Source organism: Narcine bancroftii, chromosome 1 (genome assembly GCF_036971445.1).
Source record: "Narcine bancroftii isolate sNarBan1 chromosome 1, sNarBan1.hap1, whole genome shotgun sequence".
Taxonomy (NCBI): Eukaryota; Metazoa; Chordata; class Chondrichthyes; order Torpediniformes; family Narcinidae; genus Narcine; species Narcine bancroftii.
In genome coordinates this window covers 301,933,649-302,077,827 of record NC_091469.1, presented here as the reverse complement: position 1 = coordinate 302,077,827, position 144,179 = coordinate 301,933,649, and positions in this window count along the sequence as shown.

Below are 144,179 nucleotides of genomic sequence, written 5' to 3'. Positions count from 1 at the left end.
TGCATGGGCTGACAGTGGATATTTTCCAAGATGTTTGAAACTCTATTGGAAACATCAGTTAGATTGCATTTGCTCTCCAACCTTCAAAGTATTGCACAAGGGACATGCAGCATATTTCCTGGTGAAGAAAACCAACTGCCGCAGGAGTGAAGATGTTCCCAATTGGCAGCTCGTGAATCTTCACTCACTGAGCAGCCAACTAAGCTTCAGAATGGCTTTCATGCAATGCGGATGAATCCCTAGTTAACACATCTCAATTGCTTTGAAGAGTAATGTCAACACTTGAAATGAGGTCTGAAACTAGACGCTTACCTTGAATCATCTCTTGTGCGGTTGCTCTGAAGGAGATACAAGTTAAAAAGCAAATGTCAATGAAAAAAATAGATTCAAAAATTTGGCATTGAATGGAAATCATTGCATGAGATCATTTCTAATTCAATATTTTGCAAACCAAAACAACCCTCCCAGATTGACTAACATTTCTCTCTTGAAATTTGAATTGTGCAGTTCAATTTGGGGAAATATAAAAGCAATGCATTTGGAGAAATACAATAAAGTAAGGGATAATACAAGGATTGGGATGAGATCATTGTTTTTTGTGTGGTGAAGAGATAGGTACTTTCTTGCATTCAACTTGGTCATGTCCTTTTGGGTGGCTTTAGGGAACTTTTTAGAACAATTCACAGGTATTGTATTTCCATTAAAGTCAGTTTTATTCCTATTGGGGAATATAAAAGGAACAAGACCTAATTTGAAATTATCAATATATCAAACAAAATTTGTTAAAATAGCATTAGCAGTAGCAAGGAAATGTAATGCAGTGACTTGGAAATTGGATTCTCATTTAGGTATAGGAGAATGATGTGGAAATTTAAAGCTGTATTCCCTTTAGAGGAAATCACATATAATTTGAGAAATAAATATGCTACATTGCTGCAAATTTGAAGCCTGTATATGCAAATTTTAGGTATAAGTACGTAGAAATGTTCCTTCAGTTTCTTAAGACCTGTGTCAACCTGCTTCCTTAAAATGATCATATAAACTTTGTTGGAATCCAGTAGTTTGGATACTCCGAGGAATCCATAATGCTATCTTTATTTCCTATTTTTTATATATATATATATATATATATATATATAAAAGCAAGAACAACTCGAACCCAGTTGAGTGTAGTTAACACACTAAGTTTTATTGGGCTCTCAGCCCTGCTTTCATTCTCAAGATGAGGGGCGTGGTCAATGCCCTCTCAGCACTGATTGGTGTGTTTGTGATCCACGTCCCCTGATAGGCCAGTTAAGCTCTTTTGGTTGTGGCCAATTGGAAGGCAGTGCTGCGGGCCTCGTGCACATCCGTCCTTCATTTTGTGAGACCCCGTGGGAGAGCTGCGAAGTATATTATTTTTTTTGAGGGGGGGAAGGGGAGAGGTTATAACCATTATATATTGAAATGTAATGAATGAAATTTAAAAAAAATTAAACAGTTATTGTTGTGTATAATGGTTTATTAATTACATGTATGGAAAAAATATTTAAAAGAAAACAATTGGAATGAGATGGAGAGGTATTCTAAATAGAGGGGTCTCGGATTATATGTCCACCAATCCTTTAAAGGTAGTTAAAAAAGTGTTTTCCTTTATCATCTGTGACACAGATTACTAGAGGTTATGCAACAGTGGTATTAAGTTTGGCCAGGTCATGAGTTCAACATACAGTTATTCTTTGAGGTATAATCAGGATGAACTCTGGGAAAATATTGTATGAAGTGAAAGTTTGCAAATTAAAGTGACTGGGAAAAATTCTCATGAAAATACTATTTGTCGTGCCAAGAAATAGCGTAATCAATCAAATGCATGCACCAGTGAAACACAAAGGTCTGCGGACGCTGTGATTTTAGCGAATACCAAGAGATGCTGGAGGAACTCAGCAGTCTCTCAGCATCCATGGGAAGTAAAGGTGTATTACGACGTTTCAGGCCTGACTCTTCCTCAAGGTATGTCAAGCCTCTGATTTAATGGTTGGGATAAGAAAGCAGGAGGACTAGGAGAGGGAGGAGTACAGAAAAAAAGGTGTTGATTGGATTTGATAAGGTGAGAATCGACTTGGCTCTGTGAAAGGAGACAGAGGGAAAAGGGAAAAGAGAGAGAGAGAGAGGAGAGCTAGAGGAGAGGAGGAAGAAGAGAGAAGGGGAATTTCAAAGGAAACCAGAGAAGTCAATGTTTTTGCTATCCTGTTGGAAGGATTTATGACAAAAGCATCAGAAATTTCCTTCTTTGGTGCAAATAGTACATTTGCCGTGATGAGTAATTTAGACAGCACTCAGACTGTAGACTAGCAAATGCTTCAAGTTACTCTCGAGTGAAACATGGAAGTCGGCAGAGGCTGTGATTATACTAAAAAAAAACACAAAACTTCTGGAGAAACTCAGCAGGTCTGGGAGCATTTTGCCTTTCCAAAATGTACAATTTCATCATAACCCCCCTACTCTTGAATTCAATACTCTGATTTATGAAGGCCAACATTCCTGATGCCTTCTTCACCACTCTATCTACCTGAGTATCAACTTTGAGGGTACTATTTACCATAATTCCTAAATCCCTTTGTTGCTCTGCACTCCTCAGTTGTCTGCCATTCAATGTATATGATCTATTTAGATTTGCCTTTCCAAAATGCAACACTTCACACTTATCCATATTAAATTCCATCAGCCATTTCTCAACCCCCTCCTCTAGCTTTTCTATATCTCTTTTTAAGCTACGGTAATCTTCCTCACTATCCACAATACCACCAATCTTTGTATCATCTGCAAATTTACTTATCCAATTTACCACCCCTTCTTCCAGATCGTTAATATATATAACAAACAATAGAGGACCCAGGACCGATCCCTGAAGAACTCCACTTGTCACCAGCCTCCACTTTGACAAACAATTTCTACCAGTACTCTCTGACACCTCCCATCCAACCATTGCTGAATCCATTTCACTACCTCCTTATTTATACCTAATGCCTCCACCTTTTTTCCTAACCTCCTGTGGGGAACTTTGTCAAAAGCTTTACTAAAGTCTAAATAGACAACATCCACAGCCTTCCCTTCATCAATCTTTTTTGTAACCCCCTTGAAAAACTCTAAAAGGTTTATTAAGCATGATCTACCCCTGACAAAACCATGCTGACTACTTCCTATCAATCCCTGTTCTTCCAAATATTTATAAATGCCATCCCTCAGAACACTTTCCATCAACTTACCCTCACGGGTCCATAATTTCCTGGCTTACATTTGGACCCTTTCTTAAACAGCGGAACAACATGAGCCACCCTCCAATCCTCTGGCACTACCCCCGTGACCAGTGACATCCTAAATATCTCGTACAACATACAACCTCCGTACATTTTGAAGAGTGGAAGGAAAACAATAGGAAAACAGAGCATCTGGAGGAAACACACACAGACACACGGTTACACCGTACAATCTTCTTACAGACAGCGCCAGATTGAAACCCAGGTTGCTGGCGCTGTAATAGCATTGCGCTAACTGCTATGCTAACCAGGCTCGGGATCGTGGGATGCATTCACGGGCCATGCCCCCCCCAAATGCGTTATTATGCCCCCCCCCCCCACCGACCCGCACCACTAGCATCACTAGGGGGTTGTGGAATGCACCAGGTGTCGCCATCAGATGGGGTGTCACCAAAATGAATCACATGCTTTCGTCTCCACACGCTATAAGCACGCGCGTTTGTCTGAAACACCGGAGGGGTGAAATGTGAAATGAGAAATATAATGGCACAGCGGACAGAGGAGGTTCATGGCAGGGAGAGAGAGAGAAGAAGAAGAGGAAAAGAGACTTGGAGGTAGCAAAAGAGAGAAACGGCAGGGGTGGGGGGGAGGATAACGGAAACTGGAGGTCAATATTAGAGATGAAGAACTCAGGCCCAAAGCATTGGTTATATATTTTTAGCACCTATGGTCACTTCGTGGCCCCCTGAGGTCCTCCTGCATTTTTAGATTTTTACTTCAGGTTACTCTGTTCTGTTAGCCACAAATACCTCATGGCCCTTGTTCAGGGCCTGCTTGGTCCTTCAGCCTCAGAGAGTCTCAGTTTTTTTTTTCTATACTGTATGTTAACATCGTATCAATGCATTGCTTAGCTCAAAGGTCCATTAATTCAGGAAGCTTGTCAGAGGTACACCAATGCTTGGAGGAAAGTGCATTTGCCAGAAAAATTCTGGTTCTGAAAATCAGCAATTCCTTTGAGATTTGTAGCATAGCCAAGGTGTATACTGGGTGAGGTTCAGTGCTTTGTTCACTCCTTTCAACTGTCAGCTGTGTCTCACAGATTCTCAGAGCCATTTCTAGTTTGTTTAAGTTTTTTTTAACATAGAACTTGCATGATTTTTCCATTCTGAAGTGTCAGGAGTGGCCGTTCACTCGGGAATGACCAAAACTCCGAATATCTGTATCACGCCGCGGGTTTAGACAGAATGCCAGAAATGCGGTGTTTAAGGAGACGGACATTCTATTCATTAGCCTGTTGTTCACAGACCGCCTGCAGTTCAGTTTAGACCACAGGCAATCTATGAAAATAACTAGGGGTCGAGGAAGTAAAATGTCAGATTGGGAATGAGTCCTTATTCCTGTTCTGATCTTTTTTACACAGACTGCGTTCCTGAATTGGGATTCATTTCCTGGAACACAGCGGCAGCGTAAAAACAAAAACAACATAATACTCTTTACTATGCCTCCACATTTACAATGTATTTGACATATCCAAGGGAAAAAAAAACCAGAGAAAGAGTATAGCCACAGGCAAAGAAGATAAGCAATTTGTAAGCTATTAGGATGAAGCAGTGTAAGAATACAGAGGATGATGGATATTTGTACAAGGTGATATTCATAATTTAAGAGGGACTTCATAAGATCATAAGATATGGGAGCAGAAGTAGGCCAATTGGATCATTGAGTCTGCTCCACCATTCTATCATGAGCTGATCTATCCACCCACACCCCCAATCACCAGCCTTCTCCCTGTAACCTTTGATGCCCTGACTAATCAAATGCCTGTCATTCACTGCTTTGAATACACCAGTGACCTCGTTTCCACAGCTGCCTGTGGCAACAAGTTCCACAGACTCACAACCCTCTGGCTAAATAAATTTCTTTACAACTCGGTTTTAAATTGGTGCCCTCTTATCCTAGACTTCCCTCCCATGGGAAAAAATTGTGATTTTTTTTTAACAGCTCCACCTTAGAAAGCATACTTAAATAGTTAAATACTTAGCTGAATTTTAATGGAATCACTGCAAAAGATTATTAGGAATAATTTGTTTAAAATTTGTGATTGATTGTCAGCCCTTCAACACAGATGGAGAGAAATCTATTCCTTCTAAGGCTTATGAGCCTCCAAAAGTGGTTCACATTTTTGAATCATAATCAGAAACACAGCAGAGAGTTTGCATAACAAAATCCCCCAAAAATATAATGCAATAAGTTTTGGGGAGACACAAGAGACTACAGGTACTGGAGCTAAAAAAAAAATGAAACTGCAGCCGAATTCAGTGGGTTGGGCAGCATTCTCGGAGGGAAAGAGATTGTCAGAATTTTGCGTCAAGACCCTTCATCAGGACTGAGAGTGAAGAGGGGAGATAGCCAGTATGAGGGGCAAAACTGGCAGGCAGCCAGTGTGGAAGGAATAAAGAATTGAAAGAAAGTTCATGCTGCAGCTTTGACATGACGTTAACATAGTTGGCGAAGAGCCTATTTTAATACAGGATCTGTTCACATAGATATTATTTAGTTAATTCTTAACTGTAGTCAAGGGAGCTGGCAGTGGATGTTGATGCACACAAAACTCAAAACGGTCAACCAGTTTACCTATCTCGGCTGCACCATTTCATCGGATGCAAGGATCGACAACGAGATAGACAACAGACTCGCCAACGCAAATAGCGCCTTTGGAAGACTACACAAAAGAGTCTGGAAAAACAACCAACTGAAAAACCTCACAAAGATTAGTGTATACAGAGCCGTTGTCATACCCACACTCCTGTTGGGCTCCGAATCATGGGTCCTCTACCGGCATCAACTATGGCTCCTAGAACGCTTCCACCAGCGTTGTCTCCACTCCATCCCCAGCATTCATTGGAGCGACTTCATCTCCAACATCGAAGTACTCGAGATGGCAGAGGCCGACAGCATCGAATCTACGCTGCTAAAGATCCAACTGCGCTGGGTAGGTCACGTCTCCAAAATGGAGGGCCATCACCTTCCCAAGATCGTATTCTATGGCGAGCTCTCCACTGGACTCTGAGACAGAGGTGCACCAAAGAAGAGGTACAAGGACTGCCTAAAGAAATATCTTGGTGCCTGCCACATTGACCACCGCCAGAGGACTGATATCGCCTCAAACCGTGCATCTTGGTGCCTCACAGTTCGGCGGGCAGCAACCTCCTTCGAAGAAGACCGCAGAGCCCACCTCCCTGACAAAAGACAAAGGAGGAAAAACCCAACACCCAACCCCAACCAACCAATTTTCCCTTGCAACCGCTGCAACCGTGTCTGCCTGTCCTGCATCAGACTTGTCAGCACAAACGAGCCTGCAGCTGACGTGGACATTACCCCTCCATAAATCTTCGTCCATGAAGCCAAGCCAAAGACATAGGAACATAGGAAGTAGGAACAGGAGTATGCCAAAAATGGCCCATCGAGCCTGCTCCGCCATTCAATACGATCATGGTTGATCTAATTTATGACCTAACTCCACCTACCTGCCTTCTCCTCATATCCGCTAATTCCTCTATCATGCAAAAATTTATCTAACTGTATTTTAAATATGTTTAATGAGGCAGCCTCAACCACTTCCCTGGTTAGAGAATTCCAAACATTCACTACTCTCTGGGAAAAACTATTTTTCCTCATCTCTGTCCTAAATCTACTCCCCCGAATCTTCAGAACGTGTCCTCTCATTTTAGTTTCCCCAGCCAGCTCAAAAAACCTTCCTACATTTATCCTATCCATACCCTTCATAATCCTATATGTTTGTATAAGATCTCTCATTCTTCTGAACTCGAGCGAATACAATCCTAGGCGATTTAATCTTTCATCATAAGTCAACCCCTTCATCCCAGGGATCAACCTAGTAAACTTCCTGTGGACCGTCTCCAAAGCCAGTATATCCTTCCTCAAATCTGGAGACCAGAACTGGACACAGTATTCTAGGTGCGGTCTCACCAGTATCTTATACAGTTGCAACATTACCTCCCTACTCCTGAATTCAATTCCTCTAGCGATGAAGGCCAACATTCCATTTGCCTTCTTAATAACCTGCTGCACCTGCAACCTAACTTTTTGCAATTCATGCACAAGCACTCCCAAGTCCCTCTGCACAACAGCATGCTGTAGTTTTTCACCCTTTAAATAATATTCAGTTCTTTTATTTTTCTTGCCAAAGTGGATACCCTCACACTTACTAACATTGCACTCCATCTGCCAGACCTTTGCCCATTCATCCAGCTTAACTATATCCCTCTGCAGACTCTCCACATCCTCATTACAATTTGCTCTTCCACTCAATTAGGTGTCATCCGCTAACTTGGCTACACTACATTTTGTCCCCCCTCCAAGTCATCAATGTAAATGATGAACAGTTGTGGGCCTAACACCAACCCCTGTGGCACCCCACTTACCACTCTCTGCCAACCTGAAAAACTCTCACTTATCCTGACTCTCTGCCTCCTGTCAGACAACTAATTTTCAATCCAGGCCAATATACTTCCTCCGACTCCACTTTCCTGTAATTTACAAATAAGTCTCTTGTGCGGCACCTTATAAACGCTTTCTGGAAATCCAAATATACAACACCAACCTGTTCCCCTCTATCCACCGCACCCATTATATCCTCAAATAATCCTAACAAGTTGGTCAAACAAGATTTTCCCTTTCTAAAACCATGCTGTGTCTGCCTGATTGAACCCTTATGTTCCAAAAGTTTCACTATTTCATCTTTAATGACGGCTTCAAGCATTTTTCCAACTACAGACGTCAAGCTAATTGGCCAATAATTTCCAGTCTTCTGCCTACATCCCTTCTTAAAAAGTGGCGTGACATTTGCTGTCTTCCAGTCTGCCGGGACCTGCCCAGAATCCAAGGAATTTTGGATATGACCACCAATGCATCAACTATAACTTTTGCCATTTTCTTCAGAGCCCTTGGATGCATATCATCAAGACCAGTTGATGTGTCTGGCTTTAGTCAATAGACAATAGACAATAGACAATAGACAATAGGAGCTGGAGTAGGCCCTTCGGCCCGTTGAGCTAGCACCGCCATTTTACAGGTCATGGCTGATCACTACCATCAGTACCCCTTTCCAGCCTTATCCCCATAACCCTTAACTCCTTTGCCCACTAGAGTCTTATCTAACTCTCTTTTGAACATAATCAGCGAATCTGCCTCTACCACCCTCTGTGGCAGAGCATTCCACAGATTCACACTTCTCTGGGTAAAAAAAATGTTTTCTCATCTCCATCCTAAAGGGCCTACCCTGTATTCTTAAACTATGCCCTCTAGTCCTTGTCTCCCCCATCATTGGGAACAAGTAATCCGACTTCACCCTGTCTATCCCCTTGATAATTTTGTATACCTCAATCATGTCCCCCCTCATCCTTCTAAACTCCATCGGATACAAGTCCAGTTTTTCTAGCCTTTCAGCATATGTCAACCCCGCCATTCCTGGAACTAACCTTGTAAATCTGCGTTGCACACCCTCTATAGCTAGTATGTCCTTCCTCAAAATTGGAGACCAGAACTGGACGCAATACTCCAGGTGGGGTCTCACCAGGGCCCTGTACAACTGCAGAAGGGCGTCTCTGTTCCTATACTCCAATCCCCTCTTTATGAAAGCCAACTTGCTATTAGCCTTCTTCATAGCTTTCTGAACCTGCATGCTAGTCTTCAGTGACCGGTGAACAAGTACTCCCAGATCCATTTGCTCCTCCCCACTCCCTAGCTTGTCTCCATTTAAATAATACTCAGCTTTCCTATTATTGCCCCCAAAATGGATAACCTCACATTTGCTTACATTGAACGTCATCTTCCATTCAGCAGCCTACTCCCCCAACCTGTCCAAGTCCCTCTGCATTTTCCTGACATCCTCCTCACACCCCACACCGCCACCCAGTTTAGTTTCTCCATCACTACTTCCTTTGTAACAACTATTTTATCAAGGCCCTCCCCAACATTCGCATCCTTAACTCCACACTTGGGCATGCTGGACGTTTCTTCCACCGTGAAGACTGACACTAAATATTTGTTCAATACCTCGGCCATTTCCTCATTTTTTGCTACCATTCTTCTTCGAGTCATTGAGAAACCAATTTGTGGCCTCAACTGTAGTCAAGGATATTAACAACGGTTAGAATCAGAATCAGAATTTATGGTCATGAACATGTCATAAAATTCATTGTTTTGAGACAGCATCTCAGTGCAAATATTTATATAAACCACCTTACAAAATAAATAAAAAATATTGCAAGAAAATGTCAAAGTCAGGCAGTGTCTTTGGTTGATTATTCATTCAGGAATCTGGTGGCAGAGGGAAAGACAATCTCTTTGAGCCACTGAGTGCTTGTCTTTAGGCTCCTTCACCTTTTTCGTGGTGGAAGCAGAGTGAAGAGGGTATGGCCCGGGTGCTGGAGGGGTCTTTGAGGATAGAGGCTGCTTTCTTAAGACAGTGCCTCTTGTAGATCGCCTCAATGGATGGAAGATTGGTGCCCATGATGGCACAACCCTCTGGAATTCTTTCTTGTCCTGAGCTTTGGCACCTCTGTACCAAACAGTAATGCAACCAGACAGAATGCTCTCCACGGTACACCTGCAGAAGTTTTCTAGAATATTCGGTGACATGCCGAATCGCCTCAAACTCCTCACAAAGCACAGCCGATGGCAAGCCTTCTTCGAGACTGTGTTAAAAGGACAGGTCCTTGGAGATGTTGACACCTAAAAATTTGAAGTTCTTGACCCTCTCCACTGCTGACCCCATGATGAGGACTGGTTCGAGTTCTCCTGACTTCCGCCAATTGACACTCGCTGCTTTAAATCAGATAAAACTAAGATTTAAATGCAAAAATATTGTAGTAAGTCTTGATATAGTTTTCAATGAGTTTATACCATGATGTAATTTTTTTCTGTAACAGCTTGTTTGTCTCTCTGTATAAATATATGTGCTTGTAGAAATAGATTTCGGAGTTGGTAAGCAGTGAAAACTGCTGCCTACTCTCCATGATATATCATGTGAAATAAAGTCTGTGAAACATAACATGAGATCTCCAAATCAGTTAATCCAATTGACACCCAGGTAGGGAAGGTTGTTGGGCAGCTGGAGCCAGATGGGGGATGGAAGGATGGCAGAGGCATTAAAGGCTGGGAGGCTGCAGATTTTGCTGCCTCTAAGAGAGGATGATGATGAGTTGAACACATAAAGAAATCATGTTGGCAGGTGGGAACAATGGGGAAAGGGGAGAAAGAATCAGTGAGGAAAATATGTCATTGATGGGCAAATGGAATGGTGGGAGAGGAGAAAGAACTGTATCATAGGAGCTAGTGAGAGAGGTGGTTGGAAAGAAGGGTAGGCATGTGAGAACCTCAGTGGATCAGAAGCAGACAGAAAGGAATCTGGGAGTATAGGCTATCTAAAATTGTCAACATTCAATATTCATGCCTCTGGTTTGTAGTATGAGATGCATTTCCTCAAATTTGTACTCAGTTTCACCCTGTCAGAGGCTGAGTGCAAGGATATAGACAGGTCAGTTTGGAAATAAGGAGGGGAGTTAAAATGGTCTGCATTCGAGGGCTCCAGAAGCACTTTGTGGACTAATACTTTCTGGTCTTAAAGTAGAAGGAGTCGAGAGCATTGTTGGTGGGACAGCTGTGGGTGAAGATGAGGAAGTGGAAAACAAGACATCAGAATAACCCTTTTTTTTGTTGGTTCGATAGCAGAGGCATGGAGAATGTGGACACAAGATATGCTGTGTCAGTTTGTCCTTGTGGTATCAATATTCATCACTTAACCTTGTATAGCTGATGGGATCTATCCTAATATATTCTGTTACATGGTTCAAAATACATCAGAACATGATTCAGCCAAATAGGTCATTTTTACTTTTGTATATTTAATATTGCTTTGAAATAGGATAATGTCAATGTAGTCTGAATTTTCATTTCCAAGTACTCGTAAAATAATTAATGCATAATGATTAACAGATAAGTATCATCGTTCTACACATCTTCAATAAGTTGGAGACAATTTAATTTGAATGAATGTTTAATTAAAATGTATGTGATTGGATTTCTGCTTAATTTTATCACCAGGTCAAATGGGTAGAGGGTTTTGAAGTACATTTTGAACTGCATGTTAAAGGCTCGTTAGGTATTCAGTCAAGCAAGCAAGTGTTTCTTCATAGTACAGTGTAAGATTACAGAGCTATGCATATAAAATACACTAGCTGTTTGAATTCAATGAAAATACTTCTGCACACCTCATAATGTTGCAATTATAAAACACACGTTTCTCTTTTCTTTTGGTATTGTTTTAGAATTAACTCTAACCCCAATTACAAATATACAGCAATGCTATTAGTTTTCTCTTGGTATGATGTGAATGCTGTGGATGTAGACTGGTTGGTTGCTTTAGAATACAGCTAAATATATTTGCTTAGGGTCCCTTGCTGCTTATCTTGCACTTCCCTGCATTAAAATATTTAAAGATCTCTCACTCATCTCTAAAGGCTTCAGGCAAGAAAAATGACTGGTGGAGGAAAGTGCCACTTTTAAAATTAAATCATAAAATGTACTTAGAGCTGTAGCCCAGAAGCATGCCAATGGACTTAGATGAAAGGAGTGGCTTCTAGGCAAACGTTGGGACACTGTGCTTGTTCGCCTGCAGTGGGACCTTTGTGTAGAATTTCCCATGAGTCACAAGTGACAAGCAGGTGTTTATTCTGGAGAACAGCATTTCTCAAACTGTGGTCTACACACCTCAGTGGTCCATGGCAAGTGACATAAAAAGTCAAATATCACTGAGAGAATAAATAAATAAAATGTAAAATAAGGTCATAAATTTGATAACAGGAAAAAAAAGATTGTTAGTATAGTGGTTAATGCAACCCTGGGTTCAATTCTGGCGCTGGCTGTAAGGTGGTTCTACATCCTCCCCATGTCTGCGTGGATTTCCTTTGAGTGCTCTGGTTTCCTCCCACCATTCAAAACTGGGGTGGAGGGGTGGATGGGTGGGTTGGGGGGGGGGGGGTTGATAGATCAATTGGGTGTAATTGGGCTGCATGGGCTCATAGTTGAAAGGGCCTCTGCCTGTACTGTATGTCTGCATTTAAACAAAAATTCTAAGTTTACATTTAAAAATATTAAAACATATTTCTCAATAGTGGTTGGTGGAAGGGGGGGTCAATCTCACCAGCCACCCACTCTCCTCCCCACCCTCCTTGATGATCAATGAGTTCAAGGTGGACTGTAGCTGGGAAAAAAACCACTAATCAAGTTGCAATGAAAATTGCCCAGTTGCAATGCTCCTAACCCAGCTGCCTGAGCTGAAAATGAACCCAAGCTCACTTGAAGTACTGCATAATTAACATCAACAAAAATCCATAAAAGAAAAATCAATTTGTGCTTTTCATTGGTGCTGCTGATAAAGCGTTTTTTTTTTCCTCCTGTCATGTGCATTTTGTTGGAACACAGCCAAGGAATCAGAAAATTTAGATGAATTGTCTCATGAAATTGGTCAGTTGGATTAGTTAAATGTGAACAAGTGCAGCAAACGAAGTGGCCATGATGTCAACTGACCTATGGACCAATAGGAATTAAACAAAAACAGATAAGAATGTGAGGGTGTGGATTAAAATTAAAAATACAATTGATGTGAGAAAGTGACAATATCATCAAAGTCGTTATATCAGGGATCTTATACAATGCAAATGATACATAAAACTTCCAGATTTTGATAATGATTATTGAATACCTTCAATAACAAATTGAAGCTATATTACACAGCAAATTCACAGAAATGTTCCTTTCAGAGACCTTGGAGATACAGGAAGCATTTAATGTCTCACAGGAATGGGGTGTGAAGCATGAAAACACTGTGATTAATGCTAAATTCAATTCCCATAAATGATGCAACATAGAGCAATCCCACTGGCCCACTTGTGTAACTAATTTTTTTTTTCTCCCATATGTCCATCAACTATTGCCAGCATCTGCACCAGGGATAACATGCAGTGGCCATCGAACCTACCAAGGTATGGGTCTTTATGGTATAGATGCAACCCGAGCAGCCTAGAAAACCCTCACGCTTGTGGAGAATGTTTAAATTCCACTCAGACAACACTAGAGTTTACGATTGAACCCATGATGTTGGAGCAGTCAGGTCTTTTGCCACCCAAGGCTATGCTACCAGAGAGCAGGGTTCATTACCAACAAGACTTTATCCAATTCAAATATAAACCAGGCCTTAAAGAGCAATTTGTATGTTTACCTTGCCATTTAGTCCATGCAATCTCAATGATTTCCATATAGCCATATAATCATATAACCATATACAGCACAGAACAGGCCAATTTGGCCCTACTAGTACATGCCGGAACAAATCCCCACCTTCCTAGTCCCACTGACCAGCACCTGGTCCATACCTCTCCAATCCTCTCCCCTCCATGTAATTATCCTGACTTTGTTTGCCTTTCTAAGTTCCAGTGGCTATAATGTGTCAAGACAGTACCATAAATTTGCCTTTAATGTCACTGGACAAGTTGTTATCATGCCTCAGTTCAGATTTCAGATTTATTGTCAAGAGTACATACAGGACATCATATACAACCCTGAAATTACTTTTCCCTGCAAACGTGGCAGAATTACCACTAATAGGTAATGTAAAAATAAACTGTACACAGTGTAAACAAACAAAGAATTGTAAACAGATTACAAATGTAAACAAACTGCACTACAGAGACCAAAAAAGAAAATTAATAAAGTGCACCTAGTAAGAGTCCTTCAAGGAACCTCTGATTGAACTTGTAATAGAGGAGTCTGATGGTGGAGGGGTAGCAAGTGTTCCTGAAACTGGTGGTGCGAGTCTTGTAGCATCTGTACCTCTTTCCTGATGGCAGCAGTGAGAACAGAGCATGTGCTGAGTGATGAGGGTCTTTAATGATTTTGCTGTTCTCCTATGACAGCATTTCCTGTAGATGTACTCAATAGTTGGGAGTGTTTTGCCCGTGATGTGCTGGGCTGTGTCCACTATCATTTAGAGGGCATTACGCTCAGAGGAATTGGTGTTTCCATACCAGACCATGATGCAGCCAGTCAGCACACTTTCCTCCACAACTCTGTAGAAATTTGCTAGGGTTTCTGATGTCATATTAAACCTCTGCAAACAGGGGGCGTGGCAAGATGGCGTAAAGTCTAGACGTGTAATCTCGACCTCTCTGGCCAGACCTTTAAGAACCTGTTTTTAACTAATTGTTTTCAAGTTTAAACTTTTTAAAACTTAGTTTAAAGTATCAAGGAACTATAAAATATTATAGTATTATGGCCATTAATGGTAAAAAGATTGAACCTCAAGTGCAGAAGAAACTACATTTTCGGAGTGTTGAAGATTTAGGGCCTAAACAGCCTGCTATAGCCTCAGGTTTACTTTCTTCCATGCCTAAACCACAAAGATTGCCTGTGGGAGCTGAAAAAAAATGACTACTACTCACCAGGAGAAGGACATCGCTGGAATTACCCGTTCTCAGGAGGAAGATGCGTGTGCCCCTGAAGTGGATCCCGATTCTGGCAGCCTGCCGACTTTAACGGAGGGAGCACGCAAGAAGACGACTCCATTGCTTGAAATGTCTCAGGAAGTACTCCAATCTGAATATCTTGATCTCTTCTGTGAGTTTTTGAAACAACAACTGGTTGCGGGGGGAGACCAGCGTCAACCCCCTGAGGAAGTCGGGGTGCCGTCGCTGGGAGTCCAGACCTTCAGTAAAACTGTTAAACTGCCTGTTGAGATGCAGCAGGAGCTGCAGTTACCTGGTTCTGCCACTACGTTAGAGAAAGCAGGGCTGAGCTTTTCTGAATTACAATGTAAACAGTTAAACATTATCATCCAGCCTATGTTGAATGAAATGACTCAAAGTCTCAGTTTAGAACTGAATACAGTTAAAATACGTGTGGAAGCATCTTGTGAAGATTTAAAAAAATTTCAGGCTGCTTTTTTGGAATGTCAACAACAGAAAAAGTGTTGGAGGTGGAAAAATCCGTTAAAGAATTGCGAGAACATGAGAAGGAGTTAGAGAGGAAAGTAGATTATTTGGAGAATCAAAGTAGAAGGAATAATGTGAAGATTGTTGGTTTGCCAGAAGGTATGGAAGAACAAGATCCTCTTCATTTTTTTACAGAACGGATTCCACAAATATTGGGGCAAAAATTTTTCTCTGGAGGCCTGGTGTTGGAAAGAGCTCATAAAGCCTTAAGAAGAAGACCTCTGCCTGGTCAATCACCGAGACCCGTGATAATTTGATGCTTGAATTACTTGGACAGAGAAACAATACTTCATCTAGCAGTGCAAAATGCAAGAAAACGACAAGCTCCATTAATGATTCAGAATAGTAGAGTTTTTTTCTATCCTGATTTGAGTCAAGAGGTTATTCAGCGTCGGCGTCGATTTAATCCAGTTAAAGACGTTTTGTGGCATAAAGGCTATAAGTCTACTTTTCGTTATCCAGCAGTGTTGAAGGTGTTTTGTGGAGACTTTCAATCTTGATTTTTTGAGAATGAGCGTGAAGCAATGATTTTTGCTGATACTTTGCCAGATGTAAGAGGACAAAGACGTAGTCCACCATTGTCTCCTAAAGAAAAATCTGGTTGTTCTGGAAATGGAAGAAATGGTAGAAATGGGAGAAATGGGAATGGAAAGAGTCCAATTTTTCTTGAAATGGGGTCACAGAGTTTGGAATCTCTTGGATGAATAGAAGAACTTCCTTATTCTTACTTTATTTTTATGTCATTATGATATCTTGTTGTTATTCTTTGTTTGGCTAGGGAGGGAGAGATTTGCTCTATGTTCTATTAGTCATCAACCACTGGTGGGTGATGCACACCTAAGTTTTGTTTAGGGATTACTACCTTTTTGTAGTTTTTTTGAATTTTTTTTACTTTATCTTTTTTTTTAATTTTCATTTTATTTAACCTCTGCAAACTCCTGAGGAAATAGAGGCACTGACGTGCTTGCCATTGGTGTATTGGGTTCAGGAGAAATCCTCTGAAATAGTGACTCCCAAGAACTTAAATTTGTTCACCATCTCCACCTCTGATCTGCCAATGATCACTGGATTGTATACCTCTGGCTTTCCTTTCCTGAAGTCAACAATCAGCTCCTTAATTTTGGTGACATTGAGTGCAATATTGTTGTTGGTTCACCATTAAGTCAAGTTTTTAATCTCCATCCTGTACGCTGACTCATCCCCTTCCTTTGTGCAACCCACTACCGTGGTATCATTGGTAAATTTGCAGATACCAACAATCTTTACTGATTCTGGTCTGGAGGTGAGGAAATCCATGATCCAATCACACAGTGGGGTGTTAACACCCAGGTCTTGGACTTTGCTGATCAGCTTTGAGGGGTTAATGCTGTTAAAAGCCAAACTGCAGTCAATAAAGAGCATCCTGATGTATGTACCTTTGCTGCTCTGGTGTTCCAGGGCTTTGTGTGGACCAGTGAGATGACATTTGCCTATTATTACGATAGATGAACAGGAATGGATCCATGTCACCACTCAGACAGGAGCTGATCTGCTTCATCTCCAGCCTTTCTAAACACTTCATCATTGTTTTTTTTTTAAATATTTTATTTATATTTTCACACATGCTTGTACAGTCATATATAGTCTCATGCCAACATGGCAGTTCACATTCAAATATACTTATATTCCTTCTCTTTATGACTATATAATACAAGCCCGTGACTCTAACAGCCCCCACCCCCACATATAAAGCAAGACTACTCACTCACACTTTGACCAACAACAACAAACTTTAATAAGGGACAGGGATTGTTGCAGCTCAATGGGCGGCCTCTGGGCCGATATTCATTTCTGACTTTCCTTGATCGGGATTAATTAAGGGAGAGGAAGCCGCAGCAAGGAATGGGGAAACCAATCACCACCAAGCGCCTATGTAGTGCGTGTATGGCAGCCAGATCCTACGAAAGGTACTGTATTTGTTTCTCAGGTTATAAATTATTTTCTCCAGGGGAATGCAGGTCTGCATTTCCACATTCCATCATTCGATACTAAGATGAGAGTCAGACTTCCAGGTAGCCGCAATTCATTTTCTGGCCACTGCCAATGCGATTAACGCAAATTGGATTTGAAATTTGGACAGCTTCATTGTAAGATTTATGTTTCCCAACAGGAACAACTCTGGGTCCTGCGGGAATTGGTTACCTATGATTTTCTCTAGGACTTGGCCTAGTTCTTCCCAAAAGGGCCTCACCTTGGTACATGACCAGGTTCCGTGCACGGACATCCCAGTTGCTATGCCGCATCTGAAGTATTGGTCCAAGAGTTTTGGTTTTGACATGTTTATTTTTTGCAGCATTAGATACAGCTGGTGCAAAAAAATTGTGTTGCACCAACCTGTTCCTTGCATTGATGACCGTGGTCATGCTGTCCCAGCATAAGTCGGAGCAGTATCCTTCATCAATTACAATACCCAAGTCCGTGGAATGCTCTGCCACAGAGGGTGGTAGAGGCGGATTCGCTGACTATGTTCAAAAGAGAGTTAGATAAGACTCTTGTGGGTAACGGAGTTAAGGGTTATGGGGATAAGGCTGGAAAGGGGTACTGATGGTAATGATCAGCCATGATCTAAAATGGCGGTGCTGGCCCGACGGGCCAAATGGCCTACTCCAGCTCCTATTGTCTATTGTCCGACTTCCATCTTTCTCTCGATCTATGGAGGCCCGGTATGGGTCCATCCAACTGGAGCAGGAAATATATTGCAGAAATGAATTTCTTTCCACTCCCCCTTCGAATCATGGTCTCGGTTGCACTGCACCAAGGTAGGGCCAGACTTGGACCCAATACGTCCCGTAAAAAAGACCTTATTTGAAGATAGCAGTGGAATGTCTGATTTGACAAACCATCATTGTGATACAAGGCTACTGGTCGGTAGTCATTAAGGTAGGTTACTACACTCTTTTTGAGTATGTTTGAAACAGGTGGGTACCACGCCCTGCAGGAGTGAAATATTGAACATATCCATGAATATCTTTTAATTACCCTTCCAATGAATCTGTGATTACTCTTTTTGAGCTTTCTAAAATAACTATATTACTATTCATAGTTTAACTCAGAGTATTTGTTGTGCAGATGGATAGAGTAGTGGATTAAAAATTTATCCGCTACTGCAAAAATTGACACTTTTACTGTATGTCTCTCCACCTGAATGTTGTATTGCTGCTCCTTCATTGATCTTGGATCAAAGGCTATTACCTTACAGTCTACTGTAGCACCAAGCCGGCTCCACCATTCAAGAAGATCATGGCTGATCAAACCATCTACATCTGCCTGTCCTCTAGCATCTTTAATTCCACTAGGAGTCAAAAAATCTAACTGTCTATTAAATACTATTAATGGGGTAGCCTCTGTTGCTTCATTGGGCAGAGAATTCCACTACTCTCTGAGAAAAGTAGTTCTTCCTCATCTCTAACTTAAATCTGCTCCCCCAAATCTAAAGGCTATGTTAAGATTGATCTACAACTTAATTTAATTCTCCTCCAGTCAACAATGTCTTAAATGGAAACTGTATTTTAGAAACAGAGAACAATATATAGAAATAGCTCTATATTCTGTTTATTGCTGCAGATTGAGGACATATTTGTAGGTGACAGTGTGTTTAGCTTACCTTAATTTTAATGTGATGAGAAATTTGTTTCTGATTTTAGTGCTTACTGTTTATTTTTGACTTTTCTTTCTTTAGATTTTCTTCTCAATACAGTCACGTTCCAGGAAACATGTCTTTAGCTGTTTGATTCAATCATGTGGTTGCACTTTCAGAACCGAGGCCCTTCACTTAACAACAGCACTTTTGTTCATCTGATGCCCTTTAATGTCTATTAGTTCCTGTGCTATAACTGCAGTGAAAAGATCTCCATGTTCCCTTTTTATTGCCTGTACATGTCTGAACTTTTACCAAATTTGACTGCAAAATCTCATCGTCTGTACTTTAATTTGTGCCAAAATTTATAACTTTCTATTGAGCTTTTCAAGTACTTCCAACATTGAACTGCCATCAGTATTCGTGGTCCCTGAAGCCGTTCGATTTTGCTCAAGATCCAGAACCTTCCAAAGGAGCGGCCACACACTAACTAACGTAAAACTGTCACTGAAATTCGTAAACTTTATTTTAGATCACTAGCTTTGTGAGACATTGAGAAAAGCATTTTTTTTAAATTCAGCCACACTTTTGGCTATGCTGCAGAATAAAATTGTTCAGTTAAGTTTAAAAAATGTCCTTTCTATCACCAGTGGGAGGTATTTGCTTGAACAACTGCATTATTATACTGACATTTCATACTATTTTTTTCCTACTCCCTTGAGCATGCTCTCAGTAGATGAGTGAAGAGAGAAGGGTTTAATGTTTGCTGTTTTAAGACTGGGTAATAGAGCTATAGAGGTACAGCACAAAAACAAGCCCATTGCATCAACACCAAATATCAAGCACTTAAGTTTGCACTATGCTGATCCAAATCTGTTTTATTCTCCCCTCACTCTAATCAATACCCCCTCCCTCCTGTAAATTCTACTACATGCCTGCACACTCAGGGAAATTTACTGTGACCATTTATTGTTTTGGATCCTTTTTGTGACCACCAAGATGGTACAACCTTGCACTGGAAACATTTATAGTTCCCCAGGATGAATACGATTACTTCTGGGATGACTCTGTGCAGCCTTTATCTCCTATTTTGTTTATTTGCAATATTTTGCATATGTATCTCGCCAATTATTCTGTTATTTTAATTGCAGCTGAACAATGAAAATGACAACCTGACTGGTATATATCTGAAATAATAGTGCAAGAATTGTTGATTATTTCAAATTGTTGAGGCCAGGTGCCTGGGTTCCATCCTTCTCCCCACAGCTTCCTGCCTTTTATAATATCCTGTGGATGATCACCTGGGTTGTCTTGTTTTATAAAGACAGGCTGCTTTTTCAGTGTGAACTACCAAATCCTAGCTATTTATGGGATGTTGGAACATGTGTGGCCCATTGAATTCACACTAGTTTACATGGAAGGGGAGCTAAGGGATATGGGCAAAAGGCAGGTAGGTGGAGATGAGCCTTTCATCAGATCGCCTATGATTTAATTGAATGGCAGAGCAGGCTTGATGGGTCGGATGGCCGACTCCTGCTTCTATTTGTTGTGTTTTTATGTTTTAAGAGCTCTCCTTTTAATTCCAGCACTATTTGTACTTTACATTGGACAAAGCTATTGCTTGTCCAATGACTGCTGTATCTTCAACTGCACAGTTTGACCTGGATGCTTGGCCCTAATATTTTAAATACCACCTAATGATGAAATATAATGTGCCCTTTAGTTCAATGCCACTTGTTCTGGTCCTCACCTTTACACATTCTTTCAAATGGTTTACATTCAACAAAAACACTATTCCTCCTATTATCAAAAGGCTACAAAAGATGAAGTTAACCCAGTTTTGAATCTGGTGCTGTCAGGAAAGAGTTTGCATCCTCTCCTCACAACTGTGTGGGTTTCTTCTGATGCTCTGGTTTCCATTTACAAAGGTGTACACAGGATTATTTGGTTAATTGGTGTATTTGGGCAGCAATGGCTCATGGGCTGGAAAGGCCTATGCTGTATCTCAAAATTAAAAAAAAAATTGTCATGACTTTAATGTAAATGATGATCATTCAGTTTCCCAACATTTTATTTTTTCTTAATTTTTATCTGACTTTCTTTCAGCGAGTATTCCTGTTAACTTGAAGTATTAACTTCATAATTTTTTTGTGAGTTGAACACTATATTCATCACTTCTTAGTCTTCTGTCTTCACTCCCACAAATAGACAAGTATCACATTTTCATGATTTTGCAATGCTTCCATTTTAAAATGCTGAGTCCTGTTTCCAAATAATCTCCGTGGTCTTACCCCTCTATTTATATTAACAGCCAATCCGCCAAAAAAGGGTCTAGTGTGAAAGGGTAAGAAGACATCATCTCATGCTGGGGATAAATTGCCTCGACCCCTCATACAATCTCCGGCATCTACAGGCACTGGAATTGCAGCCAAATGTAGATGAGAAATTGCATTCTGAGATAGAAATGACCGAAGTTTTTATAGGAACTTGAAGGAAGAAAAAGTTATAGCACAGGAACTAATAGACGTTAAAGTTAAGTCACAGTGGGGGAGAGAAAGAGAGAGATGAAATAATTAGCAATAGTGGACAGTTTTCAAACAGCGTGGGAAAGTTGGTAGCGCTTTAGTGCATAATTTATAAAGACCATGAAAAAAAGCGATGGTGGACCTGACTTCCAAATGCTGTGCAGCAGAGAAACCCCTCCATGAGTGCTCCGTGGATGCAGCCATGCATACAGCCCTTTCTCTGCCACACAGAATTCTGGGAGGGCAGGTCCGCCATCACTTTTTCCCACGGTATTTCTATGTTGTGCGCTATAGCGCTACCAACTTTACCACACTGTTTAAACTGTGCACGATAGCGCTAACAAGTTTCCCACACTGTTTAAAAATTGTCTGTTATGGCTGTTTATTGCTAGCACTTTCCCACGATCCCTTATAAAGGTTTCTATAGGTCAGCATCACAACAGGGGCTGAAGGGCTCATACTGTGCTGTACACAAAGCTTAATTATTTTATAATTAGGCATGATTAATTTTGTTCAGATATAAGATCATAGTACATTGATCAGGATTTAGGACAGGTCCACCATCGCTCGATGCGTCATGATGTCACTGGTAGAAGGTACAACAGTCCTAACCCCGGGGATGGCTTCTTGCAAGTATGAACACATGCAGTGTCCCAGTTTAGAGTGGTTAAGTGTGAATAGCCAATACGCCATTCCTATCCTGGGACACTGAATGGCCAATTTAGTGGGATGCAAGTATTAAAGGGGCTAAAGACAGAGATAAGGTAGCTAGTAAGAAATTTTCCCTGTGGTAGTACTGTCAAAGCCAAACAGCATAAATTTAGGGTGAGGAGTAAAAATTTAAGAGGGAATCTCAGGAAGATTTTTTTCACCCAGTGAATGGTGCAACCTGCAATGCTTAGAAACAGATATTTTCACATTTACAAAGCATCTGGATGAGCATTTGTACTGCCAAGACATAAAAAGCTATGTACCAATTAATGTGGATAGTACAAATGGATAATTAATAGTTGGCATAGACATGGTGGGCTAAATGGCCTAATTCTGCATGGTATGACATGCTCACTCTAATTGTTACATTGTACTTTCAGCCACTCAAATCCTCAGTATTGCAATTCCCATCCTCAAACGTTTCACCTTTCTAACCCTTGCACTTTCCAATTATTAGATGTACATAAAGCAAACCTTTTTGACTATTTTGTTGGACATCTGTTTTGATACATGTCTTGAGGTTAGACTTTGTTAAGACTGTATGAGCAAAGCAATGCAATGTTTTGCCATACCAATTTCCTAGGAGCTCAATAGCAAATACCAGAGGACATCTCTTTAAGCTGTGTGGAGGAAAGCTTAGGGAAGCTGTCAGAGATAAGTTTTTTTTACACATAGAGTGGTGGGTGCCTGGAATGCATTGCCTGGTGGTGGAGGCTGGTACAATGGGGATATTTAAAAGATTTAGATAGGCACATGATTATAACAAAAATCAAGGGTTATGATTATGAGTCAGGGAAGGATTAGCTTGTTGTGAAAGAAGATTGCATAGGTCAGCACAATATTGGGGGCCAAAGGGCATGTACTGAGCTGTAATGTTCCATGTTCAATTGTGCCCTATAAATGAATATTATTGTTAGTAATGATTCACTTACTAAAGAAAGGAAACCTTTTTAATTCTCCTTTTAAAACAATAGAATTGGAGTCCTCGTCAACTATTCTGGATTCTTGGAATCCTGCATATTTTCAGTCAGCGAATAATTGGATTATGACCACGATAATCATATTTATTTTATTATCAGAAAACTACTATTAAGAATCTCAAAAATGAAACAATGATTTCCCATTAATATAAATCTATATTATAACAGCACAATGCAATTCTATCTTTTAAAGTATTTTAGACGATGAAATGATTAAAAAAACCTGACACTTACATTTGACTCAAATTTATTGCCAGTCTTCCAAATTTCCTTGCATAAACAACATTAAGCTCTGATGCATTGAAGCTCAAACTATAATTTCAAAGTTTATAAATTGAAGCTATCAATGTTGTGACATAAAATTGAATAGAATATAGACAGTGACCATTTCAAAGTGGTTAATGGATAATATGAAAATCCTTTGTTCATACCATAATCAACTTAAATCAAATTATTTTGTGATGAATATCCTACTTTAAGTAATTCATTCCTTTTACCTACACATCAAAGTGGAGTCCCCATGAGAAATCATTGAAGATTACTGTTGACTCATTCATTTAAATGAAGGGAAGTGCTCTCTCCATAGAACTCTTTAAAAACCTAAATACATCTTCTCAACTATGTTTTTAAAATTCTTTCCATATTGTTTGAAAAATACCTGGGAGCTGTGACCAGCTTTCATCTTGACAGGACTAATGCATTTTCTGAAATAAAGTTAGAGATGTTAGCCCTGAAAGTGAAAGTGATCTGCTTTGCTGGATAGAATAGGAAACAATGGAGCATTTTTGAACTTTGAATTTTTCTATAATTAACAAATTTACCATTTCATTTGAATGCATAAAAAGATTGCCGTCACAGTTGAGAGATTTGTTTTTGCAAAAATATATCCTTTTCATGAATGCAGATTGCTGAAAGATATTGATATACTCTATTATAACAGTCAGTGAAGTGTTCTCCTTGTTTTATGATGGAAAATTTAAAATAAAATATAAAACAAACTTATTTTCAATTATTTGGTATCTAATCCTGAACTAAATGTAACTCAGATTAAATGTTGAGCTTTGATCTCATTTGAATTAACCAATCTATAAATATTTGAGCATTTGTACACTTTATTCCAGTCAGAGAGTAAGTCTAGTTCCAAACAAACTATTTTATTCCCCATCTGAAGATTTAATTCAGCATCTTTTCAATTTGTTCTCTTTGATTTGACAGCCTAATCAACATAAAATAAATCTTTAAACTTCATTTACACAGTATACCATAAAGTTGACTTCTGGCATTATCTGTTGTGCTATTTGAAGTCTGCAGATCATTAATTTTAGGAATGTGATGTAGCACATGGTGACAAACCATTCATTGCAGGTTGTCAGATTTCTGCTCAAAGGCAGTGGCTTCTGTGCATTATTATTCTGAAAGATTTGTGTTTGGGTAGTAAACATTATTGCAGGTAAAAAAGGCCATTAAATGAAAAGTGTATCTTACTGCAACTCATGTTTATAGACATTGCTTGCCTTTTTCCGAGCCTGTTTTGAATCTTTACATTTACGGAATTATTTGTAGTAAAACCCCTGGTATCCGGCACCTATGAGGATTGTAATTGCCATGTTTGTGAATTTTCCACTTGCCTGAGACTCAATGCCTGATTAATATACCTGCATTAAGAATAGCAGTTTCAAATAAAAAAAAGACAGTGCAAAGTCTAAAGAAATTTGAAAAAAATATCAGTATTGTCGTCCTTAATTATCTAAAGTTCACTTTAACCAGGTAATTCTCATAATTTACAAAAATTATATCTAAATTTGAGTCCCAGTTGTTGGTGCTGTAATAGAGTTGCACCAACCTCTAGTCTAATAGTGCCACCAACATAATGAACACCTGTCCCCCAAGTTTACAGATGAAGCCTTGATAATATGCTTAATGATATATCTATAAAGATAAAGACTTTTACTAGGCAGGGTTAAGGGGACACTTTGGGAGAGTTGACCCAGCAGCGAGTGGCATCAGCAAGATCTTCATCTGGGGTGCAGCCATTTTATTCAAACACAACTTTTTTTTTTTTTCTTTGCAAATTTTATTTATTAATCAAAATAAGTCATACAATAAAAATACAAGTAAATACATAATATTTTATCTCATATAATCCCCTACCCTAACCCATCCACCCCCCCCTCTAAACTACCCCAAAGAAAAGAAAAGATAGAGTAAAAGAGGAGATCAACTTACATAACAACCTTCAGTTATTGCCATGGTTTAGTGCAACCCCAATGATTGTGGGGGGAAAAAAACCTATAACAATTTCAAACCCATATATCTTGTATACGGGCTCCAAACTTTAACAAAGAAAGGATAATTATTACATAAGTTGTACATTATTTTTTGGAATACAAGATCTCATTTCCGAATGCCACCGTTGAATACTCAAATCAAGCACATCTTTATTCAAACTTTATTCAAGCAGCTGCTGCAGATGGGGCATGACCAAGGCGCTTCGCTGGCTGAATGTTTCCTCCCATTTTAACCAAGTGTGTTACTTTGGAGAATATTTACTTTTACAATTTTAAACTTGTATTTAAATTTGTATTATTGATTCAAATATCACATTCCAAATGATATGGGGCTTGTTTATTGTCGGCTATCATAACCTTAAGTGTTAGTGTTGATTTGGAATTTTGGCAAGGTGCTCTCTCTCTCTCTCTCTCTCTCTCTCTCTCTCTCTCTCTCTCTCTCTCTCTCTCTCTTTCTCACCTTCTCTCTCCTCTCTCTCTCTCTCTCTCTCTCACCTTCTCTCTCTCTCTCTCTCTCTCTCACCTTCTCTCTCTCTCTCTCTCTCTCACCTTCTCTCTCTCTCTCTCTCACCTTCTCTCTCTCTCTCTCTCTCTCATCTTCTCTCTCTCTCTCTCTCACCTTCTCTCTCTCTCTCTCTCTCTCTCTCTCTCTCTCTCTCTCTCTCTCTGTCTCCAAGATTACGCACGTGAATTTTTTAAATGTCAATCTTCAACCTTCCTAAGGGAACGGGGTTAAGAATTTATCTTTTTTGCTGTTCTATTGTATTATCATGTTTGTGCTATTTTACTTCTGAATTTCTACACATGATCACATTTTTTACTTGTTCTGTAGCACATCATAATTGTATTGTTCATTTTTTTTCAATTGAATAAATATCAATGAAATAGTTTTAAAAGAAAATGTTTATTTATCTCTCTATTTATTTATTTAATTATTTACTTGAAATTTTTTTGCTGGTTGGTTGAATTCTGAATAACGGGGATTTTACTGAATTTTGAATTGGATATCATTGAATTTGGATTTAAAGCTTCAATTCAAAGATAATTGAAGACTAAGCTGCAGAATGCAGATGATACTTATGAAAGTATAATTTCGGAGGCATTATTAACTCATTCTTCAAAGTATACAATGCAGTCACCTCGCACTTAATAGACACAAAACAAAGATCCTCTCTTAACTTGGACCCATGATACGATGCTGTTGTTCAACAAAAAAAGTCCACAGCCTGGACAATATAGAATATTTGTAAATCTCATCTCCTAGCAAAGACAGATATCAATGATGAGATTCACCATCACCTTCAGAGAACTAGCACAATCTCTGGGTGTTTGAAGAAGAAAAAAATCCAAGATCTCAAACCCAGTGTAAAGCTCTTTACTTCTGAGACATGAGATATCTACATCAGCTACCTCAAAGCACTGGTGAGACTCCATTAATGCTGCCTCTCCAAAATTCTTCAAATTCACTGGCAATATTTGCAAACTAATGTGGTATCTGCCTTCAGTTGAGATCCAAGAATAAGGTTGTAATTGGACTCAATGGGGTCTGAAGGGGAACCATCATCAATCACATTTCCAAACCCAGATTCATGAAGCAGGCTTCATCCCAACAAGATGTGTAGCTAGACAGAGGTAATGATACAAGAGTTTTCTTAAAGCTTCCTTAAGAAAAATAACTAGTTCATTGTAATCCCTGAACTCATAACAATGAGAACCTTGTGTCTGTCAGAAACACATCAAGTCGAGGTACACCACATCTCAAGGTACATATTCTTCTGCCTCATCAGGTACCTCTTACTCGCAACAGAAAATGGAGTAGATAGTCATCCTCAACCTCAGAGGTGGAAAGGTGAGAGGAGAAGGAGAAGAAAAAGAAGAAGAAATTGTTGTTTCCATTATAGTGGGAAATTTGAATATACTTCAGATTGTCAATAGCTGCAACAATTAACATTAGGTCATGGGGTTACATCCATAAATGGTCTGATTAAAAAAAATCTTTCTGCTCTTGAAATATTTAAAATGTAATAATCAACATGGCATTTGAGAATTTAAGTTAGCAGATCCCACTCTATTAAGGAAGATGGAGATAAGTAGTGCCCTAGATTAAAAAAAAACTCTGCTTTCATCCAGCATCAATGAACATGAAACAGTGATAGAAATGGAAAATATTCTATTGAACATAAATTATTCACTCTGAATTCTGGGGTTAAAAAGGACAGCATGGTCATGATCAAAATTGGGAAGTTCAAGGGGTATTCATTGTCATTTTGTAGTTATAGTATTGCCCTGCATTTAATAGGAAATGTTTAAATGAAAATAACGCCAACTTCACAGTCACATCATGGAAGGTAATTGTTATTTAATCCTATTGCTAAATGATTTTTGGACCAAAATAACCCATTATCAAGAAGGCAGTTATTGACCTATCAGAAAGATACTTCTGCTAATTACCGTTAGCAATAATGATTAGAATGAAGGAACAGAAAACAATTTGAAATGACAGAATAACCAAAAGTAATCTTCATGATATCAGAAGAGTCTTCTTATGAATCATGGGATTAAATGTTTGGTGAGTTAATAAAAATCTGACACATAACTTCAATAATAAATAACTTGCAATGGGGAATAAGAATTGTTCAGAATCCATTTTAAATATTTGTGAACATATCTTCACAAATAGCACATTACTGTGAGAGAATTTGTAAGCCATTTAGTGAGGAGCATGTGCTGCATTCACTACAGTGTATACCAAATAAAAGCTGCCTGATGTGTTACACAGGAATTGCACAGGATTTAAATAGGAAATGTTTGTCATTGCGAGGCTGCTGAGCCTTTTGAGATGCAGGACAAGTGATGCCTCCAAGCATTGAAGTACACTGTGGTTTGACCTTATTGGATCCATGATTTTAATGTCTCATGTCCAATCTGGTTGCCTTAAATACAGAATTTTAATTGTATTAGGCTTTGCTGTGTTTTGTTACGGTTCTAAATGTTACAGTATTAAATTAAGGTAAGGATGAAAGAGTGTGAACTAAAGCTGGAAAAGGTGTTGGAGCAGTTTCTAATTAGAGATATACCAGTCACCTCTGAAATGTTATGATGTTATTTTGCAACAACCCACACTTTCAGAGGAATAACCTCACATTAATTTTCCACAGATGAACACTTAAAAAATGGAAACCCGGAAGTTACTGTCCATGATGTATCATGGAGCAACTAACTTTTCTCCAACACTCATCCCTTTTGAAATGCAGTGTAGGAAGAGCAGCTTAAGAAATAAGCTGCATAACTATATTTCTTTCACAGTCAAAAGAAAAATCCAGAGCCAGGTGAAAGGAATTGTAGCTACTTCCCAAATGATAGAAGAAGGGAGTTGATAGGCGAGGTTTAGGAAGCTTTAATGTGAAAAGTCCATTAGATAGGCTTTTCATGCAAAACTGCCATTTTCAATGTAGCTATTATTTTCCATCTCAAATTAATTTTTGATTGAGATATTTTGAGCCATTGCTTGTATCTAAAGTGTTTAGAAGTATTTTACTTTTTTTTCTGTTTTAATATATTTTAACATAGTTAGATTGATATTTAAGATGCTGCATTTAAAATGTTATTGAATAATCCCAGAGGATCAGTTGATTAGGGCAACAGTCAAAGATGGAGGAACAGTTAATTGGGCAATCAAAGTCAACAGGTGAAGACAGATGAGTAGTTGATTGGGCAATCAAGATCAGATGACTATAAAAGTGAAGGACCGTGAAGCGGTGTAGTCAACATTGGTGTGGCCTGAGTCAAAATGGAAAGACTTTGTATCAATGGGCTTTGGTGAATAGAGGCTGAAGTGGTGGTGGAGCAGTTGAAGTAAGAAAGAGCCATCTTATTTGAGGAAAAAAAGGATTTGGTAGGTAGGCACAGGTAAGGGTAGATATAGATCTCTCTCTCTTTCCCCTAGTCATAAACTGTGGGAATGACAGCCAAGACAGGGGAATACTCCTCTTGCAGGGAAGCCAGCAGTATTCCTGATGACTTCATCTGTGAGAAGTTCATCCAGTGGCAACTCCTGACTAGCAGAGTTAAGGAATTGGAGTTGGATGAACTTAGGATCATTCAGGAGTCAGAGGGGGTGATAGGAGTTACAGGGACACTATAACAACTAGGAGGCAACATGAGGGTAGATGGGTGGCAGTCAAGAGAGGGAAAAGAACAGGCAGGCAGTGCAGGGCACCACTGTGGCTGTTCCCCTCAATAACAAGTATGCCATTTTGTATAGTGTTACGGGGACAACCTACCAGGGGAAAGCCAAGGAGATCATCTCTGGCACAGAGTATGATCCTGTGGCGAAGTATGGAAGGGAGAAGAGGTGAGGTGATAAGGAATTCCATAGTTAGGGAGATATGAGGTTCTGTGGAAGAGATTGAGTATCCTGGATGGTATGTTGCCTCCTTGGTGTCAGGGTTTGAGAAATCTCAGATTGAGTTCACAGCATTCTCAGAATGGAATGTGAGCTGTCAGATGTTGTGATCCATGTAGGGACCAATTACGTGGGTAGGAAGCGCAAAGAGGTCCTGCAAGGAAAGTTCAGGGAGTTGGACACTTGGTTGAAGGACAAAACATCCAGGATTGTAATCTCAGGATTGGTACTCATGCCATGTGCTGGTAAGGTTAGAAATAGGATAATGCAACTTAACTTGTTGCTAAAGACATGGTGTAGGGGTGAAGGCTTCAGGTTTATGGACCATTGGGCTCTCTTCTACTGAAGGTGGGACCTGTTCTGACAGAATGGTTTGCATCTGAATTGGAGAGACTAATATCCTTGCAGGGAGGTTTGCTTGCCCTGCTCCAGAGGAGGAGGTGGGGTTTAAACTATATTTTCAGGAAATTGGAACCAGAATGCCAGAGCAGATAGAGGAGTGGAGGAGGGAAAAGATTATTTGAAAATTACCTGCACTGTTAGAAGTGAATGGGTTGTATGTGGTGAAAATGTTCTCAGGTACATCTTTTTCAATTCAAGGAGTGTAGTAAGAAAGGCAGATGACCTTATATCGTGAATTGGCATGTGGAATTATGACATTGTGGCCATTAGTGAAACTTGTTTGCAGGAGGGGTAGGACTGGCAGTTCAATGTTCCTGGCTTCCATTGGTTTAGATGCAGTAGAACGGCGGGGATGAAAGTGAGAGGAGTGGCATTGCTTGTCAGGAAACTTGAACTTTTTTTTTCCACTTGGATGAAGTCTACCTTTTGGTGCTTTTAGTCTGATCTAATGAAAACACATTTCCAATAAACCTCATTTGTTAAATTGCTTTCAAATTTATTCTGTGAATGATGAAAGGGAGAAAAGCCAATGACTTAACGTTGCAGGTACTACAATGCGGTTATAGCGCCAGTGATCCATGTTTGAATCCAGTTTTGTTGGTAAGAAGTTTGTATGTTCTTCCCATGTCAATGTGGGTTTCCTCCAGAGGCTTTGGTTTCTGTCCATCCTTCAAAGGTTTATGATATTGTAGCTTAACTGAGTGTAAATGGGTGGCACAGGTTCAAGGGTCGAAAGGGCCTGTCACTGTGCTGTATGTCTGATTAAAATTTTTTAATTTATAACCATATAACCACTTACAGCACAGAACAGGCCAGTTCGGCTCTACTAGTCCATGCTGTAACAAATCCCCACCCTCCTAGTCCCACTCACCAGCACCCAGTCCATACCCCTCCAGTCCACTCCTACCCATGTAACTATCCAGTCTTTCCTTAAATGTAACCAATGATCCCGCCTCGACCACATCTGTCAGAAGCTCATTCCACATCCCTACCACCCTTTGCATAAAGAAATTTCCCCTCATGTTCCCCTTATAATTTCTCCCTTCAATCTTAAACCATGCCCTCTAGTTTGAATATCCCCCACTCTTAATTGAAAAAGCCTATCCACGTTTACTCTGTCTGTCCCTTTTAAAATCTTAAACACCTCTATCAAGTCCCCTCTCAATCTTCTACGCTCCAGAGAAAAAAGACCCAGTCTGCACAACCTTTCCCTGTAACTCAAACCTTGAAATCCTGTCAACATTCTCGTGAACCTTCTCTGTACTCTCTCTATTTTGTTTATATCTTTCCTATAATTTGGTGACCAAAACTGTACACAGTACTCCAAATGTGGCCTCACTAATGCCTTGTACAATTTCATCATAACCTCCCTACTCTTGAATTCAATACTTCGATTTATGAAGGCCAACATTCCAAATGCCTTCTTCACCACACCATCTACCTGAGTATCAGCCTTGAGGGTACTATTTACCACAACTCCTAAATCCCTTTGTTGCTCTGCACATCTCAATAGCCTACCATTTAAAAAGCTTAAGCTATTATCTTGCATAAGGAAAGGATTGTTCCATTCAATATTAGAGGAAAAATGTCTGAGCAATGTGATTTTTAATTCCCAAAGTTGAATGCATATTTATGATTTACAAACTTCCAATTATATTATACCAATTTAATTTATAACTCAGTTGATAACTTGTCATTCATTTATTGGACATGTATGTCAGTGTTTTGGCAACAGTTTATTGTCCACCCTAAATGCTCCTGAGAATATTGTGGTGAGTTGTTTTCCTGATATTCAGAAATAATCATTTCTCTTAGTCCAGTGGTTTTCAACCTTTCTCTTTCCACCCACATTCCACCTTAAGCAATCCCTTACTAATCACAGAGCACCTGTGGCATCTTTCTTCTTTCTTTGGCTTGGCTTCGCGGACGAAGATTTATGGAGGGGTATGTCCACGTCTGCTGCAGGCTCGTTGGTGACTGACAAGTCCGATGCGGGACAGGCAGGCACGGTTGCAAGGGAAAATTTGTTGGTGGGATGTTGGGTTTTTCCTCCTTTGTCTTTTGTCAGTGAGGTGGGCTCTGCGGCCTTCTTCAAAGGAAGTTGCTGCCCGCCGAACTGTGAGGTGCCAAGATGCACGGATGGAGGCGATATCAGCCCACTGGTGGTGGTCAATGAGGCAGGCACCAAGAGATTTCTTTAAGCAGTCCTTGTACCTCTTCTTTGGTGCACCTCTGTCTCAGTGGCCAGTGGAGAGCTCGCCATAGAATACGATCTTGGGAAGGCGATGGTCCTCCATTCTGGAGAGTGACCCACCCAGCGCAGTTGGGTCTTCAGCAGCATGGATTTGATGCTTGCGAACTCTGTCAGCTCGAGTACTTCGATGTTGGTGATGAAGTCATTCCAATGAATGTTGAGGATGGAGCGGAGACAGTGCCGATGGAAGCGTTCGAGGAGCCGTAGGTGATGCCGGTAGAGGACCCCTGATTCGGAGCCGAACAGGTGCGTGGGTATGACAACGGCTTTGTACACGCTGATCTTTGTGTGTATTTAAAGTGGTATGTGAGTGGAAAGAAAAAGGTTGAGAACCACTGCTTTAGTACAATATCCCAAAAAATTATAAGGCTTTCCTAAGCAATGAAGATTTTGGTATTGAGACTTTCATGGTTTATTTATCTATGCGATAATGGCAATTTTATTTAAAAAAAAAGTCAGAAGTTCACATTAGTTTCAGAAATTTCTTCCCAGAGTTTAAATGTTAACTATATTACTCACAACACTGCTTCTTTCTGCCTTACTGAGCAGATGCAGCACTTCCTGTTTTACTTCAAATTTATAGCATTTTTTAAATTGCTCAGAAATATTTTAAATTTGCAGCACTGAATTATATCTACAGCAACCCAGTTCACTTTGGAACAAATCTACTCTATTTTCTGTGTAGCATGGACCAAATCTAATTTAAATTGCACTCTGACACATGGATGAAATTTGGCAAGTGTGGTGCATATAGTTTCTATGAAGCCAAGATATCCAAGAAGCACCTCATTAGCTTGTCAAATGACTCACAAAGAAATGCAAAGCAATTACAACAAAGCAGTTCTGTTTTTGTTTCCTTTCCATCCGATCAGTTCTTGTTCTTGTGACCCATTAGTTGTTGCCTTTGTTTTGATTTAACAGCCATCTGTTCTATTAGCTCGAAAGTGATCCACATCCTATCAACCAAATTCTTCATTTTCCATTTATTCCAATATTATTTGTTTCAGCTGAAATCAATGATAAATAATTCATGGATCACACATATTCTAATTTAACTGAAAACAATTGAGGGGATGGGGAAATGGTTGGATGTGATTGGAGGTGTTCAGAACTAAAAGAAAATTCATGAAATTTTGCTAATCAAACTTCACACAAATGGTGAAGAGGTGAAACACAAAAGCTGAAGATGCCAGAATATTGAGCAAATAATGAGCGACTTGAGGAATTTGGCCTTCGTGGATATGGTTTGTCAGTGTTTGGGGTTGTGTCCCTTTAACATAACAATTACAGCACGGAAACAGGCCATTAGGCCCTTCTAGTCCGCACCGAACCAAACACCCCTTTCTCGTCCCACCTCCCTGCACAATGCCCATAACCCTCCATCTTCTTCTCATCCATATACCTGTCCAACCTTTTCTTAAATAATACAATTGACTCCGCCGCCACTATTTCTCCCGGAAGATCATTCCACACGGCTACCACTCTCTGAGTAAAGAAGTTCCCCCTCATGTTACCTCTAAACCTCTGCCCCTTAATTCTTAACTCATGTCCTCTTGTTTTAATTTTTCCTCCTCTTAACGGAAATAGTCTATCCACATCCACTCTGTCTATTCCTTTCATAATCTTAAATACTTCTATCAAATCCCCTCTCAACCTTCTACGCTCCAAAGAATAAAGACCTAATCTGTCCAATCTCTCCCTATACTCTAGATGCTTAAACCCAGGTAACATTCTGGTCAACCTTCTCTGCACTCTCTCCACTCTGTTTATATCCTTCCTATAATTAGGCGACCAGAACTGCACACAGAACTCCAAATTAGGCCGCACCAATGTCTTATACAATCTCAACATCACCTCCCAACTCCTATATTCCATGCAATGATTGATAAAGGCCAGCATACTAAAAGCCTTCTTCACCACCCTATTCATGTGAGTTTCTACCTTCAGGGAACGATGTACTGTTACTCCTAAATCTTTCTGCTCTTCTGTATTCCTCAATGCTCTCCCATTTACCACGTATGTCCTATTCTGATTCTTCTTACCAAAATGAAGCACCTCACACTTATCAGCATTAAATTCCATCTGCCATTTTTCAGCCCACTTTTCTAAGCAGCCCAAATCCTTCTGCAATCCTTGAAAACCTTCTTCATTATCCACTATTCCACCTATCTTAGTATCGTCTGCATATTTACTAATCCAATTCACCACCCCATCATCTAGATCATTAATGTATATAACGAACAACAATGGGCCCAATACAGATCCTTGAGGCACACCACTGGTCACTGGCCTCCAACCTGACAGACAATTATCCACTACCACTCTCTGGCCTCTCCCTTTCAGCCAATGTTCAATCCATTTGACTATCTTAAAATTTATACCTAAAGACTGCACCTTCCTAACTAACCTTCCATGTGGTACCTTATCGAAGGCCTTACTGAAGTCCATATAGACAACCTCCACTGCGCTACCCTCATCCACATTCCTAGTCACCTCTTCAAAAAATTCAATCAGATTAGTCAAACATGACCTTCCTCCCACAAATCCATGTTGAGTGCTCCTGATCAGACCCTGTCTATCCAGATGTTTATAAGTACTATCTCTAAGAATTTTCTCCATTAATTTACCTACCACAGACGTCAAACTTACAGGCCGATAGTTGCCAGGCTTCCTCCTTGAACCCTTTTTAATTAACAGAACCACATGCGCAATGCGCCAATCCTCCGGCACTATCCCCATATCTAATGACATTTGGAAAATTACCGCCAGAGCCTCTGCTATTTCCTCCTTCACTTCTCTCAATGTCCTGGGGAAGATCCCGTCTGGTCCCGGAGACTTATCCACCTTTATATTCTTCAAAAGCCTTAAAACTACACCTTTTTCTTCGGATTTAATAAAAAGCCTCAATAAATGGTTTCGACATAATCATTACTGACCATTTACGACACATGAATGCTGCCCTCTTGAGTTCCTCAAGGCCTCTCACTGGTTGTTTAAATGATGCAGGTTGTGACTTCAAGAACATGCCTTACTCAAAGATTTAGGGACTGCTCCTGTATTGCAGCATTTTCTCTGTCTGACAAGATGACAGGTGTTCTAGGTTCTTCCAAGATTCTGTTTCCTGTAATGAATTTGGTGATCTCCTGCCACTCCCTAACTGTGAAATAATTTCAATGTCTTCTATGGATTGCTCCCAATTCTTCCTTTCTCCCTCCACTCCATTCTTCATCTTCCCACCACCATCCTAGAAAAATTCTTGATATTTCTCCAATCTTCCCTTTGACCTCTTGAATCCTCAGATATTTTCCTTAGCCCATATTGATCTCATCCAGTTCAAGCTCCTCCCCACTTCCATTCAAACTTTCCCAATCTATTCATGTCCCATCACTGATCTTTTCCCCTAACCTCCTCTATCTCCATCTGGTTTCTCATCCAGCCCATTCTGATCTTTTGTCATTTCCTCCAATTTCTCTCAACTCCTGATCGTTCCTGACTATTAGCATGTGATGTAGAGTAATACTTAATTTCTTCAGGGTTTCAACATCAGCAATGAAAGCCAGCTGAAAATATGCAACAAGTTTTCCATCAATCAGTATTCCAGGGTTCACCACCCTCTTTGTATTTTCCCCCATGCCAAGATTTCTCCCACCTTGATCCAATGCTATCTTCAATACATTACTCACCTTCCCCCACCCCCCACCCCGCCATGATCTTCTCCCTAATTCTCTGATCGATCTCACTAATGTATGCTCAACTTTTTTTCATTGCTGACTTGTTGAAAACCTGAAGAAGTTGAGTATTACTCTATATCGCATGCTAATCGGCAATTCAACTCTTTTAAAGATGCAATCAACTAAATGTGCTCAAAGGCTGATGGAATGTAGCCAATTTCCAGTCAGATGCACAGCTAAACTGGTACATCTTGGAGATTAACATTCCCTGATGATCATCTCTGTAAACTGATTTTCTTCTTTTAATTTAATAGTTATCTTCCTTTATTGTCATGTTATATTACAGAACATGTAATATCACATGCAATTGCCTAATTCCAATGCTATCCTGAAGCACTTTGGCTTCTCCCTGCATTTTTCCATCTGAAGTGTTGTGCATGAATAAAAGATGACAGGTTAGACAATTAGAAAACTTGCTATGAGGTAATTTCTGTAACTTTCAATTCTGAGTCACCTTGTAAACCATGATGTTTTGCTTTCTTGTGCACTTTTCGAAAGAATGTTTTCACACTAATTTATGAATGGATGTTATATCTATTCCTTAAAACACTGAATAAGTTTATTCAGAAATTATTAGTTATTTTTTCAAGAACACCTGGTTTACGGGACTCAAACATTTTTATAAGTTTGAGATCATCCTTGAAGAACTTGTGACAAGCCATCAACTTTTACATATTTACTTTAGCTATGTGGCAGATTGAAAATTTCATCAATTTTTTAAATTATGTGACATTTGCTATTTTGATTTTGTATTTTTAAGCAGGATTCGGTGTCAGTTTTACAGTCTACGATCACTGGACTCCAGAAGGTGATGAGTTGGAAAAATTGCAATTTCACTGCTGAATATGATTGCATGGGAAATTCCAGGATTTAAATCCAATGACAATTAAAGAAAGTGACTTATTCCCCAGTCAAGGAGGTATGTGACTTGGAGTGAAACTGAACCATCTGGTATTCCATTTGTGCTTGCTATTGTTGACTTTTGTGGTGAGGGATACTGTAGATTTGGATGTAGCCAAAGTATGAAACTGCAGTACATGTTGTAGATGACATACCTTAGAGCCACAATCTGCCTGATGTGAAGGAATGGAATGTCTTGGAAATTGAATGGGCTTTGACTTGAATTAGCTGCTTTGTCCTGGATGCAATGTTCTGAATCGAATTTTGCACCGTGCGTAGTGTGTACATTACACATTTTTTAATCAATAGTGTCACTAAGTGCAATATATCATGAGGTAGCTAGGACATGGGTTTGCAAGGCAATAAGATCAATAGGAAGTTTAAAATTTGCAAAGTACGTGACCAATCAATATTTAAATAATTCATTTCTGAATTTGTTTTCTGTCACAAATAAAATTGTAGTAATCTGGTAGAGATGACATGTAAAATAGATTTTTATATAACCCATGAACTGACCTGGAAAGAGATACAACATCAATTAGAAACCTGACTTAATCAATATATCATCCATTCAAATGTCCAAATGATGTATCTGGGCTGTTTTATTCTTGCTGTTTGGAACAAATCAGGAATATACTTCATGAAAGAGAAGTATTCCACGTGCAAGATGGCACAAAGATCAGCAAGGGCTGAACTCTCTCAAGCAATCAGGAAGGAAAAGCATGGGTATGGATAGAAGATCAACAGACAACTGTGCAACACCAGTGACACCAGACACATGGGCAAGAGATCAAGACCACAACAGATCACTGAACAACCTTGTGCATTAAAGATAATGAAACCTCCCTTTTGGACAGAGTGAATACCTTGTATGCATGGTTCAATGAGAAGGACAGGCTGACACCAAAGAAAGCTTCTTGTTTCCCCCCCCCCCCCCCCCCATGAACGGGTCCTCTGCATAGTCACAGTTGAGGTGAGGAGAATCCTATCCAAGGTGAACATGTGCAAAGCAACAGGATCAAACAACATACCTGGACAAATACTAAAGGATTACTCAGAAGAATTGACGGAGGTCCTTACAGAAAACTTCAACACATCACTGCATCAGTCCATCATCCCCTCGGGTTTCAAGACTGCCACCATCATTTCAGTACTAAGGAGGCTGACAATAACAGTCCTCAGTAACTTGTGGCACTGACCTTCACCATAATGTCTGGTGATGGAACCCATCAAAGCACACCTCCCAGAGACACTGGACCCATTTATATTCATCTACAGAAGAAACCATTCCACTGAAAATGCTAGAGCCTGGTTCCTCCACTCCATTCTAACCCACCTGGAGAATGAAGCCTCATATGCCAGGTTGCTTTTCATCGAATCCAACTTAGCGCTTAATACAATCCTTCCCCAGAGGATAGTGGAGAAGCTGTCCTCACTGAGACTCAACACCTCTCTCTGTAAATGGATTCTGGACTTCCTCACGGAAGCAACAAAGTCTGTCTGGGTCAACAGCAGAATGTTGAGTACTACTATGCTGAGCATTGGCGCACCTTGGGGCTGTGTGCTCAGCCCTCTCCTGTTTACGCTTCTAAACCCATGACTGCATCACTAGATCCAGTTCCATGCATTTGCAGAGGATGTGAGTAGTTGGCCTCATCAGCAAAAACTGAGGTGCACTACAGAGAAGAGGTGGAAAATCTCATGATATGGTGTGAGAGTAACAAACTAAGTCTCAATGTCCACAAGGCAAAGGACTTCAGGAAGACCAGGAATGATCCCCAGAACTGCATCAGTGTGGTATGGTTGCTGTAGAGAATTGGATCAAAGGTAAATCCATAGGGCCGTAAGAGCAGCAGAGAAGATCACCTGGGTCTCTCTTTCTCCCCACCCCCACCCCCACCATCAACATGACCTACTGGGATTGTTTGAAGAGGGCATGCAAAATCATGGAGGACCCCTACCACCCCACACAGAGTATGTTTTATTCAGTCCTGTCAGTAAAATAATGAAGAATTACCAGAGCCAGTACCACCAGAAATAAGAAATGCCTTTTTCCCCACAGGTAGTGAGACTGCTGAATGGGTAAATTCACTGCTCACACTAACCCTTGTGGATTCTACTAGTTATTTCCATATATACTTGTGTAATAGTCGAGATTCGGGCACCAATTTTTGAGGCCAAATTTGAGGGAGACATCTTTTACACAGACACTACAATTGATTGAGGTTAAGTACCTCTGTTGGTCAAGACATCGGGAGCTCGGATGGCCGGGGCCAGGTGGTAAGTCTGCATTCGAAGTGTCAGGATCTTGGATGGGCACGTGGTGGAGGTGAGGATCTGCAGTCATAGCATTGGGAGCTCTGGTGGGTGGGCAGCCAGCACAAGGATTCACGGTCGGGGTGCCGGAAGCTCAGATGGACACACAGCCGGGTTGAGGATCTGTGGACATGCATTGGGAGTTCAGATAGGTGAGAGCCTGGGGCTTTAACATGGGAAATACAGAAAATATGCAAGTTTTGGGCCATAAAATGGGAGGTTGACTCTTACATAGGATCAAGATTTACACGAGTATATATGGTAAATGTTTATCAATTTTATTTATGTATTTTTGTTCTGCATCTGTTTCACATTTGTGTTAGATCTGGTTGTGCGTTTGCATGTTTTTCGGTGAGGACCAGAGTACTTGTGAAATTAGATGATAAATGAACTTGAACAAATCCAAATTATTCTTGCAAATTGCAATGCAGAAATAATTTAATTTTTAATTACATTCTTGTTCATATTGCCTTTCATTAAAGGTTGGGGAGCCTGCTGCAGAAACTCTTGGGAAAATTAAATTAATCTAATTACTTAAATAAAAACAGAAAATTCTGGGGATAAAAAAAATTCAGCAGGCCAGACAGCATTTATAGAAAGAGAAGCAATTAATGTTTCAAGTTTGTGAATCTTCATCCTCAGTAAGGCCCTAGACCAGTTATGTTAACTGTTTCTTTGAATGCTGGTTGACTGCTTGAGTTTACCAGTATTTTCTGTTTTTAATTCAGATATCCAGTTTCTTTTTTTGATTTGCATCTCCAAATTACTTTTGTGTTCTTGGATTTTCCTGGATCTCAGTAACTTTTTACACCTTAAACAATGTCTGAGGACAAAGTGGATATTTGTGACTTGCAAAGCTATTCTTTCCCAGGAATGGATGTAATAAACTTGGGGAAAGAAGGATTTTCGAACTCAGAAGTTGATGTGGAACCAATTCATAAAGTTTGGAACAACAAAGTTACTTGGACACCAGAGAAACTAAAAGATTTATCTTTAAGAGACCACTTAAAATGAAGAAAACATTTTTTTTCTGACATGAAAAGGGCTAAGTCTAGTTTTATTTTTGTATCAATTTATCAGGAAATAATTTGGGCATTGACAATCTGATTAATATGGAAGGTAAAACCATACAGCACAGGGACAGACCTTTCAGCCCACATGATTCTGCTGAACATGGTGCCTAAGTCCAACTAAAATTCTGCTGTTTGCATACAATACGTATCCCTCCATTCCCTGCATATTCATGTTCTTTTATATTAAAAAATTGGAAGAACAACTTGGGGGATTTCTGCAACATCTTTACTAATTTCTATTTCTGACTTTATCCAGGTAATAGTTTTTTAGATATCTGCAAAAGTTTCTTTCTGCTGGAGGAACACAATGGGTCAAACTGGGTTTGTGAGTCAGTGAGAGAAATAGAATGGTTGACATTTTGAGTCAAAACTCTATCAAGTTTGTAGCACCTGTGACCGCGGTTTGAATCCAGCTCTGTCTGAAAGGACTTTGTTCGTTCTCCATGTGTCTACGTGGGTTTCCTCTAAATGCTCCAGTTTCCTCCCAATGTTCAAAACATACCGGGGGGTTGTAATTTAATTAGGCGTCATGGGCTGAAAGGATTTGTTACCGTAATGTATGTATAAATTTAAAATGCAAGTTTGAGGAAATGTAGTGCAGAAGCCAGGATAAAGAGGACAGTGTGGGATGGGTGGGTCAGGGGCCCCATATGGGATTGGACACCAGGTAGAAATGAAAGATGATGGATAGAAGCAGATGATTGACAAAAGCCAGTCAAAGCGAGAGAGTAGGTATGAAAAACATCTTACAACAACAAATATTTGAAACAACAATAATCAATGCAATTCCAAAATATCCATTTGTATGATTTTAGTGGATGGGTTCCCATTGGTCTCCTGATTCCATCGCTCGCGCTCTGTGCAAGGTCCCTTCAAGACTACTTGTTGGATTTTCAGATCAGTGAAGTAGCTGAGTCTTGAAGCAATAGACTTGCTCTTTGTTCGATTATTGTTAGAATGAACACAGAACTATAGGTGTAGTGATGTTATTTGCACTTGTCCAGTTGTAAGTGAAGTTTTACTATATTTTGTGCAGAAATCACACATTCTGAATAACAAATTTGAATCTTAAACTCTAATTGAGAAATGGAGCGCAGGAAACGACAAGATATAATACTGTAATAACAACAGTAGATTGCAACCTTTCTAATTGCCAGTTGGAATGTAAAACTCATTGCACCCTTAATTTACAGCTTTTGCCAATTGTTTTAATGATCCTGATTTCAAAATTTTACAATATTGAAACAAATCAATATTAAAAACATTGTTTCTTAAGCTTCTTGCCAATATCTCACATTGGTGACTTGCATAAAGTGTAAGTTTAATGTAGATTTCCTGTTTAATTTCAGATAGGAAAAGAACTTTATTTTAGATTTTTGAATGATTGTCTTCTTCTTTGGCTTGGCTTCGCGGACGAAGATTTATGGAGGGGCTAAAAAGTCCACGTCAGCTGCAGGCTCGTTTGTGGCTGACAAGTCCGATGCGGGACAGGCAGACACGATTGCAGCGGTTGCAAGGGAAAATTGGTTGGTTGGGGTTGGGTGTTGGGTTTTTCCTCCTTTGCCTTTTGTCAGTGAGGTGGGCTCTGCGGTCTTCTTCAAAGGAGGTTGCTGCCCGCCAAACTGTGAGGCACCAAGATGCACGGTTTGAGGCGTTATCAGCCCACTGGCAGTGGTCAATGTGGCAGGCACCAAGAGATTTCTTTAGGCAGTCCTTGTACCTTTTCTTTGGTGCACCTCTGTCACGGTGGCCAGTGGAGAGCTCGCCATATAACACTATCTTGGGAAGGCGATGGTCCTCCATTCTGGAGACGTGACCCATCCAGCGCAGCTGGATCTTCAGCAGCGTGGACTCGATGCTGTCGACCTCTGCCATCTCGAGTACTTCGACGTTAGGGGTGTAAGCGCTCCAATGGATGTTGAGGATGGAGCGGAGACAACGCTGGTGGAAGTGTTCTAGGAGCCGTAGGTGGTGCCGGTAGAGGACCCATGATTCGGAGCCGAACAGGAGTGTGGGTATGACAACGGCTCTGTATACGCTTATCTTTGTGAGGTTTTTCAGTTGGTTGTTTTTCCAGACTCTTTTGTGTAGTCTTCCAAAGGCGCTATTTGCCTTGGCGAGTCTGTTGCCTATCTCATTGTCGATCCTTGCATCTGATGAAATGGTGCAGCCGAGATAGGTAAACTGGTTGACCGTTTTGAGTTTTGTGTGCCCGATGGAGATGTGGGGGGGCTGGTAGTCATGGTGGGGAGCTGGCTGATGGAGGACCTCAGTTTTCTTCAGGCTGACTTCCAGGCCAAACATTTTGGCAGTTTCCGCAAAGCAGGACGTCAAGCGCTGAAGAGCTGGCTCTGAATGGGCAACTAAAGCGGCATCATCTGCAAAGAGTAGTTCACGGACAAGTATTGTAGTGGCAATAGAAATCCTTTGAAAAACGTCCTTCTCTGCAGCCTTGCTTAATCACTATACATGTCATAAATACACTGCCTTTCTACCAATGGAAAGCATTCCAATTAATCAGTTTCATGTTCACTGCTTGTGGTATAATTGATACAACATAGCAATTGAGTATAACAGTTTGAAATAAAATGAATAGCTTTATTCTGCCTTGTACTTTTAGTGATTGTGTGCAACAAGTTACTAGTTTAATCAAAGAAAATCATTTTTTTTTTAGAGAGATTATCATAAAGGACTAATGACTGTAAAAATAAGATCTGTAACAGATCAAAGTTCATTCGAATAAAATATTTACCTAACATATTCTGGCAGAAATTAGAATCACTACTTCTGGAAGTCGAAGCACTTGATCTGCAAAATGGGGTGTTCTTGATGATTCATCCAAGATTTTGGATTGATGTGGACATTTTCGCCACACTAAATGCCTGATTTGGCAAATGCAGAGCAGGGAGGTTGTGACATTAGTTTGTGGTCCGCACCAATATTTTGGAGTTCAACAGTCCAAACTGTGGTCTATCTTAAGCACTTGTCTCTAAAGTTAGCAGTAGAATAAATGTCTTCAGAGATTTTGTTAACCTTCAAGTGTTTGGCCTGTCTATCACTGTTTCAAGTTGAAAAGGTCTCCAGGGATAGGTGTAACAAGTATTATTGGAATGATTTTCTTGAATTCAACCCTTCCTTAGCACCCAAATGTTCCAGATAAAAGTGCATGATCAGATCTTTCAGCAGGGATTACTGTATTTCCAGGAAAGTTAAATGAAGGTATGCAGAAAGGAGCAGGCGAATGTGATAGGGCGAGGAGTGGGTTGGTGATGTCAGCTAGGTTGGCCACATCCATTCAAGATATCCAGGGATATATCTCTTAACTGATAACAAATCAACAATCTGTGGATGCTTAAAATTTGAACTAAAAATTAATACTTTGGAAACATTCAGCAGATCAAGCAGTGATTTAAGATTTCCAGCATCTGCAGTTTTTTGACTTCCATTTATTGATAAGTCTCGTATCAAAGCTCAATCTAGGAACGACGTGTGACACATTTTCACTCCAATAGGAAGGCTTCGTCGAAAACTGCCTGCTGATGGTTATAATTACATTTTCAAAGCAGAGCCAGAATTACATTGCCTGCGGCTGCCAAGATTACTAGTGCAATGAATAACTTTGCTTCTTGCTCATTTTGAGCTGAAATTTGAGATATTTTGAACATCTGGCTTTTTGTTATTCACCATTGCATTAGAATTCAGGCACAATTACATGCATTCTATCTTACTGAAGACCAATGGCAGGTGATGTCCATGACCTTGCAGTGATGTGATGCTTTTAAAAGCAAGAGACGTGTTTTAAGAGGCCTGCATAGCAATTCTACATTGTAACAATTCAAAATAATTCCTCTGCTTCACCATCCAAGTGATATACAGTCATCGGCCTTGTGTTCTGTGATCAATCATCATTCTTTCATTTGGCACCAGTCTGGAGTGTGAGCTACATTTGCCCACAGAATTAAAGAATGGCAATAGCACAGAAGGATGTAATTCAGCCCATTGTGTCTGTGCAGATTCTCTATAAAAGCTACATCTAGCCTTTAAAAATTTCCACATCAAATCTTTGTGCAATTTCCCCCATAAGTGCCAAAATGGAAATTGCACCTATCATATATGCTGACAGTACATTCAAGCTGTGACAACAGCCCAAAAGATGGTGACAAAAATTTCTTTTTTTTTAAACTTTATTTAAGATTTTATAACATGAATAAGATATAAGATTACGTTAAAAAAAATTAAGAATAAGAGAATGAAATTACAATACAGCATCAGTAATCTAAATAAACTATAACCCCACTTCCCCCAAAATAAAGAGTGAAGAATTAATAAAGTTAGTAATATATGTAAGAAAAAAACTCCACTTACAAAAAAACAAAAACATAACAGATTAAAATACTAACAAAAAGAGAAGTAATTAATACTAAAATATCACACTTAAAAACATATTTAAATCAAACTTAAATGCATATATTTAACAAAAGGAGTCAAAATAAAACATGTATTTAACTCAAACTTAATATAAAAAATTAATAAAATTAGTAATATTATCTTTCAAAAATTCTTAAACAATAATCAATTTTTAAAAAAGAATTGTAGCATGAAAAAAAGATGAAAAAAAACTTTCTCTATAGAAATAAACCTTCACCAAATATCAACTAACTTCACATCTATCATCATATTAGTCACATAAACCACCATCTTAAAACAAAATTCAAACCTCATTAAGCATTGTACAATTCAATTTTAGTTCTCTTCCACCATTTTTCCCTTTTACTCTTGAATACTTATCCAATAAAAGCTCCAATACCACATTTAAATATCCCCAATAATTACATTAAAATTCACATATCCAAATAATAAAAACACATCTACAACAAAAGCTATATCTTCAACAAATGGAGCATAAACCACAAACAAAATTCAAGCCTCATTAAGGATTATACAATTCAATTTAGAACTTTCACCATTATTCCCTTCGTTCTATAACTAAAATAATAAAATAATATACAGCAGAATTACCGCTCCTTTCACCTTGAAGTTAAAGAAAGAATAAAAAGCTTATCCATCCCATTCACATTTAAATTTCAAATATTCCTTATCTACTGAATAAACTTTACAAAAAACAACCACATCAACTTTTAATTTTTAAAACAATCAAATACTTTCTTATGCTTAATAAAGTTATTAAAACTGTAAATATTTAAAAAAAACAAATTTAAATTTAAACATTACTTAAAAAAAACACAAAAAAAGAGAAGAAAAAAAGAAAGAAAGAAAAAGAAAAAAAAACACCCCCTCCCCTTTTCCCCTCCTAGAACTACAAAAAAAGAAAAAAAATATTTAAAAAAATTAAAAAAAAAATTATTTAAAAATAAAGAAAAAACCTTCACTTCTCAATCCAAAAATTAATAATAAAAAAAAACAGGCAGGAGGCAACCGCTACCTCCTCCTGGGCCAACCGCTCATTGCGGTAAGTCCCACAAAATATTGGGTGTGAGATAACTCACACGTAGCTGATGACTTCTGGAAAATAGTGCCCACCCAGCTCCCTCTCCCAACTCACGTTTCACTTAAACTATCATCATTATTTAAAATTTTCTCAAAGAAAAAGAATACTTCTTTTTATTATTATTTTTTTAATCAACTTTATCACTTCGACCACCATTATTTCCATTTCTCCTTGGAATTCGATTCCCATCTTGTGTCTCCACTCTCTTTGGAGACCGTAGAGGACTACATCTTTCATGAAATTGTGTAATTGGTAACGATTGAGCAAAATCCATGGCTTCCTTAGGATCATCAAAAAATTTTGGTTGGTATCCATCTTGAAAAATCTTCAATACCGCAGGATATCTAAATGTTGCTTTATAACCTTTTTTCCACAACACTTCTTTCACAAAGTTAAATTCACGTCGCTGAGACATAACTTCTTGACTCAAATCCGGATTAAAAAAAACACGATTATTCTGAACCATCAAAGGAGATCTTTGTTGTGCACTTCTTATGGCCACACACAAAATTGTCTCTCTATCATAATAATTTAAACAACGAACCAAAACAGGTCATGGCTTTTGTCCAAAAGGAGATTTTCTTCTCAAAGCTCTATGAGCACGTTCCAGTATTAAGCCTTCCGGGAACTTATCTTGTCCTAATACTTGTGGAATCCACTCAGTAAAAAATTTTCTTGGATCTGATCCTTCCATATCTTCTGGTAAACCAACAATTTTTATATTATTGCATCTGGATTGATTCTCCAAATAATCAACCTTTTTCACTAAATTTTTATTCTGAATTTGTAAAGTTTCAATTGTTTTATTGACATCTTGTAATTGATCTTGTACCTCAACTAAACCTTGGTCACAAAAATCAAGTCTTTCACTTGTTTTAAGCTTAAAAGCTCCATAATCAGCTATCTGTTGAGTATTAATATCCACCAAGGTATTAAGTTTAGTATCAAGTTGATCTAAAGTTTTAGCGAATTCTTTCAATGTAACAGCTAACTTAGATTCAAGACTCTTAAGAAACTTATCCACTGAAGTAGATTCAGACACAATAGGGTCCTGTTGTTTCTGAACAGCCAAAGGATCTTGTATTCCCTCCCTTAATTTAACTGCTTTTCTTGCAGTGTGACTTCGTGTAGAAACCCCTGCCATAACCTCCGCAGTAATATCTGGAGGTTGATGGTGAGGGTTATCCCCAAGCCATATTCTGTCAAGCATCTCCGACACATTAAAATCTGTAGAAATCTTCATTTCAGGTGGTGCACTTCGCAGCGCCACCGCTACATCAGTCAGTGGACGTCCCTTTAACTGTAAGCCTTCAGCTGGCGGCTTCCCAGCTGTTTCAGCTGTCAAAGGCTCTGTAACAGCGCTCATAGCGGGCATTGATTGAAATACACGTGCCCGGCTAGCCCTTTGTTCTAAGGGCTGCCGGGCACCATTTTTAAAGAGCCCTACCAGCAAAGAACGGAGCTCCACTGCTGATTCCTGTGCTTCTCCTCCTGGATCCATTCCATTCTGAGTCCTGGTTTCTTGCAAACAGGTAGGCTCTGATATCTTCGGAAAATGTAATTTCTTAATGATCTGTTGTCATTTTTTCTTGCTTTTTTTCAACAATTGTACCATTGGAAACTAGTTTAACAGCTCTAACTATATCTAACCTTGAAAAGATTTTAACGGGCATTTAAAGACAAAACAATACCAAAGAGTCGGGACAGGGCTGGAAGGCACATCTATTCCTTACGCCATCTTGCCACGCCCCGTGACAAAAATTTCTAATGTAACCCTTGCAACTGGATGCACTGATTATTAAAAATAAGACCAAAAGCTGCCATGTGAAGCCTAGTGAAGAAGGTCAATCAAACACTGAAATGAACCAGTCAGAGTTTGTTCCACTGCAGAGAAACCTGGGAAAATGGAGCTGAGTGACCATCGAGATTTCTGATGATCTGCTGTGTGCTCACAGCCTTCGCATTACACAGGAATCTCCTCTGGGCAGCTGAGAAACAGAATCATGAAGGAAAATAGGATCACAGAAAGGAAAAAGAGAAAGAAGATGTAAGGAGTTCTGCATCTCTGTCTAGCTGGTCTATGCACACACATGAAATGGGCAGATGAATGCCTAGTGATCCATTTAAATGACAGGCAGTGAGAGAGCACTAGTAAAATGACAATAAAGGGAAGACAAATGCTGTACGCAAACTTTGGGTGTCTGCCATCTGTGGTGTACTGAAAATTATCACAGACAGCTGGGAGAATCACTTCTAAACAGAAAAAAAGCTGGAGTCTATGAAGGCTTTAGCCAAGAGATATTTTATGAAAAGGAATGTAATATTTGGAAATTTGAATGTCAAAAGAGTGTAAATTTTCATTCATTGTGTATATCCAATATTGAGACTGAAATGCAAAATCATATTGCCTTCTGTGTAATTTCATATTCAGTCAAAAAAAATCAAATGACATGCAGCACAAAACTATGCCTTTATTACTTAGACTTTTAGTGTTGTATCCTTATTTTAAAGTGTCTAATTCAACATATTTCATCCTTTTTAGTTTGCTCTTTTCCCGAAGCTTTGAGTGTGTATAAACAAAACATGATCCCACAGTGGTAATTTTCTTCCAGTGGGCCTCAAAACTGATGGCAAAATTGTCTTCAAAAACAAAATATCAGTAGCCACATCATACTGCATTCTGATGTGAGAATTGTTTGCGTTGTGTGGAAAGTTGTATCACAAACTTTCAAATATCATTATTGAGATTTCACAATGAAAGTAGCAAGAAAACCTATCAATATGATCCTTTGCTGGTTGTCTTTTTGTTGCCTTTATTCAGTGAGAGGAGAACCATGGCTTTTGTGTTCATATTTCAGTTTTACACACGTGGTCCAAAGACACAAATGGACATTGATCTGCACACTCAAGTTTGGGTCATTTTGGTTTTGAGCAAATACTCATGTCCACCTGCTCAGAGAGCAGGGAGGATGCTGCCACATAGCTGATCTGCATGTTCCACCGAAGATGCGGATTCCAAATTCCACCATGTGGCCAAGCTTCCAGATTGAGACGTTTCAGGCTTGAGCCCTTCTTTGAGGTATTTTATCATAATATTGAGGACCCCAACATTAAAATGACAAAATAGTATCTAATTTCCAGGTGAGCAGGGAACAATGCAAATTAAAATCCCAAATTCAATTTGAAAATCATCTTTACATGTGTAAGAATTGGAGAAATACTTTTGGGATATTAATTTTACAATAACATGACAAATTGAAATTTACAAACTCGATATAAATATTTGTATACATTTATTAATCATTTTACTACAGACTTCAACTTGCAGTCTTACTAATCTGGCAGGAGCAGAAGGCATAATGAGTAGCTATTAAATCACAAGACATTTATTGTGTTACTTTGGAGGAGTAATAATTATTTCTGCATGATCATTAGTAAGTTTTTTTTGTTATTGGGAAACTTTATGTTCTTTACTCCTTCGCCTTTGATACAATATTAAAAGCATCAAACCATTTAAAATAAAAGTTATACTCTGTTGCACTCGTAAATTTTACTTGGATAATTTAGCGCTTCTTTCCAATATCTATGAAAAAAGAGAGAATTTAATTATATCTCAAGTGAAAATTGAATGCTACATCAGAATAAACACAATTCTAAGCTACTAAAACAACTGGATCATCTGAGATGCCACCACCTGATTTGTAAATTCATCCAGAGAGGTGCAAAGAGTTCTATCTCCATTCAAGCCAATCTCCCAATTAAGTGCAAATCTTTTCTGGATCTGCTTATCTTCTGAGATCATATAGGAGCAGTCAATTTTGTGCTGAGCTCACACAATCCTTTTTTAGTGTTTTGTGGGGTAAACATTTATGTCAGTGTGATAGTATGGCATCTTTTCACCTCTGTATATATTTGTATATAGTGCTAAAGACTGGCTGAGAGCCATAGCCACACCTACTGGTCAGGTCATAAAGTGCTACACCTCACCAGATTCAGGTCAATCTGGACTGGTTGACCTCAATGTACTATGCTCCAGTCTTTTGGTAATAAAAGCCATGGTTGAATCTTCAAGTCTTTGAGACATTTGACGTGCTACAGTCAGTATTACATTTGAAGCAGGATTAAAATTTACCAATTGGAAACCTTATAGCCAGACTTGTGCCAAATCTGACAAGGTATTTATTACACAACCAAGCATAGGTCTCATAGAACAGTACAGAAGCAAGCTGTTTGGCCCATATGTCTGCCCTGAATATGATGTCCATATCAAACTAAAATTTTGCTCTTTGCACATGAAAGATACTCCTCTGTTCACTTCACATTCATGTATTTATCCAGAAGCCTCTTAAATGTGACTGTTCTCTTTACTTCAACCAGTACTCCTGGCACCTACCACTCTTTGTATATAAAAAAAATTGCCCCTCACATCTCCTTAAACAGACTAATCTCCACCTTAAAGGCATGTCCTCTAGAATGTAATGCTTTTACCCTGGCAAACAGGTTCTGTGTACATATAAATGCCTCTCATTATTTTATAAACTTTTAACAGGCCATCTTTCATCCTCCTACATGCCAGAGAAAATAACCCATGTTTATCCAACCTCTCCCCATAATTCCACGAGGCAACTTCTGTGTAAATCTCTTCAGTACGCTTTCCAAAGCCTTCACATCCGTCCTGTATTAGGAGCCCAGAATTGCACACCATGTGCAGCCTAATCAAAGTTTTACAAAGCTGTAACACAACCTCCTTACTATTATACTCAACAGGACTAGTTGTAATTGTTCAATGAAGTATACCATACACCTTCTTGATTACCATATCTACTTATACAGCCATTATCAAGTAACTAAAGACATGGACCCCCCGATGCCTCTCAAGAGTTCTGCCATTAACTGTATACATTTGATCTCCCAAGGTGAAATCCCTCACAATTATCCAGATTAAACCTCATCTGACATTTCTTTGCTAGTATCTAAACCTATATCCTGTTGCATTCTTTGGTAACTTTTCACATTACTCACAACCCCAACCCGAACCACAAATCCACTAATCTTTGATAAGTGCAAAGATACAAACACACTGACCTTTTTTTAAATCCAAATCATTTATATAAAACACAAGTAACATTGATCTGAATTATATCACTGGTCACAGACCACTAACCTTCCTTCACTATCCACTATCTTCTGTGGGAAAGCCCATTCCAAATCCAAAGTATCAATCAAATTACCATGAATCCAAAGTATCTGTCTCTTTTTTCAGAACCATCCCAAAACACCTACAACAACTTCAGGTTCCTTTCAGTCTCATTTGAATAAATTGGAAAGAAAGTTTTACGAATATCATATTTGGTCAATGAGAATAAATGCCCGAATCCAGGAACTAAATGGTCAAAAAAATAATTGTATCATCAGTTCATGCCATCTTGTCTGGTGGTATCAGGTTTTGTTTTATGACAGAGGCACAGTTAACATAGCAGTTCATGCAACACTAATTACAGTGCCAGTTGTATATAAGGAGTTCGTATGTTCACCCCAGGTCTGCATGAGTTTCCTCCAGGTGCTCTGTTTTCCTCCAACTCTCCAAAGACGTATGGGCTTTTAGGTTAATTGGTGTATTTTGACTGTATAGGGTCATGGGCTGGAAGGGCCTTGTTTCCATGCGATGTCCAATTTTTTTTTGACATTAATTTAATTTTTAAATAATCAGGAAGAAAACTGGGTCTCTTGTAATTTTCTAAATTTAAAATATGCACAAGGCCTGATTTTTCTTGAGTGACTGAGCATGGAACACTGCAGCACATTCTGGCCCTTCAGCCCTCAATATTGTGCCAACCCATATATTCCTTCAAAAAAGTACCAAACCCACCCTACCCTGTAGTCCTCCTAATGTTTCAACCTCCACCACCATCCCTGGCAATGCATTCTAGGCACCCACAACTCTCTGCGTAAAAATCTTACCCCTGATGTCTCCCCTAAGCTTCCCTCCCTTCACCTTCTATATATGTCCTCTGGTGTTTGCTATTCCTGCCCTGGGAAACAGGTGCTGACTCTCCATAATGCCTCTCGTAATCTTGTAGATCTCTATGTGATGCTAAACATTATTTAGAGATGTAATAATAGGACAATTTAAACACCATGATGAAGTTGCAGAAAAATAAAGTCCAACAGTAATAATGTTTGCAAAGTAAAAGCTGGCTCATGTAATAATGGGTTGAATCTTGCTGTAAGATTGATGGTTCAGAATGGAAATTAACATTGAAGTGTAGCCTGGACTTGCATTGAGAATCCAGGACATTTGGGGAAAGGAAAGGGTAAATCCTCTGGACCCAGAGTCCAGTGAAGGTACAGAGTTTTTGTTAAGTTCACCAGCATTGAAGTGGGTGATCAGCTCTTTAATCCAAAGCAAGATTTGATCTTTCATGGAAACTGTCATATCTTTAATTTCATTGAGAAGTTGTCAAATTATTAATTTTGATTTCAGTGACATTGAGAAACTCTTAGATTTTATTATAACTTTGATAGAAGGAAGAACTATATCATCCGTTCAAGAGTATTTGGAGAATTCATGGGTTGGAACCCTTTCACAACTTTACATTTGCCCTATGCCTGGTTGCTACTGGCACCTTGCAACCTAACTTAAGGGTTAGTGAAGTGGGAGTACACGAACCTCAGGGGCCTATTCTGGACAATAGTTTAGGTACAGCAAAATCAGATCATTTGTGCCCATTATTTACTGCCTCATTCATTGTATTGCTTGATTATTTATCTCTTGAGATGAAATAAAGCAAATTAATTGAATAGCTCTTAATCCAGTGGTTCTCAACCTTTTTCTTTCCACTCACATACCACTTTAAATATTCCCTATGCCATAAGTGCTCTGTGCTTAGTAAGGGATTACTTAAGGTGGTATATGGGTGGAAAGAAGAAGTTTTAAAACCACTGTTTTAATCGTACCTAATTGACTTGTTACATGCACGGTTTCATAACTTCAAAGGAAATAGACCAATGACAATTTTTCGCAAGCAAAATATTTCAGTAACAATTGGATCTACAGCAGTGGTTCTCACCCTTCCCTTCCTACTCACATACTACCTTAAGTAATCCCTTACTATTCACAGACCACCAATGGGGTAGGGATTACTTAAAGTGGTAAGTGAATGGAAAGAAGAAGGTTGGGAACCACAGTCTTAATCATTCATAACATGGCGAAGGATGTCTTACACTTACTGAAGGAAGCTCTACTCACCCTACACCCATGACTGTGTGCCGAGGCACAATTCAAATGCTATCAGCAAATTTGTGGAAGGCACCGTGGTTGTTGTCAGAATCACAGATGGCAATGAGGAAGCATTCTGGAGGGAGATAAATCAACTAGTTGAGTGATGTCACTTCAACAACCTTGCATTCAATGTTAGCAAAACCAAGGTGATGATAGTGGACTTCAGAAGGAAATTAAGAGGACACAAAACTGTCCTCATCGAGGGCTCAGCAGTGGAGAAGGTCAAGAACTTCAAATTTATGGGAGTCATCATCTCTGAGAATCTGCCCTGAAGCCTCCATATCGATTCAATCACAAGAAAGCTCACCAATGGCTATACTTTGTGAGGATTTGAGGAGATTTGATGTCACTAAAGACTTTCGAAACCTTCTACAGCTACATTGTGGAGTGCATTCTGACAGGTTGCATCACTGTCTGGTACAGAGGACAGGACAGGAACGAAACTTCAGAGGGTTGTTAACTCAGCTTGTGACATCACAGGCACCAGTCTTTACTCATGGTGCCTTCCACAAATTTGCTAATAGCATTTGAATTGTGCCTCGGCAAACAGTCATGGGTGTAGGGCGAATAGAGTTTTCTTCAGTATGTGGAAGACATCCTTGGCCATATCAACAAGAGGTGGTATCTTAAAACTACAGCCTCTTTCCTCAAAGACCGCCACCACCCAGGCCATGACCTCTTCACTCTGCGACCATCAGGAGCCTTAAGATAAGAACTCAGTAGCAAAAGTAAAAACACACTGAAATAATGGAGGAACTAAGCCAATCTTGCAGCAAGTGAGAGACTGGATGTAGACTGGGAGATCGCTTTGTTGATTCTGTCCGCTGCAATAGCATAGATCTCCCAATAACATCCATTTCAATTCCCCATCCCAATTCATTCCTATCCATGGTCTTATTCACTTCCAGTCTGAGACCACCTGCAAACTGGAGGAACAACATCTCATCTTCTGACTGAGTGCTGTCCAACCGGATGGCATCAATTTCTCTGGCTTTTGTTAAACACCACCACCCCCCCCAACTTTTTTACCCTATCACCACCCTCTGTTTTCTTTCATACAGACAAAATCTATTCTCACCTCTCCCCTTATATCCAATTAACACCTTTTGTTGGTCTAGACTCCTCCCCCAGCCAGCACCATCTCTATTCTGAAATTTTCTGCTTTTTGCTATTCTTTGCTAAGGGCTCAGGTCAGAAATATTGGAAATATAACCTTATCTCCGATGGACACTGCAAGACTAGTTGAGTTCCTTGAGCATTTTGGTGTGTTTTTACTACATTCACAGTGCCTGCAAACTTTTGTGTTTCACTCAGTGGCACAAGGACATCTTCTTCCCCTCTGCCATCAGATTTCTGAATGAACAATGAACCACAGATACTTCTTACTTTGTCTCTTCCTTTTTCTTGCATTATTTTCTTTATATTAAAATGTATTTTCTAGAAATACTTGCTGCAAAACAACAATTTTTTTGATATGTCCTTGACAATAAATTTTGATTCCTTTTCTGTTTACAAGCCATGTTTACAACCCAGATACCATCTGTTGAAGATCAATTTATAGACAGGCAAAATTTATTTTCTTGCAAGGAAGAAATAATTGAAGGAAAATCTTTGTACCAGCAGGTTCTGATGAATGTACCGGGAACATTGGTGTATTTTTTTACATTTTAAAGCAGAAACATCTTTGCATTCTCTTCAGGTAAAATGATTACAGCAGGAATTGAGCCATATTTAATTGCCTTAATGTATTAAATTAGGATAAAATGAAATGGTTGACACTAATGGTTCATGAAACTAATACATTTAGCAGCTTTCAAGTTTAGAATAAAACAAGAAAGGATATTAAACTATTAACTATAATTTTTAAAAAATCTGAGGTATTTATTTATATTATAATAATTAGAATGAGAAGAACATTTAATTAGTAAGCCTACAAGCTGTAGATTTAGCACAGTAAATGTCCTAAAATCTGGACTGCTTGTGGATTGGTCAGTCTGAATTTTATGATATACCGGATTCTCGGATAGTACATCTATAGCGCTTACACAATCCACGTATGCACATTGTCATTTGCCCATTTCCTTTGGAGCTATGAAACAGTGCATATAACGAGTCAATTAGGTACGATTAAAACAGTGTTTTTCAAACTTTTTTTATTTCCCCTCATTAATCACAGAGCACTTGTAACATAAGGATTGCTTAAGGTGGTATGTGAATTTAGGGGGCCAGTTTGAAAACTGCTGGTCTAAAGTGAGTAGAGTAGGGGGTTAAGAACACATCCCTAAGGTGATTCAGTACTGATGGAGATAGTGGAGGAGATGTTCTGACCAATATTGCTGATTAGTTCTGAGGGGATGATGCTGAATGCTGAACTCTAGTTGATAAAGAGCATCCTGATCTGTGTCTTTGCTGTCCAGGTGTTTCAGGGCTTTGTGTAGAGCCAATGAGTTGGCATCTGCTGTTGATCGGTTGCTGTGGTAAGCAAATCAGAATGGATCTATGTCACTGCTCAGACAGGAGTGGATAAGCTTCAACACCAACCTCTCAAAACACTTCATCACTGTGGATGTGAGTTATTTAGGTTATCTGTATCTAAGTAGAAAGAATAAATGGAGATAAGATTAGAGAGGGGAAGGATCAATAATAAATGAAACAAGCTAATGTATAACAATCTGGAAAGAAAAACTTGTAGGAGAACATGGATGGGAAGGGATCTAATACTAAGAACAGAGCAAAATAAAATTAACTTGCAAGGTATTGCTTTGACAAGTGAGTTGCATATGGAGCCTGCAATAAATGAAGGGAAGAGGAAGGTCTGGCTATATTCTTTTTTCTTTGGCTTGGCTTCGCGGACGAAGATTTATGGAGGGGGTAAAAAGTCCACGTCAGCTGCAGGCTCGTTTGTGGCTGACCAGTCCGATGCGGGACAGGCAGACACGATTGCAGCGGTTGCAAGGGAAAATTGGTTGGTTGGGGTTGGGTGTTGGGTTTTTCCTCCTTTGCCTTTTGTCAGTGAGGTGGGCTCTGCGGTCTTCTTCAAAGGAGGCTGCTGCCCGCCAAACTGTGAGGCGCCAAGATGCACGGTTTGAGGCGTTATCAGCCCACTGGCGGTGGTCAATGTGGCAGGCACCAAGAGATTTCTTTAGGCAGTCCTTGTACCTTTTCTTTGGTGCACCTCTGTCACGGTGGCCAGTGGAGAGCTCGCCATATAATACGATCTTGGGAAGGCGATGGTCCTCCATTCTGGAGACGTGACCCATCCAGCGCAGCTGGATCTTCAGCAGCGTGGACTCGATGCTGTCGACCTCTGCCATCTCGAGTACCTCGACGTTAGGGGTGTGAGCGCTCCAATGGATGTTGAGGATGGAGCGGAGACAACGCTGGTGGAAGCGTTCTAGGAGCCGTAGGTGGTGCCGGTAGAGGACCCATGATTCGGAGCCGAACAGGAGTGTGGGTATGACAACGGCTCTGTATACGCTTATCTTTGTGAGGTTTTTCAGTTGGTTGTTTTTCCAGACTCTTTTGTGTAGTCTTCCAAAGGCGCTATTTGCCTTGGCGAGTCTGTTGTCTATCTCATTGTCGATCCTTGCATCTGATGAAATGGTGCAGCCGAGATAGGTAAACTGGTTGACCGTTTTGAGTTTTGTGTGCCCGATGGAGATGTGGGGGGGCTGGTAGTCATGGTGGGGAGCTGGCTGATGGAGGACCTCAGTTTTCTTCAGGCTGACTTCCAGGCCAAACATTTTGGCAGTTTCCGCAAAGCAGGACGTCAAGCGCTGAAGAGCTGGCTCTGAATGGGCAACTAAAGCGGCATCATCTGCAAAGAGTAGTTCACGGACAAGTTTCTCTTGTGTCTTGGTGTGAGCTTGCAGGCGCCTCAGATTGAAGAGACTGCCATCCGTGCGGTACCGGATGTAAACAGCGTCTTCATTGTTGGGGTCTTTCATGGCTTGGTTCAGCATCATGCTGAAGAAGATTGAAAAGAGGGTTGGTGCGAGAACACAGCCTTGCTTCACGCCATTGTTAATGGAGAAGGGTTCAGAGAGCTCATTGCTGTATCTGACCCGACCTTGTTGGTTTTCGTGCAGTTGGATAATCATGTTGAGGAACTTTGGGGGACATCCGATGCGCTCTAGTATTTGCCAAAGCCCTTTCCTGCTCACGGTGTCGAAGGCTTTGGTGAGGTCAACAAAGGTGATGTAGAGTCCTTTGTTTTGTTCTCTACACTTTTCTTGGAGCTGTCTGAGGGCAAAGACCATGTCAGTGGTTCCTCTGTTAGCGCGAAAGCCGCACTGTGATTCTGGGAGAATATTCTCAGCGACACTAGGTATTATTCTATTTAGTAGAATCCTAGCGAAGATTTTGCCTGCAATGGAGAGCAACGTGATTCCCCTGTAGTTTGAGCAGTCTGATTTCTCGCCTTTGTTTTTGTACAGGCTATATTAGAGATAATGCATTTAACAAGGATTGATCTGAGAGCAACAGCTTCTGGAAGGGCCATTGAAGATAGCATTGAAGGTAGTGATCCCCAGCAGGGTACAGTCCTCCAGCCATTGTTGCAAGCTGCACCCACAATTGATGGGATACCCAAATCATGTGAAGCATTCAAAATATCTGAGCTGTAATTCAGTTCATTGTATCACACCGTCATTCCTCCTATGAATTGTTGCTTGAAGCATATGTGACCAAACGATCAGTCATCAACAATTATATTGTTTGTTGTCAAATTTTATTTGATGATTCTTGATTGGCTTTTCACCTCATTTCTCTTTGGGGTACCTTGACTGCTTAAGTTGACTGGTTTATCTATTTTTTTAAGACCATCATGCTAATTATTTAGATTACTTTGGTTTGATCTTAAAAAAGATTCAAGTTGCTTTTATCTCTTTTCTAATTGTTAAACAAAATCCAGGAAAGCATACAGTCATAGGCGATTAAAAATATTCAAGAACATCTCATTCTGTGGTGCCTTACACTACTTTGATCTGGAAGGAACTATGCTGCAGAACTGGCCAAAAGGAGAAAATGTAGCCTCAATTGAGGATATGGAAGAAAAATACCATCAACCCTATTCCATTGGAAAAAATAACATATAATTTAAGAAATAACATCACAGTATTTGAACAAATTTTGGAACCGTACATGGTACACAACAGAGAAGTCCTACCGTGGACCTCCACCACCTAAAATGACAGAATGAGAAGAAGACTAAATGAACTGACCCAGTATGTAAAAGTAGATGACACAATTTGCTTGTTTTCATTGTGTGATGACATTGTTTAATGGGTTTAATGTATCATATATGTTAAACGTTTAGTGGGTTGGGAGGCGGGGGGAAAGGGGAGAAAATGACACTGTGTATATTCAAGAGGGAAATGTTTATGTGTATTTTGGTCAATATGGTTCATAGTGTGAAAATTTTAAAAAAAATATATTAAAAAAAACCCTATGGAGAGACAGAGTTAACTTTTCACATTGCTGACCAAAGAAAAGAAATCTGAACAGTGGCTGATGACTGCCCACTTTTTATCCCTTTACCTATGCTTTCTGACATCTGAGAGCACTCTGATCAACTCCCATTTGGCGTGAGTCTATGGGCATGTAAAAAGCAAGTACTTTGCATGCACTGAAACCTATGGTGCATTCCTTGACAATTTCTGAGTGCTACAAGTTTCCATTCTTATTGCCTTTGAAAGATGATAATGAGATTAGCTCTTGGAAGATGAGAAGTCTGAAATGATATTGGGCAATGAAGAAATGGCTGAGGCTTTGAATTACTATTTTGTGTCAGTCTTCACAGTGGAGGACAGGTTGAACATTCCAAAGGCAGATGTATGGATGGTGAGGATATGGATGTAATACAATAGTTATCACTCAAGAGATAGTGCTCAGAAAACTTGAGGATCTAAAGATAGACACGTCCCCTGGTCCTGATGGAATGCATCCCAGGGCACTGAAAGAAAGGGCAGAAGTTACAGTCAAGGCTTTGGTGATAATTTACCAAAATTTTCTGGGCAGGTCCCAATGGATTAGAAGCTAGTGAATATCATGTCACTATTCAAAAATAAAGGATGTAGGCAAAGACAGGGAACTAAGGCAGTTAGTTTAACATCTGTAGTTGGAAAATATTTGAAGCTCTCATTAAAGATAAAATAGCAAGGCATCTGGAAGAAAATGGATCCATCATCCAGATGCAGCAAATGCCTTCATCTTCACTGGTTTTTGCACTATCACTGAACTTTGTTGGGGGCTTCAGAGCTATTTCAGTGGCATTTCTTCACAGCTTCAGCTAAAGTAAGCTCTGTCTCTCACAACAACATCTTTCTCATTTTCTTGTCAGTAATTCCAAACACAATTTGATCACGGATCATTGAAACTTGCAGAAATCCAAAATTGCTTTTAATTTCAAATCTGTTAAAAAAATATCAAAGCTCTCTCCTTGCAGCTGCATGCATGAGTGAAACACTTACCTCTCAAACATTTCATTTTTCTTTTGTGAACAGTGTTCATCAAATATCTCAATAACCTTGTCGAACTTGCCCTGTTCAACTGCCTCAGCAAAAATAAATGTGTTGTAAACCTTTAGTGCTTGAGGTCTAACCTCAGTAAGTAGCAGTATAATCTTCCATGCATCAGGTTTGCTATTGAGTCCAATAGCTTGAAGGTACAGCATAAATCTTTTTTTGAACAACCTCCACTTGTGGTCAATATTTCCAGTCCAATTGACAGCATCAGGAGTTTTTGTACACTCCATATCTCTGCAGATAATGACTGATACACACTCTGCACACTCCTGGTGTTTCTTCCCTGCTGGTATTATGTGATGTTTCTTTTTATCATAATAAAGAAACTTGTGTTCTTTCAAAACAACTATACTTCATTCGCTAAAGGCTCAAGACCACGTGGAGGCATCCAACCAAGCTTGAACAAACTAGTTTTTGCCTCCCTCTAGTGGTCAGGAGGATCACTAGCACTCTATTACTACAGGGAGCTTATGCTCCAACTGTACAAGGTACTGGTGAGGCTCCATCTGGAGTACCATGTGTAGTTCTGGTCTCCTTACTTGAGGAAGGATGTACTGGCTTTGGGGGCAGTGCAGTGGAGGTACACCAAGTCAATTCCAGAGATGAGTGGGTCAGTGTGGGAGGAGGTTAGCATATGAGGAGAGATTGAGGTATCTGATACTGTACTCACTGGAATTAGAAGAATGTGAGGGAATCTTATGGAAATGTATAAAATTATGAAAGCCATAGATAAGAAAGAGGTAGGTAAGTTGTTTCTATTGGTGGGGGAGACCAGAACTAGGGGACATAACTTCAAAATTCAAGGTAGTAGAAGTAGAAGGTGGAACTGCTTTTCCCAGAGGGTGGTGAATATGGGGAATCTGCTGCCCATTGAATCAGTGGCAGTGACCTCAGTAAATATGACAAGATTGGATCGTATTTTACACAATAGGGATATGGAAAAAAGGCAGGGAGGTGGAGATGAGCCTATCATCAGATCAGCCATGATCTCATTGAATGGCAGAGCAGGCTCGTCGGGCCGGATGGCCTCCTCCTGCTCCTATTTCTTATGTTCTTATGTACAGGAAATTGCTTCATGTTGAGATAGTCATGAAGTCAAATTAAAAGCAGCACCCACAAAACTAGACTCCTCTTGTTGTGTCTGTGGATTTGCTTTACAAGCCACGTAGTAAATCATTTGGACAGGCAAAAATCAATTAACTGTATTTTAAAATTTGGTTAAACTAATGTTATTAATATGCATTCTCCATGTTCCTAAATGAACTAATATCCACCAATGACAGCAAAAGTCTCATCATGTTTTATGCTGGAATAAATAGGCTTTGCACCAATTAAAATATGTGGCTGCAATGCAGACTATAATTAGCTGTCAGAGGAAATTTCCTATATATTGTGATACCATGTAATAAATTCAATTGTACATTACTCTTTTCTTTGGCTTGGCTTCGCGGACGAAGATTTATGGAGGGGTAAATGTCCACGTCAGCTGCAGGCTCGTTTGTGGCTGACACGTCCGATGCGGGACAGGCAGACACGGTTGCTGCATTTGCAAGGGAATATTGGTTGGTTGGGGTTGGGTGTTGGGTTTTTCCTCCTTTGTCTTTTGTCAGTGAGGTGGGCTCTGCGGTCTTCTTCCAAGAAGGTTGCTGCCTGCCGAACTTTGAGGCGCCAAGATGCACGGTTTGAGGCGATATCAGCCCACTGGCGGTGGTCAATGTGGAAGGCACCAAGAGATTTCTTTAGGCAGTCCTTGTACCTCTTCTTTGGTGCACCTCTGTCACAGTGGCCAGTGGAGAGCTCGCCATATAACACGATCTTGGGAAGGCGATGGTCCTCCATTCTGGAGACGTGACCCATCCAGCGCAGCTGGATCTTCAGCATCATGGATTCGATGCTGTCGGCCTCTGCCATCTCGAGTACTTCGATGTTAGGGATGAAGTCGCTCCAATGAATGTTGAGGATGGAGCGGAGACAACGCTGGTGGAAGCGTTCTAGTAGCCGTAGGTGATGCCGGTAGAGGACCCATGATTCGGAGCCGAACAGGAGTGTGGGTATGACAATGGCTCTGTATATGCTTATCTTTGTGAGGTTTTTCAGTTGGTTGTTTTTCCAGACTCTTTTGTGTAGTCTTCCAAAGGCGCTATTTGCCTTGGTGAGTCTGTTGTCTATTATAATATCATTAAACAGCAAAGGATGGAGAGCAATGAGCTTGCAAACTCCAGTAATTGGGAAGCCAATTTAGAAAAATCCTAATGGAAAGTTTATTGCATTTGAATGATTTTCTACATGCTTTTGTGATTTGATGATATGTTAATTCATTATAGACTATTAAGTTTTGTTATCAAGTCCCAGGAAGAAATGGATAAATAAAATCATGGTCTTTTACACATTTTAGCTTGCCATATTATGATGCAGGAAGAAAGAATCTTGTAAATGAACTTGTGCAATTTTCATGCTCATATTCTACTCAGCAATAAAATGTGCTCTGTTTCAAATTGCACAATAGTAAGCTCAATTTTCCTTCCATCTGCTAATTTATCATTCTTTTATACTATGTTGTATTTCCAAATTATTCATGTTTAATATTCTCATTACCAGTCTATTTCCATGTCTAGGGTGCTCTTGAATTAAGGCATCCAAGTGAAAGGCTCTGTGTAAGATTTCCAAAAAAGACAATAGTGCTTTCAATATTGTAAAACGTTCCAAATCATTTCTCAAGTTCCAAACTAACCCTAATATCAAACCTCATTCATTCATGAACAAAAATCACCAATTTTAAAATTACAGGACTCAATTTTGAAATCTGCCAAATGATGCTAAACTTGAAAGTGTTGTATAGTCAGTAAAGAAGATAGTATTAGATGAGGAGTGGAATTAACTACAGGTGGTATATAATGGGTGGAAGAATATGGAGAATAAGGTAACACAAACTAAATCATAGGAGAAGCATGAAAAATCCTTCAATTAGTAGTTTATTGATATAGCACATTTAAAACAACATGTTGACCAAAGTGCTGTACTGACCATATTTACAACTTAGCTTAAGCAGCTATTTAAAGTGCAGTATAAAATAGGTTCTCGAGGTTCAGAATTGTACATACGACATGGTAACAATCAGCAATCACTTGTGAGTAATGTGGTGAGTAATGTGGTGGTACGCCACCGGCCTACTGCAGGGGGTAACCTCTGTACCTGCAAGAGTGTAAGGGGACAGGACAATACCTGGCCAGCTGTCAATCAGTCGGCCTGAATGGATCAAGCCCCACCCAGTCGGGTGTCAATCACCTTCCAGGATATAAGCCTGCTCTGGCCTCCCGAGGCCTCACTCAGAGTTGCTGCAGCCACAGCCAGCCTGGCTCTGAGGAAGTCTTTGTGGATTAAAGCTTGTCGTACAATCTTTATCTTTGTGTGTTTCTGATTCGGGCTAACAGTGCACCACAAATAAAATTAAAACTTCAACCAGGATTTTAAAAAAATTAAAGGAAGCGGTTGGTTTGATGGAGGGAGGAATGTTTTTCAACAGTTAGGGGGCTGCAAGAGAAGGTGCGATCTCCCCTGAGTTTGTAATTTAAGAGCAGAACAACCAAGCGCCCTAAATTGACCAATCTGAGGGGTCTTGAAGTGGAGTAGGGTGTTAGGAGATCAATGATGTAGGAGGAGGCTCAGCCATTAATGGCCTTGTAAACTTTAAAATCTATTCTGAGCCTTATTGGCAGCCAGTGAAGGGAGGCCAGAATAGCCGTGATATGGTTCCTCTGCTTGGCTCCTGTCAGGAGCCTTGCTGCAGCATTCTGCACCAGTTACAGGCGGGATAATGATGAGTGACTAATTACCGTACATAGAGAGTTAGATTAGTCTAAATGGGAGAAAATGAGGGCATGCTAACTCTCGAGGTTTTTCAGTGACAGGAATGATGTGATTTTGGCAATAATGTTGAGCTGGAAAAAGCCAGCTTTTATTATTGCATTAACTTGTTTGTCAAACTTGAAGGTGGAATCGAATATCACACCAAGGGATTTGATGTGTAGTTTAAGGAGGAGATACTTTTGGTGGAGTTGGATGGGGCCAAATAGAGTGATCTCAGATTTGCCTTCATTTAGCTGCAGGAAGTTTTGAGTCATCCGGTTCTTTATGTCCTCCAGACAGTCGACGAGGTTGGTTATCTTTGCTTGATCGTTGGGCCTCAGGGGGAGATACAGCTGAGTATTATCAGTGTAGCAGTGGAAGGAGATGCCGTGTTTGAATGATATGGCTGAGGAGAAGCATGTATAAGGAGAAGAGAATGGGGCCCAGAATAGACCATTGTGGGACCCCACAGAAAAGGGTGCAGAGGAGAATGAAAATTTGCCGATGTTGCCTGAGAAAGTCCTATCACTAAGAAAAGATTTAAACCAGTTTCAGGGTTGTGCCATCAACTCCTTCCCTCTGTTGGAGGCGATCTATTAAATATGTGTGATCCATAGTAACGAAGAACTATGCAGGAGAATTAGAATGGAGGAGCTCCCTGAGTTAGTGGTGAGGAGCAGGTCATTGTATAAAATAAGGACAATTCTTTGCTGTGGTGGGCCTTATAACCTGACTGGAATCTTTCATATATGTTGTTTTGGTGTAGGTAGGGCAACAATTGTCTAAGAACAAGTTTTTAGGGGACCTTGGTAGGAATGGAAGTTTAGAAACAGGTCTGTAATTTTTGGTGTGGTGGTTTCTAGGTTGTTTTTTTTTCAGGAGGGCTGGTCCACAGCACTCTTGAAACAAATTGGAACTGTCCTGGTAGCTAAGGAACTGTTATAAATAGAGGATGCCAAGACTGGCTGTATCAAAAATATCCCTCAGTAGGGATAATGTCGAGGGGACAGGTTGTTGATTTCATGGCGAACACAATCTTTCTAAAGGTGGGTAGTGTGATTGGGCTGAAAGAGTCCAGGTTGGATGAACGAAGCTGTGATACAATTAGATTGTGGATGGAGAGGGGAATGTTGGTTCTGATGTTCTCGACTTGGTTTATGAAGAATTTTTTTTAAATTCTGAGCATCTGTTAAGGGAAGCTTCTGAGTTGGTGTTAGGTGTGGGGCCAATAATTGAGTTGATGGTATTGAACAAGACCTTGGGATTTTGGGAGTTATTGGAAATTAGGTTAACAAAATGTTTTGTTCTTTCAGCCTTTACTGTTTCTTGGTATATGTGCAAATTGTTCCAGAATTTTGAGGGAAATTTGTAGTTTGTCTCGCTTCCACTTACGTTCAGCTATCCTGCACTCCCTCCACAGGACTTTGGTGGTATTATGAGCTAAGGTGCAGTCTTGAGCTTTGTTTTTTTTTTCTCCTTGAGTGGGGCTACAACATTCAGGATAGAAGAATAGGTGGTATTAAATAAGGACAAATGTTTCTCCATGTTGAAGTGGGGGAAGGGGTGCCTCCATGGTGGTAGAACTTGGGGCTGCTATTAGAGCCTCTGAGAACCTATTCGTGGTCTGCGAGTTAATGTAGCAGGAGTAGCATATAGGAAGTCTAGATTTGTTTGAGGAGCGAGGCAAGGCAAGGTCAAAAGTAACTGCTGTATGGTCCGACACACAGGCATCAATTAATACCGGGTTGTTAACTGATAAATCAGATGAAAGAACTATGTCAAGAGTATGTCCTAGTTATGAGTGGGTCCTGCTGGAAGCCGTTCCAAATTAAAAGATACAAGTAGGTGCATGAATTCACTTACAAGAGGCTTGGTCGGACAACACATGTGGATATTGAAATCATGAAGAATCAGAAGCTGGGCAATAGTGCTTGAAAGGAAGTCTGTGAATTGAGTGATAAAATCCTTATGTATTTCTAGTAGGTGATATATCAGAATGATTAAAAAGAGGTTAACCGTGGCCACTTTAATTAGTTGGACTTCAAAGTAGGAGAAATAACCTGAATTCAATAAATAGCATTTGCATTGCTTTTTGAACACAACAGCTCCGTCCAGAGGGTCTGGACACACTAAGAAAGTCACAGTTTTGTGGGCAAAGCTCATGCAATGGAACAATTTTGCCAGTGTTTAACCAAGTTTATGTCAATAGCAGGAAGTCCAAACCTTGAGTGGTGAAGACATTATTGTTTGATAAGGATTTGGCTTTGATCGGAGCCATTTTAGTTGCCTCTTGTGGCTTCCTGCTGTAAGCCAATAACCAGCTCTCTTTAGACAGTGGTACTTAAACATGCAGGGGTTCTTTTAATTTTAAAACTGATTACTGTGTAAATAGAAGGCCAGTTCTCATTTGTATTAACAGCTACTACATCTTACATTTTGCACTCTCTGACAATTGATGCTTCTCCATTACAGATGCAGAAACAAAAACAAACAGTAGATCAAGCAGTATCTGTGGAAATAGAAAGAGAATTAACATTTCAAAACCAAAGACCCTTTATCAAGTTTTAATATTGATTGATCAGAATTATTTCAGTATAAACTACTGTGTAACCCCTATGATTCAGAGGCTCCAACTCAATTAACCTGCTGAATATTGACAACCATTTCTGGTTGATGCCTTCTGATTCACAGCTTATAGAGTATGTAGCTGAGTTATTTCATTCCTGCTCTCAGTTCAGCTGGAGATGGGGAAAAGAAGCAAGAACAGGTTCAAATCAGTGGATAAATTTTGCTCCTCCCCCACCCCTCCTACTCTACCACTTTGTTCGGACGCCTGGGGATATTTTTTCATACCTGTACTCAAGCCAAAAACATCTTTATCGTTACTGCATAAAGTACACTGCTTTTTAAATAGTTTATTTTCGATTTTCAAAGACTCATGTAAATTCAACAAACAAAGAATTACATTCTTTTTTCCACAGAATATAATTTACAGAGTCTATTCCCCCATCCCCTTCTTTCCCCCGCTCCCTATCCCTTAAATTCTACAAATTCAAAAATATAAAAATACAAAAACCACATATAAATACTGGGAAAATCAACTATACCCCTCAAGGTTGAGAACCCCTTGCGTCAAATAAAAATGGGTGGGGGAGAAAACATGTCCTCTGCACCACATTCCCCAATTCACACTCTTAGTCATTTATTTATCGAGATGGATTGTTTCTTTTCTCTTATTCACTTATGGGGGGGGGGGGGGGGGAAGGGTGGCAGTGTAGATTATATTTGCACAGATATAGTGCTTCAGATAAGGTTGCCACACTTCAACAAATGTGTCGTATCTCTTCCATAAATTGTTAAGTATTTTCTCTAGGAGAATGCGACACTATTTCCATATTCCATCGTGCGATATTTAGCTGGGAGTTGGACTTCCACGTAACCGCTATAAAATTCCTGGCTACTGACATGGTGACCTTCACAAACTGAATTTGGTGTTTGAACAGTCTAAATTGTACTACCCCAATGTCCCCCAGAAGGAACAACTCTGGATCTTGTAGAAAATCCACCTTTATAATCTTTTTCAGAATCCCACAGGAATTTCCAGAAGGATCTCACCTTTGTACATAGCCAGGTAGAGTGGACAAACATTCCAACCTCCACACCACACTTTAAACACATTTCCAAATTTTCTGGCTTTTTATTTGTGTGTTTTTTTTTGATGTGAGGTACAACTGATACTAGAAATTATATCACACCAGCCTGTGTCAGGCATTGACAATTCTCACCATGCTATTTAGACACAAATCTTTCCACCGCTGTTCATCAATTTTTATGCCCTAGTCCAAATGCCATCTTTCCCTTGTCCAATATAAGCCTGATTTTGGGCCCTCACTTTGGAATATGGAATACATCGTAGAAATAAATTCACACACATTCCCCTGTCGAATTAGAATCTCCATGTCACTAAAGTCAGGCAGAGTAATTGTTGGTCCCAGTTTGTCCCTTAGGAAAGAACTTAATTGCAGAAAGCAGAAGAATGTTCTGTTTGATATTTGATCCTCAACTGCTCGACTGACATGGGCTGCTCTTGTGATATCAATCCTTTATACACCTGATCCCTTTCTGGCACCAAGTGTCCAAGATCTTATTGCCCAAAGTCATAGGTATTAAATTGTACTGGATCAAGGGCACCTTCAATCCAATACATCAACTTATTCTTCACTATGTCTGTAGACTGACCATTCTCCGTTATTGAGTTTTTACTCAGGTCAGTAGATAATAGACATCTTGCCATTCCTGTTGGGAATGGAGGGATCGAGATCTACTTTGATATCCCATGGATAAGTTGCCTCTTGATACATGTCATTTTGGAACTGCTGGAGCATTGTATGGATTTGGATCCCTGTGGAGTAGTGCTTTTACAAAAGGTCAGAAAATTCCCAGATAAAAGAATGTTTTTTGTGAAATTATAAATGATTCTGTTAGCTTAAGTGAACACAATTTTGCAGCAGTTGAAAAGCTCTAGCACAATATTTTACAGATATCTTGAAAGAATACTGCATGTTTTCCACGGAGACCAGATGTCAGCCAAAGAATTATGATCCTGCACAAAAAATTGTGCGAATTTGTTGGTGTTAGTAAGTCAGGGAAGCCAACTAATAATTAGTCACACAAGACTGTGATTTATGACAGTTTAAAATATTGTCTGGCAACCAACATGAAATATGTGTGAGCTTGCCTCCAGTAAAAATGGGGACATAGATCAATTACTTTAAAGTAAAATGTGTTCTTTATAAGTATGGTGTTAGTAGCTCAGACAAGATATTTAATCCACATTCTATTCCCTGAAATAAACCTGTCAGGTTCGGCTCAGTATGAGGAAAACATTTTTAATCTCTGCAATTTGTTTGGAATGCCATGCCTACTTGTGGTGATTAGTATTAAATAGATTTCATTAAAAAAAATTCTCTTTATTAGGAATTGTTGGGAGTTACAGAAAATAAGTCAGGGATTTACTCCTTTGCCTTGGTTGAAGAAGGATCTCTCCTTCTTTATTGCTTGTAAAAATTGTAATTTTATTTAGGAAATCTTTTGTAAAATTTTAATTTTTGTTAGAACTTTCTCCTCCAAATAAAGTCTGCTACATTAAAATTTTAAATTAAAATTTACACATACAGCACATAACAGGTCCTTCCAGCCCATGATCCCATGCCACCCAATTACACCCAATTAACCTACAACCCCTGTACATTTAAAATAAGATAATAGTTATTAATCATTTTCATTAGCTGGAAATCGTCCTTGGTCAACAGGGGTACATACTGCAAGAAATAGCGATAATTGATAACAAAACCCCTTCAAAAAACAGTTTATAAATTAGTCTTTGAAAGGCAGGATGATACATGATAACATCCCTAACATTCTTGGGATAGGAGTAGCCACTTACAACAGAAAAGGCACAATATCTTAACTTAAGTTTAGGACTAAAATGGTGCAGTCAATGTAATGTAAGTTAGAGAATTGATGCATTGTTGTGTGATCCATATGTGTGCCTGAGATTGAGTAATTGATACAATTGTTGTGGGCTGAAGTCCCTTTTGCCACATGAGTACACTGTAAGAGGAGCCAAGAGTGCGAGAGAAAGAGAAGGAAATGTCAGGTGCAAGGAAAGGTTAACAGTCAGAGATTTTATCCATTAAAATTTGAAAAATGAAGTATCCTTGAGGAACTTTCACTTTTGTCAGGATTGAGAATCTCCCTACCTCCTGAGCCTTTCACAAGTCTGCCTAACATAGCTCTGAGCTCTGCAATGCAACCTCCGCACATCTGTTACTGCTGTTTAAGGACCACACCTTCCTCTCATTGTGTCTCTCACCTATAGGCATCAGGCATTTGATTCTGCACTTCCTGACCTGCCACAGTCACCTATGTTTGCATGTAGCTGATAAGATTGCTCTGCTGGCAGTCACAGTGGATTGAATAGGCAAAATTGCCTCTCTTTGTGCTATTGCATGTAAGTTAAAAGGGAGAGAGAGGAGAAAGGAGCTTTCTGCATCTTTTATACAAAGAATGAGGAAATGGATTAGGAGATTATGATTAAGATGCAGTGTGATAAAATGGATACATAGCCAGGTTTAAAATGTATTTCAATCTATCCTAAATCTCAGATGGAGGGGAATCTGAAAAGGACAAGATCAAAGATGGAGAGGGTGAGCAAATATACCTTCTTGGGAGTTACTATCTCGGAGGATCTTTCCTGGACCCAACACACTAACGGCATTGCGAAGAAAGCTCGTCAGTTCCTCTACTTCTTCAGAAGTTTGCAGAGCTTTGGTATGACATTGCAAACCCTGGCATGGGGGTCTAGTATGGGGACACCAATTACCCCTGAGTGGAAAGCCCACAAAAGGCAGTAGACACCGCCCAAGATATCACAGACAAAACCCTCCCCACCATGGTGAAAATCTGCATGGAATACTGTTGTCGGAGAGCAGCACCAATCATTACTGATCCACATAACCCAGCACACGCTCTGTTCTCACTGCTACCATCAGGAAAAAAGTATAGATGCTGCAAAGCTTGCACCACCAGGTTCAGGAATAGCTACTTCCCTTCTACTATCAGACTCCAAACTCAATCAGAGACTCATTTAAGGAATCTTACTTTTGCACGTTATTGATTTTTTCTCTCTGTATTGCACCGTCAGTTTGTTGCCATGTCTTTATTTGTTTACATGTGTGCATGCCTTCTTGAGTACAGTTAATTGCACTACCAATAAGTAATAATTCTACCCGCAGGAAAAAAGAATCTCAGGGTTGTATGTGATATCATGTACGTACTCTGACTTGAACTTTGAAGCAAAGGTTCAAAGTCTTTATGCAGGTAGGGGCGAAGTCTGTGCTTCTGTTTATCAGTGCTGGTGTTCAGTTGCTGAAGGACAAGTTAAAGGTTATATAGAAATAAGGCACCAGTAATGTATGGTTGCATAAATCGCAAAACCTTTCTCTGAAGATTACATGCGAGTCTGGAGCTTCCACTGCAGCACAGTAAATGCATCTATTTGCATATATGAATTAGCATAAATATTTGTTACACCAAGAAAACACAAAGCTCACAAAATGTTTCAGCTCATTTAACAATTATTCATGCAGATTGATACAGCATGTTCAAGAACCAAGAAGAATTTCAATATTTAATGAGACATACTCTTGCAATAAAATGCATTAAAAGAAACAGAAAATGAGGTATTTTATTGAAAAAACTCAAATTGTGATAAAAATATCAGAAATGTCTTTGTTTTCCACTACAACTAAAAATCAGGTCATAATTCAAAAGCAATATCTGAGCAAGCAAGCTTGCATAAACCATCTTTTTGAAACTCTGTCTCGAGAAGGAGATGGCTTTTGAGCAGAGATATGGTGTGATGAATGTACTTATGTATGATCATAAAAGATTGAGATCTGGGTGTATTATATTTTATGGTCACAAGGTGCCCAACAACATTTCTCTGAGCACAAATACTGAGGGAATTCTAGTATCACGAAAATGTCTCTAATTTTTGGAAACATGAACCAGACTATTATACAGTTAAAATTAATTCTGGGCATATGGAGTACATTCCCATTTCTGTTGTTGTGCGCACTAGTGATAAGTATTTGTGGAGTGTAAACTAAACTTAACACACTTGCGTTTTTACATGCCCCACATTTGATCTTCATCTTGCCTCCTGGCAATCTCCTGACTACACAACAGGATTGTTTACATTCTCCAATCAACAATAGCAATCTAAAACAGTCTTATGTATCTGTTTTCTATACTAATGTGAAAGTTTTCTACTTCAATAGCTTTTATTTAAAGAAACATTCAATGCTTGTATTTCATTGTCAACCAGTAAAATGCCACTTCCACACTTGCATGTGGTCCCAGGAATTAATGGCCAATTGGCTGAAAAAGGGTCAAGTGTGAAAGCAAAATCGTCTAAACGCCAATGTGAAATGACATCATCTCATGCCAGGGATAGACTCCCTCAACCCTTACTGCAATTCCTGGTGCCTGCAGATGCCGCCATTGCAATCAACCAAGGGTGAAACTGAGAATTCCTTTCGGACACTTCTGATTGAAGCTTGAACAGTCCTGTCACCGGGGATGGCTCCTTGTAAGTGTGAAAGAGTGCAGTGTCCTAGTTAAGAGTGGCCAAGTGTGAACAGCAAAAACACCATTCCTAACCGGGACACTAAACAGCCAATTTACTGGGATGTAAATGTAAAAGGGGCTAATGATAGGCTGACCCAAGATTAAAGAATATTTAATTCCCTTGGATGAGCTCTGTGTTGGTAATATGTCCTGATTCTTAAATAGCCTGCAACTACTTAAAGCATTTCTGATGTATTTTCTTTCACTGTGATGTTTGTCATCAGAATCAGAATTTATTGTCATGAACATGTCATGAAATTTATTGTTTTGCAACAGTATTACAATGCAAATATTGCTGTAAATTACCTTTCAAAAACAATAAAAAGTACAAGAAAATAGAAGAAAGTGAAGTAGTGCTTGTGGTTTATTTACTATTCAGGAATCTGATAGAAGAGACGAAGAGGCTGTCCTTGTGCCGCTGGGTGCTGGTTTCAAGGCACCCACATCTTTCCTGATGAGAGCAGAATGAAGAGGGCAAAGCCTGGGTGGTGAGGGTCCTTCAGGGTAAAGGCTGCTTCCTTGTCTTCACCTCTATACATGCCCTCGATGGAGTGGTGCCTGTGATGTTGCTGGTTACGTTAGTAGCTCTCTGGAATTTCTTTCTTGTCCTGTGCATTGGCACCTTGCATTCCTTTTCTCTCCTGTTAAAACTTAAATAATAAATTAACGATTTGTTTTAAAATTATATGGATCCAAATGATTAATACATATTATAAACAGCCTTGATTCATGTGTTTATCCTTCAGATCTCAATTTTTACTGTTTGGAGCTCAATCTCTTCTGAATTTGAAAAGAAATCTCACACTTGAGCATAATCAAACCAATAGGGCTGATGTAACTCCTCTTCAAAAATGTTGTATTTCAAACTACATATCATCAAAGATTAATTTTTGTCTATGTGCAGATGTTATAAATTGTTTCAGAGCTTTTTCCAAAAAATCCAAATTATTGCAATTGGAAATAATATTGTTGCTGTGAACTTAACAATATGCTTTGGGAGATTCTTTTTTCATTCATTATGGAATACTCCTGGTATGTATGCATGGGTACACACTCATCCATTCAGGTTTTGATGTAGTCAGTTACAGTTGTGGCATATTCATTCAAGTTTGAGGATGTGTCCTTGAATACGGTCCAGTCTGCTGGTTCACTAAGTCCTGCAGGCGCTCCTCTGCCTCTCTCGACCATACATTCACTTTCTTCGCCACTGTTACTGTAGTTTTCAGATTCTGCTTGTACTCCAAGAGTAAAAGCGCAGCCAAGTGAACAGACTTGTGGCAGTGGGATGGCTCGGTAGGTGTTCTTCATGGTGGTGGAGCAGTAGTCAAGCGGCTCCTCTGGTTTCACAGGTAACGTGTTGGTCAGAGTTCATTTGAGACTTCTTCTGGTTAGCCTGTTGGAAGCCCCCATTAATGTTCAGGAAAGCATCAGGGTGAGCTGTCTCATGGGCTGCTCTCTCCCTCCAATGCTAGCCTAATGTTAGACTGGGGCGGAATGTATATTGTGACCAGGATGATGGCAGTGCACTCCCTTGATGAATAGAATGGACACTTGACCACCAGGTGTTTGAGGTTGGGGGAGCAGGACTGGGACAGAACCATCATAAATTGACGATGACATAAATGATGTCTCCTCTGGATTTTCCTGACACCGATGTCCAGTCTACGTGGTGGAGGGTAAAGCCCTTGGGCTGTAGCGCTGTGTTCAGAATGCCCTCGTCCAACCATGTCTCAGTGAAGCACATCACACAGCAATCTCTGATGTCTCTCTGCTGCTGTAATCCGGCTCTGAGTTCATCCAGTTTATTTTCCAAGTATTGCATGTTGGCCAGTAGGATTGTAGGGAGCAGTGGCCTCATGGCCCAGCACCTTAGTTTAATATATAGCCCCACCTTTCTCCGCTGACTGTTTGCACCTCCCAAAGTCTTAAAATGGCCGTGTGCTATCTGTTCACAAATCCTACTGTCTTTAAATAGCACATGTGTCGGGTGCTTGCATGCAAACTGATTGAGTCTCCCATGGTCCATCAGCATTTGCCATTCCCAACACTCAACCCACGACTGTGTGCCTAGGCACAATTTAAGTGCCATCTACAAATGTGCTGATGACACTGGTCACCAGCAGAATCACAGACAGCAATGAGGAAGCGTGCAGAAAGGAGATAGATCAGTTGTTTGAGTGTTCACACAACAACAACCTCGCACTCAATGTTAGGAAAACCAGGACCTGATTCTGGACTTCAGGAAGGAGAAATCAGAAGAACATGAACCAGTCCACATCGAGGGGTCAGCAGTGGAAAGTGTTAAGAACTTTTGGTTCCTGGGTATCAACATCTCTGAAGATGTTGACGCAATCACAAAGAAGACTCACCAACAGCTATACTTTGTGAGGAGTTTGAGGTATGTCAAAAATTTCTTGCTGATTTCTATATAGAGACTATGGAGACTATTCTGACTGGTTGTATTACTGTCTGGTATGGAGGTGCTAATGCACAGTTCAAGTAAAAACCTACAGAGAGTTGTGAATTTGACCTGTGCCATCATGGGCATCAGTCTCCACTCCTTCGAGAACATAGACACCCATTCTCTATCATCAAGGACCCTCACCACCCAGGCCATGGCCTTTTCTCACTGCTGCCATCGGGAAGGAAGAACAGGAGCCAGGTGACGGGCACACGGACAGCCTCTTCCCTTTGTCATCAGATTTTTGAATCACAATGAATTAAATAAATGGGACCCAACAGTATCAGACAGATGTTTTCGCTATAAGAAGGAAACGGGAACAACAGTACATGCAATTTGGGCATGTGAGAAAGTGGAAAAGTTTTGGGAAGATCTAAACCAGGTATTAAATAAAATCACAAAAAGCAACTTACCAAAAAAATCCAGAGATATTTCTTCTAAGTAATATAAGAAGTAAAGAACTTGGACTCAATTTGGATGGAGCACAAAAAAGATTTATTATGATAGCCTTAGCTGTAGCAAAAAAATGTATTATGTCAACCTGGAAATTAGAAGATAGCCTGAGAATACAGCAATGGTACATAGAAATGAATAAATGTACTCCATTGGAAAAAATAACATATAATTTAAGAAATAACATCACAGTATTCGAACAAATTTGGGAACTGTACATAGAACACAACAGAGAAGTCCTACCCCGGACCTCCACCGCCTAAAATGACAGGAGAAGAAGACGAAATGAACTGACCCAGTGTGTAAAAGTAGATGACACAAATTTCTTGTTTATTTTCATTGTGTGATGACATTGTTTAATGGGTTTAATATTATCATATATGTTGAACGTTGAGTGAGTGGGGAGGGGAGGTAAAGGAGGGAGGGAAGGGAGGGGGAAAAGGGGAGAAAATGACACTGTATATTCAAGAGGGAAATGTTTATGTGTATTTTGGTCAGTATGGTTCATAGTGTGAAAAACAAAATTAAAAAAAAAACAATGAAACATAGACGCTACCTCATTTTCTCTCAAGTTTGCACTAATTTATTTATTTTTAAGTGTGATTTTATTGCAAAATCTGTACTTTAATGATGTTGCAAAAAAACATATTTCTGAGCTTCTCCTTTAACTCATCTGACTTTTCCTCCAAATCAAAGGAGTAGTCACGGGTAACCACATGGGTCCCAGCTACGCCTGCCTGTTGGTGGGCTCTGTGGAGCAATCCATGCTACAAGCCTACACAGGCAATGCCCCTCAACTCTTCCTCCAAAATATTGATGACTACATCAGGGCTGCCTCATGCACCCAGAATGAGCTCCTCAACTTCATTCACTTAGCGGCCAAATCCACCCCAATCTCATACTCACTTGGTCCGTCTCTGACAACTATCTCCCGTTCCTGGATCTCTCTGACTCCATCTTGGGAGACAATATTTCTACCAACATATATTACAAACCCACTGAATCCCACAACTACCTCGACTACACTTCCTCATCCATGTCCCCTGCAAATATTCTATTCCCTTCTCTCACTTTCACCATCTCTGCCACCTCTGTTTGCACTATGACATCTTCCAGTCCAGATCTTCTGAAATGTCTGCCTTCTTCCACAAGTATGGCTTCCGCTCCACCATTGTCAACTCAGCCCTCACTCACATCTCCTCCATTTCCTGTTGATCTGCCCTGGCTCCTTCTGTCCCTTGATGCAACAAACACATGATTTCCCTTGTCCTCACCTACCTCCCCACTAGCCTCTGCATCCAACACATTATCCTCTGGAATTTCTGGCACTTGCAACAGGATCGCACTACCAGACACATCTTCCCCTCACCCCCTCTCTGCCATCCAAAGGGACTGCTCCCTCTGTGACTCCCTCCTGCACTCATCCCTCCCCACCACCCCAGCACCTTCCCACGCCTCCACCCTCACCACAGTCCGGGGTACCAAACAAATCTTTCAAACGAAGCAACACTTCAATTGTAAATCTACAGGATTGATTTTCTGCATCCGGTGCTCCCTTTGTGGCCTTCTCTACATTGGAGAGACAGGGTGCAGACTGGGAGATGGCTTTGCTGAGCACCAGTGATGGGGACCTCCCAATGGCCAACCATTTCATTTCTGCATCACACTCCCATACTCCATGACTTTATGCACTATCCCACCAAGATCGCCCATAAATTGGAGAGGCAACATCTGATTTTACATCTGGGCACTCCAGTTGGATGGCATTAACCAACCTTCCCAGTTTCTGTTAACCTGCTCCCCTTTCCCCCACCCTTCCCTTCTCCCTATCAGTTCTTCACCCCCCTTCCCTCTCTTTTCAGCCAGCCATCCCTCCTCCCTTCGCTTGCTGCTGTGGCCTCCTTCCCTTCTCCACCTACTACCTCCTGCCTTGTGACCACACCTTCCCCCTTACCCCTTTATTTCAGATGCCTGCCAACATTTTTCCATACCTTGATGAACGGATCAAGCCCGAAATGTTGATTATGTAATTTTATGAGGGACACTGTTTGACCTGCTGAGATTCTCCAGCATTGTGTTTTTACTTCAACTACAGTGTCTGCAGATTTTTGTGTTTTACAACAAATTTTGTTTCATTTTCATGACGATAAACTCTGAATCTGATTCATTCTGATGACTTGGATTTATGGGTTAAATCTGCAGTCTGCCTTTCACCTTGAACTGCTGCTTCCCTATCACATTAATTCTGGTGAGAGATTCTTAAATCCCTCTTGGGAGCGTTTACTTGCATGTGCAAAAAACTCCTCTGCACCCATGAACTTCAATGAAGTTGGTGACCCTATTATTTTGTTCAACACATTCTTGCGAAAACAATGTATTATTGTAAGAAATAGACTGTTTCCAGTAACCTCAAGAATACTACTAATTCAGAAGGTCTGCAAAATAAATACTTGGCTTTTAGTAACATGTCAAAGTAAATTCATTGTCTGTGAAGCAATTTACACAGTAAGTTCCATGAGCTAGATACCTGCTTTTGCAGATCACTTAAGCTAAATGCTGCTTTCTGCATCAACAGGTAACCTTTGGCCTTTTGCCATGAATCATCATTTGATAATAGCTAGTACTTGCAGCTGATTTCATTCCATTGTTTTCTACCAATGGGAAAACATTTGGATGCTAGTTGGTGCCACCCTTGACAAAATTTGCTGCAAATCTTTGCAATTAGCCCAGAGCAATGAGTAAAGAAGGGGAGGTTGAAAGTGCTGCGCAATTCTTTAAGTGGAGAGGAAAACTGTGGGTAAAGCAGGATTCAAAGGACTGAATTTGACACACTCACCCTTGGACTTGAAAGCTAGATGTGACCTCATTAGAAATAAGGAAAACCTGTGCAACATCTGGACGGGAAACCATTTCAGTAGCATTGTTAGAGACGAATTATAATTTTGGATTTGATGCAGGATGGCAGAAGAGACAGATGACTTCAGTGTAAGTGTTCACTTTTCACATCAATAAAAGAAATATGATATTTCTTGTCGATGCTTCATGAGCTCTTAAATGTAGCACCTGATCAAATAATTAGCTGAAAGTGTCTACCGGAATTATACTTTTAATAAAATGTGTTCCTTGAAAGAATCAAGTATCCACAGTAATTATTTCTTCATATTTTACCAGCAATTAACACAGCAAATTAATGATTGAGAGCAAAGTATTAAATGATTTTCCTTCACTCCTCTGTGTGATAGAAAATGAACTGTACTTCAGAAAATTGCTTATATAGACAAAAGCATTTGAAAAAAATACCATAAAACATCCAAGCAGAAATAGGCTAACCAGTCCAATGAGTCTGTCCTTCCATTTAATCATGAGGTGGTCCATTTTCCCTCTTATCCCCATTGCCCGGCCTTCTCCCTATAACGATGCCCTGGCAAATCCTACTGAAGTTGCTCGACTCACTGAGTTCCTACAGCGTTATTTTTCCTCTGCAGTCTCCTGTGTGTCCCAAAAGATGTATCAAATTATTCCTTTTACATATCAGAAAGCCAGTCTTTGTCATGGATAAGAGATGTGCATATCCTATGTCAAATTTGTCAGCCAGATTCTAAATTCTGAAGGGAAAAAAATTACCCATCAATCATTGATGTGTTTTTCATTTTGGTGACACAAATCACAAAAATAACTTCCCACAGATACGGAACTCAATTTTAGTGAACAAAATTGTTTTAACTAAACGTTAAAATCCAAAAGTTGTTGTTGTATTTTGTTTAATGAACTTTGATGTGAAAATTAGATAATAATATTATCAATGGATTGTCATTGACGTTTAGAAGAATGAGAAAGGAATGAATTGAAAGTTATAAAATTCTGATCTGGCCAGAGGCTGCATATGAAGAGGATGATTCCCTTCAGAGGATGTAATAAGAAGTCACAGATTCAGGTTACAGGGTAAGAGATGTCAGACTGGAATGAGGATTTTTTTTTCTTAAAGGGTAGTGAACCTACAGAATTTGCTGCAATAACAGGCTGAACAGGACAAGTAACTCAATATGCTTAATATGCTTAAGACATGCGTCAATATATTTCCAGAAGCAGAAATTGGGGACATGGAAAGTGTGGGATTAAGATAAAGGATCAGCAAAGAATATATTGAATGATGGAACAGTCTTAAGAGGCAAAATATCATGGTTTTAGTTTTAATATCACTATCTTATTTCATGAACCAATACTAGATATTTGATTTAGGATAATTGATCTTTATTTTGCCTGTCAATTTTCAGCTGACATGCAAGTAATCTAACCAGCATGAAAAGGACCAAAACTATAATAGCCTAGTCATGCAAAAAAACAATTTGTATATTTTATACTGTATTGGATTATTCAAAAATAATAGTTCAAATGGCTGAAATTAATTTTTTTAAATTATGTCTAATTTGATGCATGTGCAAGGAATACTAAACATAACATTTTGCAGTTATTTTCAACCCTAAACTCAGCACCAGCTGTGGGAATATTCCAGTATGGTGATACAACCTCCTCCTTGCTCTTTTCTCCTCCATTTTTCATATTTCATTTCATTCAATGCACTCAGACTTAAATGTATTACCCCTTTGAATATTTAAGCCTTTCAATTGACTCACCTTGCCATATCAACAGAATTTCTTCCATGTAATTATCCATCTATTCTCAGACTTTCCAGAAGATGAGTTCAGGCCCTAAACATCAAAACTCATCTCTTCCTGTCACTTTCCTGTCACGGCTTCCAACCTTATTGTTTTTCAACCCTGTACTGCCCAGTTCTACCTCCTACCCAAGATCCACAAACCCAATTATCCCAGCAGACCCATCGTGTCTGCATGCTCCTGCCCCACCGAATTGGTCTTCACTTACTTTGACTCTGCTTTGTACCCTCTGGTCCAGTTCCTCCCCACCTACACCGAGACATCACACACCCTCCATCACTTCAACAACTTCCAGTGACCTGAACTCTATCACCTCATATTTACCATGGACATCCAATCCCTATACACCTCCATTCCCCATACTGAAGGTCGCACTGCTCTTTGTTTCTTTCTAGATAATAGAACCAAGCGTCCCCCTCCACCACCACCCTACTCCAACTGGCAAAACTTGTCCTCACCCTCAACTGTTTCTCCTTTAACTCATTGTACTTTCTCCAGGTTAAAGAAGAGTAGCCATGGGTACCTGCATGGGCCCCAGCTATGCCTGCCTTTTTGTTGGCTACATCGAGCAATCCATACTACAAGCCTACAAGGGCAAAGCCCCTCAACTCTTCCTCTGCTACACTGATAACTACTTTAGTTTTGCATCATGTAGCCACGTTGACTTCATCCACTATGGTGCCATCTTCCACGCCAACCTCAAATTCACTTGGTCCATCTCTTGCAACATTCTCGCTTTCCTTGATTTCTCGGTCTCCATCTCAGGAGACAAACTCTCAACAGACATCTTCTACAAACCCATCAACTCCCACAGCTACCTCAACAACACCTCTTCCCACCATGTCCCCTGTAAAGATTTCATTCCATTCTCTCTGTTCATCTGTCTCCATTTCATCTACACTGAGGATGAGGACTTTCATTGCCAGATCATTTAAGATGTTCTCCTTCAAACAACATGGCTTTCCCTCTACCACCATCAAGTCAGCACTCATCCATATATCCTCCATTACATGCACATCTGCCCTGGCCCCGTCTGCCCCCATGTGCAACAAGGACAGAATTCCTCTTGTCCTCCTCTACAACCCCACCAGCCTCTGCATCCAACACATCCTCCTCCACAATTTCTGCCACCTATTATGTGATCCCACCACTAGACACATATTCCTCTCTCCTCCCCTCTCTGCCTTCAGCAGGGACATTGTCCCTGATTCCCTTGTCCACTCTTCCTTCCCCATCAATCATTCTACCTAGTCACTTTGTTTGAATTTTGAGACTTTTTGATATATTCTGATTGTCTTTTCTGATTTTTCCTGAAAGAAGGGCTCAGGCCTGAAACGTCGGTAATATATCTATGTCTCCTATACAAGCTGAAAAGTCTGGCTGAGTTTCTTCAGCACTTTGGTGTGTTTACCCGAAACATTGTCTGCCTTTTATCAATACGGAAAGCATGTAGAGTTTCTCCAGCACTTTGGTGTGTTTACCCGAAACATCGTCTGCCTTTTATCAATACTGCAAGCATGTAGAGTTTCTCCAGCACTTTGGTGTGTTTACCCGAAACATCGTCTGCCTTTTATCAATACTGCAAGCATGTAGAGTTTCTCCAGCACTTTGGTGTGTTTACCCGAAACATCGTCTGCCTTTTATCAATACTGCAGCATGTAGAGTTTCTCCAGCACTTTGGTGTGTTTACCCGAAACATCGTCTGCCTTTTATCAATACTGCAAGCATGTAGAGTTTCTCCAGCACTTTGGTGTGTTTATCCGAAACATCGTCTGCCTTTTATCAATACTGCAAGCATGTAGAGTTTCTCCAGCACTTTGGTGTGTTTACCCGAAACATCGTCTGCCTTTTATCAATACTGCAAGCATGTAGAGTTTCTCCAGCACTTTGGTGTGTTTACCCGAAACATCGTCTGCCTTTTATCAATACTGCAAGCATGTAGAGTTTCTCCAGCACTTTGGTGTGCTTACCCGAAACATCGTCTGCCTTTTATCAATACTGCAAGCATGTAGAGTTTCTCCAGCACTTTGGTGTGTTTACCCGAAACATCGTCTGCCTTTTATCAATACTGCAAGCATGTAGAGTTTCTCCAGCACTTTGGTGTGTTTACCCGAAACATCGTCTGCCTTTTATCAATACGGAAAGCATGTAGAGTTTCTCCAGCACTTTGGTGTGTTTACCCGAAACATCGTCTGCCTTTTATCAATACGGAAAGCATGTAGAGTTTCTCCAGCACTTTGGTGTGTTTACCCGAAACATCGTCTGCCTTTTATCAATACTGCAAGCATGTAGAGTTTCTCCAGCACTTTGGTGTGTTTACCCGAAACATCGTCTGCCTTTTATCAATACTGCAAGCATGTAGAGTTTCTCCAGCACTTTGGTGTGTTTACCCGAAACATCGTCTGCCATTTATCAATACTGCAAGCATGTAGAGTTTCTCCAGCACTTTGGTGTGTTTACCCGAAACATCGTCTGCCTTTTATCAATACTGCAAGCATGTAGAGTTTCTCCAGCACTTTGGTGTGTTTACCCGAAACATCGTCTGCCTTTTATCAATACTGCAAGCATGTAGAGTTTCTCCAGCACTTTGGTGTGTTTACCCGAAACATCGTCTGCCTTTTATCAATACGGAAAGCATGTAGAGTTTCTCCAGCACTTTGGTGTGTTTACCCGAAACATCGTCTGCCTTTTATCAATACTGCAAGCATGTAGAGTTTCTCCAGCACTTTGGTGTGTTTACCCGAAACATCGTCTGCCTTTTATCAATACGGAAAGCATGTAGAGTTTCTCCAGCACTTTGGTGTGTTTACCCGAAACATCGTCTGCCTTTTATCAATACTGCAAGCATGTAGAATTTCTCCAGCACTTTGGTGTGTTTACCCGAAACATCGTCTGCCTTTTATCAATACTGCAAGCATGTAGAGTTTCTCCAGCACTTTGGTGTGTTTACCCGAAACATCGTCTGCCTTTTATCAATACTGCAAGCATGTAGAGTTTCTTCAGCACTTTGGTGTGTTTACCCGAAACATCGTCTGCCTTTTATCAATACTGCAAGCATGTAGAGTTTCTCCAGCACTTTGGTGTGTTTACCCGAAACATCGTCTGCCTTTTATCAATACTGCAAGCATGTAGAGTTTCTCCAGCACTTTGGTGTGTTTACCCGAAACATCGTCTGCCTTTTATCAATACTGCAAGCATGTAGAGTTTCTCCAGCACTTTGGTGTGTTTACCCGAAACATCGTCTGCCTTTTATCAATACTGCAAGCATGTAGAGTTTCTCCAGCACTTTGGTGTGTTTACCCGAAACATCGTCTGCCTTTTATCAATACTGCAAGCATGTAGAGTTTCTCCAGCACTTTGGTGTGTTTACCCGAAACATCGTCTGCCTTTTATCAATACTGCAAGCATGTAGAGTTTCTCCAGCACTTTGGTGTGTTTACCCGAAACATCGTCTGCCTTTTATCAATACCGAAAGCAAGTAGAGTTTCTCCAGCACTTTGGTGTGTTTACCCGAAACATCGTCTGCCTTTTATCAATACTGCAAGCATGTAGAGTTTCTCCAGCACTTTGGTGTGTTTACCCGAAACATCGTCTGCCTTTTATCAATACTGCAAGCATGTAGAGTTTCTCCAGCACTTTGGTGTGTTTACCCGAAACATCGTCTGCCTTTTATCAATACTGCAAGCATGTAGAGTTTCTCCAGCACTTTGGTGTGTTTACCAGAAACATCGTCTGCCTTTTATCAATACTGCAAGCATGTAGAGTTTCTCCAGCACTTTGGTGTGTTTACCCGAAACATCGTCTGCCTTTTATCAATACTGCAAGCATGTAGAGTTTCTCCAGCACTTTGGTGTGTTTACCCGAAACATCGTCTGCCTTTTATCAATACTGCAAGCATGTAGAGTTTCTCCAGCACTTTGGTGTGTTTACCCGAAACATCGTCTGCCTTTTATCAATACGGAAAGCATGTAGAGTTTCTCCAGCACTTTGGTGTGTTTACCCGAAATATCGTCTGCCTTTTATCAATACGGAAAGCATGTAGAGTTTCTCCAGCACTTTGGTGTGTTTACCCGAAACATCGTCTGCCTTTTATCAATACTGCAAGCATGTAGAGTTTCTCCAGCACTTTGGTGTGTTTACCCGAAACATCGTCTGCCTTTTATCAATACGGAAAGCATGTAGAGTTTCTCCAGCACTTTGGTGTGTTTACCCGAAACATCGTCTGCCTTTTATCAATACTGCAAGCATGTAGAGTTTCTCCAGCACTTTGGTGTGTTTACCCGAAACATCGTCTGCCTTTTATCAATACGGAAAGCATGTAGAGTTTCTCCAGCACTTTGGTGTGTTTACCCGAAACATCGTCTGCCTTTTATCAATACTGCAAGCATGTAGAATTTCTCCAGCACTTTGGTGTGTTTACCCGAAACATCGTCTGCCTTTTATCAATACTGCAAGCATGTAGAGTTTCTCCAGCACTTTGGTGTGTTTACCCGAAACATTGTCTGCCTTTTATCAATACTGCAAGCATGTAGAGTTTCTTCAGCACTTTGGTGTGTTTACCCGAAACATCGTCTGCCTTTTATCAATACTGCAAGCATGTAGAGTTTCTCCAGCACTTTGGTGTGTTTACCCGAAACATCGTCTGCCTTTTATCAATACTGCAAGCATGTAGAGTTTCTCCAGCACTTTGGTGTGTTTACCCGAAACATCGTCTGCCTTTTATCAATACTGCAAGCATGTAGAGTTTCTCCAGCACTTTGGTGTGTTTACCCGAAACATCGTCTGCCTTTTATCAATACTGCAAGCATGTAGAGTTTCTCCAGCACTTTGGTGTGTTTACCCGAAACATCGTCTGCCTTTTATCAATACTGCAAGCATGTAGAGTTGCTCCAGCACTTTGGTGTGTTTACCAGAAACATCGTCTGCCTTTTATCAATACTGCAAGCATGTAGAGTTTCTCCAGCACTTTGGTGTGTTTACCCGAAACATCGTCTGCCTTTTATCAATACGGAAAGCATGTAGAGTTTCTCCAGCACTTTGGTGTGTTTACCCGAAACATCGTCTGCCTTTTATCAATACTGCAAGCATGTAGAGTTTCTCCAGCACTTTGGTGTGTTTACCCGAAACATCGTCTGCCTTTTATAATGATGACTCATTATTACCTGAAGAACTTCTTTCAGGCATTGCAACTCCCCCCCCTCCCACCTTGCTTATTATCTTTCCACTCTCTCCCAAATATTTCCTTAGACTTGCCAATGCTTTTAGTTTGTACCTGGCCTGAATCCATCAGAGCTTTTGATAAATCTCTTTGTGCAATTTTGTCTGGCTTATTTTTCCAGTTCCTAAAAACACAATGCAATGTTAGTTTTGTTGACATGCATATGGACAGAGATAAAATTAGTAATGTGATAGTTAATTACTCTTAAATATATCTAGTGTCATTTTATGAATATTGTTAAATGAATGTTGCAGGCTTCTGACATAAATTAAAAAAATTTGGGGGGTTGGAACAGGGAAATACAATCACAGATAACACCATTTTGAACAAACAGCTTGGCACCTAATTCAAAGCTGTAAACAGCATTGTTGTTCTCAATTAAAAAATTATAACAATGTATGTTTACTCAAGAAGACATCTGTTCAAAGAGAAAGCTATCTGCTTATGACTCAGGCTTTTGGGAAATTGAAACTGAAAACCAGTATTGATCAAGCAAGTCACTTGAAAAATGACTTGAAAAAAAAAACACTTGAAAAAAAAACAGTACTTTAGTTCATCAGAAATACACCTGGAAAGACAGAATTGAAATGACTTCAGGTGAAATGGTCACTTCTACTGTTTCTCCTTGTCAGAGGAGAGCAGTGATCTACAGTACTATGGCCATTGAAATGGTCATTTTTGATAGACCTAGGTCTGGGTAAAGGAAAAATAATCAGTCCTGCATTTGGATTCTAATAATGGTAATTTTGTTTAATCCTTGCCTGGGTCCATGGAAGCATTGCATCATGAAAGTCACAAGTTTTGTAACCCTACGAAAGGAAGAGGGGAGTTGTGACAAATTATTCATATGAAGGAATATTTCTCTGAAAGCAGCTTGACAAGAACTTTGAAACAAGAGTTTTGAAAAGTCTGATGACTCGGTGTCTCACCTACTTCATAATTATTTCTGAACATCAGTTTAAATGTTCTGAGATTAAACGTAGGATTTCTAAGACTGAACTTTTAATTGACTTTTCAGAATTGTACCTAAGCTGTAATAGTTTGGGTAATTCACAGGTGCATATACATTTGTGCATAGTTGGGTTAAGTTTAGATTTAAGATGTTATATTATTAATAAAAAATATTGTATTAAGATACCATTGTCTTGGTGAGCTCCTTTTGCTGCTGGTGTATGACATAACATGAAATATTGTATAAAAGTGATTTGAATACATAAATGCATTAATCATGCAGCTGAAATGTAGTTTTATATTGTCAAAGGATTGAATTTGACCCAATTTAATATTTTATATGGAGTTCGGTTTAAATATTTTTCATTTGTTCCTTGCAACATAGAAGGAAGCTATTGAGTCTACACTAGCTTTCAGAATGTTCCCATGAATTTTATTTCCTCATTAATGACTGTTGTGCTTTCCCTTTTATTCCTATCATCTCCATTTTGATTTTCCTATCACCCAGCTACACTCGAACTAATTTTAGAAGCCAATTAATCCATGTTAAGTATGCCTTTGGCAAGTAATAGGAAACTGCCACCCTCAGGGAAACAAGCGGTCAAGAAAATTTCACTTTGACAGCACTAGAGGTCAGGATTAAACCCTACCTCTTGCTGTCCTACCATTAGGCCAACCTAGGACCTTCCTTTCACATTTTCACCTATCTAGATCTAATGCATTGCAGAAAGGACAGTATCCCCTCATTGTGCACATTTGTGGCAAGATATGCTAAAAGTTCCCTTTACTGGTGTTCACTTGTTTTTGACATTGTCTTGGAAAGCTCAGCAAGGTTAATTTGGGAACAGGAGCTTTAAGATTCAAGATTCCTTTATTGTCATGTAATAATGCAGAATATGTAATTACATGATATTTTCTTTTGGCTGGCATAAGGCAGATAAAGGGTCACCATTAGAATTGCCTAGCGCCCCTTCGAGTAAGAGAAGGAGAATCAAAAGCGAGTTCTTTCAGAGGCATTTGAGTGTCTGTGGATTCATCTCCAGTGAACCTACATCTTCTGCAGTCACATGGTCCACTGTTTGATCCATTGACAACCCGAGATCCAGATCCAAATCTCTGGTGCGATCAAAAGCCTGCAGCTTCCGAAGCTCTTCAGGAGCCCTCCTTGCTCTCAAATCCCATTCCCATTACCTGGTTCCCATGAACTATGTTCCAGCAGCCAGCAACCTGTGCAAATCTTCTGGCCACAAGTCGGCAGCAGCCTGCAGCCCATGTGCATATTTCAGCAGCTGAACCCCTTGTTGTTCCCCTGCCACCATCCCGTAGGGTTGTCTTCTTTGATCAAGGGGAGGGTGTGGGTTGTTCTCCCTGTTTCTGATGCCCTGCGCCAAGTCTGCTGCTGCCCAGAGTCTTCAACCCATTGTGGCCTCTTCCCAGTGCAGGAGCTGCCATTTTGGGCAGTTGTAAGATTTGAATTAAAAACACCATCAGATCTTTTAACAGGCTGTCTAATGCCCGTAGGGATTTGTCAACATTAAGACCAGTCAGTTGGATGCTGCAGAGTAGTGCTTTGTCTCCACTCCTGGCTCTCCCAGGTCCTCACCATTACAAGGCTCCGGTTACAGCAACTCCAGCAGCGCCATCTTTTTTTTAAATGATTCCGAAGAAAATAAACTTGACATAATGATAAGTGATTTAGTGCTGAAATCTCAAGGCCTCACAAATGGAAACTTCATAATTAGCTGTTTTTCTCTAGAAATGCACTAAGGGGCCAATGCTCAGATATTCTTTCTTTCTCCTTGCAAAGTCTTTGCCGCAACAAACTTGCTCCTGTGATGCAAACCGCTGTGGCCCTAATGTTGTGAACTATTCCCCAGCATTTAAGACTAAAACTGATTGTCAGGTTGATAATGGCAAAAAAGCAAAAGGATCATTGTGCTTAGCCAACTTCCATTGATAGCTGGGTACATTAACACCATTAAATCAACTCAAAAGCGTATCTTCAGTAAAACAGCTTTTGGTCAAATGATTAGAATCTTTGTTTGAATGGACTGTGCTGTCTATGATAATATTGATTTCTGTGATTTTTGTCTGCATCAAGTATTACAAGTGCAGACATTTGGTCGCACAGTTAGAGTAGTAGTTAGTGTGACACTCTTACAGCGCCAGTGACCTTGGTTCAAATCTGCCGCTATCGGTAAGGAGTTTGTATGTTTTCCCCGTGACTACATGCATTTTGCCTGGGTCATCCAGTTTCCTCCCACTCTCCAAAAAGTACAGGGTTGCAGGTTAATTGGGAGTAATTGCATGGCACAGATTTCAATGGCTGGGATTAGCTTCTATCATGCTGTAAATCAGTGGTTTTCAAACTGCCCCCCAAACTCACATTCCACCTTAAGCAATCCTATGCCATCGGTGCTCTGTGATGAGTAAGGGATTGCTTAGGGGAATGGGAAGGGAAGGTTGAGAACCACTGCTGCAGGCCCAATTGTTATTGAAATATTTTGCTTGCTTGAAAAAATTGTCATTGGCCCATTTCCTTTGGAGTTATGAAATCGTGCACATAATGAGTCAATTACGTACAATTAAAACAGTGGTTTTCAAACTTTTTCTTCTCACTAACATACCACCTTAAGCAATCCCTTACTCATCGCAGAGCACTTATGGCATAGGGATTGCTTAAGGTGGAATGTGAGTTTAGGAGGGCAGTTCGCAAACCACTGCTGTAAATAAACTTTAAAAGAAATTACATTGATTAAGGACACAGGTCTGAGAAGTAACTACTGCATAAGCTTGTGGGGAGGGAAACATTGCTAAAATAGCTTCTGCAATCTTTTCAAGCTGGTAATGTAGGATACTAATGGAGAGGCAGAGATTGAACCATGCTGTCCAGTACAGAAACTATCAATCACATGATTACCCTCAAAGTCTTGATGAGACCATGTGTCAGCTTCAAATGTGAAACAAACAGATCAGGGATTTGGTGCTGCTTCATAGCTGGATGGACAATTACATACTGTGCTGGAAATGGAGCAGCTACTTAATGAAGCAAGCTTTGTAATTCTTCTGTAAATTTTGTTGATCTTGCAACCCAACCTCATGTTTGGATGAAAATGAAGTCAGAGGAAAGTAGCAAGTGTGAACTCTATAAAAGCATAAGTCAATTACAATCCAATCCAATGAACCATGTGTGCAGCTATCTTTTACTTTCCTGCTTTTTCCTTCCCAGAAATTATTTCCTGACATAATCATGAATGCTCTCTGGAGTCTCAGCCAAAATTCAAGTGTCAGCAGTGCTTACACTGAGCCAAAAATAGTGCAAAAGCACGGATGTCTGGGTGTTACTGCATGCCATTGTGACAACAAACATTCCTCACTCCCTGTCTAGTCATGGGAAAGGACAACTGTGATAACAAAGTTAATGCACATTGGGGGACTTTGCGGTCCTTAAATGTCAAGCCTGAGCGATGATCTCTAATTAAATTACGTGAGGAAACCTTGGAATTACTCAGGAGCGAGGGTAAGAGGTACAAGGACAAGAAGCATTGGCACCAGTCCAGAGTCTGTGAACATCCTCAGCTGCTGTGATTTTCATGTCACACTCTCATTCAAGTTTATCAACAAAGACCACACTGAAATTCTTTATCATGTCGCCACTTCCACTGAAAGTTATTATATGATAGCTGCTAAGAAGAATATCAATGTAACCGTTTGCTGAGTTTTGTCTTCAAAGGGGCATTCTTTTTCACTGTCAGTTGTTGCAGCAAACAAAGAATTGATGGAGGAACTCAGGATGGCAGAGAGTATCCATGAGTAGAAATGGTCAGAAACCGTTTCAAGTCTGAACCCTTCAGCAAGCCAAATGGAATATTACATTTAATGAAGGGGGATGAAGGTAAGGAAGGGGCCCCGAGATGAAAAGGTGTCAGACAGAAGGTCTGAGGGATGGAAAGTTGGGTAGTTAGAAAGGACGGGGAGAAAAAAATTAGAGAGGGGAGGAATAAGTGAGTATAGAGTGGGTAGTGAAGAGATGAAATCAGTGGAACCCGATGGGGTTGGAGATTTTGGCTGAGACTCTAGAGAGTATTCATGATTATGTCAGGAAATAATTTCTTATATGGTAAAAATCAGGAAAAGAAAGATAGCTGCACACATGATTCATCCAATTGGTTTATAATTGGCTTATGCTTTTATAAAGTTCACACTTGCTACTTTCCTCTGACTTAATTTTCATCCAAAAGTGAAGTTGGGTTGCAAGATCAACAACATTTAGAGAAGCTTGCTTCATTAAGTAGTTGCTCTATTCCCAGCACAGTATGTAATTGTCCAACCAGCTACAAAGCCAAATCCTTAATCTATATGTTTCACATTTGAAGTTGGTACATGGTGTCAACATGACTCTGAGGATAATCATGTGATTGGCAGTTTCTGTATTGGATAGCATAAAATTTGAAAAAAAAAAAATCAACATTCATAACATTGGGTTGAAGGCTGGCCAGGAGAAATGTGACGTGTAGTTCCTCAAGTTTAAGTTTGGCCTCAACCTGACAATGAATGAAGTGAAAAACAAACAGGAATAGTCGAGGAAGTTGAAATGTTTGGCTGCAGGATGTTCAAATTTAGACCCACATCCCTTCCAATGCAGAGGCAAGAATATAATATTTAGCCATGCTGACATTATGGGTGTAACTGGCACAGTTAATGTAGCAGTTAGTTCAATGGTGTTACAGTGCCAGCAACCAGGTTTAGAATCTGGCACTGTCTGTTAGGATTTTGTCCCTGTGTCTGCATGAGTGTCCTTCGGATTCTCTGGTTTCCTCTCACCATTCAAAACAGTCCAGAGTTTGTAGACCATTTGAGTATAATTGGGTGGCACAGGCTCATGGACCAAAAGGATCGTGCTGTGAGTCTAAATTTAAAATGTAAAGATTTGAACTGACGAGGAGCACTCATTTTTTATTTTGTGTCTGCTGCCAAAGGCAATGTCACTTCATAAATGTCTAAGGTGTTCAAAATGACAAGAAAGCTGACCTCAACAATTTAAACACAGTAGAGTTAGATCAGAAAGCATGTTGTTATGCATTAGGCAGTGGAAATTTGGTATTCTCTCACAAAGGCTGGAGGATAATAAACTAATTGATATGTTTATAATAAAAATTGTTAATTTTACTGGTTGAATACAGAAAAAAAAGACAAGTAATGGGTGCTGAATTTTACAACAGTTATAACCTAATGAAAAATGAACAAGCTCAGATAGTTAATATGTTTCATAAAAATGATAGCAGCAAGGCTCAGAAGGAAGATGTTCTACCCACATGTCAGTCAAACATAGATTTCAGGTTAATCTCAATGTCCACCTCTGGATCTGGAGCTCTGCAGGTCTGGCTTTTCAAGTGCTCATCGATACATTTAAAAGTGTGGTAACAGCCTCCGATGAAGGGTCTTCAACTTGAAACATCACCTCTGCTTCTCATCCTGCAGAAGCTGCCTGATTTGCTGAGGGTTCTTATTTTATTTTAAGATTTCAACATTTGCATTTTTTGGGGGATTTTTCAGACTTTTGATGTGAGCTGATCATCCTGGAATTTTATTAATTGGTTTAACTTTTCAACCACAGTTGCTGAGCTTTCTGATCAGGCAAGCAATTTTTCTGTATTCCCTGTCTTGGACTCTCATAATTCCGCACACCTCAATTAAATCTTGCCTCAGTGTCCTTTGTTTTCCAGCCTAGATGGTAGGAATGTTCTTATAAAACTCATTTGTGCCCTCTCCAAAGTATTATTTCTGTCTCATACATTGAACAGTTCCAACATGGTCTCCCTGATCCTATTGCTTTGACACTGTCAATAAATGCCTTTTCAATAATTAATTTGCCTTCTTAACCACCCTATCTATTTGTCCTGCTACCTTCAGGCACTTGGGGAAGTGCACTTGAAGATCTCTATTCTCCTCTACACTTCTTAGCATCCCACCACTTATTGTCTTTGCTCTTGCCATGCTTCTCATCCTCAAAGGCATTACTTTACTGAAAAGTGATACATGGTGTCGAGTGCATCGAAAGAATCAAAGGCTTGTTGATCCAAACCAAGGCTTTTATTAACTAGAAGTCTGGAGTGTATCACATGTAGGTCGACCAGTCCAGAATGACCTGGTCTGGCTAGGGGCAACCCTTTAAGACCTGCCAGTAGGTGTGGCTACACTCTCAGCCAATCACAGTCATCCTACACTACCATCTGTACATATGTACATATGCACATTGGTGATAGAATCTGACCTAACACACATGGATTGATTTCCATGTATCACCTTTGAGCCCAATGTCCTCCTTCCTTAGGCTTGGAGTCATTTTCTTCCCTCTTATTAGTAAGTCAATTAAATGTATTGTTACGTTTACAAAGATACAGTGAAAAGCTTAGTTTTTTTGTGTGCTATCTATATATTCCCACCAGCCTCCACACCCCCCACCCGATGGTGTTTTGAAACCATATAGTAAGCAACCAACAGATTAAAAGATTAATCATGAAACCGTTCAAAGTGGGTTTTTTATCTTCCGGAGCTGCCATAACTATAATTGTTCTATCCTCATCGGGGCCCTCATCGGGCCCCAATTATTGCAACCTTCCTCCCTCACCATGTATCTCTGCTTGCTATGGAACCCTGCTGCATACAGCTTTCACTCACTCAAACTCTCTTCAATCCCTATCCATTGATTTCTGCCACGGAACCAACTTTTAATTCAACTTACCACTTTCCTTCAGATCCCATGAGCTTTAAATATTTTGATTAATGTTTTGTCAAACACTTTGCTAAGATCCATGTATATTATAATAAATACTCCAGCCACATCAAATACCCTTGTTAGCTTCTCAAAAAAATTCAATTACCTTAGTCAGATGCAATCTTCCCCTAACAATCCGTGTTGACTTTCCCCTGATTAACCTGTGACTCTCTAAATCTCTCAGGATTTTTTCCCCCCAATAATATTACTACATCAGCAAACTTCCAGTCCTCTGCCACATGCTTGCAGCAAGGACAATTACAAAATGATTTTCAGAGCCTGCTCTATTCCCTCTCTTACTTATTTCAAGAGTTTCAAATCCATTTTTATTAAGGCTAGTATTAAATTGTACATAATTAATTTGCCCACTTAACCAAGGGGCTTGTTTCAATCCCTCAGTAACTGTCATTAATCACCTTGTATTTTGGGCTATCATGAACTTATGCTAATCAATACATTTGGCTTTTAAGTAATCTTTCCTCTACCTTCAGTTAAAGAGATAATGATTGAGCGTAATTAAAAATCAGATGGATTTGGGTAAATGTTTTATCTTTTAGTTCTCATGCTTTGAGATAGTCAGGCAAAGTTATGAAAGTAAAAAATCCATATTTGGCTGCTTGTCCTGATTGTCCAACTGTAGTAGGGCAAGCTCATTTTACTTGCTTGCCAATTTCATGTCTATTGTATCCAAAATACCCAAAGATGAACTCATATTTTATTGTTGTCAAAAACTCAAGTACTACACAAGCTGGTTCAAAGCCTGATTTACATTTTTGGTGAATCTGATCTGCCTGGAAATTGAATTTCTAAAAAAGTAAAATGCTGGAAATATTCAAAAGGTCAGGCAGAGAAATGTATGTGTGGTGCACTGTTAGACAGAATCAGACACACACACGGTAAAGACTGTACAACAGGCTTTAATCCACAAAGACTTCCACAGAGCCAGGCTGGCTGTGGCTGCAGCAACTCAGTGTGAGGCCTTGGGAGACCGGCACAGGCTTATATCCCAGAGGGTGATTGACACCCAACCGGGTGGGGCTTGATCCATTCAGGCTGACTGATTGACAGTCGGCCAGGTGTTGTCCTGTCCCCTTACACTCCTGAAGGTACAGAGGTTGCCCCCTGCAGTAGGCCAGTGGTGTACCACCACAGTATGTAACATGTCAGATCATTCACTTAAACTGACAATTGGTCAATGAGTTGAAATATCTCTCTCTTTCCACTAATCCAGTCTGACCTGTTGAATATGTTCACTATTTTCTGATTTATTCTTAAAGTTATCACATTCCAGAGCATTTTAATTTGTCATCACAGAGTATTGTCTCAATATCCAACTTAATTTATCTGTGATAAATGCACATCTGTTATTTCCGTGCTCTTCTTGATGACCATGTGACATTCCATCGGATCTTTTGCTGGACTGTTCTTGAGGATTCATTCTTGTAGCTGAAATCTAAAGATATTATTTACAATTATTTGATAAAACCATTGTTAACATGCCATAAAACGAACATGAAATATCTCCCACCCATTGATGAAAACAAAAGGAGGGTACAGTAGATACTGTACCTAGAAATTTCAGTCCACACTGGAAATCTGGAGCACAGTGCCACAGCCCTTTAAGTTGTTGATCTAATGTAACAAAATTCACTTGCCTCAGAGGCTACATCTGTGGAGAGTGATCAGGCAGCTGCATGGAGCTGTGATAGAAGGAACCAGCTAGCTGTCTAATTGGAGATTTTGGGCCTGAGTCAAACCAGAAATGAATACAAATGTAATATATTCCAGGATAAATTGATTTTCAGTATCCTAAAGACATGAAGATTAAGTAATGCTATCAAATCCATTTCTTTTGGAAAGTATTCCTAATTCATGGCCTAAAACGCTTTTCTGCCAATGTATTTCTATCATGCCATGAATTGGATTTGTTATTAATTTTTTTCATTTTTAATTTTTGAAAACATTTTTAAATTTAAAAATACAGCATGGTAACAGGCTCCTGTTGTGGCCGCCCAAATATTGCAATTAACCTACAGCACTGGTATATTTTGAAGTGTGGGAGGAAACCAGATCACCCCTGTTGAAATCCCATGCAGACATGGGGAGAAGATACAGACTCCTTACAGAGAGTGCTGGATTTGAGCCCGGATCGCTAACCGCTATGCTAACTATGCCATCCCTTTGGACCCTGCTTTGATAATCTAAACTTGATTCCCCAGTATGCCTTCTGATAGAATGAAGCTTATAATAATTACCTACATTCAAAACCCATTCTTCTGTTAAACATATTAGCCCCTTTCACACTGCCAAGTACATTTGGAATGAACCGGATAATTTAGCGGGTCCGTACCCAGTAATCGCTTGGTGGGAAGCATCCCAACTGGGCAGGGTGAGTTAAAATCAAGCGGTCTCTGACTTTTGGTGGATCAGAGCCCAGCCGAGTTAACTCGTTAATCACTCTGTGGCGGTGTGAATGGTTTACTTGAATTACCTGGTACCACTTGTGACATTCGTGCTTGCATGCTTGGGTCAGTCTGGTAGTATTATAAGTAATCTTGAGATGATTCAAAACTCAGGTACATGCTGACAGCCCTGCAGGCCATGTTCTGACAACCCTGCTGACTGCACAGCTATATTTCTCAGCATGTCCTGCAGGGCTGTCAGACCGTGGCCGGCGGGGCTGTCAATGCTTGGCTGGTGGAGCTGTCAGCACATACCTATGTTTTAAATCATCTCAAAATTACTTATAATGCCTAAACAATTTAACAATATATAAATAGTTCTTACACTCTATTGTTTAGGGAATAATGACAACCTGGTCTGTGGGTTTGTCCTAAGTTTGAACAGTCTGAAGCCCACTGTGGTAGATTTTCCCAAGGTATTTTATACATTGAGCATGTATGTCTTGTTAAATTGTGCATGTTTTTTTTCCCACAACCTTTTATACATTGAGTGCATATGTGCTTTATTTCTGCTATGATTTCACTGCCCATATGATGTCACCACTGGGGTTGGGGCCACCCTTGGATCCACAAGATCCAGATGAACCACGTAAATCATGATCCAGTGTGAATGGGTTACCAGGTACTGCATGCCTGGGGTAAGTTTACCCACTTCCTTGGAGGGTTAGCAGTCTGAAAGGAGTTTAGTTTTTACAGACACATCACCTGCAGATTTTGGATGCAGTGTACACCCATAACACCAGTATAGTCCTAAATAGATTGTTAAAGAATTGAGTTTGATTCATTATACTTGTTCCGATTTGCATTTTTGGGTGAATCTGAAAAGCCAGAGTTTTGATGACATAATTAACTTACCAAGAATATCCAAGAATAACTTATCAAGAACTTACTAGGAAAACTTTAAAAAAAGACATGAGGTTGCTTTGGCAGACAATGTGAAGAAAAATCCTTTGGGTTTCTCCAGGTATATTAAGAGCAAAAGGACAGTAAGGGGAAAAATTATTACCCTGCAAGATCAGAGTGGTTGGCTTTGTATGGTGCCAAAAGATATGGGGAAGATCTTAATTTATTTTTCTCTTCATCAGTATTCCCTCAGGAAACAGGCTGAGAATTGTGGGAAGTCAGGAAAACAAGCAGTGAGGTCATGGAACCTATACAGATTAAAGAGAAGGAAGTTCTTGCTGTAAAGTAAATAAGGGTGGATAAATCCCCAGGGCCTGACAAGATATTCCCTAGGATATTCATGGAGACTAGTGTAAAATTTTCAGGGGCTCTGGCAAAAGTATTTAAAATGTCCTTTGCCACGGGTGTGGTGCCGGAGGATTGGAGGTTAGCTCATGATTTTCTGTTGTTTAAAAACAAGGCCTATCATCAAAAGACCAAAAGGAATGGGGAATTATCTCACCAACATTTTATATACAAAATAAGATACAAAACTTATTATTGCTATTAAATTTTGATGTTTCAGATGATTAACCACCTTTGGGTAAAATTAGAACTGAATTTTTCAAAAAATGTGGCTGTGTTGGTAGTTTTAGGATCTTTCTTCCCCTTTACCTTTTTGAAATTTACAAACAATCCAATAATGAGACATAGACTGAGAATATGGGCACAATTTAGGAAAGTTTTTGGCTGTCTTAATGTATCCCTGGCTAGCCCTATTATAAAGAATCAACTTTTTAAGCATTCTATCTTGGATTCATGTTTTGGGGAATGGGTTGGATTGGGAATAAAAAGTTTTAAGGATCTAAATATTCAAGGCAATTTTGCTTCATTTGAACAATTAAAAGTTAAATTGAACCTTCTTAATAGGCATTTTTCAGATATCTACAAATTAGGCATTTGTTTAGTCTAAATCAACAGTTTTCAAACTGCCCCCCCACCCCTCCCCAACTCACATTCCACCTTAAATAATCCCTCACAGAGCATTTATGACATTTATATTTTAGTTTCTTACTTTTCTTATGTTTTCTTATATTTTTAAATCATTTTTGGGGGGGTTAGTTTAGTGGGGAAAAGGGTAGGGGTTAAGGATTTACAACATGTAATAGATTTACTGTTAATATTTGATTGTTATAATTTTTACTTGGATATTATCACATGTATATATAAAAAAGGATATTGGGAACAATTCTTTAAAACTCTATCACAGATTCTTAAGATTACATTAGAACCGTGTCCTTTTATTGCTTTTTTTTTGGTTACTCTCTAGAAGAGAGGATTTCTTTGAATTGAACTCATAAAAGAATAGTAGCATTTACTTCATTGATGGCCAGACGAGCAATTTTGATAAGATGGAAAGACAGCTTAGAACCAACTCATATCAATGGTTACAGGATGTTATGACTTGCTTGAGTTTAGAGAAAAAAAAATAGTTATAATGTTAAAGAGATTAACATTGAATTTGACAAGATATGGAGCCCATTCAAGGATTATTATCATAATTTGATTACTTAGGCAGGGAGGTTCTGGGGTGTTTTCTATCTAATGTCCGAGAGCCGAAACTCAATTATTTCCAATTTCTTTGTTGGTGACCGTGTTTAGTGGGAGGGGTTAGATTATTATGGGGTTTTTTCCTTCATTTTTTTCTTTTATCTTTTGTTCTTATTTTGTTTTTTTTTCTACAACTAGAAGAGATTGGTCTATTTAGATAATCACAACGTATATCTCAATATTAGAATACGAGGTGAAATTCTCAAGGATTTTTCACTTTTTTCAAGAATTACATAAAACAATGTATAATTATATATGATTCATATTCTGTATTGCATTATATCAAAGCTATATAATTAATTAATATCAAAACAATTTTTCCCTCTATCAAATTAATAAAGAGGGTTATAATATTATTCTCAACCATCAGGGTCATCACCATCAACACTGCTTTGAAAGCCTACCTCTGCCACAATTAATAAAAAAAAATATTTTGTCAATTGACCACACAACAGAAATTTAGACTTTGAGAATGAAAGGTCAAATTCATCGGTTCAATAATTTTTCAGCTACTGAAAATCATGGTGAGAAAATGCTTTGGCTCAGATTGCAGAAACAAACAATGTTTTGCATTACCAATGCAGTATCAACTTTTATTAAGAGTACATGATCCTTTATCCGGAACCCTTGGGGGACAGTGTGTTCTGAATTTCAGATTTTTTCAGATTTTGGAAAGCCCACCTGAATTGCCGCAGTATCCATCCCACCCCTTCCAGTCGCCCAGCCCGCCTGCCCAAACCATGGTCCTTTGGCCGCCTCCCCAAATGCTGGTCCCTCGGCTGCCTCCTCCAAACGCCGGTCCCTTGGCCACCTCCCCAAACACTTGTCCCTCAGCCGCCTGGATGTCTGCCCCAACCGCTGGTCCCTCGGCCGCCTCCCCCGATCGCGGACCCTCAGCCGCCTCCCCAAATGCTGGTCCCTCGGCCACCTTCCCCAAACACTGGTCCCTCAGCCACCCAGACGTTTCCCCCGACTGTCGGTCCCTCAGATGTCTCCCCCGACCACGGTCCCTCAGCTGCTCGAACATCTCCCCCTACCGTGGTCCCTCGGTCACCTAGACGTCTTCCCCAACCGCGGTCCCTCAGCCACCCAGACGTCTCCCCCAAACACCAGTCCCTCGACTGCCCGGATGTTTCCCCCAACCGCCGGTCCCTCAGCTGTCTCCCCCAACCGCAGTCCCTCGGCCGCCCGGACGTCTACCCCGACAGCGGTCCTTCAGCCACTCGGCAGTCTCCCCCTTTCTCCAACTGCTGGTCCCCACATGCCGGATTTTGGAGCTTTCCAGATTTTAGATGTCCAGATAAAGGATCATGTACCTGTATTGCTCTGTACAGTTTATATGCTAAAATGACTGTCTAATGCATGAATATCTTCTTTCACAGATAGATAGTTCTGAAGCTAAATTTATTATTTTTGTTAGAGTTGGTGATAAATTTGTGTGAGTGTAAATCTAGACTTGAGTTCCTCACCTCCCAAGTTGATTTCTTGGGTTATGATGTGTAAGATTATTAGCATAAGACTACAAGGGCATTGGACTTAATTATGCTGGGTTTAGCTTGTATGTGCTGTGGCCAAGCAAGCTGGGACGTGGCAGCGAGGTCATTGGGTCGTACGCTTTATATCGGAGTGACCTTCTCCTATGCAGGTTGCTTAACCAGGCTGAAGAGGCCTGCCTCCCCTTTTAGGTCGAACCATTTCTGGAGATCTACGACCGCTGTCCCCGGTTATGGAGTGGTGCGCCTTGGAATTGGCCTGCGTGCGTTTACTCCTGCTGCGGCTGAGTAAAGGGGATGCAGCATTGGTTGAGGATCAGAAAGAAAAGATGCCGCTTTAGTTGCCCATTCAGAGCCAGCTCTCCAGCGCATGAAGTCCTGTTTAGCGGAAACTGCCAAAATGTTTGGCCTGGAAGTCAGCCTGAAGAAAACTGAGGTCCTCCATCAGCCAGCTCCCCACCATGACCACCAGCCCCCCAACATCTCCATCGGGCACACAGAACTGAAAACGGTCAACCAGTTTACCTACCTCAGCTGCACTATTTCATCTGATGCAAGGATCGACAAAGAGATAGACAACAGACTCGCCAAGGCAAATAGCGCCTTTGGAAGACTACACAAAAGAGTCTGGAAAAACAACCACCTGAAGAAACACACAAAGATCAGCGTGTATAGAACCGTTGTTATACCTAAGCTCCTGTTCAGCTCCGAATCATGGGTCCTCTACCGGCATCACCTACGGCTCCTAGATAGCTTCCATCATCGCTGTCTCTGCTCCATCCTCAACATTCATTGGAATGACTTCATCACCAACATCGAAGTACTCGAGCTGGCAGAGTCCGCAAGCATCGAATCCATGCTGCTGAAGACCCAACTGCGCTGGGTGGGTCACGTCTCCAGAATGGAGGACCATCGCCTTCCCAAGATCGTAATATATGGCGAGCTCTTCACTGGATTCCAAGACAGAGGTGCACCAAAGAAGAGGTACAAGGACTGCTTAAAGAAATCTCTTGGTGCCTGCCACATTGACCACCGCCAGTGGGCTGATATCGCCTCCAACCGTGCATCTTGGCACCTTACAGTTCGGCGGGCAGCAACCTCCTTTGAAGAAGACCACAGAGCCCACCTCACTGACAAAAGACAAAGGAGGAAAAACCCAACACTCAACCCCAACCAACCAATTTTCCCTTGCAACCGCTGCAACTGTGCCTGCCTGTCCCGCATCGGACTTGTCAGTCACCAACAAGCCTGCAGCAGACGTGGACATACCTCTCCATAAATTTTCGTCCACGAAGCCAAGCCAAAGAAAGAAGAAGAGCTTGTATGGTTCAGAGCATCAACTAATTACAAATGCAGAAGGACACCTGAGCTGATCTTCCCTACAGAAAAATGGTCTAATGAGATGGACTAAGCCATGAGACTTCAACCAGAAAATCCTATGGCCTTAACACTGGAACATCCCACAGTCCTTACAACATGACACAGTTTTTGAGCTATTTTAAAGTGCCTTTGATAATGAGAAACATTAAAAGTTGTTTACATTAGTTTAAATGAAGAAATAAATACCAATGAAGGGATCATTTAATTTCGTTTGATTTAGACCTACAACACCTATATATTTTAAAGGGTGGGAGGAAACCAGAGCACATGGAGGAAACACATGCAGACATGGGGAGAATGTGCAAGCTCCTTCCAGACAGCGCCAGATTCGAACCCAAATCCCTGGTGTTTTAATAGCATTGCACGAAATGCTATGCTAACTGTGCCTCTAAGATAAACTTTAAAATGGATTAAATACAAGTTAAAATATTAAAATATATTGAGACATTCAAGTAAAATTAATAAATCAGTGCAATCTATTCAAAAGAAATTGTCCAAATAACAGGAACAAGCCATCTGATGGGTTGTTACACACATTTAGTGCTTAGTTTCCCTGTACTTCATTTGGGGGGAAAAAAATTGAGGGTCTTTCCATGTGTTTTGCAAGTAAAAATGACCTTGTGCTTGGTATTCCTAATGATTGGATGGAGGAGCAGCCTCTGTCATTGGCTTGTATATCCTTCAAATGGATTTGGAGGATTTTGTTGAGATAATGTCAATTATGGTTCTTCAGTGCTTTGAGAAAAATGCCATATCGCTTGCCCACTCTTCTGTTAGGTCACAAGAACACTTTGTTCATTGATTACAGCTCAGCATTCAACACCATCAAAACATGACCATATTAATTAATTTGGGACTCTATTCATTGCTTTTCATTAGATCTTGACTTTTTCACTGGTAGACCCTGATCCATGGGCATTGAAAATTTCACCTCTTCTTTGCTTACCATCAATACAGGCGCTCCTCAAGGCTGAGAGCTTAACCCTCTGCTTTATTCCCTGTACAGACAAGTTCAGCTCAAATCTAATCTATAAATTTGCAGATGACACCACCATTGTTAGCCAAATAATTAGAAATTATGAATCAGAATAGCAGATGAAATTGAAAATCTGATTAGGTAGTGCCAGAATATCCTTGCTCTCAATGTCACAAAGACTAATTTATTGTTGATTTTAGGAAGGGGGTGGGGGAAAGTGACCATGCACCTGTCTGGTAGAGAGGTGAAGAGGTTAATATTGATGGGATGGAGAGGGTTATTATCTCTTTTTAATTTAATTTAATGTATACATTGGTGGTTTATTTTTATGAAGAACCTGTTTAGCTGCAGCAAGTACAAATTTTAGTGCATTTGTACATAGTAGACTCACATACTCATTATCATTACAGTTTTCATTCCTGAAACATTCAGGTGGACAAGGATGATTTCAGTTAGAAATGCAAAAATAATTTTCATCCATCTTTGTGATGAAATAGAACAAATACCATTTCCAAAAAATACATAAATTAGATCATATATTTAAGTTACAAAGGTGTAAATTTGTAATATGCATACCTGTGAGTTAGGATTTTCTGCTTTGAAATACAATCCATTTTTACCAGTATTTTCTGTAGAATTGTCCCTGAAAGTCATTATAGCAACAACATGCACAAAAAAAAAATCTGGTTGTGGAAAGACATTTTTGACCATAGGTTTAAAATTAGACACAGACACAAACTATTTGCTGAGGTGATATTAGATATTAAAAGTGTTTAATTTTGGAAAAGGGACCAGCTACTAGTTGAAACAAACCATGGAGTTTATATGAATCATAAGAGATGTTTAAATAAATTGTCATCGCCTTTTTCTCAGAGAGGGGGAATCTAATACTATGGCGGGGAGGAGCGGGAATTCTAGATTTAAGATAAAAGGAGAAAATATTAAAATGGATTTGAAGAGGTACATTCTTCACAAGCATTAGAGGGCATATGAAATGAACTGCCAGAGGAAATGGGAGAAGTGAGGATAATTGTAACTTTTAAAGATATTATGACAGGGACATGGCTAAGAAAGGTTTATGAGGGATATGGGCCCAATCCAGACATAAGGGAATAGTCGGCATGGACAAATTGAGTTGAAGGGCTTGTTCCTGTGCTGTAAAACTATTAGTTTTCCACATTATTCACAAACCACTTATATCCATTGTCAATGTCCCTATAGGAATATAAACTTCTATCAGATATTCACTTCTATCTGAATAGACCTTGACATTGAAACTTTCCTGGAATTAAAATTTGAAGGAAAGTTCTGTCCACATGCAGCTTCAACCTACATTTTGAATTAAAATTAATTGAAGAAAGATTTTTTTTGCAGTGTCACCAAGTTCCACAAATTGTTCCTCCTATCTTTGGTTTCATTAATGCATAATTATTTGAAAGGCAGCAGTTCATACTGAACCAAACTAATTGGATTGTACATTTGAGAATGTAGAAAATTCATCCAACTCACTTCCACACCTGAAACGTTATAAATCACATCCTTTTAGACTGTTTTGGAGTTTGACCATTCTATGAGAAAATAAGATATAAAGTATTAAATATTTTTCTGTGTCATCATTAGTATAATGTACAAAGTGCTCACAGATTTTCAGTCAGGGTTTTAAGGCCTACAAAATGGACAAGTAACAAAATCTTTCCAATAATACAGCTTTGCAATATTTTGTATAGATTATCTGGATTACAAAGTCACATTAATTGCTCCACGAGAACAGAATTCTCTGCTCCTTTGATAATGATAATGAACATCGCCAGTTAGGTGATGAAGGGGGTCCCCCATTGCTTAAATTCTCCAGACCATAGCTAGTAAATTTACATCAAAATTTGGTGAGAAACTGAACTGCTCTTCACTGGATCCTTGACTTTTTCACTGGTAGACCCTGATCCATGTGCATTTCAGAACCAGGATCAGAATCAACATTTATTGTCACAAATTTTGTTGTTTTGAAGTGAAATCACAGTGTAAACATTCAGATGAAACACCTTACAAAATTAATAAAAAGTAGTGCAAGGAAAAGACCAAGTCAGGTAGTGTCCATGGTTCATTGTTCATTCGGGAATCTGATGGCAGAGGGGAACATTCTTGTGCCACAGAATGTTCATCTTCAAGCTCCCGTACCTTTATCCCGATGGTAAGAGTGAGAGGAAGGTATGGCCTGGGTGGTGTGGGGTTCTTAAGGATAAGGCTGCTTTCTTGCAGATGTCCTCGATGGAGTGAAGACTGGTGCCCGTAATATTGCAAGCTACGTTAACAACCCTCTGGAGATTTTTTTTTACTTAGCATAGCAATACTTTAAAAGGGCCTTTACTAAGTGATTGGTTATACCAATTTAGCATACCTGGACTACCAAGATATCAATTGATAATGGTTATAAAAAGGCTTACCAGTGACAGCCTGTTAGATTTTGTTATTCAAAGTTAATTCTTTTATGTTTAAAAGGAAAAGCCTATGCCAAGACTCAAATCAAAGGATTGCATATACTTTAGAATTCAGCAAAGATAAAATATAAAAATAAATTCTTGAGAAATATGTATTCAAATTGGATGATTTAAAAAAAAATTTGCAAGTAGTTAAAAAAAAACTATTGAAGGAAAATTTGGCAGACAGTTTCAAAATAGTGTTCATACAACTGCAGATACTAAGGGAATCAAGGGATGTGGGGAAAATGCAGGTACAAGATTAGCAGAGAAGGTTTGAAAGGCTAGATCATCTGTTCTTTATTCTTGAATTCTTCACTTTGTAGCTACTTGTAACAGTCTATGGATAGGCACCAATCCTCCTTGTGATCTTTAAATATGCATTTAAAAAAAGAGAGACAGACAGATTGTAAACTCTCAATAAAAGAAATGGACATAATTAACAGAAGATAATAGTATTTAATACTTCCTGCTATTAATGATATTTTATGCATTATTGAATATTAAATTCATTTTCAGAGAAAGACTTTGTGTTATTTTCTACAATATGAACTTCATTATTAACTATTTCCTGATCTATACCTCCATTATGGTAGTGACTTTCTGTGGTCTAATTCAAAACCATTGGTCAATGAATGATTATTAATTCACAACGAAGCAAAATGAAGGATTTAGTGGATGCATAGAATGCAATCCAGAGATGCAAATTTACAAATGCAGTCGTAATAGTAAAGCACTGAATTTAATGGTGATAATGTGAAATGAAATATGCCATCACTGTAATCCTTATTCGGAAGGAAAACTTGCTGTTGATTATTTAATGCTTGACCTATCTTCCACTATATGGAATCATCCCCCTGCAGACAGGGGTAGGAGCAATGATTTCATTTGTGATCAATGGATTCTCTTTGCATTGACTTTGAGTGCATTATACGGTGGGTGATGAATAAAATGGAAATTGCCAGGACTCCGGTCTATTCTGCCTAATTAGAAAAAGCATGAAAACTTCACTAAAATAACCAAAAGTACAATTCCCATTGAGACTAACAGAGCAATAAAGTTCATCTATTTGTATTCATTAAGTGATGGTGATGTAAGTATTGATATAAATCACATTATTTCATTGCCTTCTTTAAATTGATTATTTGTTTCATAGAAACATAGAAGATAGGAGCAGGAGTAGGTCATTCGACCCTTCGAGCCTTGTAGAGCTCGTTGAAAGAACCAAAGACTTGTTGATCCAAACCAAGGCTTTTATTAGCAAAAGACCGGAGCTCTTCACAGGTGGCCGACCAGTCCGGAATGATCCGACCTGGCTAGGGACACAACCCTTTAAGGCCCAGACAATAGGCGTGGCTTAGCTCTCAGCCAATCGCTGTAAGCACAGTCTAGATACAGTAACTATATACACTATGTACATTGGTGATAGATCTGTACTATCACAAGCCTGCTCCGCCATTCAACGAGATCATGGCTGATCAGTACCCCGTCCCCGCCTTCTTTCCGTAACCTTTAATACCCTTATACTGAAGAAATAGATCTAATTCCCTCTTAAATAGATTTAATGAACCTGCCTCTACTGCCCTCTGTGGCAATGAATTCCACATCGGTGATAGATCTGTACAATCACATTCACCCCTTCTTGGAGAATTGACCCTGGGAAAAAAAAAAACGAGGGAGAGAATGAAAGGAAGGGGTAGGTCAAGGACTGTAGCGGTCAGGGGATCAGACCATCCGGCGTGACCGCCGTGGTGCCGGGATTGGGGTCGCTGGAGTGGTGTCGCCAGCGGGCTCGTTGGGTGTGACTGCTCCGTCGCTCAATTCCCCAGTCGTGTTGTCGGCAGGGTGGCCCGGGTCATTGGGGTGCTGTTGGTCCTTCTGTTGCGGCACGGGGCCTGGAGAATAAGGAGTTGGGGAAGGTTGGGTTTGGGGGTTTGCTGGGTCTACCGCGTCCTGAGCTAGGTCCCGCACCGAAACAGTGTCCTCCCGCCCGTCTGGGAACTCAACGTAGGCGTAATGTGGGTTCGCGTGGAGTAGAGTCACTCGGTCGACCAAGGGGTCATTCTTTGAGTGCCGGACGTGGCGTCGCAAAAGGACGGGGCCAGGGACGGTGAGCCATGCTGGTACAGTGGTTGCTGATTCGGATTTCCTCGGGAAAAGGAACATCCTTTCGCGGGGGGTGGGATTTGTTGCAGTACATAGGAGGGAGCGGATGGAGTGTAAGGCACTAGTGAGAACCTCCTGCCAGTGAGAGGTGGGGAGACCTTTAGACCGGAGAGCCAGTGTAACCGCTCTCCATATGGTGGCATTCTCCCTCTCGACCTGGCCGTTACCGCGTGGGTTATAGCTTGTGGTCCTGCTTGAAGCAATACCACACTCCAGAAGGTACTGTCGCAGCTCTGCACTCATGAATGAGGACCCCCTATCACTGTGGATGGAATTGGGGTACCCGAAGATGGTGAAAATACTGTGAAGGGCCTGTATCACTGAGGTGGCAGTGGTGTCTGGGCAGGCAACAGCGAATGGGAAGCGGGAGTATTCGTCGATGGCTGTAAGGATGTAGGTATTACGGTTGGTCAACGGTAGGGGCCCCTTGAAGTCTACGCTAAGACGCTCGAAGGGGCGGGTGGCTTTGGTAACGTGGGAGTTATCCGGATGGAAGAAGTGGGGCTTGCATTCAGCGACACCGAACAGGCTCGGGTCATGGAGCGGATCTCCTCGACTGTGTAGGGTAAGTTGCGTGCCTTGACAAAGTGAGCAAACCTAGTGACCCCTGGATGACAGAGGGCCTCATGGAGTTTCCGTAGTCTGTCCATCTGTATGCTGGCGCACGTCCCCCTGGAGAGCGCGTCAGGCGGGTCGTTGAGCTTACCAGGCCGGTACAGGATGTCATAGTTAAAGGTGGAGAGTTCGATTCTCCATCTGGCGATTTTGTCGTTTTTTATCTTACCACGCTGGGTGTTGCTGAACATGAAGGAGACCGCACGTTGATCAGTCAACAGTGTAAAGTGCCTCCCAGCGAGGTAATGTCTCCAACGACGCACCGCTTCAACTATGGCCTGGACCTCCTTCTCGATCGAGGAGTGTCTACTCTCCGGACCCTGGAGGGTTCTGGAGAAGAAGGCTACAGGCCGACCGGCCTGGTTCAAGGTGGCTGCCAGGGCGAAGTCGGATGCATCGCTCTCGACTTGAAACGGGACAGACTCATCGATCGCGTGCAGCGTCGCAGCAGCGATGTCGGATTTGATTCGATCGAAAGCCGCTGTGGCTTCGGTCGAGAGGGGAAAAGAGGTGGTCTTGATAAGAGGACGCGCCTTGTCGGCGTAGTGTGGAACCCATTGGGCGTAATACAAGAAAAGGCCCAGGCAACGTTTGAGAGCTTTCTGGGTATGTGGGGGGGGGGGGGGGGGTAAGTCCATTAGGGGACGCATGCGGTCAGGATCTGGCATGACTATCCCGTTCTCCACCACACAACCTAGAATAGCGAGTCGTGTGGTCCGGAAGACACACTTGTCCAAATTGTAAGTCAGGTTCAGTCCGACCTGGCTAGGGACACAACCCTTTAAGGCCCAGACAATAGGTGTGGCTTAGCTCTCAGCCAATTGCTGTAAGCATAGTCTAGATACAGTAACTATATACACTATGTACATTGGTGATAGATCTGTACTATCACAAGCCTGCTCCGCCATTCAACGAGATCATGGCTGATCAGTACCCCGTCCCCGCCTTCTCTCCGTAACCTTTAATACCCTTATACTGAAGAAATAGATCTAATTCCCTCTTAAATAGATTTAATGAACCTGCCTCCACTGCCCTCTGTGGCAATGAATTCCACAGATTCACCATCCTCTGGGTATAGAAATTCCTCCTCATCTCGGTCCTAAATGGTTTGCCTATTATCCTCAAACCATGGCCCCGGGTTCTGGATTTTCCCATCATTGGAAACATCCCATCTGCATCCATTCTGTCCAGTCATGCCAGAATTTTATATGTCTCTATGAGATCCCCTCTCAATCTTCTAAACTCCAGGGAGTAAAATCCCAATTTGGCAATCTTTCCTCATAAGTCATTCCTGCCATTCCAGGTATCAGCCTGGTGAATCGCCTCTGCACTCCCTCCATTGCAAGAACATCCTTCCTTAGATAAGGTGACCAAAACTGCACACAATACTCCAGGTGGGGTCTCACCAAGGTCCTGTACAGCTGCAGTAAGGTATCCTTGTTCCTATACTCAAACCCTCTTGATATGAAGGCCAACATACCATTTGCCTTTTTAACTGCCTGCTGTACCTGCATGCTCGCCTTCAGAGACTGATGTACAAGTACCCCTAGGTCTCTCTGCACTTTCAAACAATTGATTAAACTCAAATCTTCAAGAGCAGATTGGATTATAACCACCCACATATACTGCATGTGATAAAGTTAAAATGAGGGGAACAATGATGAAAACAATTGTTTTAATTTATAATTATCACCCAAGTGGTGAATGGGTCGTGTTAAATTTGTCCACAGTGGGATACAGCAAAGACAAAATAGAAATCCCTATTCGTGATCATTCTGTGAAAACATTAAGGAAAAGGTGATAAAGGGATTGATTTTTTTTTAAATGAGAAGGGAGAGCACAAGTGTGGCAGTGAGGAACTTAAAAACAGACTAATAACTTAAATTTAAAAAAGCAGAAACTGTTCCCATATGTACTATAAGAATCTTACAGAGCTAGAAAAAATATTAACAAGGAAGAAAATGGTGGAGAAATTATACAAATAAATTTGATTTATCTTCAAGAAAGAAAATGCAGAAGACATATTGGAAGCCCAAAGAAGACAACTGCACTTCAGTACATGAGAACCTCAAAGCAATCATTAATAACATTCTGTCTTGGAGAAATTAATGGAATTGAAAGTAAATAAATACTCAAGATTTCATGTCATGCATCCTGGAATTTTAAAGGAAGTTCCAATAAAGATAAATGAATGGTTTCAAGTTCAAGTTTAAATTCAAGTTCATTATCACCCGAATTTACAGCATTCTCCGGTCTTTGGTGCAAACACACAATCAGACCTAACACATATACGGTCAAGAGATACATAGGTGGGTCAAATATACATATATAAAAATAAATAAATATTACTTAATAAATAGTAGAGTCTCAAAGGGTTAGTATGAGCAGTTCATTCAATTGTTCAGCTGTTTCTCGGCCTGGTGGTTCTGACTCTGATATTCCTGTATCTCTTTTATGATGGGAGTAGCTGAAAGATGCCGTGTGCAGGTCGTGGTCCTCAAATATTTTGTGCGCCCTCTTCAAACAATGATCCCAGCAGATCACAACGATGGAGAGTGAGGGGGGGGGGGGTGTAAGGGAGACCCCAGTGACATTCTCTGCTGCTCTTATGATCCTTGGATTGACCTCTGATCCAATGCTCTATAGCAGTAGTTTTCAAACTTTTTCTTTCCACTAACATACCACCTTAAGTAATCCCAATGCCATTGGTGCTCTGTGATTAATAAGGGATTACTTAAGGTGATATGTGAGTGGGGAAAAAAAGGCTGAGAACCACTGCTCTAGACCCAATTGTTACTGAAATATTTTGCTTGAAGAAAATTTTCATTGTCTCATTTCCTTTAGATTATAAACTCTGCCGATAACAAGTTAATTAGATACGATTAAAACAGTGGTTTTTAAACTTTTTCTTTCCACTCACATACCACCTTAAGCAATGCCTTACTAATCACAGAGCACCTATGACATACGGATTACTTAAGATAATATGTGAGTGGAATGAATAAGTTTGAACACCGCAGGTCTACAGCAACCGCACCACACTGTGATGCAGCCAGACAAGATGCACTCAATTGAAAGTTGACAGGATGATGGCCAGTAGCCCTGTTGGCCTTAGTCTTCTCAGGAAGATGTTGCATCTTCCTGACAAGTGAAGTGATGTTGTGGATAGGTCACTTGTTAACTGGACTCTGAGGAACATTTTGATCTCTGCTCTTTCCACTACCTAGTTATTAATGTGCAATGGAGGGTAGTTGTTCCTGGTCCTCCTTAAGTCCACAATCATCTCCTAAATCTTGTCCACGTTGAGATTCAGGTTGCTATTCTTGCACCATATCATGAGATTTTCTACCTCTTCTCTGTAGTGAGACCTCATCGTTGTTGCTGATGAACCCAACTACTGTTGAGTCATCTGCAAACTAGAAGACTTTGTTGTCACTGGATCTGGCATTGCAATCATGGATCAGTGCTCAACAAGATGGTGCTCGATGTTCTGCTGCTAACTTGGACAAACTGTGGTCTTTCCGTTAGGAAGCCCAGAAGTCAGTTAAAGAAAGAGGCACTGAGTCCAAGTGTAGACAACATATCCACCAGCCTCTGGGGAATGATCATATTAATGCTGAGCTGAAGTTGATGAACAAAAGCCTGGCATATGAGGCACCATTCTCCAGGTGGGTCAGGAAACGATTCTGTCTATGAGTAAATTGAAATGCCCCACTCTCTCTGGGAGGTGCATTTTGATGATTTCCATCACCAGATGTTCAAAGCATTTCAAAATGGTGGAGGTCAGTGCCATGGGCCTATTGTCATTGAGGCTTGTTGCTGTCACCCTCTTTGGTACCAGGATAATGGTGCCTGTCTTGAAACCTGTGGGGATGATAGACTGCTGGAGCGACGTGTTGAAAGTTAGTCTGTGAAATCTCTGGTAGGTTCTCTAGTCCCGCTGCCTTGTGTGGGTTCACCTTGGATAGAGTTACAAAGTGAATGACACATTTATGAAGTCTGCTGTCATTTTTGTGAGTACAATGTACAGATGCAATAAAGTCTGACTTGTGACAGCTTCCCAGCTGCATAAAACACACAACAGATTATATACAAGAAGAGGAGAATTATAAACATTCGCATTTGGAACTAAATGGTGGTGGAGAACAGTGGTCAGCAGTGCAGACAGATCAGTGGTGGTTTGAAGCAGTGTATAGAGGTTCAAGAGCCTGTTGGAAAATAAATTGTTCTTAAAACTAGAGGTAGTAGACCTCAACCTTCAGTTGCTTCTGCCTGAAGGTTACAAGAGAAAAGAGCTTACACAGGATGATGGGGATCTTTTATGACATTGGTTGCCTTGTTGAGGCATCTTCAATGGACGGGAGATTAGCAGTGCACTTGATGCCCTCTTCCAAGAGTTCCATAAATTTAAGAATAATCCCCACAGATTGGCAGGCAGCAAATATAGCCTAACTATTTAAAGAGAGAGGGGAGGGTAAAGCAGAGTATATGGGCTTTTCATTATTAAGAAAATCAGAAGAGCATTGGGCATATTCAGCATTTCAGCCTCATTTACCAAAAAGAAATCATGTTTGACAAATCTGTTGTCATTTTTTTAGGTTATAAGTAGCAGAATATACAAAAGCAGGGAAATTAACAATGTACTTAAACTTTCAGAGAATCTTTGAGAAATTGATGATATTTTAACAAAAAGATTGTGAGCTAAGTGATTGTTTCTACTAATTTAACAATATTTCTTGATGAAACTACCCCAAAATAGGCAGAACTGCCAAAATAAATTAAGGCAGAAAATGCTGGAAACACTTAGCAGGCCAAGCAGCATCTGCAGAAAGAGAGAGATCATGTTAAAGTTTCAGATAGGTAATCCTTCACCGGAACAGTTCAAATAAATGATCTTCAACACAAACCATATACTGTAAACTCTCATCTTCTCTCCACAAAGACCTGATTTGCTGCATTTTCTGCTTTTAATTCAGAGTTGCAATGATTCATGCAGGCACATGACATCACATAACAGAATTGTATTGTGGGGCTGCAAGGAACTATTTTGATTTGAATAAAGAACGAACAAGGACGAACAAGGCACGACACTTCTCCTTGTGCAAGTGTATTTTTAAGGAAAAAATACATAACCAATTGGAGACGAGGATAAAAACAAAAACTATTCCACACTCCAAACGTTGAAAGGGAGTTTTTTGATGTCAAAAAAAGAAAATTGGAGCCATGTTGTTCATTCACAGTGGAACCAAGATAAAGATAAGAGAATGAAGAGAAGTTAAAATGGCGGAAGGATGTTTTGGAAAATCAAAAGACTGGTATGATTATGTGGAAAGGTTTGATATGTTCCGTGTTTCCATTATATAAAGGATACAGATGCCTACAGAAAGAAACAAGCACTGTTTCTAAATGAGGTGGGGAGCAGCCTGATGAAATCTCTCTTGGTACTGGCAAGACCAAGTACTAAGACTTATGAAGAAATGTGTGTCATGGTAAGAGAGCATCTTTCTCCAAACTGGTAGTGATCACAGAAATATTTTTAAAAATTATATCAAAGGGCAAAACTAAGTTAAACCGTGAGCCAATACTGGGCTGAATTGCGCAGACTGTCAGAAACATGCACCTTTGGATATTTCTTTGACAAAGCTTTAAGAGATAGGTTGGTAATCAGTTTGGCTGACTGCAACGCCCAACAATGATTGCTGAGCAGAAAAGATTTAGACATTAAGTCTGCGTATGATACAGCATTGAATTTCAAAATGGCCAACCAAAACATGGATATTATATAGTGGGAACAGCATGTGGTGGGAAATGCTTCCTCTGTGGGAGGAGTAACCACAGTCTTGATAACTGTTATTTCAAAAGGGCCAAGTGTCATCTATGCGACAAAGAGGGACACATCAAGTCCAAATGCCCAAGCAAAAGAGAAAATAGAGAAAAGGATGATTGACTAAGGAAGAAAAGTCAGAAGTTGACATACAAAAAAAAGTCATCTGAATTGAGAAACGTCATGGAGAATGAAAAAAATCCTTGCAGTGGGAGCAAGAAGGACTCGGCAATGGAAGTTATGTATATTCATGATATAAGGGAAGCAAATCAAGCTGCGGAAACTACAAGGGTATCTCACTGTTGTCCATCGCAGGCAAGATTTTCTCCCATATCCTCCTGAACAGACTTGTCACTGTCTCAGAAAGGAATCTCCTGGAACTGCATTGTGGCTTCCAGCCAGAACGGAGTACAGTGTGGAACTGCATTGTGGCTTCCAGCCAGAACGGAGTACAGTGTGGAACTGCATTGTGGCTTCCAGCCAGAACGGAGTACAGTGGACAAGATATTTTCCATGAGACAAGCGCAGGAGATGTGCATCGAGGAGAATAAGCTTCTTTACTCTGTCTTCATTGACTTGACAACGGCATTTGACACTGTAAACAGGGAGGCTCCTTGGATCATCCTGAGTCATTATGGATGTCGAAGGAAATTCATAAAAATAATTCAGCTGCTCCATGATGGAATGACGGGACAGGTCTTCTACAGTGGTTAGACATCAGCTGTATTTGCCATTTCTAATGAGGTGAAGCAGGGCTGCCCCAGTCTTGTTCAATCTGCTCTTCACTTGATATTTTCACGAGGTGTCCAAGGTCTGGAGGAGGGAGTGTATATCAGGTACTGATTAGATGGCTCTCTCTTTGACTTTCGCTGCTTGAACACATGGACGAAATGCCTCTACACAGTCGTTCAATAAACCTTTTTTTTGTTGATCACTGTGCACTCTTGGTGCACAAAGATAGTGGTCTACAGTTAGTGCTGAACAAATTCTCAGACACTGCTATGCTCTTTGGCCTGACCATCAACCTGAACAAGACTGAAGTACTCCATCAGTCCGTGCCAAACACTAACACCATAAAACCAAAATTAACTGTTGATGGTAGCCAGCTAACAAATGTAAACAGCTTCAAATACTTGGGCAGCATCATCTTGAGTGATGGGTCTTTGGACAAAGAAATTAACTCCAGGATCAGCAAGGCTGAGTAGCAGAGTCCTCAATCAACACAATGCCCACATTTCCATAAAGCCAGAAGTCTACAGACCTGTGGCCATCCTTTCCCTTCTATATGGATGTGAGACCTGGACTCTGTACAGAAATCACATCAAACAACTGGAGAAATTCTTCACGTGCACCATCCGCTCCATCCTTGGAATCCATTGGCAAGATTGTGTCTCCAACCTGCAGGTCTTGGATCGCATAAAGTCCACTAGCATTGAGTCCTTGATCATCAAAGCCCAAATGTGGTGGGTGGGACATGTCGTCAGAATCCATGACCCACCGTATGCCTTGCCAGCTGCTCTATAGTGAACTGAAGACTGGAAGGAGACCTCAAGGTCATCCACACAAGCACTATAAAAACCCTGCACTGCTGAGGCATCCAGCCAAGAGAACTAGAAACTGCAGCTGCTGACAGGTCCCATTGACAAGCCCTTTGTAATGAAGCCTGCACCAATTTCAAAGACAGGCATTGCTAATAACTGCTGGAAGGCCATGAACAGGTCACAGAGCAGGGGCCACAGTTATTACAACAACAGACTTCCAGTGCCCCCATTGTGCTAGACTTTGCACTTCTAGACTGGGACTGCAGTCACCATGTTCACAGATGATCTGCACAGCAATGTGACTTCTTCGAACCAAAGGACTACCAATATTGGAGAAAATCAATTGTTTAAAAAAAAGATCAGAAATGTGCAGGAATGTAGAGGTGAATAAAGAGTTCAATCATTTGAACTGCTGAAATCATGTGGTAATGTCCTAGTCCACTATAAGCCAGATAAAGAAGTTTCCCTAACTGTTGATGTTTCACTAGTAGGTTTGGGTGCTGGGTTTTTCAGGTCATAGAAAATGGAGAACAACCTGTGGTTTATGCTTCCTACTCTTTGATGGCTTACGCACAACTGGAAAAAGAATTACTTGCCATCATTTTTGGTCTCAAATGATTTTACCTATATGGTGGGAAGTTCACCTTAGTGACAGACAACAAACCACTGAGCTTAATTTTAGGCCCAAAGCTGCAACAAGATTTAAAACATAGACCAGCAAACTAAAACTAAAATGGCCATGCTGATGCATTATCACGCTTACCTCTGCCTGAGACTGAGCAGAGAGAAGGGATGATTAACTGGCTAGTGAAAACAACAGCTATTAATCAGGAACAACCTTATCACTTACCGATTACAGGAAAGACTATCAGCAAAGAGGTACGGAACAAAACTACACTGTCAAAGGTTCTATACTTCACCTTTAATGGGTGCCCCCAGGTCAACACTATTTCTTCCGAACTAAAGGCTTATAAATATCATGGAATCACACACCAACATTACCTAATAAGCCAACCAGATCTCTGGAAATAAGGGGTTACCAAGAAAATAAATAAACATGGATAAAAGGTGTGCTTCTTAAAAAAAATGAGTCCATGTTCATATTCTGTACTGGTGGAAAGCAAAGTATGAAAGCAACACATCGACCAGTTAAAAGCAGTGGATGATCCCGTGTCCATTCCAAAGATGAATGATCTCTAAGACACACACTTTTGGGCAAATTGCTACGGTGATGTTCCTGAGATAACTCCATTACCAGATGTGGAGGCACCCTCATCATGGATTGCTCAGGAGGGCAGTGCAGACCAGATGCAGAACAATGCCGACCAACTGCTGAGCTCACAGCCCCTAGAGCCAACTGATGAGGAGGTATTACCTTCTCCTGAGAAGTTGAATAGTTCCCCTCCAGATTCTTCATCTCCAAGAAGATCCAAAAGGGAAAGGCATCCTCTAATACATCTGAGGGACTATGTTAATACTTGTTGACTTGGTGTTTTTCACATCATTACGTGCACAATAGTAATTGATATGATTAGTTATATTTGTATTCTTTAGTCTTATCGTAGTTTAGTATAATTACAACTTGTGCCATTTTGCGAGACTTTTTTGTGGGAAGGGACAGGGTCGTGGTATACACAGGCACGTGGCGTCACATAGCAGCTTTGTATTTGTGGGGCTAGAAGGAACCATTTGATTTGTATTAAGAATGAAGAAGGCACAAAACGTCTTGTGCAAGTGTATTGTTAAGGAAAGTATACCCAACAGATTCAATTATTCCATTATGATTCAAGAAAAATTGTGCTGCATAAACACAATTTCAGTTGACACTATTGAAGGTCCAAATAATTGGTTTTAAAATATTCTTGCCTCTTTATAATGTTACAAATCTGTAGGTGAAACAGATTTTGCTTCTTGATTAGGTGACCCTGCTGCAGTGCAATAAAGTTTGACAGATTGTAGGGCATCAGAAAACTTCTTGTGTTACCCATTCATACATTAAAGCCAGAATATAATGGGACAAGCATAGCTCGTTTTCATTGTAGCATTTCCCTTGAGAGAACAATATTTTACCAGTTTCAACAAAATACAAGCAATAATATCAAATCCCATTACCAAATGTAATCCGAAGTCATTGAAAATGAAGAATCAGCGACTTTATAATAATGGTAAAGGGAGGGGGCTTCAACTCAAATGTTTATCTTAGAAGATCTGGAAACTTAAGCATAAAATTACTTTCAGTGAGGATTTCAGCCTAGTTTATAACTACATTGGCAATAGACTTGGATCAATGGAATAGGAGAACCAAAATTGGGAAGAAAGCACCTGCTTAAAAAAAAATCTTCAGAAGTGTCTATTAACTTCCATGTCTAGAAATTGATGTTCCCAGAATTTGCAATATTTGGGAATACTGCAGAAGAATAAGAATAATGTTCATAGTGCAGAGCAAAGCACACTTCCTGACCCCCACAGGCTGACAAAAAACTGTTCAGAGTAAATGGTTTTCAAATGTTCTAATGGTAAAGATCTGATTTAGATTATCAAAGCTAATAAAAGATAACTGTGGAAAAGCACACTAACTGATGTATTACCCGGGTAATACACTCTTACTGCTAAAATCAAACAGAGCATCAAGTGAAAAAAAAAATCAGATTGCTTACATTGGATATTTAAAATTAAAAACAGAAAATGCTGGAAATAGGCAACAGTTCCCACAGTATCACTGGAGAGTGAGAGAATATTAATGCTTCAGGTCAATGATTCAGTTCTGGTGAAAGGTCAGTGAGCTGACATGATAATTCTATTCCTTTCTTCACAAATTTCTCCAGCATTTTCTTTGTTATTTCAGGCACGGCATCAATCTGCTGATCCATAGTGACAAGGAACTTTCATAAACTCTCTGCAAGGAATATGCTGGTCATTGTTACCATGGCAATGCATTTTGGTGGACAGAATGAACAGGCTAGAAAACCGTTTCCACCAGATTGTTCTCTCTCACCAAAGGATAATCCAAGGTGGTGCAAAGGACTGGAACATTTTAAGCATTTATTTCATTCAGCGCAAATGGAGGTTCCACAATTGAATTTAAAGAACATTGCACTTTAAACCAGCAACCTCCAGAATTTTCCCAAACTATATTTAATCGGTAGAGGAAAATGTTTAAAATTTAAACAGATTTTTGACATTTTACAAAATATTTCAAATAGCTTTTCTTCTAACTTTGGTGTGAAACAAACTACTGTACATTGAGATAAATATTAAATGATTCCATGGATTACTTTATTTTACTTCATTTATTAAAGATGGATAATTATAGATTGTAGACTAATACACTGATCAATTCAAATATTTATTTTCTGTGGATAAACCCTTTTTCAGCTACTTGGATAAAATTCCATCAATTTACCATGATGGAATACTGTATATAAAATGAAAATAATTGATCTGAATCACGGGCATGTTTGGCAAATGTGTTTGGACAGAAAGCTAAGAAAGATTACTTGTGAAAATTCACAAGAACTGGCCCAGGAGCACTAATTTCTCTCAAACCAAAAACATTGCATATCACTATGAAGGATGAGAAGAGACTAGTCCTGTCTACTTTCCAGATCCATCCCCCTCACCCTTTGGTTCCATCCTCTTACGCCCACATTTCCCCTGGACCCTTTCCCCTCCCTACTTAGTCCATCTGGTCCCATCTGTCTTTCCCGCTTCACCAATAGCTCTCATTATACCACTATTATGACCTCTTTTTTATCAGATTTGAGCATCAGCAGTCTTTGTTCCACCCTGCATGTCTTGTCATCCACCTGACTTCTCTGTTTTCTCTTGCCTCTCTCTCTCTCTCTCTCTCTCTCCTTTTGACTGGCACCTGCCAATCAACTGTCTAAGTCCATCATCCATTACCCCTCCCAGGTTCAACAATCCTCACTGTCCTGTCCAACCCTTCCCCATCCTGTCCACTTTATTCCTGGCATCTCTTCACTGCACTCTGTCTTGCTGATGAATTCTGGCCTGAATATCAGCAATTCTTCATCTCCAACTGATGCTGCTTAACCCATTGTTCCTCCAGCACCATATTCCACCATCTGTGGTCTCTTGTGTGTCCCTTCATTACACTTCTTTCTTTAGCAGTAAATTTAAGATAGATATATGCCCATCAACCTACTTAGCGATCAATCCCATCAGAATCAGAATCTGTTCTTTGCTGTGAGTTGGAATTCCAAAATACCTGTTCCCTGTTCTTGGATGTGAGATGAAACTCCCAAATGTGTACCCATGTGGAAAAAGAATATAAATAGCCTTGACCTCCTCCACTGCCAGGTTGAGGTCAAACACACATTTAAGGATCTACACATCGTATTCCACCTGCATAGCCTAAACTCTAACAACATGAATGCAGAACTTCCAAGTTTCAGGTAGCCCCAAACCTCTATACTGTTACAATCTGTCCTTGATTTGCTTTCACACACCTCTCAGAACCGCCCCCCCCACCCCACCACCATAACAAAATAATGCTTTGTTGAAGCCATGTTTCTCTCTATGCAGCTAAGCATGAGTTTTGCTTTTCCAACAGATGCAGTGCAAATTGTGGACTTAGTAGAATTGGCAATTGTGGTGGTACACCACCGGCCTACTCCAGGGGGAAACCTCTGTACCTGCAGGAATGTAAGGGGGACAGGACTACACCTGGCCGGCTGTCAATCAGTCAACCTGAATAGATCAAGCCCCACCCGTACGGGTGTCAATCACCCTCCGGGATATAGGCCTGGTATATCTTCATTTAACTGTCCCATTTAGGCCTGTATCCTATCACCTCAGGCCATTCCCAGCCCTTCCATCCTTCTATGATTGATAACTCCCTTTTCCACTGCAGTCTCAATAACCATTCCCAACCAGATGTCGACTCTTCATTTCTCAATATGGATGCTGCTGACCTCCTGAGTCCCTCCAGCTTTTCCTTGTTTGCTGAAGATTCCAGCATTTACAATTATTTTTTTATGAATTTCAACCCTCCATCCTCCCTAACCCTCCCCCTTATTACTATCTTTGATAATCTATGAGGTTTAAGTCAAATTCATGACTTTATTCCTCTTTCTTTTCCTGCAAACTTTGGTAATTTCTTTAACAGATGAGAAAGGTTCCAACACATTCTTCAGCATAACGTTAGGAACAAGTCCTTGAGCCCAATAAAGGAAAATTTGCTTGATCTTAATGGGTCATTCCTGATCACATTCCAGGTGTAGAGAGTTTTTCAGAAATTTCTGTTACAGTGAAATTAAAAATCAAAACTGACAAGTGCTGAAAATCTAGGAAACAGAACAGAAAGGCTCAATGACTCAGACTGAATTCGTGGAACATCCAGCAAAGCTCATGACATGATTAAAGGTATCGAAGTCCTTTCTGGGACACATTATTATGGAGAAAATCATGGCACTGCAAATTGTACAAATTTCTCCAAAATATACAGGGATCCACACTGCATGTAGCAAGCACTAATCTATATTAACGAATAATGTGTTCATTAGAAGGTTCACAGTGCATGTATTAAGAGACATTTTGACACAGCTCGTAAAGTCAGTTCAATAGATGTTTAACTCCAGTCTCTTGCTTCACTCAAAAACTAAAGATAACATCAAATGAAGCCTTAAAAATTAAATTAAAGCTCTTGTGTATCAATGGGCCACTGTAATTAGAATAATTTTAATTGAATTAAATATTCCACAGTGCTGAATGTGAGCCATTCTTTCTCTAGAAGTTTTCACAAACTGGCAAATTAATGGATAAGGTGAATCTTCATTATAATATGTCCAGTAAATGCTTTGCATTAACCAGAGGAAGAAATGGTTTTGTTAAACTTGTTCACAACAATTGACTTCATTTGCAACTGCAGAGCAATACTGTGGAAAAAGACTTCAGAAAATATAACATTAGGCCATTCTCTTATCAGTAAGAGCACTCTAATGAGGGTTAGTTGTTCAACCTTTTCTCAGACTTTTGCATATTAAGCAGCTAACTATTCATGCACATTCTATATTTGTAATAATTAAGAAAAACAAATTCAGTGACAAAATTGTGGTCTTGTCTCTTGAAGACCTCACGTCAAAAGCCAACAAAGCCCTCCCTCCACAATTGTGAAATGATCAAATTTTACAACTCGAATAATTCTCTGAGAGTTTTTTCATCTATGAACATTTAACCTTCAGTTTGCCAGCAGGATCAAGAGAATGAAACCCTTCCTCAAATGTGTCAAAACATAAGAACTAGAGCAGGAGATGTAAGTCAGTACTCTTATCCAATGTACAATTTTCACATCACCCAAACAGGGTCTTCAGCCCAGTTCGTTCATGCTGACTGAGAGATCACAGCTGATCTTTGATGTCAATGGAATTTTGCTGAACAAACCCAACATGTACATCATCCATCTGAAACTGGTGGAGTTAGAAGGCATTACCTTGAATAGCATTGGATTGTCAACACCAAGACACTTTTTATTGGCCTGAAGGAAGAGCCTGCAGCAATAAAATATCTTCTGCTGTCAGTGGATCTTTTGTTGCAAGTGAATTCCCTTTTGGTAGATTTCTAAAAAAAAAACTTACATATTGCTGTGGTGCGCTGTTAGACAGAATCAGACAACACACATGGTAAAGATTGCACAAAGACTTCCACAGAGCCAGGCTGGCTGTAGCTGCAGTAACTCTGAGAGAGACTTCGGAGGCTGGCGCAGGCTTATATCCCGGAGGGTGATTGACACCCGACCGGGTGGGGCTTGATCTATTCAGGTTGACTGATTGACAGCCGGCCAGGTGTAGTCCTGTCCCCCTTACATTCCTGCAGGTACAGAGGTTTCCCCCTGGAGTAGGCCGGTGGTGTACCACCACAATTGCCAATTCTAGTCAGTCCACAATTTGCACTGCATCTGTGGGAAAAGCAAAAGTCATGCTTAGCTGCATAGAGAGAAACATGGCTTCAACAAAGCACTATTTTGTTCATTTTCCTTTTGTAATTTCCAATACCTAGACACATGAATTAACCACTTCATTTGTGTTTAACTGATCTGTCGCTCGGATGTTATGATACCTTTTGTAGGTAAATAGGCCTTAAATATGTTATCACCGATGAATTTGGTGTTTCAAAACCTCTCTCATGTTGCATAACTATCCAAGCCATTAAAAGTGAATCTTTGCATGCATACCTAACCACCCATTTAAATGACGTGTGATGCAATTTGAAAAAAAAAATCTTTATTTCATAATTTAAATAATATGGTAAGCCATGAACAACTGCATAATAAATGAAGAATGATGAATAGACATATTAACTGTATGAGCAGTTCACCAGTCATTCAGCAGCCTCACTGCCTATACAGAGAATTGTTTTTCACCAGAAAACAGGAGCAGGATTAGGTCAACAGCAAAGTGCTGGAGGTTCGCAGTGGGTCAGGCAGTATCCATGGAACACTACTATTCAGTATATCATGGCTAATCCAAGCTGGTCTCATTTATTTTTCTCTGCGCCAGGTCCCCATAACCCTAATCCTAACCTTAACTCTAACCTTAACCCCAACCGTAACCATACCCCTAACCTCAATCCTAACCCCTAAAATAGGAATGAAGACTCAGTAGAAACATAGGATGTAAACTTAGTACCATGTCTACACTTTCCTCCATTACACTGAAAGACTAAATAAAGTCACCCATTTAACAAAAGATAGAAACTTGCTCCATGGCAAGTTCTGGGCATGTAACAACCACAGGGAGAGGAGTAAGGCATTGATTCCATTAGGACACAGGAACAATTCCAGGGTAACGAGAACATGGGCCAACAAAAAGTGGCAGTTTACAGTGGTACAAAGCTTCAGAGAAGGGAGACTAAATAGCACAAGAGGGATGATTATGCTTCCCATTGACAACCAAATTCTAACCCTAATCCTTAATTCCAAGAATAGGAACTGCTCTGACCAAGACTGAAAGTTATTGCAGATCTATAAATGCAGTTCAGGCTATAATTAAAAAAAAACAACTCCTTTTACACTCTAAATGCCTCGGGAAAGAAGCAAATGCATTAAAAGACCCATCCAAACTCTCTTTACCCCCTCCCATCAGGCAGAAGATTAATGAGATTTGGGAGTAGTTTCTTCTCCACTGTGGAATTGTCCTCTCTTTAATGCATTGTTTTAACTGATCTATTTCTCAGTAACACAATACTCTGCACTTATATTTTATTTTGTACTATTTGTACTCCAGGATACTCAAGAATCACTTTGTTGAGCACCTCAGCCCTGTCCATTGCAATAGCGTAGATCACCTAGTGGCCACCTATTTTAATTCCCTGTCCCATTCCCATGCCAATATGTCTATCCATTGTCTCATGCATTTCCAGACTGAGACCACTGTAAATTTGAGGAACAAAATCTCATCTCTGTCTACACATCCTCTAATCAACTCTAATCAACATCCTCTAATCAACTTCTCTAGTTTCTGTTAAATCCTATCCCCTTCCTCTTCCCTGTCACCTTTCCTCCAGTGCTCCCTCTGTCTCTCTCTCTCTCCCCTTTTCCCTCTGTCTCCATTCAAAGAGCCAAAATCAATTCTCACCTCTCCTCATCATATCCAAACCTTTGTCGGTTTGGACTCCTTCCCCCTGCCAGGTCAGTCTTCATTCTGACACTTTCCTGTTCTTTGTTTATTCCTTGAAGAGGGCTCATACCCTAAACATTGGTAATATATCTTTACCTCCTATGGCGCTATAAGACTAGCTGAGTTTCTCCAGCATTTCTGTGTGATTTTACTCAGGATAGGTTGACCAGCATGCCTTGGCTATGGATCAAACTCAGAATTCAAGGCTGGAAACTGCAGCAAGAGGCCTACATATATTTTCCCCAGACTGTGACTCCATTTCACTTTCTGGATGATTCAAGTAGGATAGGCAAAGCAGATAAGAATTATATTCCTTTTCTCAAATGATGGCAAGGCATTTGCAAGTAGTCAGAAAGATGAAAATTAAATTAACAGCACAACTCGGAGTGTTAATGGAGTGTAGCTTTGGAATATACTTTGAAATAAACTTTTAAGTAGCATATTACATCTGCGAATGAGCCTCCAGAGGAAGTGGTAGTGGCCGTGTTCTCAAGACATTCAGGAAGATGCACATGGGGAAAGATTTAGAGGGATTTAGGCCAAATGCAGGGGACCAGTTTAGTTATACAATTTGGTTGGCATGGATGAGTTGGGCCAAAGAGTCTGTTTCCAGACTGTAACACTCTTATGACACTGACACTGTACTGTGCAGAATGATTAAATGATTCTATTGTCCACAATTTCATTGTCCTTAGAGCAGCCCACCAGAAATGATCATAATTTTGATTTGCAGAGAAGAAATGATATGTTTTGCATCTCCACTCTGCAAAATGAAGTACCACTTCCATGTCTGTTAACTATGATGTTCATCATTCTGAGATAATCATAGTGTCTAATCAGTGAACATGTCCAGAAGAAATAAAGTTAAAGATAAGGCTTATTTTTATACTTAACTTCTCCATAAGAAAAAAAGTATGTTCTTATAAACTGACTGAAGGCACAGAGACTGCCGCAACTTCATTCCCAAATGCCATCTTAAAATTCAAGACCATTTTTATTTCCTCTAATGTAACATCTTAAGCCAGATGTTGGTGAACCTTCTTCCCGAGGCTTGGAATTGTCTTATTGAAGAATATATTCTCTTAATTGGAAATTGTACTTTAGTATTTCTGAAGAATTTTCAACAGATTCAAATAATTTTCTCCCATTTTTCAAGGAATTGAAGTGTTAGTTTAGAATTTCTTTAACTTACTTTTCTCCTCTGTGAGAGTGCATCTGTACCCTCCTGTTCAGCCACCACTGTTCATATTCACATGGTATATTTCAGAAACAGAATCAAGTTTATTATCATGAACATGTGCCATGAAATTTGTTGTTTTGCAGCAGCATAATTATGCATAACTGGTGCAAAATTGCCATAAATTATAATATCTAAATTCAAGATTTTTAAAAAACAAGTGCAAAAAATAGAAAAATCAGAAATCTGATGGCGGAGGGGAAGAAGCTGTTTTTTTTTTAAACCTTGGGTCTGTTTCTCCAGGCTCCTGTACCTTGTCGATGATAGCAGTGAAAAAAGGGCATGGCCAGGTTGGTGAGGGTCCTTGATGATAAGTCAGTGCCTCTTAATCATGTTCTTCATGGGACATTGAGATTCATGCCCATGATGGCACTGGCCAAGTTCACAGTCTCTGTAGCCTTGTCCTGTCCCGTGCATTGGCACCTCGACACCAGACAGTGATGTAACCATTCAGAATGCTCTCCGAGGTACACCTGTAGAAATTTGCAAGCCTTTGATGACATGTCAAATCTACTTCACTGTCTGGTGTGGAGTTGCCAATGCACGGGACAGGACAAGGCTACAGAGGCTGTGAACTTGGCCAGTGTCATCATGGGCATGAATCTCAATGTCCCATGAAGAACATGTTTAAGAGGCACTGTCTTATCATCAAGGACCTTCACCAACCTGGCCATGCCCTGTTTTCACTGCTATCATCAAAGAAATACAGCAGCTGGTATGTCTTCTTCATGATTGCATTGACATGATAGCCTCAGAATAGGTCTTAAGAGGTGTTGACATCCAGAAATTTGAAGTTCCTTTCCCTCTCCAATGCTGACCCCTCCCTTGATGAGGACTGATTTTTCTCTTGGTTTTCCCTTTCTGAGGACCACAATCGGTTCTTTCGTTTTGAAGGTTGTCGTTGTGACGCCCTTGAATTAGCTGAACTATTTCACTCCTGTATACTTCCTGATTGCTTCTGTGATTCTGCCAAGAACCATTGTGTCATTGGAACATTTGTAGATGGCATTTGAATTGTTCAGGGAATGTAGAACAGTGAGCTAAGCATCTTTGAAGTGCACCTGCATTAATTAGGTGAGGAGGAGATGTTGTTACTGATCTGCACTGACTGTGGTCTTCCAATGAGGATGCCAAGGATCTCGTTGCAGAGATGGGTGCAGAGGCCCAGGTTCTGAAGCTTTCTGACTAGTACTGCAGGGATGATGGTGTTGAAAGCTGAACTGTAATCGATGATATAGGTTTTACTCTTGTCTGGGTTATCCAGTGCTGAGTGGAGAGCAAGTGAGATTGCATCTGCTGTGGAACGATTGTGGTGATAGACAAATTGCAGTGGATCCTGGTCTTTTTTTAGATATGTTAATTCTGGCCAAAGCCAACCTCTCAAAACATTTCCTCGCAGTAGATATGAGGGCTACTGAGTGACAGTCATTGAGCCAGCTCATTCTGCTCTTCCTGGGCACCCGTAGGAACCCTCTGGCTGCAAGCAATGAGAGAATGAAAATGTCCATGAACACTCCAGCTAGTTGGTTGACACATATTTTCAGTTCCCTGCCAGGTATGCCATCAGGGCCTGACATCTTACCCTCTTACAAGATTTTCAATTTTAAAATTGCAGCAGTTAACACCAATGAAACTTATAACATAACACTTTCATGGTCTGAGAGAATTTAAATTAAAGGTTTGTTTAGATTAGAGTTGTGGCTTTGGGATTAAGTTGGGCAAGTAATTCAAAATACATACCTGATTAATAACAGACTGGAACCTGCAGAGAAGATGGCATTAAAGTATGTAGAGAAACTGCATGCAATCCATAGTCAATGCTCAGGAATGCATTGAATGAAGGGGGAATGAATGTTGAAATCAAAATGATTAAATAACTAATTGACTGGGGATAATATGGTCACCAGTTCATCAGATGTGGAAAAGGCAAACAAATAACAGCATGAATCCCAATAATGGAAGTTACATGAACAAATAGTCTAACTTGATCTCTCGGATTAAAAAATAGTATTAGGCCTTTCAAATGAATCATTTTCTCAGTGTAATTTTTGCTTCTCTGCAACGAAGAATGAATCATAGCGCTGGGAATAAAACCAATTCAGACATGCAGCTTTCAAGTCAGATTGAAATTCTAAATAAGTAAATTAATTAACATAATAACCAATGGCACAAATTGGAATCTCAAAACTAAATTTAATTATGGTGCTTGAAATGTGGAATGCTGTTCTTAAGAAAGAATATTTTCCAATCCAGAGCTCTGCAGTGCAGCACTGTGATGTTATTCAATGTAAATAATTCCTGTTGATCTTTGTCGAATCTTGAGTTGGTTTCATTTAGAAGAACCAAACTAAATCAGTGCACAAACACTAATCTAGCATTGAGATCTGGAGAATGTTTGTCTGTCTTTCCAGCAGTAAAATGGAAGCATTAGGCATTTTCAGGTGGCCAAAATACCCTGATGCAAAGCCACATATTCTACCCCTATGCGGCAGTCAGGAGGTCACCTGAAAGTGCAGGAGGTGCTTCCAAGGCTCATTATCCCACCCTCCTCTGAGAGGGATAATCGCCGAAGCACTGAAGTCCCCTAGGCACCTGAATGCAGCTGCTAAGGGGATGACAATTAGCTGGCTAGCGCCTGACAGCCCAGCTCCCCGCTGCCAATGCCCCACGATGCGGGACGACAGGGCAGGGGTAGCCGGCACAGGATGTCAGGGCTGGGGCAGCCGGCGCGGGATGTCAGCGGCCACTGCAGCGCTGACATCCTGCACCAGCTACTGCAGCCCTGATGCACCGCACCGGCCACCCCAACCCTGACATCCCAAAGGGACAGGAGCCGGTGTGCACTCCAAGGCGCCTCCCGTGCAGCTGTCCCTTTCAGGTGGCCAGCGCTGCGGTTTTAGCAGTGCCACCTGAATGACCATTCCACAAGTATGAATCCGCTTCTGCAGGCGCATTCTTTGCGGAGAATGCACCTGAAAGCGCTATTGTCTTGAATCTTTGGGACTTCATTTCCATCAATTCAAAAATGGATTTCTCCGAGAAACTCAACTCAGTCAGGAAATCTAATGGCATTAGTTTGAAGCATTTGCACAAGGTACACTGCCTCTAAAATCCATCTTATTAAAGCAACAAAAGAATTTAAGAAGCAGGTTACCAGACCTGACACTACACTAAGTGTTCTTAGTGCTACTGATCAAAGGTAAATCTTCATAGATAAGTCTCTTGACTTGTCAGATTCATGGTGTCAGTGTCTTAAATTAACTAACTATCTTTATTCACTAATGCTCATTTTAATAATATGGGCATTGATTACAAGAGCAGCACAATGGTACAAAGTTCATTCTACTGTCTTCCAGTTCCAAAGACCTGGATTCAATCCTCACATCTGATGGTGCCTGTGTAGTTTGTGTATTCTCCCCCGGTGTCATAGGTAACCTTCAGGTATTGCAATTACTTTGCTGGCTTGTGGTTTAAAGCTCTACTGTAAACAGTCCTTAAAGTTTTACAGTTAGCAGAAGAAATTAATGGGAGAGAGGGAGATGAAGAGGTTGTGGGATGAAAAAATGCATTTGGGTGATAGATACTCCGCGAGCCAAATGGCCTCCTTCTATTTTGTTAAAAAAAAATGAACATGAATTGTTTTCCTCTCCAAAATTTTGCACAGGAAGATGGTGTTGAACTCTCCTCATGAACGATGTGGTCAACATTGTGAAAATGCTCTCACAGTGCTGTTACGTGAAGAATTCCTGGCTTTAGACCTTAAAGGGAAGACATTTATTTTCCCAGACAAGATGTTATGATACTTGAAAAGGGATCTGGTGGTGAAGATATTTCCATCCACCGACTACCTTTTTCTTCTCAGTGGTAGATGTGGACCCACTATGGGAGGTGGCTTGAAACTCCTTCACCTATCTTCAATCTACTCAATATATATCTGACATTTTCTTCTCCCTACTTGAATTCAGGGATTCAAGTCTCCCATATTTTTTTAAAATTGAATCTATACTCAGTACGCAAAGCCACAAGATTAATTAGAAAATAATGGACTTTCAATGACATGATACTAATCAAATGAGATTGGAAAGTTAGATCATTTTTGTGGTATTGTGGATACCATGAGCTTTCATGAAACTGGAGGTTATTGGATCAACAATCCACTTATGTAATAGCAGATTGGTTAAATCCTACCTCTTTACACAAATCCTTTTAACAAACAGGAGTTCCAAGAGTAAACATATTTTTTTATCTCTCTCACACACTGTAGTGGTACACCACCAGCCTACTGCAGGGGGAAACTTCTGTACCTGCTGGAGTGTAAGGGGATAGGACAACACCTGGCTGGCTGCCAATCAGTCGGCCTGAATGGATCAAGCCCCACCCAGTCGGGTGTCAATCACCCTCCGGGATATAAGCCTGCGCTGGCCTCCCGAGGCCTCACACAGAGTTGCTGCAGCCATACCCAGCCTGGCTCTGTGGAAGTCTTTGTGGATTAAAGCCTGTTGTACAGTATTTACATTGTGTGTGCCTGATTCTGTCTAACAGCGCACCACCATTTAATCCACAAAATTTTCCCCTGGCTGCCATGGAGAAACTCCTGAGTGCAGGGAGCCTCGAGGTCGACCCACACCTTCGAGATCTGGCAGCACATGGTCGGGGCAATCATTGAGGCACATGTGGGTGACATCCTGGACTCTGATGGGAAGAGGTTGGTCCTATTTCGGTCAAAGCTGGGTCCCCGCCCCTTCCAGGTAATCAAAGGCTGCTCCACGTACAAGAACGCAATGGACATTCTCGAGAAATTGTACAAGCCCCCCCACGAATGTGGTCTGTGCAAGGTACTTCCTCAATACCCAAGCCCAGGAACCCGGGGAGACGGCTGAGTCTTACCTGGGACACTTGTGAGAGTTGGCCCGACCGTGTCTGGCTAAACCTGGGAGAGATGTAGAGGGGGTTGAGAGGCTGATCCGGGATGCCTTCGTCCGAGGGCTACACTCGAGGGCCATCCAGCAGAATCTGCAGGAAGGCAAAATCTATGCCTTAATCAGGACTGTTGAAGTGGTCCAAACCCTGGAAGCAGCAGCCCTGCATGTCGAAGCCTTCGATTCCAGGTTCCCCCAGGCTCCCTCATGGCCTGCTCACACTGCACCTGCAGCCCCAAGCCAAGCTGAGGAGGAGAGCGTCGCTGTAGCAGGTGCCCGGCGCTCCTGTATGTATTGTGGGTCCTGGTGTGGGTCAGATCGACGATGGCGCCAAAACTTCCCAGCTCGGAACAGTATTGTTCCCGATGGAGCACAAGTGTGCTTCTCTAAACCTGATGGCAGTTCAGCAGCCCTCTATGACCTCCCTACCTCCCCCGCGGACCCTCCCACATTCGCGTGCCGGGTGACGCCATTGTCCCCACGACGACTTCCCCATTCCCCTACTTCGACCACACAACATCCGGCCCCAAGAGTGACCATCACAGCGTGTACCACGAGCATCTGCACCAGCCACCGCCCTCGCCGGTGCCACTCACAGAGAACTACAGTGACATCACTCCTGGCTCACAGTGTGACGTCACTTCTGGCTGACGTAACGATGTCACTGCCGCCGGTCATGATGATGCACAGCGGACTTGGCTGGGAAAGGAGGCCAGCCACGCAGCAGCTCCCCACGTTTAGCCGCCATCTTGGGCCAAGCAGTGCCCAACACGGAGGGCCCCCGAAGACGATGAGAACAATGTGGTCAACACAAGCATTGACCAGGCTGCCCTAGTGATGCTCCCCATCCCTCCGGGTGCCATCAGCTGCCGCACACCACACCCAGTGACCGACAGCAACGTGGTCAACACGGATGATGACCAGGCCGCCCTACCGACGCTCCCCATTCCTCCGGAGGCCATCGGCTACCGCATGCTGCACCTCACGACTGAAGCCGACGTGGTCAACACAGGCGATGACCAGGCCACCATAATTGACACTCCCCATTCCTACGGATAGCGAAGACTCAGACTCCGAGATGGTCCTGGCAGCCACCACGCTGACCAGTGACATCCCCCATGATCTCGGGCACTCGATGATGGACATGCGAGTCAACGGGCAGGTAACAAAGTTCCTGTTGGACAGTGACAACACGAAGATCTTCATTTACCCAAGCGTGGCCCACTCCCTAAGGTTAAAGGTACACCCACCACTTGCTCGATCGCCCTCGCTGCCAAGGATAAGACTGTTGGCACCCTCGGGCACTGCTCGGTCGATATAACGGTGGGAGGGGAGATTTACACAAGAATCAGGCTCTTTGCCACGCCCAAACTCTGCGCACCACTCCTCCTGGGCCTGGATTTCCAGTGCCACCTGCAGAGTGTCACCCTTGCCTTTGGGGGGCCCCAACCTCCACTCACATTGCACAACACACCAACCTACCAGCCCGGCCAACCTGCGGCCTCTCCACACTGCGCTTCACCCCACCGGTACTCTTTCCACATCTTGCGCTAGGCTGCAAGCCGATCGCTACCAGAAGTAGGCACTATTGCACTGCAGACAGGGACTTCATCAAGGCGGAGGTGCAGTGACTCCTGGTAGAAGGCATTATAGAGCTCAATAACAACCCTTGGAGAACCCAAATCCTGGTGGTCAAAGGGAGAAGCAAGCTGAGGATGGTTGTGGATTACAGCCAGACCATTAATCGGTACACCCAGCTGGATGCCTACCCCCTGCCGAGGATCGTCAACATGGTCAATGAGATAGCCCGCTCCTGGGTTTTCTCCACAATTGACCTAAAGTCGGCGTATCATCAAATCCCTATCCACCCAAAGAACAAGTCCTACACTGCCTTTGAGGCGGACCAGTTCCGCTGCGTTCCTTTTGAGGTCACAAACAAAGTTTCCGTCTTCTAGCAGGAAATGGATCACATGGTAGACGGGCACAAGCTGAAGGCGACTTTCCCATATCTGGATAACGTCATTCTCTGCGGCCATGACCAGAAGGACCACGATGCTAATCTGAAAAATTCCTTGAGATGGCCGCGGAGCTGAACCTCACTTACAACAAGGAGAAGTGTGTGTTCAGCACCACCCGCCTCGCCATCCTGGAGTACATCATGGCCCATGGAGTAGTCGGCCCAGATCCGGAAAGGATGCACCCATTAATGGAGTTACCCCTCCTCCCCACGCTAAAGGCCCTCCGCCGGTGCCTGGGCTTGTTCTCATTACTCACAGTGGGTCTCTCGCTTCTCGGACAAGATCCACCCACTATACCAAGCCACAACTTTTCTCATCCCACCTGAGGCACAGGCAGCTTTCAACCACATCAGGCAAGACATTACGGATGCCACGATGCTGGCTGTGGATGAGGACTCCCCCTTCCAGGTGGAGAGTGATGGCTCCAAGGTGGCCCTCGCTGCTACCCTCAACCAAGGGGGCGCCCCATCGCCTTCTTCTCCAGGACCCTCCACGGCTCCGAGCTAGGGCACTCCACCATTGAAAAGGAGGCCCAGGCGATTGTGGAAGCAGTCTGCCACTGGCGCCACTTCCTGGCTGGCAGGAGATTCACGCTCCTCATGGACCAGAGGGCCATGGCGTTCATGTTTAACACTACCCACAAGAGCAAGATCAAGAACGACAAGATCCTGAGCTGGAGAGTCGAGCTGCCAACCTACAGGTACAACATCCAATACCGCCCTGGGAAGTTTAACGACTCCCCTGATGCCTTCTCTCGCACCTGCGCGTCTATGCATGATAACAGGTTGCAGGTATTGCATGAGTCCCTCTGCCGTCGGGGCGTCACCTGCTTGTACCATTTTGTTAAGTCGCGAAATCGCGTACACCATCAGGGGCGTCAGGGACATGACTGAGGCCTGTCAGGTCTGTCCGGAGTGTAAACCCTGTTTCTTCGCCACCCGCCCCTCACCCCAGGCCCACATTGTAAAGGCTACTTGGCCTTTCGAGATCTCGGCATGGACTTCAAAGGGCCCCTGCCTTCTATAAACCGAAGCATCTACTTCCTCACCGTAGTGGACGAGTACTCACGCTTCCCTTTTGCCATCCCTTGTCCCGATACCTCCACGGCCACTGTTATCAGGGCCTTGTGGCAGATTTTCACCATATTTGGCTACCCCGCCTTCATCCACAGCGACCAGGGGTCTAGTTCCATGAGCGATGAGCTGCACCAGTATCTGACGGCGAGGGGCATTGCAACCAGTCACATGATAAGCTATAACCCAAGAGGCAACGGGCAAGTGGAATGTGAGAATGGGGTGGTCTGGAAGGCAGTCCTCCTGGCTCTCAGGTCAAAAGGGTGGGCCATTGAGTTCTGGCAGGACGCCCTGGCCGAGGCGCTCCTTGCCATTCGGTCACTGCTATGCACGGCTACCAATGAGACCCCTCACAAAATATTCCCAAGGACACTCAGGGAGGCTAGTGGACAGATAGTGGGGCCATTAACAGAGATATTTAGGATGTCACTGGCCACGGGGGTAGTGCCAAAGGATTGGAGGGTGGCGCATGTGGTTCCGCTGTTTAAGAAAGGGTCTAAATGTAAACCTGGGAATTATAGGCCCGTGAGTCTGACGTCTGTGGTGGGCAAGTTGATGGAGAGTGTTCTGAGGGATGGTATTTACAAATATTTGGAGGTACAGGGATTGCTAGGGAGTAATCAGCATGGTTTTGTCAGGGGTAGATCATGCTTGACAAACCTGATTGAGTTTTTCGAGGGGGTTACAAAAAAGGTTGATGAAGGGAAAGCTGTGGATGTTGTCTATTTAGACTTTAGTACAGCTTTTGACTAAGTTCCCCACAGGAGGTTAGGAAAAAAGGTGGAGGCATTAGGAATAAATGAGGCTAAGTTCCCCACAAGAGGTTAGGAAAAAAGGTGGAGGCATTAGGAATAAATGAGGAGGTAGTGAAATGGATTCAGCAATGGTTGGATGGGAGGTGTCAGAGAGTAGTGGTAGAAAATTGTTTGTCCAATTGGAGGCCGGTGACTAGTGGAGTTCCTCAGGTATCAGTCCTCGGTCCACTATTGTTTGTTATATATATTAACGATCTGGAAGTAGGGGTGGAGAATTGGATAAGCAAGTTTACGGATGATACAAAGATTGGTGGTGTTGTGGACAGTGAGGAAGATTACTGTGGTGATTAAAAGGTGATTTAGGAAGGCTGGAGGTGTGGGCTGAGAAATGGTTGATGGAATTTAATACAGATAAGTGTGAGGTGTTACATTTTGGAAAGGCAAATCTAATTAGGTCATATGCATTAAATGGTAGGCTATTGAGATGTGCAGAGCAACAAAGGGATTTAGGAGTTGTGGTAAATAGTACCCTCAAGGCTGATACTCAGGTAGATGGTGTGGTGAAGAAGGCATTTGGAATGTTGGCCTTCATAAATCAGAGTATTGAATTCAAGAGTAGGGAGGTTATGAGGAAATTGAACAAGGCATTGGTGAGGCCAAATTTGGAGTACTGTGTACAGTTTTGGTCACCAAATTATAGGAAAGATATAAACAAAATAGAGAGAGTGCAGAGAAGGTTCACGAGAATTTTGACAGGATTTCAAGGTTTGAGTTACAGGGAAAGGTTGTGCAGTCTTTTTTCTCTGGAGCGTAGAAGATTGAGAGGGGACTTGATAGAGGTGTTTAAGATTTTAAAAGGGACAGACAGAGTAAACGTGGATAGGCTTTTTCAATTAAGAGAGGGAGAGATTCAAACTAGAGGGCATGGTTTAAGATTGAAGGGGGAAATTTATAAGGGGAACATGAGGGGAAATTTCTTTACGCAAAGGGTGGTAGGGATGTGGAATGAGCTTCCAGAAGACGTAGTTGAGGCGGGATCATTGGTTACATTTAAGAAAAGACTGGATAGTTACATGGATAGGAGAGGACTGGAGGGGTATGGACCGGGTGCTGGTCAGTGGGACTAGGAGGGTGGGGATTTGTTACGGCATGGACTAGTAGGGTCGAACTGGCCTGTTCTGTGCTGTAAGTGGTTATATGGTTATATGGTTAAATGTCTGTTCTCATTCCCCAGGAGGTTGGCAACTGGAATGTCACTCCCAACATGGTTCACGTCCCCGGGACCAGTGCTTCTGCATAAGCATGTAAAGACACACAAGGCCGAAGCCCTGGTTGAGCAGGTTTTCCTCCTTCATGCAAACCATAACTACGCTTATGTGAGGTTCAGCAGTGGCAGGGATGACACCGTCTCAACCAGGGACCTGGCAGCAGCAGGAGCACCCACCACACCACGCCACCCTCCAACCCAGGATGATGCTGACCGGGCATACATCCCCATCCTCGGACAGCTATGGGGCACGCAGGGCCTTCTTGACCACTAGGGGCATGCTTCAGCCTTAGGAGACGAACTCGCCCCTCCACCCATCTGATACGACCCGCACACGTAGACCCCGGCCCCCCTGGCCACCCCCCCACGCAGCACCACACCAGCCACACACACCCCTACCGCCAGCCCCCCCATTTCCCCTCTGACCAGAGACCAGGAGCCAGTCCTACGACGGTCACACAGAGACCCCGGTGGCCACCGAATCATCTCAACCTGTAAATATTGTATGTACATAGTGGGTGTAATTCCTTGTTACTGCTCCCCCCCAGGAAAATTTTAAAGAAGTGGGTGAATGTGGTGGTACACCACTGGCCTACTGCAGGGGGCAACCTCTGTACCTGCAGGAGTGTAAGGGGCCAAGACAACACTTGGCTGGCTGTCAATCAGTGAATGGCTCAATCCCCACCCAGTCGGGTGTCAATCACCATCCGGGATATAAGCCTGCGCCGGCCTCCCAAGGCCTCACACAGAGTTGCTGCAGCCACAGCCAGACTGGCTCTGTGGAAGTCTTTGTGGATTAAAGCCTGTTGTACAGTCTTTACCTTGTGTGTGTCTGATTCTGTCTAACAGTGCACCACACGCACCAACACAGAAGATCTAACCCATCTATAATACAAAGGCATCTCTTTTTCCAGTCTACCACACTCTTTGTTCTGCCTGCATGATGTTTCAACATGCATCAACAGTGTATCATCTATCCAGACCTCAAAATTGTCATCACATCGAGGGAACAACCATTTTCGGAAGGAATCAGGGTGGTTTGGGAAAAATGACTTAAAATTAAATTACCATTAGACCCATCGATTTTTTTGTTGGGCTATATGGTTTCTTTGAAGGGATTGGAGTTGGATAAATTTCAAATTGCATTTGTACGCCTAGTGTTGTCTGTAGCACGAAAATGTGTAGCTTGTACTTGGAAGGATAATGTGGAAATTAATGTAGTACATTGGAATAATGAATTAAGAGCTTGTATTATTATGGGAAAATTCCATGCAATTTGCATGATAATTATTCCTTTTTTGTTAAAATGTGGTCTCCCTATTTGGAATACATGAATTTGGAAATTGAAATATTGTATATATTCTGTTTTATTTTTATATTTGGCTCTCCTTAAGGGGTCTGGCTGAAGGGTGGAGAGGGTTTTTTTTTATATATATATTGATTTCTTTCTGCTGTTTGATTGTAAGCTGATCAAAAATCTTTTAAATAAAGTTTTTTGAAAAAACATTCCATAAACACCATAATCATTTTATAATAAATATCAGAACAGATTTATCAGGATGGCATTTTACAGCGATGACTCTTTGCATGCAGCTCTGATGGGAATTATTAAATATTCTTGTTCAGAACTACTAAAATACAAACCAGAAACATAAAATATGGATCACCTAAGATTGCTGGCAGACCTCGGAACCTGCAGAATCGGCAGTCTCCGTCAGGCTGTGGGACCTTTAAACAGCTGGCGCTCAGGCAAGTACAACAGCAACCACACTGAGGGAGTTTTAAACAGCCAGCGATCGGGCCATTTAAACTTTGTGGGAGTCACAAACAGCAGACGCTCAGTACATATAAATATCACAGTAATTTTAAGGGGCAGCACATGGACCATTTAAACACCACGGGAACTACCAGCAGCAGATCAACAGGCCAGGTAAAGAAGCCCCGACCACAAGGATGTGGTTGTGGGGGGGTGGGAGGGGGGAGTTGCAGCTACAGGACAAAGTGAAACACTGCGACTTCTGGTCCCTATCATCCTCCTGGCCAACATACAATCCTTGAAGCACAAACTTGATGAACTCCAAGCCAGACTTCAACATCAGAGAGTCATCAGGGAGTGTTGTGTGATGTGCTTTTCAGAAATATGGCTAAACGTGGACATCTGGACACTATGCAGCAGCCCAGGGTCTACATTCTCCATCGTGCTGACCAAACACCGGCATCTGGAAAAATCAGGGGAGGAGGCATTTATGTCAATTATATTAATACATCATGGTGCACAGACATGATAGTCATGTCCCAGTCCTGCTCCCCCAACATGGAACATCTGACTATTTTGTCACCTATTCTACCTGCCGAGGGAGCTTACCACCATCATCCTGGTCTCAGGCTAATGTCAGGCTGGCACTGGAGGGACAGAGCACTGTGATTAACAGCCCTGAAACAGCACATCCTGATGCCCTCCTGATCATCAATCAGGCCAACGTGAAGAAGTCTCTGACAAACTACCACCAGCACATCACATGTGAGACCAGCTGAACTAACACACTTGACCATTGCTACGTCACCATGAAGAATGCATACCAAGCCATACCATGACTGCATTTCATCAAGTCTGATCACCTGGTTTTACTTCTACTTATGTCAGACTGAAGACCATAGCACTCGGGGTGAAGACGGCAAAAGTATGGTGGAGGGAGGCAGGACTGTTTAGAATTGGTGGAATGGAACATATACAAGAACTCATCCATAGACTTGAAAGAATATGTAACAGGTGTCTCCGACTTCATCAAGACCTGCGTAAATGAGTATGTGCACACACATACATACTGGGTGTTCCCCAAACAGAAGCCCTGGATGAATCAAAGAATTTTAAACCTGCTGAGGGTGAGAACAAGGGATCAGGATCTTTACAAGAAGTCCAGGTATGACCTGCAGAAGGTCATCTCTGAAGCAAAGTGACAATTCCATAAGAAGCTAGAGACAGAGACAGCTATGGCAGGGAGTGCAGGGCATTACAGCCTACAAAGCGAGGGTGAACACTATAGATGTAGTGATGCTTCATTACCTGATGAACTAAACACCTTCTATACCTGCTTTGTGAAGAAGAAACAAACAATGCCTACTAGAATCCCTGAAAAAGCTGAGATATCTGTCTCTGAGGGCAACATCAGATCATCATTCAAGAGGGTGAACTCTCGCAAGGCATCATGCCCTGATGGCGTACCTGGCAGGGTACTGAAAATCTGTGCCAGCCAACTGACAGGAGTGTTCACAGATATTTTCAGTCTCTTATTGCTGCAGTCATAAGCTTCCACCTGCTTCAAAAGGGCATCAATCATCCCAGTACCCAAGAAGAGTAGTGTGAGCTGCCTCAATGACTTTCACCCAGTAGCACTAACTTCTACGGTGATGTAATGCTTTATAATGGACATGGCCAGAATTAATGTATACCTAAGCAAAATGCTGCAATTTATCTATCCTTACAGTCGCTCCACAGCAGATGCAATATCGCTGGCTCTCCACTCAGTTTTGGATCACCTCAAAAACAGCAATACATACTACAGCTTCTCTTCATCGACTACAGCTTGGATTTCAATATTGTTATTCCCTCAGAGTTGGCCAAGAAGCTACAAACTCTAGGCCTCTGTACCCCATTCTACCACTGGATCCTTGACTTCCTTATCGGAAGACCACAATCAGTATGAATGGGAACAATGTCTCCTCCTCACTGATTATCAACACAGGTACACCCCAAGGATGCGTGCTTAGCCCACTGATCTACTCATTATGTGTGGCCCGTCACAAGTTTTCCAAGGGCACCACATTTGTCAGCAGAATCACAAATTGCAATGAGGAAGTGTACAGGAGGGAGATAGATCAACTCGTTCAATGGTGTAATGACAACAAACTTGCGCTCAACATCAGCAAAACCAGGGAGATGATTGTGGACTTCAGAAGGGCTCAGTAATGGAGAGGGTCAAGAACTTCAAATTCCTGCATTTCAACATCTCCAAGGATCTGTCCTGGAGTATCCATGTTGATGCAATCCAGAGATGGCTTGCCAGCAGCTATACTTTGTGGTGTCTGAGGATATTCAGTATATCACCAAAAACTCTCAAGAACTTCTACAGCTGTACCATGGAGTGCATACTGGCTGGTGGCATCACCATTTTGTATGGAGGCACCAATGTGAAGACAAGAATAAACTCCAGAGGGTTGTGAACTCGGCCTGCAACATCTCAGGCACCAGATTTCACTCCATCGAGGACGTAAGATAGTATCTTAAAAATAGAACCCTCTATCCTCAAAGACCCCCACCCCCAGATCACACCCACTTCGCTCTGCTACCATCAGGAAAAAGGCATAGGAACCTAAAGACAAGCACTCAATGTCACAAGGACAGCTTCTTCCCCATTGCCATCAGATTCCTTAATAATCAATCAACCAAAGACACTCCCTTACTTTTCATGCTCTAGTATTCTTTTTTTTTATTTTTAGTAATGTTGTAAGATAGTTATAATATGAATGTTTTCTCTATGATGCTGCCACAAAGCACTGAATTTCATGACATTAAATTCTGATTCTGATTCTGAATTAGATCCAACAGCTTTGGGAACATTTCAAATAAATTCGACAATCATTCGACAAATGATACTTGTCCAACATAATTAACAATTTTATTGGACAAGTATCAAACAATGGTCATTAAAAGGAGCTCTAACCATCTGTTCTTGATATTTAATGGGTATTATACCGCCAAGGCCACCATTATAACATCTTGGAATCACCATTCACCAGAAATTTAACTGGACCTGTTAAATAAATACCATGGACTACAAGCTCATAGTATCGTGAATCATCACTGAATCCAGATCCTGAAAGTCCCTACCCAACAGCTCTGTGGGAGTATTTCTGTTAATGGTCTGCAGTGATTCAATTAAGTTGCAGAGCACATCTTCGCCATGACAATGAAATATGAACAATAAATCTTGGCTTTGCTAGTGATATCTACATCCCTTGAATAAGCAAAACATAAAGGGATTATAATTCTCACTTATGGTATCAACATTAATAAGAATAATAAATGAGTGAAGAGTTGTAACTTTAATACTCTCAGACAAGATGCAGCAAGATCTGAAAACATTGGTAAAAGTAAGTTGGGGAAAACTTTTGTATTTGAACAACTGGGGCATTAGAAGTTATAACAGTGCATTTAGAGCACAAAACTAGGCCATCTTTATCAATAGGTCAGGGGCAATGCTTTATGCTTCACATCAGCATTCATTTACTCATGTTTATCGAATTCTGTCCACATTGTTTATCTCTTCCCAATTGTTTCTCCTTCATAATCCTCTTTAGACCTTTAGACTGCTTTTGAAAGTATCAACATTCTCTCTCACTCTCTCTTTCTACACACACACACACACACACACACACTCCTTCCATAACACCCCCTTCCATAATAACGTTTGGGTCAAAGAGACTTTTTTTTTTCCCTTTATTTTCCCCTGTGCTCCACAGTTTTCAATTTGTAATCAAACAGTTCATATGTAATTAAAATGCACACTCCAGATTTTATTCAAGTTTATTTGCATATATTTTGGTTTGGCCATGTAAAAATCACAGAACTTTTCTTATATATGCATGTGTGTGTGTGTGTGTGTGTGTGTGTGTGTGTGTGTGTGTGTGTGTGTGTGTGTGTGTGTGTGTGTGTGTGTGTGTGTGTGTGTGTGTGTGTGTGTGTGTGTGTGTGTGTGTGTGTGTGTGTGTGTGTGTTTGTGTATATATATATATACACACACACATTCATACATACCTATATAGAAAAATGTACAGACATAGTTCAATTATTATGAGTGGACATATATTTCACTGGCTCATACTCTATGCATAGATAAGTTGTCTCTCTAATCCAGTGGTTTTCAAACTGCCTCCCTGTATTGGATAAGGTTGTGGCTGTCACATGACAGCACTGCCCCTACCTTGTCAGAGGGCACACCAGCTGCCAAACAAGGTTTCATTCCACCCCACCCATTAGTGCACATCTTGTCATTGGAACCATGTATATGACCTGGACTGGACACTCCAGCCCACCAGTTCTTGGCCTTGGCCCATTGGCTGTTGAAATTGGATTAACCTTCATAGCACTTAGCCATTTGTTTCAGCTAACGCCCCAGGCTAGGCCCTCCAGCACTATAAAGCTGCCATGTGTTCTTTGTTCTCCCTCTTTTCCAGCTTGGGACCACCCTGCTTCATTCCAGGCCTAGAAATGTGGAAGAGTGCTGGAGAAACTGTTGGTAACATGTCACTGTTAAAAGCATTGGGAGTATTTAATTAGTGTTCCTTGTAGCACTGAGTCAAGGGGTGATGGGGCATCATAATGATTTTTCCTTAATCATTGTATGCATGCAGTTCATTTTATGTGTGTGTTGAATCTGTTACCATTTCCTACACTTGTTTCTGTAAATAATATCCTTCTCCATCAAAATTATGTGTCCAACGTCTTTGCCTTTGAAACCTACCAAACCTGTTTCCTCACTCACAACACCCACTAAATGCCTATTAAGTTATCCCAAAGCCTTAGATGCTCTGTGATTAGTAAGGGATTGCTTAAGGTGGTATGTGAGTGGAAAGAAAGAAACAGTTTGAAACCCACTGTTTTAATCGTACCTAATTGACTCGTTATGTGCAGGGTTTCACAACTCCAAAGAAAATGGGCCAATGACAATTTTTCTCCCAAGCAAAATATTTCAGTTTTAATCAAGTCTCGAGCAGTGATTCTCAACTTTCTCTTCCCACTCTCATACCACCTTATGCAATCCCTTACTAATCACAGAGCACTTATGGCATAGGGAATAGTTAAGGTGGAATGTGAGTTTGGGGGGCAGTTTGAAAACCATTGCTCTAATCAAAGCACTTGGTTGCATTGAATTATTGCAGAGATTGTACAGGGAAATGAGTGCAAGCCACTGTGTATGTTGAAGAAGATATCAGAATAAAGCCATGTATATGATGAGCTTATGTTTTTCTCCCATCAGGGGTGACTACGAGTAGAGGGGTGCACCAAATCGTCCTTATGGTGAAAGAATGGGAGCTGTGGGTTAAAATAGAATTTTCCCGATTCCAGTTGATAGGGGTTTCTGGCTAAGATGCACAGCTGCTTTTCACCTCTCTCCTTTGTTTGCCTCCTAGCTGCAGTTAAAGGAAATAAATGCTCTTACTATTTCATCTGTATTATTTTATTCCCACTTGGTCTGTTTGATATAGCAACACAGGGTGCAACTAATGCACAGTAGCCTGAGCTAATGATTCACACATTAGAGCTGATTATTGTGCATAGTTTGGACTATCTAATTATAGTAAGAATATGAATGACATAGACAGTGTATAATATATATTAATGTGCATTGACAGGATGGAGAAATTACCAAGATGAATCTGTGACTATTTTCACCTGTAATTTTTTCATGACTCACTTGTTTTTTTTTAGCAATGAATATATTTCTGATTTCCACCATCTGCAGTTGCTTTTTTTCTGCTTTTTGATTGCAGAGGTGGGTTTTATATAATGCTCTTTCGGTGAAGAGAAAAGTTTTTAAAAAACACAAAGGAATTCCAGAGCCTTGGGCCTTGATATCTCTCTGAATATTAGCTATCTTGTTGAATCTACAGATGTGTGGAGTTCCATCACTCTAGTATGGTTGCCCAACCACTAATTTTCTGAGATTCTTCTCCAGGAGCTAATACGTGGATCTTTGTAGATCTCGTAGTCAGGAACTTCAGCTCCCCTAACTCATCTTGTGAGCCATGACAGATCTGATGTGGGTGGTAACAAGTGAACGCGCAGGAGTACTAACATCCAGAGAAACCAGCTCTAATTGTTCACAATATGTCACCGCCTGCTCCTTCTGGCTTAATTTAATGGTCTCCCAAGATGAGTAAGAGCAGTGGGCAGGAGCTGACCGAACTTTCATTGCACTTTTATTGTGATGCTTTTAGATCGCTAAAGCACAAGCAGCTGCTTGCACTCATGAAGTAATACACCCTCACTTTAAACATAGTGAGGAGACAGATACGTAGGTCACCAGATTATCACCAAGACACTTTGATGGCCAATTTGGCTGAGGGTTACAGCGTTGTGGGCCTAAACATCGACATTGCTATATTTCCTCAGTAAACATTTAGCAATCTTGCATACTTTGATCAGGAACCCCAGCTCATCACTCTACAATTGTTTGCTTGACTATTATAATTCATCAATAAGATTACAGTACTTTGAAATATATGGGAAGGTACTTCTAATAAGAATAGGACTAACTGGATAAAAGTAATTAGTGGATTTAGGGAATTTAAAGTGTACCTTTTGATGGACTAATACTTTAATGAATATAACCTGGAAGATTATTTTCGGTACACAAATTTAATATTAATGTATTTAATTGTTAATTTCCTTCCTGAAGCAAAATGTTTGCTGATTAAAGCTTGACATCTCATTTCAATCTTCAATGTGAGTGAGTGTAATTTGTCTGTTTGACATATTTATTGTAATTAAATTAATTTTGATTTGATGGTGATTTAAGAAATAACTCCAAAATATTTTTCCCATTCCATTAAGCTATTGCCTTTCTGAAAGGAATGGATGTTAATTTGGAAGTATGAATCTGGGTGAGGATAGGAAGATTTAAACCAGGAAAACTGACAGTGTAGTAACAACCGCTACTTCTACAGCTAGCTCAAGTCTGTTAAAGTGTGAGCACATAGTCCCTATGAAGTTGCTAATTATTCAATTAGTGCAATATAAGAAGACATATTCAAGATCAACATCAAGATCATGGTTTCCTGAGCTTCCTAAAATCTACCAATTAAACTAAGGCAAGATAACAAGAGACAATTGGTGCTGAAGAAACAAAACTAGGAAATGTAAGAAGCACTGCAGCATTAATAGGGAGAGAACACAATTACACAAACAATACTTGAGAAAGGATGCCCAACCACTCATTCTCCAAGAATCTCCTCCAGGAGCTAATGCGTGGATCTTTGTAGATCTCCAAATCAGGAACTTCACCTCCCCTTTGGCTTTGGAGGTGATGCAGAGGCTCACTGGGTTGATTCCAGAGATGAAGGGGTTAGCCTATGAGGAGAGATAAAGTTCACTGGGATCATACACACTGGAATGAGAGGGGATCTTGTAGAAAGGTACAAAATATTGAAAGGCATTTATAATCTAAAGGTAGGTAAGTTGTTTCCATTGGTGGGGGTACTAAATGAGGAGGAGCTGCTTTTCCCAGAGGGTGGTGAATCTGTGGAATTCACTGCCCATTGAAGCAGTGGAGGTTGGATAGATTTTTAGTAGGGGGATTAAGAGATATGAAGAAAAGGCAGATAGGTGGAGATGAAACTATCATCAGATTGGCCATGATCTCATTGAATGGTGAAGCAGGCTTGTTGGGCCAGATTGCCTACTCCTGCTCCTATTTCTTATCTTCTTGTTCTTATGTTCCTTTAGTGGCTTGATGAAATCTAAGTGAATATAAATGCTTACAATGCATAGTTTCTTCCTTACCTTCTCACAGGAAAGGTTGTTATTACAATACTTTTACTAAAAGTTTAAATCTGCTTTTTGCAGCCTTATTCTTTGGAAGGAATGTTTGCTGTAGATGCAGCCATTAATTAGACCACAGCTAAAGGACACCCCAGTGAGCAGCAGGACATGAAGCAGGCTGCTGGCCACAGATGTGGAAAAAGGAAGTGGGGAGCAGAGAGCAAAGCTCAATAGCCACAAAACAATGTTGACAATGTTTCCTTGATCTGTCCCAGGTGGCAAAAGGCAATCATAGGCTCCTCCTGTGCTCTGCCTTTGCTGTCATTCAGCCTACACGTCCACCTGCCTTGAGCTTAGAGTCACTGCAGCCTCTGACATGAGATGAACTGTTGTCTCGATCTCCACCATTACTTTATGCTCACACTCGTAATGAGTGACGAGATGACCATTCATAACTGGCTTAGTGGATTTGCTGAAGTGTGAGCATCTTACCTGATGGGTGTTCAAGATGGGTCCTTTAATTGTGCATCATCAGAAGGACCAATGCCCATCAACTCACACTGCATGCGTAAAAAAAACCCTGTGAGGTATCAAAGGCATACATTGGTAATGGCAAAAAAATAATGATGCCAGTTATGGAATATTACTTGTTCACTTGAAACCAAGTCATTGTGATGGAGTGCTGTGGGGAATATGAATGCCTTTTATTTAATTGCATTAAAATGTAACAGAGAACTCCATATTTCCTCATAGTAGACAATCCCGGAGGCCAAAGCTGAATTGCCTCTGGGGTATTTGTCAGCTGCACAATCCCAAGAGGACAACACCCATGTAGAGTTCCTCTTCTTCATTTTCTAACGTGAAGAGAGAAAGAAGAATCATGAGTGAGAGTAATCAATTAGTGTATTGG